Source organism: Xiphophorus maculatus, chromosome 4, assembly GCF_002775205.1.
Source record: "Xiphophorus maculatus strain JP 163 A chromosome 4, X_maculatus-5.0-male, whole genome shotgun sequence".
In the NCBI taxonomy this organism is placed as follows: Eukaryota; Metazoa; Chordata; class Actinopteri; order Cyprinodontiformes; family Poeciliidae; genus Xiphophorus; species Xiphophorus maculatus.
Genome location: NC_036446.1, coordinates 33,497,341 through 33,609,364, shown reverse-complemented (window position 1 = coordinate 33,609,364; position 112,024 = coordinate 33,497,341). Strand labels below are relative to the sequence as shown.

The 112,024-nt window shown below is 40.2% G+C and overlaps 9 protein-coding genes across 13 annotated transcripts; 5 read left to right on the top strand and 4 right to left on the bottom strand.

Moving 5' to 3' along the window:
- Window positions 1-10,104: 10,104 nt before the first annotated feature.
- Window positions 10,105-12,802, top strand: LOC102227478 (cytochrome b-c1 complex subunit Rieske, mitochondrial-like). Its single transcript, XM_005815438.3, has 2 exons — window positions 10,105-10,354; window positions 11,897-12,802. Exons 1-2 carry the CDS (start codon window positions 10,105-10,107, stop codon window positions 12,505-12,507), a joined length of 861 nt encoding a protein of 286 aa, XP_005815495.2. The 3' UTR covers window positions 12,508-12,802.
- A 5,289-nt stretch (window positions 12,803-18,091) lies between these two features.
- Window positions 18,092-25,070, top strand: LOC111608447. 2 transcript variants are annotated; one of them, XM_023332850.1, is made up of 6 exons: window positions 18,092-18,444; window positions 20,509-20,567; window positions 20,658-21,041; window positions 21,314-21,436; window positions 22,522-22,612; window positions 22,697-25,070. In XM_023332850.1, exons 2-6 carry the CDS (start codon window positions 20,528-20,530, stop codon window positions 23,022-23,024), a joined length of 966 nt encoding a protein of 321 aa, XP_023188618.1. In that variant the 5' UTR covers window positions 18,092-18,444; window positions 20,509-20,527; the 3' UTR covers window positions 23,025-25,070. The 2 variants fall into 2 exon arrangements, with proteins under 2 accessions (XP_023188618.1, XP_023188617.1); XM_023332849.1 differs by having other exon boundaries at window positions 18,093-18,444; window positions 20,526-20,567.
- Window positions 24,248-31,221, bottom strand: rasl12 (RAS like family 12). Of its 2 annotated transcripts, none has more exons than XM_023332851.1 (5): window positions 31,051-31,221; window positions 30,663-30,719; window positions 29,932-30,005; window positions 28,909-29,099; window positions 24,248-27,568 (listed from the first exon to the last, which is right to left on the bottom strand). In XM_023332851.1, exons 1-5 carry the CDS (start codon window positions 31,130-31,132, stop codon window positions 27,235-27,237), a joined length of 738 nt encoding a protein of 245 aa, XP_023188619.1. In that variant the 5' UTR covers window positions 31,133-31,221; the 3' UTR covers window positions 24,248-27,234. The 2 variants fall into 2 exon arrangements, with proteins under 2 accessions (XP_023188619.1, XP_023188620.1); XM_023332852.1 differs by having other exon boundaries at window positions 31,112-31,221.
- Window positions 31,222-32,821: 1,600 nt separating this feature from the next.
- Window positions 32,822-35,146, top strand: LOC102234755 (kelch repeat and BTB domain-containing protein 13-like). Of its 2 annotated transcripts, XM_023331938.1 has the most exons (2): window positions 32,822-33,034; window positions 33,284-35,146. In XM_023331938.1, the coding sequence occupies exons 1-2, from the start codon at window positions 32,923-32,925 to the stop codon at window positions 34,393-34,395; spliced, it is 1,224 nt and encodes a 407-aa protein (XP_023187706.1). In that variant the 5' UTR covers window positions 32,822-32,922; the 3' UTR covers window positions 34,396-35,146. The 2 variants fall into 2 exon arrangements, with proteins under 2 accessions (XP_023187706.1, XP_005817218.2); XM_005817161.3 differs by having other exon boundaries at window positions 32,822-35,146.
- Window positions 35,147-35,266: 120 nt separating this feature from the next.
- LOC102235959 (ubiquitin-associated protein 1-like) lies at window positions 35,267-43,613 on the bottom strand. 2 transcript variants are annotated; one of them, XM_023331939.1, is made up of 6 exons: window positions 43,476-43,613; window positions 40,923-41,043; window positions 39,997-40,590; window positions 37,750-37,956; window positions 36,704-36,805; window positions 35,267-36,628 (listed from the first exon to the last, which is right to left on the bottom strand). In XM_023331939.1, exons 2-6 carry the CDS (start codon window positions 41,028-41,030, stop codon window positions 36,494-36,496), a joined length of 1,146 nt encoding a protein of 381 aa, XP_023187707.1. In that variant the 5' UTR covers window positions 41,031-41,043; window positions 43,476-43,613; the 3' UTR covers window positions 35,267-36,493. The 2 variants fall into 2 exon arrangements, with proteins under 2 accessions (XP_023187707.1, XP_005816614.2); XM_005816557.2 differs by lacking the exon at window positions 43,476-43,613 and having other exon boundaries at window positions 40,923-41,459.
- A 2,989-nt stretch (window positions 43,614-46,602) lies between these two features.
- Window positions 46,603-50,386, bottom strand: pdcd7 (programmed cell death 7). Its single transcript, XM_005816402.3, has 5 exons — window positions 49,266-50,386; window positions 49,062-49,200; window positions 47,716-47,946; window positions 47,537-47,624; window positions 46,603-47,076 (listed from the first exon to the last, which is right to left on the bottom strand). Exons 1-5 carry the CDS (start codon window positions 50,208-50,210, stop codon window positions 46,938-46,940), a joined length of 1,542 nt encoding a protein of 513 aa, XP_005816459.1. The 5' UTR covers window positions 50,211-50,386; the 3' UTR covers window positions 46,603-46,937.
- Window positions 50,387-50,988: 602 nt separating this feature from the next.
- spg21 (SPG21, maspardin) lies at window positions 50,989-60,745 on the top strand. Its single transcript, XM_005816399.3, has 8 exons — window positions 50,989-51,357; window positions 56,608-56,769; window positions 57,198-57,278; window positions 57,777-57,922; window positions 58,003-58,111; window positions 58,223-58,330; window positions 58,421-58,561; window positions 60,202-60,745. Exons 1-8 carry the CDS (start codon window positions 51,295-51,297, stop codon window positions 60,325-60,327), a joined length of 936 nt encoding a protein of 311 aa, XP_005816456.1. The 5' UTR covers window positions 50,989-51,294; the 3' UTR covers window positions 60,328-60,745.
- A 1,338-nt stretch (window positions 60,746-62,083) lies between these two features.
- tollip (toll interacting protein) lies at window positions 62,084-67,530 on the top strand. The gene is made up of 6 exons (XM_023332933.1): window positions 62,084-62,291; window positions 63,652-63,801; window positions 64,042-64,224; window positions 65,032-65,184; window positions 66,422-66,506; window positions 66,585-67,530. The coding sequence occupies exons 1-6, from the start codon at window positions 62,259-62,261 to the stop codon at window positions 66,806-66,808; spliced, it is 828 nt and encodes a 275-aa protein (XP_023188701.1). The 5' UTR covers window positions 62,084-62,258; the 3' UTR covers window positions 66,809-67,530.
- A 1,551-nt stretch (window positions 67,531-69,081) lies between these two features.
- LOC102236914 (mucin-5AC-like) lies at window positions 69,082-110,905 on the bottom strand. The gene is made up of 42 exons (XM_023332407.1): window positions 110,807-110,905; window positions 110,375-110,588; window positions 110,141-110,266; window positions 109,941-110,058; window positions 109,031-109,169; window positions 108,278-108,388; window positions 107,728-107,797; window positions 107,200-107,337; window positions 106,951-107,115; window positions 105,436-105,530; window positions 105,223-105,349; window positions 104,867-105,122; window positions 104,392-104,441; window positions 103,551-103,660; window positions 103,303-103,454; window positions 103,002-103,140; window positions 102,611-102,721; window positions 102,087-102,263; window positions 101,589-101,828; window positions 100,786-100,942; window positions 100,321-100,449; window positions 99,762-99,935; window positions 94,031-94,447; window positions 81,794-82,672; window positions 80,769-81,022; window positions 79,474-79,645; window positions 79,011-79,255; window positions 78,671-78,854; window positions 77,546-77,771; window positions 76,841-77,013; window positions 76,690-76,759; window positions 75,282-75,403; window positions 74,564-74,595; window positions 74,310-74,478; window positions 73,585-73,680; window positions 73,068-73,108; window positions 72,035-72,253; window positions 71,804-71,905; window positions 71,507-71,635; window positions 70,422-70,461; window positions 69,807-69,927; window positions 69,082-69,377 (listed from the first exon to the last, which is right to left on the bottom strand). Exons 1-42 carry the CDS (start codon window positions 110,903-110,905, stop codon window positions 69,176-69,178), a joined length of 6,990 nt encoding a protein of 2,329 aa, XP_023188175.1. The 3' UTR covers window positions 69,082-69,175.
- Between the last annotated feature and the right edge of the window lie 1,119 nt (window positions 110,906-112,024).

Here is a 112,024-nt window from a genome sequence, read left to right as displayed (position 1 = left end):
GTAGCTCTTTTAAATGTTTGTCAAATGGTTTTAAATTTCCAAGATTTTGTGCAGGGAAAAATCAGTTCATAATATTGTATGTTCTGCATATGCTAAAAGGGTGACATTAAACATCCTTGCTGGGAGATTAGGAGACTTAATAAGATAGATAGGGTTGTCAGGAGGTGACTCAATTTGCAGCTTTTCAGATTACCACAGGACCAGAGAGCAAATATCATGTCAGACTGAGGCAGAAGCTGCAGACTCACCGCTGAACTAATCTCATCCCATGGAAGCTGAGCCAAGCAGTTAGAATATGACTAACCTGCACCTTACATAACCCAGAATGATATTTCATCAAGCATATCCAATAACCAGTGCCTGAGGAAGCTTTCAGTGTGTTATGTGCAGCCGGCCTCTGAAAGCTATCTAAGCTGCCAAGGGTTCACTGTAGATTTTATTATTATATTATAGCATATATATATATATATATATATATATATATATATATATATATATATATATATATATATATATATATATATATAGAGAGAGAGAGAGAGAGAGAGAGAGAGAGAGAGAGAGAGAGAGAGAGAGAGAGAGAGAGAGAGAGCAGTTGAGAAGGAAACAGTGGGACAGTTTAAGCACAATGATGATGCCACAGTGAACATCTGGCACTCAAGCAAACAGTGCAGCTCACATATCAGGCAGGGCCTCTGGTCTTTGCACTAATCTGATTGGATTCCAGGTTACAGAAGGTCAGAAAGGATAACAGAGTGGTCGGCTGCAGCAAATGCACAAACACACCAGCAATATATAAAGTGGACTGATCCTTCACCTAAATAGCAGTTCCAATACAACTCAGTATTTATGCTCTTTAACTTGAGAATGTATTTATGACCCAAAAATTGAAGTGGGTAAGTATGTTTATTTTTTATGTACGTACAGTTAAATCTTCCAATTATTATAATTGCTGTTATTATTATGCCTCTGTGTGGATTCTTGTAAAAGAAGGGTAATATTGTAGTTTGACTTGAACCTTTCAGTATAATCCTCCCACTGGTGAAGCTTGCGCCATCACTGGCTTCCTTCCATCACTGGCTTCCTTCCATCACTGGCTTCCTTCAGTGGCCTGTCAGAATAGTCCTGTGCCATGCGGCGGACATGTGATCCGTTTGCACTTTTTCTTGATTTTGACTTCACCAATACCAGATTATGTCTTCTTATAACAGACAACAAGATAATCTCTACTACAAACTCTACCATTGGTGAGAGAAAAAAACCCTCTTTGTATAAATTAAGGAATTCAAACAGTATGTAGAAAGTAAGTAAAGCACGACAATTTCTACAGGATCTATTTCATTTTGGTCACTTTTTTAAAGTAAAATATGAAAAATAAATGAAAAAAAAAGTTGTATATTTCTAGGAAAATTTATTTAAGGTCCATAATTTCATGTTATATATTATTTTATGTTATACTAAATTCATTTCCACTATACTTTGATGGCATGACCACTTAATTAAAGGATTATTCCTGTTTAATGTTAATGTTTTGTTCTTCAAAACCTTTTATCCATCCAGCCATCTAGTTTTTATATTTGCCTGAATCGGGCCATAGCATTCCTCGTGCCGCTAACCTGAGGCTGTGCTTGGAGCACTGGTTGTCTGGTAGTCTGAGGTTGATCTGTTTCGTCTGTATTTCTTCTCTTTCTCCTCTCACTAACCACGAAAAAAGGTAAAGGCAACATTGTCCTTAGAAACTGGTGAGATGCTATTTGTTTATCTCGGCTGCTAGCGCTAAACTTCTGACAATGTGATGCTGAGCCATTAGTTTCGGCCTTTCATCAGTCCATTGGCCTTCCTTGCCTGTACACAGTTTTGTCATATATCTTGGTTGTTAGAGAATTCTAATTTAACAAATGATTTTTGAAATAGAATTTATTTAGAAAATACTGTTGTACTTTCCATTTTACTTTGCATTGTGAACTGGTTATTTGAACCAATCCACAATCTGTTGTTCTTTGTTGGCTTTATAGCTACTTTAGTCTCATTTCCAGTTCCTCATAACCTCTGCCCTATCCCCGTCTGACAGATATTCTACATATCAAAGCTGAACTGCATTTTATTTCATTAGATAATTCTTTCAGCTTTATTCTTCTTTGTCCCTTTTGTCCTTTGTACTGGTATTATTCAGAGGTATTCGGAGTTAGTTTTTTCTTATTCATTGCCAAGTCAAAAAGTACCTCAACTGAAAATGTTACTCAGTTGCACATCATTGTGGATACACCCTTTTCAATTACTGCACAATATTTTATGTTGGAATTTTGCCCATACTGTTTATGTTGATGTTATATTTTTATTATTATTATTATTATTATTATTATTATTATTATTATTATTATTATTATTATTATTTATATATCTATGTACTTTTATCTTTGTCTGAACCTACATGCCTCAGTATTCTGTTATGCTGCTGTTTCTATGTATGTTAACTGGAAGCTTAAGTATTTGTTAATAAATACTTCATAAATGTTAATAAATAAAGTTTTATAATTTGGAGAGATGTTCATTCTGCAGGTACAGGATGTCCAACATCAGGTTATTTTAGTGTTTTCTCTGGTTCAACACACTTGAATCTAAAAATGGTGTTATTTTTAGATTCAAGTGGCAGGCATCATTTAGTTAAGCCTGGTTATCAGGCTATATGCGTGGAGTGCTTGCTGTTTGACAACTCCAGTGAGCAAATTTCACAAGGCACCAGATTAACTTAGAGACTGATAGCTGTTTGTTTTTAAATTTGCATAATCAAGTAGTGACCTGACTTGTTAGCTTTGATTAAAAACCCTAATTTTGCTTTTATTTTACTTTATTTTGGATTTAAGTAATAATTATTCCTAACCAAACCAAATTATTGTTGCACAACATAGATTAAATACGAGACGAAGCATCAAAAAGGCTAATCAGCAATTCTAAGGAGCATTTGATTAACGTAAAGAGAATTGATTTTTCTCTGGTGATTATTGAGGAGGGTATAACTATTTTCTGACATCTGAAAATATCTACTATATCTACAGCATATCTGTAATATCTACAGATATTAGATATCTGTCTTATTGATCAACAAATGGGTTGGCCTGACCCAACTAGCCTGAATCTTTCTCTGAATGCTGAAAAAGTTCTTGCATATCCAGCATTTGGATATGCGGAAAAAGTTCCAGAGAAAAGCAGTTGAACTGCAGCAATAAAATTTATGTTGCACAGTAAAAATTGGAGCAACGAAACTAGCTTAGCTTGGTTGATGAGCAGGGAAATAAGAAAACAAGATACAGTGAAACTGAATAGAAAACATGAAGATACAGCAATAAAGGAGAAAGACAGTCATCATCACAACCTAACACCCTATTATAACATACAGTTGTATGCAAAACAAGAACAGTATTCAAATAAATCCAAGTTCTAACCCTCCAGATTAGAGAAAGAACACATGTCAATAAAGTAATAAATATTTGACATCTTATGCCATAAGAACAATCATAAAGAATCATTTTTGCAACTTTTTAGAGAGTTCCAGGACACAGATAATGCATAAAAATCAAAAAGATTGTCTTGAAAACAACCTTGGCAACCTGACATAGCAGCAAGGATGTTGTTAACGTGGATGAGTTTCGCACACTGTTAGCTGCTGCAGCTACTGCAGTGGCTGGGCAGATGTCCATCGTTCTCTACCCTCTAATCTCCTTGCCTCCTTAATCTAACAAAAAAGACACAAAAGCCCAGAAACATAAGAAAGAGCAGAGTTGTAATCTCTATCAAATCTGAAGGAAGACTCATAAGCTTCATTAGTCTCTACTGTCATCACGATATCAGACAATTTTCAGTTTAGTTAAATGACCTTCCTCCATGAAAGCAATTTCTGTGATCAATTTGTCAACTGAAGTTAATGTTTATTTGATTACATTTATCTAAATAACCTGACTTATTTACATTTTAATTGCAGTAATTAAAATATATCAATAAATCACACTGAAAAGCCATCTGATTTTATTTGGAAGATAGTGACCACAATAGTATTATGTTGTTATTAAAAACCATGACTTATCTTAGAAACCAAGTGACTCATGTAAATAATCTGCAGCCTCAATAAGGAGATCTGGCAGTGAAATAGTATTAGGTGACTGAACCACTGACATCTTTAACATTCTGGCTGGACAGGACCTACCTGTGGAGCGCTGCTTGATGAAGCGTCTTTCACGTAGCTTATTGCCTCTGTTAAGCTTCCCTTTACAAAAGCTATCTAAGTGATGTAAGAGGTTTCTGGGAAGATGTTCAGCACTTCATCCTCCCTGGTTAGGTCACTCAGTGTGACCGCTCTGTAGGACAGTGCCTGGGTCGGGGTCATGCACTTTGTTAGAGGTTCGTGTTTGTGCGCTTGGAAAACCCCAGAAGGCTCAGATCTGTGTAGTGGTACAGAGCATTGGAGGTGTGGAAGGAAGGTCTCAGACCTGGAGAAGCAGGAAACCTGGTAGGCTTGGTGCATTAGTAGCTGTGTTTTCATTACAAAATTTTGTTGATATTCTGCGAATGTAAAGAAAATACAATTTCACAATGGCAGTGTTTCCATTAAATGAGAAATAAAGTTAAAACCATGTGAATAAGTTTGTTCACATCGTAAGTAATTAAAAGGTTTGCTGTGCCATCATCTGCCTACCACTTCCTGTCGACTCCTTCGTCTTTTCTGCCAGTAGTAACATCCGGTTGCTGATGACATGACTGATGTGACACGCATAAAGTGTTTCCATTGAAATACACCACTTTTGATACAGTCAAAAGAAACAACTACAGCTAGCACAAAAACTTTTCATTGAAAAACGTGAGTTTTGTTGAAATTGCCATTTCCATTCAGCAAATTTGTTTTCGCAATTCCAGTTTGCGCAATTTTAAGGTCAATGAAAACGCAGCCAATGTCAACCAGATGTGGTTCCACAATTGCTTTCTGCTCTCCACACAAAGCCAGAGCTTTAGTAGAAAACACACAAATACACTAAAAACATGGTGGGAGACTTTAAACCCATTAAACTAACAGGTATTTGTCTCTACTTGGTTAAGTGTATTGTTAAACATGCCTAAAATATTGCCTAAATTAGTTTGCAGTTATTGATCTATTGTAAAAGTATTATAAATGTAGTTCTACCGTCACATTGATAGGTGGCAGTAGCACCACACAAGGTTGTCAAACATGGATGTAAATAAGAGAAAGGTGTGAAGTGAGCGTAAATATGTGCAGATAGAGAAGATGGAGAGTGTGATGTGAATCACTGTATGAACCAACCAGGCTCTGCATGACTGCTGCAAGTTGATATCGATTATCATCCTGAAGTGGTGTAAGAATTTTAAATATTAATGATGATCTTTTAACACTGATGTAAGTGTAAGTTGGCACTATACAAATGAGAACAAATTTGATTTCATTGCAAATTGTTATCTTGAACTTTTATTTATGTGACTGTATTCTAGAGGACCACAGAAATAACTATGGCGGGCCGGATGTGGCCCGCGGGCCTTGAGTTTGATACTTGTTGCTGTAGGGAAAAAAAAAAAAAACAAGACAAAAGGCAACAAAGTTGTCAACTAACAAGGCTGGGTTGCTTCAGAAGCCCCGACTGCCAGATGTTCAGGGAAGAAGCATCATATGAAGGAGCAGACTGTGAGTTTATGTCAAAAGATACATTAGCAGATACAGTATGTTGATGATGTCACCACCAGCAGAGTGATAATCCACCACAACTAGAAGAATTGGCTGATTGCAAAGGTTAGCTATCTGCTGAGGGGAAATGATTGAGCATCCAGGACTGGAGATGCGGAGGGGGCCAGAGACCCTCACTGGATCTGACTGGAATAGAGAGGAGCTCTAATGTCTAAAGACCTGCCTCTGCCTTATGCTATCAATACAGGCTGTGTTTGCTTTAAAAACAAGAACATTTCTGCTGTCTTAGTCTTGGAAAATAACTTTTAAATAAAGGGGACATACAATACATACATGTATCTAGTGTGAAGGATGAACACAGAGTGCTGAGACAGATTTGAAAATTTAGACACTAAAAGTTTTGAAGCAGGATTAATGAGAAACCCATAAACGGACGGCGATATTCATGTCACAAAACTGTGGAGAGCAGAAAGTTTATTCCTGGCATGTATCAATATTTAGTTGGTATATGGATCACAGTTATATGTAAAATCTGTAAAGATGTAAAAACCCTCACAGGTTGACAAACACTTTCCAGACCAGTTAAGACAGTATCCATTAGCCCAGGTTGAAAAGAATGATTACAGTATAATGGTGTAAGGGGAGATATTACAGTAAGACCCAGTGTAGTTTATATTTGCCTTAAAATATTAAAAGAAAACAATAATTATCGTATATGGAACTTGCAAGTTAAATAAATAGGTAATTAGTAATATTACTTGAATTTTTGTCTTAATTTTAATTTTGATTCTTAACTTCCCTGCCTGTTATCTGTACACCAGCACTGTTATGTGTTCTTGTTCTTAGAATGGACAGCTTACTATAAATGGTAGAAGATATAAAAAGAATATTTTTCAGTTCAATCAGTATTCAAAGGTGTCTGAAAATCTCCTGCTAAATACATTTGATCAAATAATACAGCCTTTCTGGGGTTTTTTTGTTTTTTGTAGTTATAGGTGCATTATTATTACATTTCGCTCTGCTCCAGAGTCTGCAGAGTTACCTGACGTCATTGAGCTCACTTGCCATGGGAGTCTACCTGTGGCCCTTCATTGTGACCCCATTCAGTCAGCCTAGGTTCCTGCCAGCTCTCCTCCCGTTGCCCCGGCTCACAGAGGCGGAAAAGAGCCACAACAGCCTCTAATCATAGCCGCTTCACTGTTTTTGCAGTCTGCAGAGATGATTATGTCTTTAAAACCAGAGAGTGGAAAAAAAATACAGAACAGTGTGTTCATCAAGAGAGAGAGATAGAGAGGAACATGCCATATGGTCAACTTCTGTCTCTCACATGAAATATTTGTGGAATAGTGAATTTATAGTTTTTTTAAATCATAAATCAAAGATTTAATCCTCAGCTTACAAATGAGTCTATTAGCTAGATAATGTCACCTTAATTTATTATGTCATGTTTGCCAAATATGCTTTTAACCCTCCTGTTATGTTCGTTTCTAGGGTACAGCAAAAATTTCCGTGGGTCAATTTGAACCAGAGAGTGTTTAATCATGCAATAGTGTCAGAAACCAAAAAATTCCTCCAAAATATTTTTGTATCTGATTATTAACTCAAATAGTAACCATTTCAATCAATATTTGTGCAATTATGTTTTATTATTTCTCAGAAATGAAGGATCAATGACGACAGCCTACTCATGTCGTGTTCTGTGTTTTCTGTGTGTTAATTTCGAGTTTTCTGTGTCCTTGAGTCTCTTCGTTGTCCTGTCCTCCCCTTGATTGTTCCCAGGTGTGTCTCGTTCTGTGATTACCCGCTGTGTATTTAACTCCACCTGTGTTCCTTGTTCCTCGTCGGGTCCTTGTCAATGTCTTGTCAATTCGTTGTCAATGTGCGTGCTGCCGGTTGTTTGGACTGTGCTTTCTTCATTAAATTCAACTATTCATCCTACCTGGGTCTACAGCGTCTGCCTCACCACCCGCTTCATGACAACTCATTTACTCATTTGGACATAAAAAATAGAATTTACATTTTTTATGTCCACTGAAAAAAACGTAGACACAAAAAACCTATAATTTCCTTGAAATTGATCTTTTGCAAAAAATTTTATATTACACTATTTTTTTCAATGGGTGATCTTTATAATTGAATTTGAGACACACATAGTGTTCTGGGTCAAATTGACCCGCTGATTAAAATCAAGACAAATGAGTCATGCAGAGAGTATTTATGTTTTCCTCCACATCTGCTGAATGTCACTCAGTGTGGGTGGAGTTTCCCCACAGGAACAGAAAAGATTCCCCTCAAAAGTTGTATGAACACCTGCTTTCTTGCATTTCCTAGTGAAATAAAGAGAATAGTGAGAAAGTGGGTTGGGGAGTGTCGGTGTGTGCATGTATGTGTGTGGTGTGTTGTGTTTGTGTGTGTGGGATGAAATATGCTTCATAGCTGCAAGAAAACAGAGAATTGGGAATCTTGTCAATCATGTACTGGATTGCAGCTGTATGATCGGCTGATGTTAAACTGTTCAACAAGTGTGTCTGATCATTTCATCTAGAAAGTACATTTTAAGGCTTTACACATCTGTACAAGGGGAAAGGAAAAACTAATACTGGAACATACTGAAAAGTGATGTCAATTCAAATTCGAAAATACTTTATTAATCCCAAAGGGAAATCTATTTTTTTTTCTGTTTCAAATTTTTACATGTAAATAAAACAATAAAGAAGACCTGTATTTTTTTTAACTGATCAGAAGCACAATAAAACATGCACTAAAATAAGCTTGTTTTAAAGTCACAGATCATATCAGCAACTGCTTTAAAATCAAATAAGACTGTTGCAAGTGATTTTAAAAAGACCATCAGCCATTTTTAGGAGATAATCAGTCACTTTAGGAAATGTTGAAAAATACATTTTGTCTGTATAATAAGTTTCTCGTGGCTCTGGTTCAGGCCATTAGTGTAATTAGAAAGTCAGCTTTCATTAAATTGATATGGATGTATTGCCTGGGGACAGCAGAGGAAAGTAAGTGTGTGTGGTGTGTGTGTGGGGGTGTGTGTGTGCGTGTGTGTGTGTGTACGTTTCGTAAAGCAAATGAGGATAAAATTTGGAGTCAAATGTGACAATCATTAATCAAAAAACAGCAATGCTTCATGCATGTAGCACACAGCAGCCATTGTTACATGGAACATTAAGTTTAAATGGAATAAGCTCCATCAAACACGTCACTATTGAACATCCGTTGGACTCGGATGAACCGTTAATGAAACTGTGCCTCGTTAATGGTGCTTGAATTGTGGGAGAATTTACTATAGTTTGTCAAAATGACAGTAAATAATAAAGAAAAACTAAAATGTGACACATAGAATTACACATCTTTGACAGTACCTTTATTCACCTAAAGTCAGCCAACAGATGGTATAGAACAATAAAACAACTGATAAAATAACAACAGACAGAATCTGAGTTAAACAGAAGAAGTCACTTCATGTAGCTGATCTATTTGCAAACAGAATTCTACCACATTATGGTGAAGACAGAGCTAAGCCTAAACCCTGTAATGTTCTGATCCTCACCTGTAGCCATGAGATATGGACCAAATCCCAGGTTTGTTAAGTAACTTTAAAATGTAATAGTTATGTAACTATTTCAGTTGGAACAGAGGTTTGTGACTAATTCCCAGAAGTGTGGAATCATGTGAGTTGGAATTGAATCAAGACACAAATTTAATGACTTCAGATTTCACACTTGTCTTAATTCAGTTTCAAACAGATTCCAAATCAAGTACAAAATGTCCTGGTTATCAGTCAATGCACTCAAGTTCTGATTATTATTCAAATAGGTTAATTCATTCATTCTTTTAATCTAAGGAATCTCAGCAGATTCCATCTAGTCATTGATTTACCCAGCCCTAGCAGTTACTATTATCTCTACATTAAACTAGATCACTTGAACTTTGAGGACTGGGGTAACACTGAAAAAGTACCAAACCCTGAACTTACCTGATATGATTTCATGTGACTCTGGCTTTTTCATGAAGTGGGGCAGACAATGTCAATTTTATTTGTATAGCACATTTAAAACAACCAAAGTTGACCAAAGTGCTCCACAATTTACACCAACCATCACAACATAAACAAAAATTAAAACAATAAAAATATAACACAGCTGTATTAAACAGGAAAGAAAGGAAAGAGAAAAGAAGTATGAGAAAAACAGCAACTAAAGCTGTATTAAAGCCGGTGATAAGAGATGTGTTCATGAAGCAGTGGTTTATCTCAGCTCCGGTTGTTGTTCTTCCTAATATTGTTCAGTCAGTAATAATAATTCGCTTACAGATAAAAAAAAATTAAATAAAGGTCATACAGCGGACTTCTTTTTGCTCAGTGTTACGCAATATATTTAGTCACGTTAGCTCGCAGAGTGCGCATGCGCGGCGCACAAGGTCGTCTCAGCAGTAGTGTAAGCATGATGTCCCTAGCTGCCCGATCGGGGGTATTTTCCCCTTACATGCAGGCTACAGCATTTGCTGTGGCGGGGCCCCTGAAGCCTCTGGTCCCGGGGGTTGTTGTAAAGGCAGAGAAATTTCTGATGGACCCGAAGAAGCCGTTCCTGTGCCGAGAGACGCTGAGCGGTCAAAGCCCAAAGACAGGCCCTGCTGTAACTGTTAGCATCAACGGTGAGTTCTGTCATTGGCTTTAGCTTAGCTGGCTCAGAATTGTTTAAAAGGCAAAGACGGAGTATAAATAGTCCAATTCATGTTTGTGTTGTATGACAAAATATCAAGTGACATCATAATCAGTTGATAACAATCAATTATTGATTGGCTTTATTTCAAGTTGAAAGATGGCTTTCCTGTGTTTGTAGCTAGCCACCGGTTAGCTCATCAGCGCTATGAGTAGCTTCACTTCTGGGAGAACAGCTAGGCTATACCAGTTTAGCTTGATGTGACCCAATGTTCTCTTTCCTCTCTGTAATAGTAACACATTAATAGTTATTACATAAGTTGTTTCTGTGGATATTCTGGATGCATTCACTGTAGTAACATGTCAATAGTGCACATTAACCCAGTGTTTTTCAGGCCCAGGACCCCTTAACCCATTTAACAAACAGTCACGAACCACCTAACCTGAAATTGGCCCGCGATGACACATCTTAATATATATAATACAGCTTGAAATGAAAACCTGAAATGATAGTCTCTTAACTCACATATTGTTGTTTTCTTTGAAGAGTGGTGCTGGTAAATGTGACAGGCCACAACAAAACCATGAACAGGTTTTCTTGGGTATTTTGATTTATTTACAGATTCTGAAAGTGAAGTCTAAGCTTTCCAATGATGTCAAACACATGGAAATAAAAAAGAAGTTGTTCTTTACTACCAATCGTTATGTGCATTAATAACATTTAGAGCTATTTGTGATTTAGAAGCACAGTTAAAGAAAAATAGACTTGAGTTGCTTTAACAGAAACAAAAAATCATTTTTGCACCATTAAATATAAAATAACCCACTCATTTCTATCAGTTGTATTTATTAATTGTATTTAATTAATTTAATCATTTAATTAAATAAAAATAACAATAGCAGTAGACGTGTAAGCAGAGCACCATTCATTACCAAACAAAGTCGTAAAAACAAAGAACCGTTCTGACTAAATGAGACGAGTCTTACCCTCACCGGATAGAACTGTTCAAAGGAATCCAATCGCTAGTGAATGACACTGAGTATGACTCAGCTTCCTCTTATCAGTCCTGGAGTTATTTTCTTTCCCTGGTATCCGAAGCTTTTCTTTTGAATGACCCGGTTTTCACCCAGTTTTCCATCATTATTTTTAAACACAATCCTTTGGTAAGCTAGCTGTAACGTCTCACTTTGTTCTCACGTCACTGCAAATAAACGGTCATTTACATGCAGTACCTCACGGACCACAGTTTGAGAAAGATCGCATTAAACATACTGCCACTTTCTCACACATATATTTCATATGTAATCGGTGACTGGCCTGAAAACTGCAGTTGATGCAGCCCTAGTCAAATATAAATCTTACAGAAATGCATTAGAAAATAATCCATGTTGATCTCTTGTTGTGGAAAGTTATTCCATTAGTTTTTATTTTTTAAAGCGTTCCTAAACAGAGGACATTGAATCTGCAGCTGAAGTCAGGATGCTGGGTGTGTTGACCTGTAAGCACCTGAACTAATGACAGACTGTTTTTGCAGGATGTGCTGGAGTCCGGTTCGCCCACACCGACATCAAAGTCCCAGACTTCTCTGACTACAGGCGTCAAGAGGTGCTGGACCCCTACAAGTCATCCCAGGAGAGCAGCGAGTCCCGGAGGACCTTCTCCTACCTGTTCACCGGGGTCACCGCAGTGGTCGGCGTCTATGCCGCCAAGACCGTGGTGACTCAGTTCGTCTCCTCCATGAGCGCCTCCGCCGACGTTCTGGCCATGTCCAAAATCGAGATCAAGCTGGGCGACATCCCTGAAGGGAAGAACATGACCTTTAAGTGGCGAGGCAAGCCGCTGTTCGTCCGCCACCGCACCGAGAAGGAGATCGAAGTCGAAGCTGCCGTCAACCTCTCAGAGCTGCGGCACCCGGAGCTCGACAAGGACCGGGTGGTCAAGCCCAAGTGGGTGATCGTCATCGGCGTGTGCACACACCTGGGCTGCGTGCCCATCTCCAACGCTGGAGAATATGGAGGTTACTACTGCCCCTGCCACGGCTCGCACTACGACGCCTCCGGCCGCATCAGGAAAGGCCCCGCCCCTCTCAACCTGGAGGTCCCCTACTACGAGTTTCCAGATGACGACACGGTGATTGTGGGATAAACGTTCCCAGTCAGAGAAAGGCTGAGCTAACCCAACTGGGAGCAACAAGACTTCAGTTCTCCATGGCAACATTTGTCTTTAATTTCATAACTATAAATCATCTCCAGTTATGTTAAGATGTGGAGGCTGAAGCTGCTCTGACCTTAGCTCTGGTTATGCAGCTGGACACTTGGAAGATGCCATCCTCTCTGCTTCTTATTGGTTGAATATGATGTAAATGTAAATTAAACCAGATGTTATCACATGTCTTGCTCCATCTCCTGTTGTGCTCAATAAAGATTTCTATTTTATTTGACCTCTGAGAGACTGCTGAGCCTTCTTCAGAAAAGAGAAACTTCAGCTGCTTCAGAGCCACATGGTTCTGTTCACACACCACCAGTTTAAAGGGCCAGTGTTATGTAAAATCAACAATTTTGAGCTTTATATGAAGTTATAAAGTTATTCCCTCATCAAAAACGTAACCTGGATTGTTGCCTTGATTTTTCTTTTCTTTTTTTTTCTTGAGAAATCCTTTAATCTCCTTGGTTCCCCTACTCAGCTCCTTCAGACTAGTCAGCAGCAAACACCTGGTGGAACTGCGTGTCTGCTGAGCTCATCATATATTCTACTTCTCAGTGCAACACTAGTAAAAACACTGAGGGTTGATAGAGGAAAGATGTGATAACTTTCTGAAGGTGGAGTTTCAGAAAGAGCAGGAGTTTTTAAAGAGACAGAGGCCCGATTTAAAGGCATTAAATTGAGAAGTCAAATGTCTAAGTCATATTTGACAGCATTTGTATCACAACTGATGGTAACATAGCTTCTTGATAGTTCTATAAAATTTCGCTATGTGGCTGGAAAACACAATACTGCCCCTTTAGGAGACAAATGATATCTGCAGTCGGGGATAAAAAACAAGGTGCGTTCGCAATGTTGGAGACTTCTAGGTGAATGCACCTCAGGCAAACAGAATGCCAGACCAGGTGTGGCTTCTATGGAGATAGAAAAAAAGAATGAAGAGGAAACAATGTCAACAGTTGGAAAAAAAAATAAGAGAAAGTGAGGGAGAGTTTTGAGTTTGTCCTCCAACAGCCTAAGCCTGTAGCAGAGAGTTCTATGGAAGAAGCAGAAACTGACACGATCTTTTTCAAGATGACAGCTGGAGTTCTGATGGAGTTTCAGGTCTTACTGAAGATGGAGCTGAGTGGGTGGAGAATCCAGGGTTCTGTTCTGGGAGCAGTTATCTGACTGTGGTTCTCTGTGGTTACAGCATTTTCATTCTCACACAAGCAGCAGCTAATGATGTGTAAAGCTCCAGCAGTCTTAATGCTGCCACTCAGAACCACTGATCATCCCCCTGCACACGCGGCAGCCTGGAAGCATGACAGATTCACCGTGGTTCTCAATGTATATTCACTCTTTAATCATGTTCATTCATGCCTCTGATACCTCTGGCGTCATGGTGACAAAAAAAAAAAAATTATCCTATAAAAGAAATTACAGAACATGCTAAAGAGACGTGATATATCCTGTCCAAAAGTTGCTGTGGTTGGAACATAACCTTAGTTTAACCATGTGCAAGATAAAAAACAGGACATGTGTGACATGTCTGTGTTGCATGACAAGCTTGACGGCTAGAAAATGTTGGACCCAGAAGGAGGTGGTTGGGTTTCCTTCAGTCAGCAGAGCTCTCTGTAATATTCCTCCTTGTGCAGCTTTAATTCTCCTATAACTTTTAGTTACATCCCATTCATCCACTCTATCTCGACACTATCAAGGCATTCTGGAGAGAAATGTGGTTCCTATTGTCAGAAAGCTTGCTCATGGGTCTTCCAATAAGATAACAGTTCAAGACACACAGCTAGAAACACAAAAGAATGGCTAGACTGTGTGATGTACTGCAAACCTTTGGTTTAACTCACCATGTTGGACACCCAACACACAACCAAGGACACACTTGATTATCAGTGAGGGTGTACATACTTCCATGGTCTCTGTAATAGATGTCGTTCTATCTGACCATTTTTCTGTCATCTTTGAACATTTTGTCATCGACTCACTCAGCCATAGAGATATTACAAAACGTTTAAGGAAAGCTCAACTCTGACCTTCAGTCACATTAACTCTACCATGTCCCTTCATAATGCAGCTCAGCTGGTCGATGGTTTCCTTTTTAAAATTTCAGACATCATTGATTCCATTGATCTCAATAAAGTGAATGTTGAATCTGGCATGAAGAAATCTCCATGGAAAAATATTCTACTAGTAAGAAGTGAAAGAAGTCATGGTGGAAGGGCTACAGAAAACTGACTCCACGTTCAATATGAAATCTACAAGGTACGTATATAAAGAATCTTAAAGAAAATCATTGTGTGCCTAGATATTATTTCATCAATCAAATCAAAGCAGTTTTTTCTGTATTGTTCCAGATTATATCCATTTGAGAAGATCTTCAGTATTATTTCAATCAATCAATCACATTTTATTTATGTTGCATTTTATAAGTGAGAACTGCACCAAAGTGCTTTTCCAGTAGTTCAGGGATGAACATGAGAAAAGAAACCAAAATAAATAAATAAATAAAATAACATTAGCAGAAACATAAAAATGACAAACTACTTCAATGTACGGTACTAAAAGCCATTCTAAATAAATGCCTTAAGGTTAGCTTTGAACAGAGAAAGCATGGATGGATGGATGGATGGATGGATGGATGGATGTGTTTCCGTCCTGCGCTGCTGTAGTGCTGCCTTTCCTCATGGCTGCCCTTAGAGCTTTAGAAAGCAGTCAGGTGTGACTGGGGAAGTTGAAGGGGGAAAAATTCTTCCATCACTTCAGGGAGAGCAGAGTGGAAGCTTCATACTTGAATCCACAGTGACAGCTTTGCTCCAGGGCAGAGAGCCGTGCGGTCTGACCCAACTCCTTTTTCTCTAGGATTCTTCTGCTTCTCTGACATATCTTGTCATCTCTGCTCCACCACAGAGCCTTTCACTTGTCATGACTTTCAGGACAGAGCGCCACTGTTTAAGGTGAGTGGGTTATGCCAGGAGGTTCCCAACGGCTGAGCGGCCCTGTTGGCATGCAGGGCAGCTCTCTTATGTAACCTGTTCCCCATGAATTCAACTTTTGTTTTCTGCTTGCACTTTTATTTCATTTCATGAATTTCTCTGGACATATTTTAAAAAAATCTTACTTACTCAATAAAGTAGCATGTGGAGCTGCCTTTAAAATGATTTACAGCCACAAATAAAATTCCGTTTCCTTATTTTGTATCAAATGTACCTGTGGAGTCGACTGCAGACTCCACAGGTACAGTGAAACTGACCGGTTAGGCTGGTCTTGTCAAGACGTGTGGTACGCTTACTGAATGAAGCTCATCAGTACATCTGATGATGAATGAATCCAGTGGATCAGCTGGAATCCATCTTTCACAGCAGCTAGCCTGGACCGCCAAGACTCCAGCCCTTTAAGCCCTTCAAGGCCTCCTACTGTGATCTCGCTGCATTGGGTTGTAAACACATTAAAAGTGTAAGAATATAAAACATTGAGGTTCTCTGCCAAGGTTTTGAAGGAGTAACAAGAACCCTGGCTGGTTGGAGGTTTTGTGTTAAACAGCCGACCTCAGTGTGTTTAATGTGAAAGCTTTGCATGAATTATACATTAAACACTCAGAGTAGTGTGGAGTCATTTCCTCACAGTGTCCTTCACCTTCCTCAGCCTGATTAGAACATATGAAGCTTCACATCTCTGTCACAGGAAAACAAACAAGTGAACGAGTGACTCAACAGAATAAAGCTAACAGCTCAGTGGCTAACAGAGGAAGGCCTGTCTGCTGCGTTGGTCTGTTAGGTCAGCATCTAACACACAACCTGTTTTTGTGTTTTTGCTACACATTGATGCACATAAAGCATGTTTGTTATTGTCAAAAGCCACAGTAAGTCTCAAACATTGTTGTCATGGAAATGAGTGACTTCTGGTTTTCTTCTGGTTTTTCAGCTTTTTATTTGTCTGGGTCTTTTCTGTTAAAAACACAATAGAATGTTACATCCACAGTCTGCTGTGCAGGACAGTGTGTGTGGGTGTGTGTGTGTGTGTGTGTGCGTGTGTGTGTGTGATATCTGCAGCGCCTTCTTGTGGCCATTGAAGGTTACAGCACCTTACAAAAGAAAAAAGAAGCAACAGCGCAGTGTTTTTTTTATTATTGTTAGCATTTTTAAGGAGAATTACAATCATCAAAATCAAAAAGGGACTACCAAATGTTTTTGGTGGAATTTCTGTTCTGTATGTTAAGGCAGGTGGTTCAGGTAATGATGCTACGTACACAGCTGGAGGATGAGTTAGTTCTAACTCTGTGTTTGGTGTAATTCAATCACACATACATTCCAGCTGATCCTAGTCTGGGTCTTTTTCGTAAAGTTAACAGCAAGTTTTGGTTTATTTAGAGAAAATGTATTATAATCATGTTATTCATTTATTTAGAAATATCATAGTTCCAAAATAAATGTTTTATTCACAAACTAAATATTTTTGTTTAAAAACTTAATATTAAATTTAGTTTTATGATTTATTTGCATAAAACGTTTAATTTTATGACAGCAACATCTAACAGATGCAAAATATTTTAGTTTCTATAGATGTCTGCAAAACCCAGCTTTTATTTTTATTTTATTTGCATATTATCTAAATATTTACCTTATTTTCTAAATATGTACATAGTTTGGAAAATATCTGGTTAAATTTAGAAATAAATGTGCAATTGGAAAAATAAATATTTGTTTTGTAAGTCAAATATTTAACTCAGACTTATACATTTAGTTGGGAAATAAATATTTAGTTTGAAAACTAAATATTTTGCTTATGACTTAAATATATAGTTTGAAACTGACATTTAAAAATGTATGAATACTATGGTGAAAATATGAATTTGACAAATAAACACCCATTTTTTCCCAAAATATTATAGTTATTTTTTTTGTGTGTAACTTCACAAATGGTACCACATATGGATGTAGGTCAGGAAAAATCCTGGAAATATGATGCTTTTTCTTTTCACTTTTCTTTATGTGAGATAAATCTCCATCCAAGTTCAGAGCAGAGGTTGTTTGGTGGTTTGAAAAGGTGAGAAACGAACATTTTTGGGTGGACCACCAAGAATTACCCTGAGAAACAAAATCAGCTCAACAGAGCAACAGTGACATCACACCAATCGTATGGGCCGCTTTAACTCTGTAACGTTTCTGTTGGTAAAGAAACAGAAACAGTAAAATATGTTTTGTTGCTCTCTATTAAAATACATACAGTATAATATTCACATCTTCTCATTCATGCAACTATTAGTTTAATTTAAAATGAAGGTTTCAGATTCATTTTTAACAGCACAGACTTAAGCCACAGCCCCACTTCAATGGCATAAAAATCTAATCCCTTAATTGTTCGCTTCGTGCTGTGCAGACAGGGATTTGACCGATGAGTCATTTACCTTCACACACACAGAAACCAAGGCTACTATGAGGCTGAGTAAACAGTAACCATATAACAAGGTCAAAGACCTGAAGGATCTCACTGAACTTTGTTTTACAGGCTCTACACGAACACATTTGTTAGGGTGAGTTTATGTTTCATATCACGTGTAGATATTCTCAATATGACAAGGAGAACTGAATCGGTAAAGCAAACATGCAGTGGTCTATGAGCTTGTTGGACAAAAATGTAAAAGTTGAGACAGTGAACGACTTTGAGCAGCTGAGTGAACAGAGAAGACTTTTTGGAGCTAAATAACTAAATGTAGCCTTCGGCTGCGTTTCTCGACTCCCTCATCAGGAAAAACAAGCAGCGTGCAGACTCCTCCCCATGACCTTTGGAAAATCTTTCAAAGTTTTTCATTCTGTTGAGCACCTACTGAGTTACATGTTCCCTCCTCCTCATCTCAGCAACAGACGTAGCAGAAGTCAATCCACAGTGAGTACAACAAAAAAAACACATCAATGCACAGCAAATCAGTGCTGCTGGGAAGGAAATTGTTGCTACATAAATATTTGCCATTTTCTGGGTGTTATGGGATGATTTTGTTCATCTGTTCAGTTTAGAATTCTTCCAGAGAGGCAGATTTGGTCCAGCTCCAGTTTTAACTGCTGCTTATTACCTGTGAATGTCATTTCTAGCTGGTTTCCACTAACAGTGTAGTTGGTTTTGCTGTTCATGATGCAGGAGGAAATGGTTGGACAATGAAAACAATCCTACATCAGTTCATTTGTTTCTTGTGTCTCTGTTCTTTCTTCTCAAACCTCCAGTCAGTTGTGGCAGATGGCTGCTTGTACTGAGCCAGGATCTGGTTCTGGTTCTGGTTCTGGTTCTGCTGGAGGTTTCTTCTTGTTAAAGAGGAGTTTTTTCCTCTCCTCTGTCTCTACATGCATGCTCAGTTTGAGAGATTGCTGTAAACACAAGAGATTTCCTTTTGCTACTACTGGGTCTCCGTAGAAACTTCTTAAACTACTTTAACTAATTAACTGCACTTAATGTACTGTTTAGTAACTGGGATCATTTGGATTGTATGTATGACTGAATTGACTGATAGTTGTTTTTGTTGTTTTTTGTGAAGTGCCTTGAGACGTCACTTACTGTGAATTGGCGCTATTTAAATAAACTGAATTAAATTGGACCAGTTGGTAAAATTGTAAGTCCAATAACAATTGGCAGCTGTGAGAAGATATGGCATTTCTTTTGAAAATCCATCATGAACGACAGTCAGGTTAGCACTGATTTTACCTGCTCCTGAAAATAAGGAAGTGATAGATTACAAACAATGACCAACAATACATTGTTGTCTTTTCAATACGAGTCAGTGCTAATATTGACAAAATAAGGGCAGGAGATGACACACCATAAACAAATTTGTAAATGTATATTCTGGCAGTCTCTTAACTCAATAGGTTACAGTTTTGTAACATTGCACAGTGGTAATACTGTCAGCTACTCCTAGATACTTTAATGCCAAGTAACTGAAATGTGAAATGTCCATTCTTGCATAATTTGGTTGCCTGCATTGATAAATGTGACCAGGTGAAAATAATTTGTGATTATTGTGTCTGACCAGACTGCGGACTTTTTACCTGGGATTTAAAAAATCATTTAGATTCAATCCAAACCCAATGATTCTGAAACATCCCACTCAACACTGGATTCAGTTCAGTTCATTTCTATTGCACCAATTCACAAAATATCAACTTAGACAAAAAAGTCATTTCAGTCCAATCATGCAGATAGTCTGACTGATTCCAGTTATGCTGGATCTGGTTTAAAAATATATTTTCTGTTTTTGTTACATGAAGCTTTAACAACCTTAATCTAATAATTCTATGGGATGTTAGTCTTTCCACAACTTGTATCATATTGTTAACATATGGAAAATACTCTTCATCTGTACATGTTTTCTTATTAGAATATACAGTAGTTATTAGGACACCGAGGTGAAAGATAATTTATGCAAAGCGAAAGGAGTAATGGTCCCAAAATACATTCTTGTGGGACACCTGTGGACAAATAAAGGGGAGGTGTGCAGGTACTGACTTTAACAGATTATGATCAATTAGATTATTAAGTTTTTATTCATTTTTTTCACCTGATGGGAAATTGAATCCACAAGATTTTACAGTTTGCACAATCAAAGCTCTAAGTCATATCTAGTAAATATTTTACTCTTTTTCAAATATTTTATTTCACAATAAAACAGGGAATAAAACAGTGACCTTAGTGTTGCCATGCAGGCTGGAGTCATCTGATGGTGGGTGGATATGCAGAGAGAGTAGATCAGTATCTTTATTGATCCTCATTCAGTGAAAAGTTATATCCCTTCCAACTATGATAAAGATCATAGTACCATAAATTCTGAGATGAGATGGAGATATAGATTACCATCTCTGTTAGAACTGCAGCTGCTGTGGCTGTTCTTTAAATGTGACTACATAATTCCAAAACTGTAAATGATGATACAAAACGTTTCTTAATTTCTTTGTGTTCTCACAGTTCTTTATTCATTTCAGAAATGCTTGACTCTTGGGTATTTCTGCTTCTCCTTGTCCCAGGTAAATAATCACTTTGCAAAATAAAGTAGAAACCGACTAACTGAGTTAGCATCTATGCTTTTCATAAAGTCAACCCTTTGACCTCTGCAGGGGGGCAGATGTTTATGATCCATAGCACGCAGCATGGCCTGTGTCTGGAGGAGTCAGCTGACACTGGTCAAGTTCTCCTGAAACAGTGTGATCTGGACTCTCAGGCTCAGCAGTGGCTCTGGATCAACCAGGGCATGCTGATGTGTGTCGGATCCTCCAGGTGTCTGTCGGCTCAGCAGAACCATCCGGTCCAAACCCAGGCCTGTCCGGGGTCAGACCAGGAAGCTCTAGAGTTGATGTGGGACTGTAGCAGTAACAGACTCAGCAGCAGAAACACGTCCTTACTGCTGTCCACCGACGGCCAGCGTGTGATTCTCACAAACCACCTCAAGCACTTTGAGTGGAAGTCTCTTGACGAGGTGGACGTCTGTCAGACGAGCCTCCGTAAGTCTGAATGAACCAAAGCAGATCTGATGCAGTTGATCTCAGAAATATACGGAAATATCTGGAATATAAAGGCAGCAGTGTCATTTCTTTGCAGCACTTTCAACAACTAAACTGCAAAGCAATCCAGTAATACTTTATCACATGTAAATGTCATGTCAATAATAACCGTTTGTGTATTAAATTTTTTCCAGAATTTGATGTACCAGCACAGTAATTGATCTGTTTCTGAAAACCGAAGGATTTGTCGTGTTTCTGTGTGTTCCTCTCAGGGCTCCGGAGAGCGTCTGAGGACCAGGACCCGTTAGAGAATCAGGAGGAGGCAGCAGACGGGATGAAAGGCATGACAGAGGAGCAGAGAGAGTATTTCCGCTGGTTCTACCGTACCGAGGACCGTAAGTACCGCCGCTTTTCATAAAGGTTATAAAATCCTTCAGCTGAATGTCGTTCATGTTAAAATGTTTGGTGAAATCAGAAGCTGAATCTGAATCTTTCAAACATAAAAGCATACCACTACAGCTACAGTATGTAACTTTTATAGAAAAAAGTGCTTTTACATATTTGTTTAAACTGCCACCATAATGTGACAGCACAATATGAGACATAGTCTGAAAGACTCAACCTCCTCCATCTCCTCTCAGTGCTCCTACAGTCATCAGAGCCAGGAGGCGGGTCTTAATGCTGTCAGTCAGGCTCCTGTACATGCAATGTGCTAATGGCAGAGAAACAACCTTTACAGGAAAACTGTTTATCTGCTGTCATCAGTGGCCATGCTAACAAGCCAGAGCTTTCATGGTGGCTCCACTGTGGTGGACCATAGGGAGGAGGCAGAGGTCACAACATGGTGACAGTTTTAGCAAAAGTGTAAAACACATCCATCCATTATCTTACATGCTTATCCCTAGCGGTGCCACAAGGGGTGCTGGTGCCCATCTCCAGCAGACAACAGGCGAGAGGAACAGAGAGAGAAAATACAAGCTGCATTTTAAACCAGGACCTTCTTTGCAAAGCAACAGTGCTACCAACACTGTGCAGTTCTGTAAAAGTCATATTTTTTAATTAAAAGTTACATACTGCAGCTTTAACATAAGGTCAATATAGAAGAGAATTTGATTACAATAAATGAATATTTTAAAATACTAACATTGACTACACCTACAGTGGCCTGTCACTTTGAGTCACAGAACATGAGAGTTTCCCAACTGTTTGCCAGCATAGAAACACAGTCAGCAGCAGATAGCAGTGGTTTATTATCCCTTTTGCAGCTTATTGAAGTTCTGGGTCCTGCTGGCATCATCCCCCAGCTACTCCTTCCTTACAGACCTGAATGAGGGGCAGGAGAAAAGATTTGGCAACTAAGAGCAGTGGAGTGTGTACTTTCTGTTCACCAACATTCTTTCAGGAGGTTCTAGCTTAGCTAGGTCTTGATCCAGTACAGAGATGGCCTAACTTTGTGATTGTGTTCTTTTCTGTCTTGCAGCAACTATTTGGACATTTGTGCTTTTGGTTCTGGCTTTTGTCTGTTTGCTCATCGGGTTTTTGCTGCTGGGAATGGGAGCCATGGCCAACAAGTAGGAAATTACACATCAAATCTTAGCAACCAGGGGAAAGATGTAATGTTCCATTTTAAGGATTTCCTGCTTTGTCTCTAACAGGAGCAGAAAGAAGATAGCTAAATACAAAGCCCAAGCATCCCTTGTTAAGAGGCATGAAGGTGAAGAGCTTCAAGTCGTTTCTGCTCATCGGGATAACGGCACATCTCCGCTGCTCCAGGGTCAAATGTCGTCCATGTCTGAAGGGGACACAAAGGAAATGAAAGCAGGGGACATTGTGGTCACATGGAAAGATGGCAACACTTCCTGCTTGTATCCAGATCATGTTTTAGAGGAGAGTCAGGAGGAGCTGGAGAAGGAGCAGCAGGAGAAACAGGAGGAAGTGTGGCAGGAACGAGAGGCTCATGATGAGGGGAGGATGACAGAGTGAATACTGGTCTGTCCCTCAGCTTTTAAAGGGATCCACCATTAGTTGTAACAATAGACTTTATTTGAGAAATATTCATTTAGATATAAAAACAATACAGTAAAAATACTGCTTTTATAAATTTAAATAAAATATTGTCACATGGATGTTGCCATATTGTTTACACTGCAATGCATTCTGGGTAAATGACATTCGCTTGGTCCAGTTGTGCTAGCTCTGACCAGCTAAAACAGAAATGAGTAACATTAAGACTTCTCAATTTGAAATTGAGTGCATTGAAATTGATGGGGATGTAGAAATCACAAGAAATAATGAAGATGAGGAGAAACAAACAGAGGAAGAGGACAGAGTGACTGAAGAAGCTGGTCTTTGTGCTGCTGCCACAGTCAGCTTCATAAATGAAACAATAAATGACACCTACTGCTGCTCAGACTGTGTGATCCAATAAGTAGTTGAGGTGCTCTGTAGCAGGTCTGTGGTTTCACATTTAGTACCACCAGCAGTAGCAATAGCTTCATTATCTTTTCAAATAGCTTCCAGCACCATTTCTCCCAGGCTCTTTTTGCTCGCCAGCTGGCAACGGGATTTAGGTGCTTTGTGGATAAAAACTGTTGTCACTGCATTTGGTTTTAGCTTGTGAAGGTAACCTGCTAGATCCTTCATCAGTTTTGCTCATACAAATGATTCAGTGTTCTGGAGAGAAATGCTGGGGCACAATTGTCTCCTTCAGAAGTTGTGTTCAGCTCTTTCCCATTGTGCTCTTTTTTTCATGTGGGAAGCAAAGCAGACTCACCTCATTACTTTTCTTTTAAATTACAGCTAACTGCGACACAGTGTCGCACTGTCTAAAATTACACCAAACGCAATATGATAAATAACAACTTGGGTTAAGTTAGCCTTCCTGCGTTTACTCTCAGATTCCAGTACAAAATGGACCAACCGCATCATCAAACCTGCAAGGTGAAAAATGGCGATCTCCATGGGGAAAAATATAATGATAGATCTAAAAGTTTTTGAAGTAATTATGACTTTTTACATATCACAAACTGCAATTTTTGAGTTAATAGGAAAAATGCAACAAATTTAGGATCACTTTAACGTTTCCTTTCATTTAGATTTAAGAAACTACAACGCTCTAAGGATGTTTTTTCAACAACCGGGTGACTGTCTACATGCTCAGTACTCTTTGATGTGAACTGTTCACAGATCTTTAAATCACTTCAACCTCTTCTGTTTCTGTCTTGTGTAACCTTGACCCAATGATGACTGCTGCCACAAGCTCACCTGAAACCACTGCAGGTCTTAATGCAGCCAAGGTGGTGAATGAATCAGTGTCATCCGGTGAGATTCATGACTCCTCTGGAGTCAGGTGTACAAATATTTAAAACCCAAAATAGAAGCTGAGATTTAAATTTAGCTCATATTTTGGCCTTAACTTAAACATTTAGTTGTATTAAAAGCTTTCAGTTGTGCTTTAATCAATTCTATACATGATAACAACACTATAGCAAGAACAACAGAATACTATTTTATATAAACTGGAATTAGATTTTTTTTGGTTGATTTCTTTTAAACTAAAATTTAAAATGATCTCACTATGTTTTAATATAAAGTCCATTCCCACAAATATTTGTGTCACTTTTGCAAAAATTGTTCATTTGCCTTCATTTGTAAAAATCTGGCAGCTTTAATGGAGCTGATCAGCATGGATGAGAATCATTCTGGAATAGTTCTATTGCCACTGAGTGTTCTTGTACTTTTCTTATTGCTTTCAGTCTTTTTAATTTGTTGTTTTGTGTCTATTTGGTTCAGTGCCTCACCACCATCAGTGGGACATTGTACTTTCTGCCTCATCTTATTCATTTTCACTGCTCATTTGTGGCTGAGCAGAAGGACTAAATATGCCACTTTGCTGCCATGTAATGGACTGAGTCAGCTAAAGTATGTCTAATTTCACAACTTTCCATCCTGTATATGGTAACTTGTATGTGCAATATTCAAAATCAATTTACAATCTGCTTGACAGTAAAACTGCAACATTATCAGTAAGTGGTTAAAGTCTCCATTTAGTATTTGTCTTTGCTGTAATGTGTTCTTAAATCAATTTTCCATCTTGTTTTGCTGAAACATTTTCCAAAATGGAACAAGGTTATACCTAAGTGGTAAATGGACTGAACTGATTCTCCAATCATTTTAATCACTAAAGTAAATGTGACTTACACTAGAGTCACATTTACTCATTCACACACACATTTATACATCAGAATGCAGATCAGTAGGCAACTTAAGTGCCGTGCCCAGGGGTTCATTGACATTTGACAGGAGGAAGCTGAAATCAAACCTACAACCTTCCAATCATAAGACAACTACTCTGTCCTCAGACCCACAGTCACCCAAAGTCCAGTCTAGGGAGAAGAAATGGGTTTAATCATGTCATCATTTTGTGTGAAACATGGCATCTAAAGCTTGAACCTGCTTCATGGTATCTGAAGTTTCATCCTTTTCTTGGAAACTAAACCTGTGCACAAGAGAGAAATCCCTAAATCAAAGTCTGGCTCTGCCAAAGAATAAAACCTCTAGTTTTGCACTGAGGCCACTAACTGATAAGAAGAGACCAGGTCTGAAGCTGAATTCAGACCTGGTCCTGGTCCATATGAATATGAATATAGCCATTTATTGATGTGCTATCCGAAGTGCCTATCTAAAGTTATCTAAATTGTCAAGTGTTATCTGTCTTACAGATTGTAATAGACTGGGTTGGGCCTCTGTCACTGGTCAGGTAGATTTTTGTTATGGCAGAAGAACTTTGTAATAATGACAGTGAAAAGATCAACCAACAAACTCAGCAACCATATGTAAGCAACAAAAGATAGTTACAGTTTTTTGTTTCTTCTATTGTTGATAAGACCATGGCTACACTCACACCAGCTCTGTTTAGTCCCTTCAAAGGGGGCATGACAAGCAAAACGTCTTCAGCCCTGAACCCCTTGTATCTAACCCCTCTTTTTTGGAGAGTTCTTAAAAATGAAAGCCCCAAAATGATTCAATATATCTCAGAAACTACAAAGTGTATTTGACTATTTCTGGTATCAAAATAAAAGTAACATTCCAGAGAAAACTCTAGATGTCTAAAAATCAACATTTGTGTTACAGAGAGCAAATAAATAAGGCACATGGTGAAAAAAAAACATTTTTCTTGAAAATATGTAGTTGCAATATATAATATTATTACAATTAATAACAAATGGTTTTTGAAACAATGTAATGAGTGAAAGTATTGCTAAAACGTACACTTCTGTGTGCTTTGGTCACACATTTCAGGAGATTCTTAGGCAGCAGAAATATCCTCTGAGGTCAGTACTGATGCCTTCCCACTTGGCGCTGCTTTGCCTGCATGTTCCTGAACTCCAAACAGCCAAATTCCTGCTGTTATAGTTGTAGTTGAACCTGTTTATGGTTCAATAATGTGATCTGTTGGCTGCTTTCCTCTTAAACCTCAGAAGAAGCTGAAACTGATCACTTGGTTCTTAAGTGAACAGCTTCATCTTTGTTCCCAAACTGATGACAGTGCAAAATTTTTGTTTCTGCATAATGTAAGTCATTTTGGAACCAGCTGAAAACCAGGTCATTTTATTTTGCTGTGATAAACCTTACCATTAAGGGATGGTGTTTTTCTTTGTACCATGGTAAATGGCCTGTACTTGTATAGAGCTTTATCTAGTCGAGAAAATCCCAGATCGCTTCACATTACATTGAGTCATAAACCCATTCACACACACATCTACACACTGATGGCGGTGAGCTACATTGTAGCTACAGTTGCCATGGTGCAGTCTGACAGGAGCGAGGATGACTTTACGTCTTACACAGCCGTCTACAGGATGTGATGGCTGATTCCTTTGAGGGATTTCTGATCTGCCACCTGTTGGGATTGAAGGGTGAGACAAAAAGCCCTGGGTAAATCAGAATCAGACACAAACAACTGAAGCATACAGCCAGAACGTTTAGGAGAAGTACAACCCAGCAGGAGTTGTTCAAAGTCCAGATCCAAACCAGGAATAAGGTTTTTATGAACCAGAATCTTTGATTTCCTTACAAAGGAAAAATATACCCTATTAGTATACCAGCTCTTCTTCCTGCTCTGTTCTCTGCTGTGTTGCACCGAGCCGTCAGTCTGAAAGTCATCTAAAGTCACAGTTGGATGGCAGACATGTCAGAAGATCTTAAAGCCCTTGAGCAAGGTGAGTGTGGCGGCCCTCCGTTTGCTCTGGGCTCTGGATGTCTTCACCGTGACCAGCTTGGCGGTGGCAGGCGCCGGCAGCTCCTTGTAGCATAGAGTGGAGAAGGAGTGGACACCCAGCAGAGCTTTGTCCTCGCTGACGTAGGCAGCACTGAGCAAGTTGCTGTGCTCGCCACCTCGCTTGGCCCTCCGGACTGCCTCATGGAAGATGTGCTGCACAGAGAGGAAGTCCCAACAGGCAGACACCTCGAAGAAGGAGCAGTCGAAGCGAATCGCCACAGCCTCTCCATCACTCTGACTCACCTGCCTGAAAGGACAAATCAGCTTTTAGACACTTGTTTTGAATTCATTTTTTTTTTGTTTCTTCTTTAACAAGCTGATCATTCAGATGTCTTCATGCAGCGCTAGAAAAAACACATAACATTTGTGTTACAGAGAACAAATAAATATGGCACATGGTGAAAAAAAAACATTTTTCCTGAAAATATGTAGTTGCAATATATAATATTATTACAATTAATAACAAATGGTTTTTGAAACAATGTAATGAGTGAAAGTATTGCTAAAACGTACACTTCTGTGTGCTTTGGTCACACATTTCAGGAGATTCTTAGGCAGCAGAAATATCCTCTGAGGTCAGTACTGATGCCTTCCCACTTGGCGCTGCTTTGCCTGCATGTTCCTGAACTCCAAACAGCCAAATTCCTGCTGTTATAGTTGTAGTTGAACCTGTTTATGGTTCAATAATGTGATCTGTTGGCTGCTTTCATTGTCTGACAGAAGGTCAGACTTTGTTTTTACAACATCAACTAGAGATGCACCAATCCCTTATTAATATCAATTCAGCTGATTTTCTGTATCGGATCGATATCTGCCCATACTAAACCTCAGACGTTTGTATCGGTATCAGAAGTGAAAAAAGTAGATCATTGCGTCCCTAACCTTAACCTGATGTTTCTTGAGAAATCAGCTTTGGTCATCTAACTGTGCCACCAGACACAGTCATCTCTCTCTGAACATTTCAGCCACACTTCTGTGTGTGCTGTTTGCACAATTACACAGTAAAAAATTATCAATATTTTGGTTTATTTCATATGAAAACTAAGAGCAGACATTTTCTGCATATACTTTTCCCCAATGGGTTTCTTGACATAATGAATGACTCTCAAGAAAACAAAGTTTGTTTTGTTTTCTTGAGCTCTACTTCTATGTTTCCTTGATTTCCTTCACAGGTTTTCTCTCCTGTTGAACAGTAGCTGGTGAAAAATAAAGCTTATTTGCTGAAGTTGAAGCCAAACACATTTATCTCTGCAGTTATGTTGCCAAAATCCTTTAGGTTTACCTCAGACAGTGTTCAAAGTTGTTTCCATGTTACTTACTGTCCTTAGTTTTAATTACATGATGGGACCACCATGTAACGAAAGAGCTGTTATCTTAATGTACCCACTGCTACAAATAAATAACTTTGACACCAGTTATTGAAATATTTTGTACATAAGGTGTTCAGCCTAGAACCCTAACAGTAAAATGCTACCACAAACTTCAGCTCTATGGAGCCTGAAGGCTGAGCTTTCTTCCTGCAGACCCATATAACACACATCAAGCAACCCACCAGGTATAAAAAAGACAAACAGAAAGATTACATGCCTGTATCTGTCCATATCCAGCTTGTTGCCCACCAGGATGATGGGCGTCTGGGACCTGAAGGTGTTCTTATGCATGGAGAGAGTCTGCAGATACAGCTGGCAGCCTTTAAAGCTCTCCATGTCGTTGATGCTGTAGACCACCAGGAAGGCATTGGCCCACGAAAGATAGCGCTCACAATTCACTGGACCCTCCTACACACACATGTACACACACACACACACACACACACACACACACACGCACACACACACACACACACACACACGCATGCATGCCCCCGCACACCCCCACACACACACATTCATGGCAATTATTTTTTTTTTTTACCATTAAGCCAAAACTGTTTTTTCCACTCAAATAAATAAACAGCTGAGAATGAGTTCAGGGATCAATTTCTTTGAACTTGGCTGAACTGGCACAACACTCATGAAATTATTCATAACAATTTGTTTTGCAAGCTGGAAAATTGTGAGATTTGCTAATAATTTTGGTTATTATTGGCAAGAAGCTGATATTATTGTATTTCTCTTTATTTAATATGTTGAAACGCTAAAGGAACGTGCTAACAAGGTCACAAACATCATCTGTCACAACAGCTTAGTATGATTAAAAACTTCCTGAAGTGTTAATAAATACTTAATACATGCAATTTTCACTACATTATACTGTAGATTGTCATGGGAAAACATGATGTCATTAAACTGGCTGCAATCATATTGGTGGCATTGAAATGAAAGTATTGTTTTCATATCAGCGTTACATTTAGTCCTAAAACAAATCCTCTTCTGCGTGGTTTTCAGTTGATCTGCAACGTTTCCAGAAGGCCTGGAGTCAGTAGCTGGCTGTCTAGTGTTTCACCACTAGAGGGAGCGCCTTCCCCACATACCTGACTGTAATGTCTTTTCTATGAACCTTCAGAGCTATCCTATCAGAGCCTGCAGTAGAATCACCGGATGGCTCAGAACGTCACTGCAGGTCTGATGCTGTTCTGGTAAATGTGGAGCCTGTTGCTGAGGCTCATACCTGGTCACTGGTGTCCATCACTCGAACTGTAACAGGCTGCTGGTCCACAAGCTCATCTGATGAGTAGATATCCTCTGAAAACACACAGACAGCAGAAGAGTTGAGATTCTTCCAGATGTATTGTCTCATAGCTGAATGAAGCTAAATTTTCTAATGGTCAAATATCCGTTTGATTTTAGGATTTTGTGTGATGTACACATCATGGTGTTGTAAACCAAACCTCACTCTGTTCCTGTAGAAACAATTTATTAAATCTCCTCCAGTCAGAAAATGAAACTTCTTGTTTTGAGATCCTCTGATGTTTGTCAAAGTGTCGATCAAAAGTCTGGACCCAAATGTTCAAGCCAAACATATCCTATCTCAGCAAATTATTCTGCTCCAGTATCTGAGATGAGGATTTTTTTTCTCCCACCAGCTTTAGAGGGATCAATTGAAAAAATATACAGGGGATGTACAATTTATGACAAACACAAAATCTGCTTGTAGATTGGAATTGATCTACTGTACATGATTCACTCAATGAATTGACTTACTGGTAATGTACCATATTATTTTAGATTGCTAAATATAACTGTATATAGAAATTTGTACTGTATTTCAAAGTTCTTTGTGGTCCCTCACCCACTTATTGGTTTCACATTGTAGTCCCATGTTGGCATGTGTAATGCAATCACTGCAGTAAATCTACTGATTAACTATCTTTTTTAATCAGTGTGGAAGAAAAGACTCACCAAGATAAGGATCATATTCACTGATGAAGCGCTTTGTGAGAAACTTGACAGTGAGAGCTGTACAATGAGAAAAGGAGCATAAAACAAGTTGCGTAAGTGAATCTGGTTCCCAGGGGACCCACGGCAGCCGGGGGTCAGTCAGAGTCCTGGGAAAGTCAAAGCTTCATATACTGTCCCATTTACCAGGAGAAATGGTGGAACTGTTCTGATGGACCACCGTGAAAACAAATTCTCTTTGCTGTACAAATAATAGTTGACATAAAGTCAGCCGGATTCTCTCTGAACTAAAAAAAGAATCTAAAATTCTGATCAGAAGATTTACAACCAAGAAATGCACATGGCCCATTTACAATGTTTTCCTAACAAGTTGTTAAAAATTAACACAGACCTGATTTTCCACAGCCCATTGCTCCGAGCAGAACCAGGTTGCACTCAGCACATGGCTTTACCTTCCCAAACATCCCGGTCATGATCAGGTCCAGACTGCTTCACGATGATTCTGACTGTCCTCCCTCTGCTGGGGATCATGTCCTTATAGACGAGGAGGGACAGGAAAAGATGCGCGCTCCTCTGGGCAGAAGCCCGAAGCTGACACTGAGGAGGGAGGGGGGATGATGATGATGATGATGATGATGATGATGATGATGATGATGATGATGATGATGATGATGATGATGATGATGATGATGATGATGATGATGATGATGATGACGCTTCAGACTTGTGGTCACAGTCCAGAGCGAGCAGAGCCATGTGCAGCTCATTCACTCATCTGGCCATGTCAGGTAGAAAAGCGTCAAAGAAAAACAATAAAAACTAAACTTAATGGAAACATCGGCTGAGTCAAAGCTGCGTGGTCAGACTCAATACTTCCGTACAGTTCAGTGCTTGTGTTCCGTCACTCATGTGACATAGATATGTTAGAAATAGATATGTTAGACATCCTTGTTTTCATATTTTTTCAGCTGTTTGTTTTGGTTCTGTACAGGAACATTTCCAACTTTCCTCTTCAAAGCAGTTGTGATGTTTGACATACAGCTTTTAATTCCTTCTGAAAAATTCTTAATAATGTCAACAAGCAGGTTTATTCAAGTCACTCTGATAACACATAAACACATACATTAGCTGAAAATTGTTTTCTCTGAATTACATCAGCAGAATTAAATTCACAATACCCAGAAGTTGGACTTTTTATTTTTTAATCGGTATCAGCTGATTTAATATCGGCCAATACCGCTCTGATACAGAGAAACAGTGCTTATTTCACTTAATAGTTGTTTAAAAGAAAAGAAAATACATACATAAATGTACTGAATTACAAGTTTATTTAATAACTCTGCACCACTACAGCACATTTAAATACACCAATAGCTTGACAAGCTTGATCAAGCATATTAAAACAACACAACTTTCATTTGTAAAGTCTATAAGTGCTATAAGGAGCATAACAGTCAATGTAAAATAAATAATTAAGAAGCTAAAACTGGCAAAAAATAAACTGTGACAAACTTGAAATGGTTTTAAAAGTACAGTTAGAAATTCTAAATATAATGCAAAAAAATAAATAAAGCCAGGCGCCAGTAGAGAACAAAGCATAGAAGTAGACTCAATAGATCCGCCCTTATGGATCAGGAACATTATCACCTATACCTGATCTAGAAATTTTTTCAACATCGGGATTGAGACAGATATTATTATTGTATCGGTGCATCTTCAATTATCACCCAGACAAGTTGATTTGGTGAGAGTTTATAATCAGAGTAACATAACATAACCAGCAGATCAGATGATTAAAGTCATAATGTAAAACCTTTTAATAAAATGTTCCACCACAGCTCTCTGTGTCTCAGTAGAAGATGAGCCATAAACCTGACAGCACAGTTGTCCTGTGAACAGATTGGGTGTTGAAGTGGTGGCATGTGTGGCATGATCCCCAGATGACTCAACCATTGTCTCATCGACTTGGCTTGATGCTCAAGGTCAGATCTTCAGCTGTTCCACAAACAAAGAGGGAATCATTACTGATTTCCAGCCACCATTCCATCATCCAGCTCACCTCGCCGCTCAGGTTACATTTGGTCTTGGACAGTGTCACACCTCTGCATCTGCTGCTGCTATGTATAGCGTGTGCTCTCAACAGATACAGAGAGGAGAATACTGTCTTTGGTAGTTCAACAAGTGGCGCATGTGGTTGGATTTCAAAACGGATTGAACCGCTTTTAATGAATGAGTGTTTGCTAGGGCGCTGCAGCAGAAACTAATGGCGGCCAGCAGCTGCCAGGCGTCCGGACATGGTGAGGCAGCAGACAGGTTGAGGGTCAACGTCAACGGCAATATTTTCAGCGTGGACAGAACCGTCATGGCAGACAACTGTGAGTACTTCAGAGCGTTGTTCCAGTCTGGAATGAGAGAATGCCAGCAGGAGGAGGTACAGCTGCGAAGCGTTGGCGTTCAGGGGTTCCTGGTGCTGCTGCAGGTGCTGCGGGGGGAGCGGCCCATGCTCAACTGTGACCAGATTGTTGAATCTATTGAATGCACAGCTTTTCTCCAGGTACCAGCTCTCACCAAACACATGATGAACATCATCAGCTCTGAAAACTGTTTGCTTATGTATCACACAGCTGCTGTCTACGGGGTGTGGGAGCTGTCCCACCACTCGGCCTTATTCATCAGGGACATGTATGCTGAACTGAAGGAGGATGTGCACACCTTACCCAGCCAGATGGTGGAGTATGTGGAGTCTGTTTCCCCAAGCAGCTACATGGCCGTGTGCAGCCACTCTCCATCCTCAGAGCTGCTGCATGATGTCCAGAGAACGGTTTGCTATCTGGACGAGGAACACAGGAAGTGGAGGACCCTCACTCAGCTGCCACTGAGCACCAGCACCACCATGGCAGGGGTGGCTGTCCTTGACAACAAACTGTACATCATTGGAGGAGTGCATGATGTCAGTAAGAGGGTTGTGGAAGTCGGGTTCTGCTACAACCCTACAGATGACACTTGGTCTACAGTCTGTGGTCCCCAGCAGCTGCGCTACAGCTTCACACTGATTGGTCATGAGGGATGTCTCTATGCCTTAGGGGGGAAGTTCAACATGAAGGATCTGTCATCGGTGGAGAGACTTCGGACGTCTGAGGGGAGCTGGGGCTTCGTCTCGGCCCTGCCCTGCCAGGCAGCGTCTGTGGTGTCGGCTGTAGCCATGAACAGGATCTTCATCTGTCTCTGGAGAGGGAAGGGGGCCACGGAGGTCCATGAGTACATCCCGGAGGACGACCGCTGGCTTTTGGTCACAACGCTCATCCGCCAGCAGAGCTATGGACTTTACATGGTGGGCCACAGGGATAATCTGTACATGATGCGGAATGGACCAGGTGAGGACTTCTTGCTTTGCGTGATGGACTGCTACAACCTGACCTCAGGTCAGTGGACGGCCATGCCCGGTCACTATAGCAACAGCAAAGGCTCTCTGTTCACCGCTGTGGTCAGGGGCAATTCAGTGTTCACCCTTAGTAGACATGTTACCACTGAGTACACGGTGGAGAAGACCCAGTGGAGGCGAAAGCTTGAGATGGAAGGTTTCGGTCGGGTTGGATCCATCTACACATTCCAGATGAGGCTTCCTAAGCACACCGTCTCTCTCAGGGATAGATGTTTGGATCAAACTTCAGAAGGAAGCTTTAGAGACAAACATATTGTTCCCACCCTGCCTTTACAGTGCTCATATAACTTCTGAAGGGAAATTCTGACGTTGGCTTTTGTGGAGCACTAATAAGAAGTCAGTATCTTCCCCATAGAAGTGACAAACTTGTTGGAGCAGGATTGTTCCAGAGTAGTATGATGTTAAACAAGGATCGCAAAATGAAATTTTTTCATCAAGTGGAGTCAAAGAAATTTTTGATGGAAAAACAGTTCAATAATATCTGAAGCATGTTGATAGTTTAAGTTTTCACATCACATTTTTGAATAAGGTGCTTAGTCTTGTTAGTTACACTGAACACAAGAATGTTTCACATGGAACATTTTAGCTTTGTGATAAACCATTTCTGATCTATGTAAAGATCATCATTCCACAGAGAGGAAAGTTATTCATGAGTGGAAAGCAACCCAGATTTCAGGCTCCACAGGAGTGGACATCCCAGTAAATTCCACAAGCAGTCAACACTAAGACAAAAAAAAAAACAAGAAGTCTATTTCAGACTGCAGGTATTAGATAATATATTAAATTATATTAATGTTCATAGCTGAACAATTAGAAAAAGTCTGAACTAATGTGGTAGATGATCACTGAATCATCTACCACATGTGTTGGAATCATCTACCACATGTGTTGGGTACTTTCTCCAGTCACAGCTTAAAATGTGTTGTGTTGAGTTCAGTTTTATGTCATGTTATAACGTTATTCCCTCATCAAAAACATACTTGGGGTGTTGCTTTGATTCCTTTATGCATGTTTGAGAAATCCTTGAATCTCCCCTGGCAACCAGTAGGGATGCCTAAACGCCAGGCTCCCAGAGAAGCCCTCACTTTTCTGTCTGTTAAAATAAACAACATTTTATTTCTTCAGGTATTTATTTTGTATAAATACATGATTTACTATATAAGCATGAAAATAAAGAAGTCATTAAATTTAATCAGAAGATGCAGTTTTTTATATTGGAACATGCTTTTGTTGTGATTCTAAATTACAGTAAAGATGAAAGCATTTAGAGCAATTGGGAATTTACACTCTGTGAGCACACCATCCAGCACAGACAGCCTTGATAAAAAGAAAGTACACCCTGCTTCAATGTTTGGATTTTCCATGTCAGAGCATATGACAGATATCTGGTATTTATCAGGTTAAAAAATGATTCAGATCTAAATGTGGAACAGGTTCTGCACTGTTATATATTACACAAAGAAGTAAAAATGGAAAAGTTGACCCTGGGTGCTTTCTTGGTGCTGTGTGGCAATGGTTCAGTGCTCAAAGAAATGACAAAACAGTCTTAGCCTACATTCTGCAGACAGCTTGGAGAGCAACTGATCACAGCAAACCAAAGAGAAAAAGACTGAACAAATATTTAAGCAGCTTTCTTTTTGCACCCCTTCATTGCTGTAGTGATAATAATTAATCTATAATAATAATTTTAAAGGTTGGTATAAACTAGATCATTCATATGTACTGACTCTTGAGCTGATGGAGTTTGTATTTTCTGCAATGTGTGATGTGGAAAGATGTGGAAAGTCATTAATGACCATGGCTGGATTTAAAAGGGTGTGGGCCCTGGGGGGCAGTCAGCTTTGGTGCCCTATTTGCTAATGCAAATTACAGTAAATAATATAATCCTATATGTATCAGCAGGTATGAACTGATGCTTGCTCAGTTAAATACGTCCTATAGCCAATAACTCCTTGGTCATTGTTTAAAGTCTAAAAATCCTAAAATAATACAACTCACATGATTTAAGTCTATGACTTTTATATAAAGTGAAATGTTGCAAAAGACCCTTTCATTAAATAAAAAAGAAAAACATGAAAAAGAATTAACATCAACGTCTTGTCAAACACAAACAGGAGAGCTAAATGGAAATAAATAAAATGACACCTGAACCTTCTTTGCTTTTAGATACAACGCAATAATTCATGGTTTTGTTTTTATGCTTCCTAAACTAACTACGACAAAAATAGAACTGTCCTAAAACTCACTATGACATATGCTGAGAGTTTAACTGGAGTGCTTTAGTACAAAAACATAATATGAAAATTATGAATACAGCATTACTGAATACAACCAAAACCCACTGCCTAAAACCCACTCTCCAGTTTGAACCGAGCTGCATGTAGCCGTGCCGTCACGCCACACGCATCATCAGCTCCTCAAGCGCCCGCTCTCTGTGATTCTCATGGACAAGCAGCACTTCTTTGACAGTGTGTGGCTGGAAGCCCATCTCATTGAACTGAGTCAGGAGGAGGAGGAACTCCTCTGCCTAAACAGGAAGAAGTTGAAATGAGTCGAGTGTTGAAATGAGTCAAGTCTCCAGGATTCATACGCTGCTGCTTACCTTTGTTTCACAGTTCTGAAACATCTCCAGGGCTTCTTCCACCTGAGCCATGTCATAGCCCAGCTGACACAGGTGCTCACACGCAACCAGGTAACTCAGGATCTGCAGACAGAAACACATTCAAACATATTAACATGATTGGTGTGCTTTTTTTTTTCTTACAAAAATTGTGAAATAATTGCCATTTGAGAGTAAATCCTAAAAAAAATCTTGCTTTTAGGTTGAGTTGAGGAATTGCAATACAAAAATAAAATTTAATTTTAAGAGGAGATATAAAACTAAAGTATCGTTCGTAGCACAGTAATATTCATTGACTTGGTATCAATATCATGGATATTTTAGTCTGAGATGAGGCGGATCAGTCTGACCACTGCCTGCCTGTTTCAGGCTGCCTGCTGACTTTCTGAGCTCCATGTTGGTGAAACTCCACCAGAAAAAGTTAAATGAATAGTTTTAGTTTTGTTTCTCATGGAGAAAAAATGAGTTACAGATGAGATGTGAAGAAATGTAAAGGAAAGAATAAACATGTTTCAATTAAACTTTATTCATGAAACCGTTTTATGGTATAAGTTTCCATGTCTCCCATAAGTTCCTGTCCTGTTGTCCCAGTATGTCCCAGTATGTCCTGCAGTTTGACTGTCTCTCCTCTCAGAGCAAAGGGCTTTTCATGTCATGGGAAAACATATAATGCACCACAAGCTGTGGAAGTCTTGACTCTATTTTTAAACTGGCTTAAAGTGGCTTAGTATAAAGTATTTCTGTTTCACCTCCCACAACCCACATCCACTACTGCTTTGTGCTCTTCTGTTTTATATTTCCAGATTTGAAAGGACTTACAGGAATCCTGGACACTTACTGATCAAGACCACTTTAAAGATTACCAGATGTCTGGCTGATTTGGTTCTAAATATATAGTCAGGACTTTTAAAAGGTTCTGTATGAACAGACATCATGAGTTGGTAATGTGTCCGATACAGGATGATAGCATCTCCTGTTTCAGTCTTACTGGTTGATTCCTTACCTGGTAACATCATTTCAACACTAACCTGATCTGGGGTCTGTTGTCCTGCCCTCTGCAGGGCAATGATGGCAGTGCGGAGGGGGTATCCCCGGCCAGTGATGACCCTGAGCAGCTCTCTCTCTTCTGGGCTCAGAGCTGACAGGAGCTCCACAGACGAGTCCAGAGCAGAGCTCTGGCTCCTGCATGGCGAGGCTCTGTGGTGAGCTCTGCAGCAGTTTGGTCTGAGACACATCTGGAAGACACAGCAGACAGCAGTCAGTTATTAAAACATGGCTTTGATAGCTCAGATTTTCCAGAACGCTGACTGCAGGCCAGAGCGTCACACAGCAGTGGAAGGAGACAAGTCACACACTGTAATCCTGATCAAGGTGCTAACATGTCTGCTCCCAGGCTTTACCAAGTCTATTTATACACCATGGAAGCATTTTAAAGTTGCTAAGAAAAATAAAAATAGATGCTGAGAACTAATTTAATCTTTAAATGACTAAATATTAAGTGATGGCATCCAAGTAGAACTTTTTCCAGCATTTGAAGCTGTGAAGAAAACAGAATTCTTTGGGATTGGATTTAAATTGCAGCTCTAAACAAATTCAAAGGGTCATCTGATGAAGATATTCAGAGTACCTTTGTTAATGGAGCAGATTTATGCTAACCTGTAAAGGCCCACGGACCTGTTACGATGAGTCTCAGCTGCTCATTTGACAGAAACAAGTGAAACAGTTATCATTTTGCAAATCTGTTGTGTAGAGGAGAAAAACCTCGCTGATAGAGATTTTCTCCATTTTGAACTGTTCTAATTTCTTCTCAAAGAACTGAATAGGTATTTAAAACAGAAGCCGAATGACTGTTGATGTTAGCTCTCAGAGAGCAGAAGTTAATTTAGTTGTGTTCATACAACAGGCTGTAGAATCATGAGCTGATTTACTTCTACCATAGTAAATAAAACAGAGTTTAAAGTCATGACTTCACCTGTCAGTACTTTTCATTTGGGTTTCTGTATTTGGTAGTTAGTTGTGACAAGGGCAGAGGGCACAGGGGTCATGTTGCCATTCTGAGAGAGACAGGCAAGAAGTGTTTTCACTGATATTATCATGATGGTAAAGCATCGTAACTGTCCTTCCTCTTTTATTATTATTTTATTATTCCTGGCATGGGCGGTTCTACACAGGGGCCACAAGGGCCAGCGTCCCTGTAGGACTGGTCCTGTACTGAAAGGAGTGGACCATTTTTACCGTCATAGCTTTACTTTATTGATGAATTGCACTTTTAACCTCAGCCGTATTGAGACAGGATCACAGTTTTCATGTGATGTTCCAGGGATCTAAACCTGTAGCTGTAGACATGTAAGTGGCTCACTTAATATATTAAACTATGAAATATTGCCTGTTCTTTATTTTTTATTTTATTCTTTTGTTCTGTGCTCTTATGAAAAAGCACTGGCCCTCCTACCCTGGCCTACCTGGTAAATTTGGTCATTGGGTCACTATTATATGTACTGATGTCAGTCAGGATCCTAATGAATTGCATGTTGTAAATTTGTTGATTTAGTAACAGTGCAACGGATTAATACAGACTTTAAAAATATCCATTGGTATGATGCTAAGGTAAAGAGCTGTTGTTCATAAGATGCTGTACCCACTGCAGTGAATCCATGATTGTTGACCAGTGCATATTTTGTTCTATGCAGATTAAACAATTATCAAAAACTCCTGGACATAATTTAACACAAAGCAGAGAGAAGCTGTATGAAGACAGGACATATGAACAGAACAGAGTTCAGCACATGGTAAATATCTAAGTGTCTAGTATCTACTGGTGTAATGTCTGGTTTTAAGTTTAATTGAAGTCTTTGCAAAGCATATTGTGAGACTTTTAGCTTTCCCTATATCCATTAATATCTCTACTGTTACTGAATATTATTGAAAAAGTAACCCATGTCATCATCAACCAGTTCTGCATTGACTTGGTGTAGAATGCTTTATAGTAGGGTTATGTTCTCATATTGTGCAAAAAAAGCAATAAAAATGCTCATTTGGATGAGAGTGGTAATGAGCTCTGAGACTGACTTTCAGCTGAATTAGTGGTAATGCTGGACAATGTTTGAGGGCATAGCAAATTATACTGTAAAGAATACAACTCAGTGCATGTACGTTTATGTCCTAATTCACATACATAATAACGATTGTCTCAGCTGAAAGAAAAAGATGGAGAGAAGTACTTTTTCCCACAAATGATCAAGTTGTTAAGATGTAATATGAAGAGCATGTCTTACCATATCTGCTGTTTTATGGTTGTCAGTGGATTTGTCGATGGTATAGGTCCTGGTGTTGAGAGCTTTGCATGAGAATGAGCTCAAAGGCTGACTGTCCATGTTGGACTCTTGTTTTTTGGACATGTCTGTCCCAGAGACAGAACACTGCCGGAGGTTCTTCCTGCGCTTGTGGGGGAGGCTGCTCAGGCAGGACGGAGGATTCAGCAGGTCTGGGATGAAGGCTCTCTGTGCTTTTTTTTGACCGCTCTGACATGAAGCAGCTGGGTGCTCTTCCTTCAAACAAGCTTTAGCTGTCAGGTTTTCCTTGGCTTCCTGCACAGTATTTCCTCCTTCATCCTCCGAGTCTGAGATGGTGAAGGTGGTGCGAAGTACAGCAGGGTTGAGGCTATAGGAGCGTTGTCGAGGGTTTGGTTCCCAAAAGTCAGAACTGTGGCGGCTGGCCAGACGACTCTGCTGTGGGCTGCTGAACATCATCCAGTACGGAGGACAAGATGGTAAAAGTTCGGAGGGAGAGGTGAATGGCTGAGGCCGCTGATGGTGGGTGGGGCCGTTCTGTAAGCCAGTTAACACCCAGTTCTCCAAGCTGAACTCGTACTGTAATATCAGGAAACAATATGCAACCTTTTACTACCTGCTTTACTGGAGCTAAAAACTTTTAAAATTGACTTACTTTTTGTTAACCCCATTAAGGGAAATCATGTGGCTTCTGTCTATATTTTCATTGTTCAGCAAAATTGTATCCATTCTTAGTGTAAAATGTACTGACATTTGGTTCACATTCTGATGACATGGGCCATGTCATGTAAGCTAAATTTACCTCAGAGGCTAGATAAAATTCTGTTCTCTAGCATGCCCAGAGCTGCATGAAACACTGAACAAAGAAACATATGAAACACATAAAGACAGAGTAAAGAAAGCATCCGTACCGCTGTTTCCCGTAATATGCTGAGGTAATCAGGCATTATCACTTTGACATTATCTTTGACTTCTTGTAAGACGATGGCCTGGGGCATCTTCAGTGGAAGACCTTCCATCCTACTCAGTTCACTGAGACACACACACACACACACACACACCCACACACACACACACACACACCCACACACAGGATATGTAAAAAGTGCATCCATCTTGTAAACACAGTTAACTGGCATTGTTTTAAATCTATATCTCCAAAACACTTGTCACCATTTCAACAGTTTGTTTGTGTGTATTATTTATTTAATACATTGCAGGGACTATTTTCCTAACACATATTAGATTGAGGGGAAATTCTGTTTTTTGGGTTAGGGTTAGGACTAAAGTGTGAAATGATATTTGGTTAGGCTTAGGGTTAAGCATGTACTGGTAATGATCAGTGTCAGGACCAGGATTATGCTGTAGAAATGAATGGAAGTCAATGGAAAATTTCTGCAAAGATAGAGAAACAAACATATGTGTGTGTGTGCGTGTGTGTGTGTGTGTGGCCGTGTGTGCGGGTGTGTTGGATTGTGTGTGTGTGTGTGCGTGGGTGTGTGGGTGTGTGTGTGTTTGTGTGTGTGCGTGTGTGCGTGTGTGTGTGTGTGCGTGGGTGTGTGTGTGTGTGTGTGTGTGTGTGTGTGTGTGTGTGTGTGGGTGTGTGTGTGTGTGTGTGTGTGTGTGTGTGTGTGTGTGTGTGTGTGTGTGTGTGTGTGTGTGTGGGTGTGTGTGTGTGTGTGTTATAGGATGGGTGTGGGATTTGCTTGGCCATATGCAGATATTTTGTAAACAGGCAGCTTGTGCTCTGCTTGTGTTGTGAACCTTAAAGCCGGGAGGATTCTGATGAGTCCAATCTGTTCCTGATCAAGCAAACATGACCTCTCTAACCTCACTCTACCAAGGAAATAGATGTTTACAGCTTGAGCAAATATTAAAGTCCCTAAAGGAGGTGTTTAGAAGTTATTTTTCAGTTCAGCAGAGATGTTCAGGTTAACAGATGGAAAAAAAAGTGTAGTTGTTTACTAGATGCCAGAGTATGGAGGAAAGCTGAGGTCTAAATCAGTTTTCTTTCCCAGGAACCCTGACTGACTCATACTTTATTGGTTTGGTGAAGAATAAAAGCCATGTGCTCTCCTATTAGATACTATGCAAGTTTGCGGCATTGTATCAGTGACTAGAGAGTAAACCACATAAACATTTCGCACACAAGTATTTATGTGCAGTGACGTCAGAGCAGATGCTCAGCTTCTGCTCCTTCTGTCCACTGAACGTTAATCAGACATGTGCTGTAGTGAGAATAAGACCCAGAGCAGATGGTGCAGGACTTCCAGCAGCAGAGGAAACATGTTTCTTGAGTTTATTGTGTTGTCTTTGACATGCAAATCCTGGTGCTAATGAAGAAGCTTATTTAAAGCTTAACCAGAACAAGATTTTCTTTAAAGGTCTGTACAAAACATTACATGATACTAACCACGTTTACACAGCACTACACTGTAACACCAGACATAGTGTTATCGTCTTGATGATTTTTTTTCAAATAGGTTTTAATGAAATTTTTGTTCTTCCAGCAAGCATTATGCAAGGCGTGATAAATACTCACCACTATTTTTCACAACAAAGTGCTTTTCTATGGAATCTTTTAACTATCAGGAGCAGCATCTAGTTATAACAGTGATTCCCAAAGTTTTTCTTCTGCCCTCCCCTCCCCCAGTGGTTCCCAAAGATTTTCTGGGTCCCCCTATGAAATCCCCCCCGTAAAAAGAAAAAAAAATCAACTGGGCACACACATCGTTCAACCAGAGATAAACTTATACACATATTTTGTTTTCAAACTCCTCTGAAGTTTATTTCACACTTCAGGTTGCAACAAAACACACTACAAACCACCTTTACAGTGAAACACTTTTGTGTAACTGTTTTTTTGTTTGTTTTCTTTTCATTCATGGATACTGCTTCCTGCGCCCCACACTTTGGGGACCACTGCGTTATAACAAGAAACGTTCTTGTTTGAATGAGACTTAAATCTCTGCCTTTTTAAGAAGTAGTAATCTTTTAGAGGGATATATTTTCATATGTCATTATAAAAATATAACTGTCATCCTAAAGTGTCTGACTGGCAGTGATACACTTCTGTGCTTTTCTACAGTAATTCTACAGAGGGTTCTTGGAGACTTCCAGGAAACATCAGGTTTTGATGAAGGAACATTTCACTTCGCCTCAGCATTTAACTTAAAATAAAAATATTTTCCAGATTCAGCAGTCATATGATGGAAGAACTTATTTCTCTGCCTCTGCTCTGTCAACCAATAGCACACAGAGTCAGCTAAAGTATTCCAAGACTTTGAGACTCAGAAGTTTTGTAACATTACTTTCTAAAATCTTGTTCCTGTGAGCTTTTATTCTGAAGCAAGCAATGCAAATAGACGTAAAAGATGATTATACACAGAAATTTCATAGTAACAATAATCCTTGAAAATAATCAGTAACGCATGATCCAAAACCAGCATGAAGAGGGAACCTACCTGTGAGTTATCTGTGCCTCAGTGAAACGCTGTGTGAAGCTGGAGTGAAGCCTCCGTCTGCAGGTTCTGTCAGAAGCAGCTGAACCTCTAATCCATTAACCTCAGTTAACCCCATTAGTTGGCACAGAGCGCATATCAGACAGCATAACACGTCTGCTAACATTCTGCCGCACTGCCAACGTTGTGGCACTTTGGGAGCTCGCACTATAAGGCTTAGTTCATTTTATTAATTAGAATTACATGGTAAATTACATTACATGGTAAACTCTATAAAACCTTCTTTAAAAGATTTGAAAACACATCGAGCTTAGAGCACCACATTTATTTCCATACAAGTTTACATTTTTGTTAACACAGTCACTTCAAATAGATGAAACTCATCTGCCTGGCAGAAATGTACCAGGCAATGTATCACTGCCTGGGTTCCAATACACTTATAACAGAATGCCCCCTTCTGGCAGAAAGTGGTACCTGCTTTAGTCCAACAACGTGCACAGACGAGGATGTCGGTCTTCATGGTAATGTTATGTTTTGCTGTTCTGTTTTCTCTACAGATTTCTGTCTTATGTGAATTACTGAATTGGTGGGTTTTTAGGTTTCTTGGCACTGATGAATCTATTAAGTCACGAATTTTAACAAAGGTTGAGATCTTGGCCCTTTCATTCACCTGATATTAGCCAGTTTAATCCATCCATCCAAAACCTGTGTGGATGTGTGTTTGAGGTCATTATCCTATTGAAACACCCAACAGTGTCCAAATATAAATAGAATAGAATAGAATTACTGTATTCATCCCAGCAGGGAAATTATTTCGCAGTTACAGCATAGAGACAAGACACACAACAACCACCACTGAGTAGCAATGTAGACAGAATAAAAATAAAACTAAAATATAACATGCTGTCAATATAAAAAGCAGCTTAGAGCAGTCCTTGCAAAGATTCAAAAAATGCAGATACAGTATGTATATGTAAATATATGTACAGCAAGTGTGCCACAGTGCAGTTGTGCAAAATCGGACTGATTAGTGCAGAACAATGATTTAGCTTTTATTGTACAGTGAGGTGGCATGTGGCAGGAAGGATTTCCTGTATCTGTCCCTACGACAGCGGAGCTGGAGCAGCCTATGACTTATGGTGAGCTTGAGATGATTGTTCATGCTTTTGTCTCATCGAGATTGGATTATTGTAACAGTCTGTTCACATGTCTTAACAAGAGGGAGTTTGCGCGTCTTTAGGTTGTACAAAACTACGGTGGCCGACAGGTGCAAATGCGCAGCAAAAGAGAAAACATGCAAACAAAAAAAAAACACGCGCACAAATTAAATGCGGCAAGCAAAAAGCGAATAAAATTCAGCAAACAAAAAGAGAGACGCAAACAAAAAAGAAGACACCCCCGAATGAAATGCAGCAAACAAAAAGTGTTGAAAACGGAAGTGCTCCAGACCACTAGGGGGAGTCAAAGAAAATAGTATTCATTTCTATGGGACCAGATGCAAGATTCAGAGAAAGAAATTTGAAAGAAAGTAAAGGTACGTATTACTATATTTCTTTTCAGATACGCCGTCTTTTATAATATTATAGAATAACAGAATAATTTATGGGTAGCGTGATAGACTTTGTGTCAGTCATACCGTTCTGGGCTCGGTCTCGTAGATGCTTGCCCGAATTAGCAAAAATACTATTTTTGTTTGCTGCATTTTATTTGCTTTTTGCTTGCCGCATTTAATTTGTGCGCGTGTTTTTTGTTTTGTTTGCATGTTTCTCTTTTGCTGCGCATTTGCACCTGTCGGCCACCGTACAAAACTCTGCTGCACGCCTGCTCACTCGCACTCACAGGAGGGAACATATTACACCCATCCTCAAAAGCTTGCACTGGCTGCCTGTATCTTACAGGATGCACTACAAAATCCTGGTACTGACTTTTAGAGCTCTTCATGGACAGGCGCCAAACTATATTAAGAACCTCATCCAGCCTTATGTTTCGACTAGGAGCCTCAGGTCGTCCAATCTGAACTTGCTGATGGTTCCTCTGACCCTTTTTAAGACTCGAGGAGACAGATCTTTTAAAGCTGTGGCGCCTCGCCTCTGGAATGAGCTACCTTGTACCATTCGATCTCTGGATTGTATAGACACTTTTAGGAAACAACTTAAGACCCACTTTTTTAAACTTGCCTTTTAGCTTAATACTGTGTTTTATTGTTTTGTATGTTGCTTTTAAATTATTTATTTTTTACACTTTGTGCAGCACTTTGTGACCCTGGTCTGTGAAAAGCGCTATAGAAATAAAGTTTACTTACTTACTTACTATGTGAGAAGGTTCTCCGCTGTCTGTCCACTATGTGGTGGAGAGGGTGCTAATTATTGTCCATAATAGACAGAACCTTCTTCAGTGTCCTCCTCTCCACCACAGTTTCCAGGGACTCCAGCCTTAGTCCCAGTACAGAGCCAGCTTTCCTGATGATTTTGTTTAGTCTATTAGAGTCGCTGGCTCTGATGCTGCTTCCCCAACACACAGCAGCAAAGAAGATGGCACCGGCAACAACACTGTGATAAAAGGTCTCCAAGGTCTTGCTGCACACATTGAAGGATCTCAGCTTCCTCAAAAAATAGTCTGCTCATCCCCTTCTTGCACACAGCGTCAGTGTTTGATGCCCAGTCCAGTCTGTTGCCGATTACAACTCGCAGGTATTTGTAATCCTCCACCACTTCCCCTTTGATCTTTAGTGGCTGTGAAACCAAGTTGAGGAAGTTTTGGGTAGTGCCAAACTTCTAGCTACACTCAATAATAACTGCCATCAATGGGATCCTACAATCTGCAGAACCATATTAAAAGATTTCAGCCATAATTCTGAAATTAATTACTAAAAACTAAAACTTTTACATAATTAAATGTTACCTCTACCAGAAAAAGACATTAATTTCTGAAACCTAGTTAAATGTATACAACAGGAGGAGAGTGGCTTGTTCCCAGTCAGGTCTGCAGGCCAGTTTCAAAACCAGCAAAAACTCTCTTTCTAATCCAGCCACTTTGAGTACCAGGGTTACATTTTTTTATTTTTAATTTGCAAAAACTTTAAAATTTAGAGTTTACTTCCACTTAGGCTTGACTCAAACTGGTAAATACATTGTTTTCATTTAGCTTTATTTCAAATGCATAGACTGGCAAAAAGGAAAATGAACATTGTTGTTTTGAAACATCGCCTCAAAGTCACCAGCGTGTCCCAATGCACAGCTGAGTGAACATGGAATTGGCAGACATTTTACGCCGGATGTTCCCCCTCCACAAAAATATCAAACTACATGTCCAAAATATACATTTTGGTGTATAAAAAAAACCAAACTCATTTCAAGGATGACTGCAACATTAAATTAGGATCCACATAATGAAAATACCATCTTTAAAGAAGACGTGTTCACTATAAAGCGAGTTAATTGTCTGATCCAGCTGATTGGATGCGAGTCAGAGGCCGTCAGCATCAGCAGCCTGCAGGGCCGAGGCCCAGTTCTGGTCGGATGGGGAGTCAGGCAGGACCCAGCCCTGAGGAACCCCAGATCCATCAGGATGATCTGCTGCCACCAGGAACACGTCCCAGTCCCTCCTGAAACATCAACACACCTTATCAGGACCTTCTGTCAACACAGAGCTCACAACTTCTGCTGATGGAGAACTAAAAAAACAGTGTTGCTGTGACTGGATGGTGTTCAGTCACCTTGGTAGCAAAAAAGTCAAACCAACCAGTTAATTCATTCTACATCGAAAGTTAGAGGCTAAAGACCAGAGCAGGTCCAAGGCAAGGCTCCTCAAGAGTCTGCTTAGGGCCCACACCTTTTTTTCAGTTTGCTACTCTTGTAAAGTTAAAATCAATAGCCATAATAACACTGGACATACAGAGTGGCGTTGGAATGATAACGCATCTGCTGTTGATCAGATGCTTTATCATCTGGTCAACACCACATTGATAAAGCATCAATGTGGTGTTGACACCAAATGTGGGGGCCCCAGATGAAAATCTTCCTAGGGCCCTAAAAAGGCTTTGTCCAGCCCTGGTGCAGCCCAACCTGATGTGTCTGAGCGCCTGCAGGGAGTGCTCTGCCTGGCTGTAGTAGTCGGTGAAGGGCTGCAGGACGCCGTCAGCTGGAGGCTCATCTGCAAGACAAACACAGTCATGAGGAGGAGGAAGATGAAGATCCAGAGCCGACCTGGAGGAATCTGACAGCCTGGCTGGAAAAGCTGTTACCTCCAAACAACATGGAGTCCACCCTACGCTTCCTCTCCAGCTGCCGCTCCCTCTCCTTCCTGAATCGCCTCTCCTGCTCCCTCCTCCGCTCCTCCTGCTGCTCTCCTTCCAGCATCACCATCAGAGCTTTCTCCTCGGCCGAGTACAGCTCCGTCCTCCTCTTCATCACGTCCCTCAGCTGCTCCAGCTGACCGCTGAACGCCTCGTCACACTGCAGCTCCGTACCGATCCCTTTAAACAATACGGCTTACAGAGTTATGACTGTGCTTACGGCTCTGTAGTCAGTTCATTAGAACAGCAGCAGTTATGCTGAGTTAGCTTTTAAGCCACTTGATCCAGAATGTCATCATCAAAGAAGATTTTTGGAATTTTTTTAATTTTTTGATTCAGAGCCAAAAAGAGTCTGCTGATCTGGAGGAACAAACCATCTCTGCTTAATTTTTTTTTACTTTGTTAAAATTCTGAACAACATAATATTGCATACTTCATAACATAAAAGAGAAATTTAAAATAACTGAACAGAAAAGTAAATAAAGGACAATTCAAATACAAAACAAGCAACTTGGTATGAAAAGTAGAAATCATCACAAGAACGTTCAGTTGTCAAAGTGAATTATTGGTATATGATATTAATGACGGACATTTTGTGTCGTTGCAACAATTTAGTGCTTCCTTAAATAAAATAATATCCCTTGAAAAAAAAACTGTTGGAACGGGGATGCATTATAAAACAACATAAAAATGCAGTCTGAATATTAAATTGTTATTATTGCAGTTTGATTCTTGGTCCCTGCTGAGAAGACCAACTTCTACCAGATCAAAAGTTTAAAGTGGAAGAAGTAAAGATTCTTATTTAAGATCCAGCTTTGAAAATGTTTCCAAAAAACATTTTATAGCAGGAAGTGGTATTATGTTAAAGTTTATGGATGAATCTGAAATGGAGATCTTTTTGCAGGAGAGTAACTATGGTAACCCTCAAATCAACTTTTGTTTTGCTGATAACTGTCTAAATGTTATTTATGATTCTATCTTTACAACCATAAATATAGATTTTTTTTCTATTTTGGATGTTTCTCTTGTCTTTTATATGACCAATTCCTGGATACTTCACTTCTTTTCTAACTGGGAGATGAAGAGAGAAACTGGGGGAATGATGGTGAACGCTGGTCCCTCTGAAGACCTCAGATTTGTGCCGACTCTTAAAAACTGACTCTATCATCTGCTAGTTGACTTAATACCAGTGAGTTTCCATCACATTTTAACAGTTCAACAGCTGAATTATGTCTGAGGAAAATGGCTTAAACTTCTGTGCCAATAATAAACAGCAGAAAAAGCTTTAACCCGACCTTTCCTGGACGCCGCCTCCTTCCTGAGCCGGCGCAGCTTCTCCAGAGATCTCATTATGTCCTGCATCCTCTTCACATCGGCCTGCTTCCTCCTCACCTCACACAGGACGGCGTCTGCAGACAGCTTCAGCTCCTGCTCCTGAGGACCAAAGGCATTCAGCAAAACCCTCATCTTCATCCTTCTCTACATAAACACAATATTACCTTCTTCTTTTCTTCTACTTTTTGTATCTGTCTCATCCTCCATTTGTCTATGGAGGCCTCTTTCTCAGTGCTGAGTTCTTCTGCCAGCAACTGCTCCACCTGCCGGTCCTTCTTGGCCCTCAGGCGCCGGGCCCTCCTCTTCTCTATGCGAGCCACTTTAACTTTAAGTAGATCTAAACTCTGGGAGTCAGTGAGTTTCTGAACTTTGGCCTGAACTTCTCTCTTTACGTGCAAAGCCATCTGATAGGACTCAGACCAGCCGCTGTCTGAGTGCAGATTGTGCTGGAGAGAGAGACAGAGCTCCTTCAGCCGGGAGAGCAGCCGAGCTGTGCCGTACAGAGCCTCTTTGATGACGGGGACAGAGCCGAGGTCTGACCGCTGCTCCTGCGGGGTGTCGGGAGGTCCACCTCGGCTCTGGAGGAACCGGGTTAACCACTGCCGGTCCTGCCTCCTCTGCAGCTCCTCCTCATCCTCTGGGTGTGCTGCAGTTTCCCAGCTGCTGTCCCGTTGCAGAGGATGAGGCTGGGGGGGCCCCGATGAGCCCCGGTAGGGGAGGCCTCCATCGCGGTAGTCCTCCCGCTGCCTGAGTCCGCAGTCTATCCGGAAAGGAGCGGCGCCGAGCTGCTGGGACGCAGCCTGAAACGTAGGGACTCCAGGGCTACGGAGCGTGTTTCCAGGGGCGGGAGGCGCCATTCCCGGGAAGTGTCCCGGTGGAGGACAGACAAAATTAGGCGGGGGGACATACGGGTCGTATCCATAAAGAAGGGGAAACCGAGATGTACCGAAACCTGCTCCCCCAGGAGGAGGTGCGGGGAAGTTAGCCGTAGGAGGAATCCATGGTGGAGCGGTGTGGTTCGGCTGCTCTGAGGCGGGCTGTTGTATCCCTCCCCCGAAGACATGATGCTGGGGAGCATCTGCCTGTCCGTGCTGATATGAACCGTCCATGCTGCCTGCCCGTTACTACCTTCATACAGTCATGATTATACGCTTCTTCTGTTGTTGATTGGCGGCAGACAAACCAGCTTTTGGTGCATTTACTGCCACCATCTGGACTGGAGTGTGGCAGAACATTTTCCAAAATCCTATTTTGTTGGTCAGACAGTGAAGTGCTCTAGGGCAATAGAGGGCGGTATAAGATTAGCCCTGTCAACCCAACACAAAAAAGGCAAAATGAAATTTGAAGCACAGCCATAATAACTTTTATTGTGTTTAAAAATGAAGTACTCTTCATTTTTGTTTAACAGACGTAGTCAGATTTCTTGGCTTTCAAAGACGGCCACATACAAATACTAGAAAAGTTTGTTACATTCAGTAACATCAGAATATCTGAGTGTTTAAAATTAAAATGTGAAAAGTGTTTTTCGTCTAAATATGTGGACTTATGTGTCTTCCAGTTTCTTCAGGTAGCACCAGCTATGAATTAATGATACATACTTGAAGTGAATTTCAAACATAACCGATTGCTCCCGGTTTGGACATTTTATGTAAAAAAAAAAAACGAAAAAAAAAACGAAATAAAAATATAAATGTAAATGTAATGGTTCTTTTAGTTCTAAAATATTGCAATACTAAAATATTATTAATACTTGTGGGTAGTTGTAATCGTTTAACAGAAATGCAACGCAGCCGAAAATCTTTTGATTTAAAAAAAACGAAACAAGGAAGATAATGTTCCCTGGTTGGTTGATGCAGCCCCCCAAAAAACTATGTTTTCCGATTTCCGGTCGTATCTAAACGCACCTTTTTGCGTGAGTAGTGGTAGACGCTTTGCGGAAGTAGGTAAAAAAGAGTCATAAGACCAGCCTGAAGATAGAAAAAACATGCAACAGTGACATGGATGAACACCCCCGGGCACCGTGACTCACCGCCACCCGCAGCAGGACGGCAGCAGCGGCCTGAAGTGGCGGCCCGACCCGGGGAATTTGTGAGCAGCGTTAGCAGCTAGCAGCGGGGTTTGTTCGGCTTGCTGTCCGGAGGAGAGGGAGCGCTTTCCGAGCTGATTCAGTCCCGCCTGCATGTGACAGCTCAGATGGAGGAGATCAAAGTGTCTCCTGACTACAACTGGTTCAGAAGCACAGTTCCCCTGAAGAGAGTAAGTACAGCCACCTCCTGCTGTTTAGATCCATCAAGTTATCCGGAGACCGCATTGGAAGGTTGATTAAACATTCATGTGTTTTGTATTATGAATCATAACTGGATGTGCCCATGTGCCTGTTAATAAGGTGTGCTACCGTCAGATCAGAAATGTTGACTGGAGCTCCAGAGTCTCCAGATTTATAAAGGGATCCAGTCAATGGAGATCCCAGCCGTCTTTACTGACAGCGTGGTGCCAGGTTCGGTCCAGACTGGCCCTCCTAATGGCGTGGATGGTAGTTACTGAAGAAGGACTTGTGGGGTGATGCCTGTGTGTTACAGTAACAGGAAATACTATCAGTTGACCACATTGAACACACCACTCTGTACTTCTCTCCATCATATGACGATCCTCACTGCTCTCTTGGAGTTTTAGGATCTTCATTAGCAAGAGTGATATCAGGGAGAAAAACAAAGAGGAGACGACTGGGACTGAAAGGCCTTTTTAATGGCTAAATTTGATTCAGAAATGCTTTATTAATCCCAAAGGCTTTAGGAAAGTATTGGCTGTGGGGAAAACGGATCTTCTGTCAGTCTGATGAAGTATTAGCAGAGTTTTAATGCTTTGAACCTGAGATGTTGAGGCCTACCATATATTGCACCCAAGTCATCCTTTGCAATTATGATATTGCTCATGCTGATCCTGCCAGGCTAAATGTGTATTTCAGAGCTCTAGGTATAATTGATCAGTATATTTTCATATGTAAGGTTGTAATTGGCTGCTATACGTCAGTGTACATGCAAGTTGTTTAAACCAGAGACTTGCCATGATTTGATTAAAACATCTGGAAATATCTGCATTTGAATATCAAAGTGGAAGTGTTGTATAAAATCTAGCTTCACATCATGTTATAATATTCCCTCATCATAAACTTACCTGGAGTGTTGCTTTGTTTCTTTCATGTATGCTTGGAAAATTTATTTTATCTCCCGTGGCAACCATTCAGAGGTGCCTAAACTCTTCCTGTCTCAAAGCCCCGCCTATTTCCACAAAGCTCCTCTTTGAAGCTGCACTCTCCAGCAGAGTCGTCCCTCCCCCTGCTCCTCCAGACTAGTGGCAGCAGCAATTAGCAAACACCTGGTGGAACTGCAAATCTTGTGAGCTCATCAAATCAACTACTTCTGAGTTCAATGCTCCTAAGAATAGTTGTACAGTGGAGGAACATTGTTGTGATGACGTGCTGAAGGTGGAATGGCTTCTTAAAAAAACAGAGACCCAATTTCAATTACAAAGTCAAATTTCTTTTAAGTCATGTTTGATACATATAGCGTTTTTATAACAACTGATGGTAGCATAGTTATTTGATTGTGCTATGAAATGACACTATGGGCCTGGAAAATACATAATACTGCTATGTAGGCAAACTGGCAGCCAGGAAGTTCAAGAGAGAGAAGGGATAAAAACGATGTAGTTCCATACTGACTGCAGCTACTGCTGAAGTCAGTCTGGTTTTAACAAGTGAGATCTCTGGGGTATAAATCATAGAATAGAGAATAGAAATAACCTAAGTGAAGTGACAGGAAAGGCAAAGCATGTAGATTCACACCAAGGCAAAAATATAAAAACAGGAAGTAAGAAAAGATACTGTAGTAGAGGACAGGCAGATTTGTAGCACATGAAAGAAATACTGCAGTTATTAAAATAGCATAGTCAGATTGACACAGTGGGAAAAACATGTTGCATTTATATTTGTTGCAGAAAGAAACAAACTATTTACAAGACATGGCAAAACTGAAAATAACAGCAGGGATGGTTCTAGAGTCTGACCACTGCTGAGAGGAAGGATCTGTGGTAACCATGCTTACAGTACCCAGGATGCATTTCTCCAGCTCAGCCACAGCTCCATGTATGGGGCGGGGGACATCCTAAAGACCAGCAGCGTGGTCTGTTTTAAACTTCTAATAGATTAAGAAGTGTGAGTTGGAAAAAAGTAAGTTCATAGTTTGAGAATGTCAGCTGCTATTCTGATACAATAAACTTTAACAACTGAAATGAAAGCAGTCAGGAAGCGTTGTTCGTCAGCTGGTGTGTGTCGGTCTAAAGCCAGACTTCAGCATCCAATCAAACCCTCCCAAACATTCTGCTGCGAGTCCATCCAAATCTGAGCAGCTCAGATGCTAAAACCTTGCTTTTTAAAGAACTACAATGTAAATCCTGCTGATCTGGGACTGGACTTTGACTGGTCCACTAACTTTCTTCTCCTGTTGGATTAAGCACAGCCATTTATTCAGTAGTTTTACACTGTACTCCGGGCCACTGTCAGTGTTTACTAATCAGCCACTCACTCCGTGTCGCTGGGATTCCACTCAGATGTGAGGTTCTCACAGTGGCTCTGTGTTGAGCTGTGGTGCATCAGCCGCTTATCAGGAGTGGGTTGTTTGCTAATCAAAGAATCTATTTGGCCTCAGTGGTGGAAACTCACTGCTTTCTGCCCTGAATGAGGACTGAAGGTGCTTATCCAACAGCACTGAGCTCATTCAGTCATGGTCACATGATTCCACTCAGAGGGGCCTTTGGATCACACGCTGCTCACTATCACATGTTGCATCTAAGCTGTGAGTGAGGCATGATTTTCACTGGAAAATCTGAAGGTAAACATCAGTGTGATATGAGGGTTTTTTCTGAATATTGTGGGAAAATGTTAAAAAAATCAAAGTCTAGCTGCAGTTTTTGAACATGTCGTATTTAAAAAAGAAAACGTAAAGCCCACCGTGTGTCATTTTTAAGATTGTACACATCAGGTCACAGTATCTAAAACATCTGAGGTGTCCTGTTGATGTATGTCATAAATTCAAATAAGAGAATGTGTCCAAACAAACCTGTATGAAAGAGTGAACACATGAATCCAAGCATGTTTACTTTATGGGATGAAGTGTGGAGAAAGGAATATAAACTTCCTCTTTTGATTCACTCGCAGTTCAGTTCAATGAGGGAGTTCCAGTCTTCTTTTTCAACATGTCTCCATTCTCTTTTTTGCATGACCCAACATCATCTCCACACATGAAGAGAAGAGAATCTTTAAGCAAGAGTCTCTGAACAGTAGAATCAGCCTGTCCTGTTATTGTTTTATTGCACCGACATTGACTGACGCTGTTGCTGGAAGTGATCGTGGGAAGGGAAGAGGCTGAGGCATTTGAACCTGTAAACCTGTTTATTGGCGTGACTATACTGTCAACACAGAGGCACTCGGGGGCTTGACAGAACCCTGGCAAACTAGTTTAACCAAGTCGCTCACTTGAACCACTGACTAGTAATTTTCTTGAAGTTGCTATCAGGACAATAAATGAATGTATCTCCATGAAGCCACCAATCTCTCACTATGACACTTTATAATCTGTTTATAACCATCTGTTTTCAAAAGTGGATTGTGCATTGATCTAGGCCACCTCACCTCCAGGTTGGTTAGATGCACATCACTTATTTTGTACATAGAATGAAAATACTTCTCATGTTAGTCCAGGGGTGGGCCTCTAAATGCTCTGTTACATCTGGCAAACCAGCTGTAGTGGGACTTTAATCAGTCCCACTGCTACATCCAGGATGCTGCAATGTTTTTTTTGTAATTGTTGCAACCTAAAATGACTGATTTTTGAGGAACCTTTTTCAAAAGAATTGCAGCCAAGTTGCACATTTTAAAAATCTTTATTTTTGCCATACAATATAGTCTTACAAAAAAAGATATGGAGCTGAGGTGTTCATACAAAACAGGTCTGAGTAATCCAAAATGGATAAAAATGTAGCTGCGGTAAGCTGTTTCTTCATTTTAGGAGAAAAGTCAAATTTGTTTTGAAAGGAAAAGCCCAATTTGAGCTTAAGTCAACAAGCAAGACAACAAGATACTTATGTGAACAACCTTGATGATATTTTCAGTGAAGGTTCTGTTGCCAAGATCTCCCTCAGCGTCTTGCTCTCCAAAACCGACTGCATGTCTGAGCACAGTTCCAGTAACACTGCTGGAAACATCCTCATGGAGGTTTACACCATTAGTTCAATTAATTCAATCCAAATCTATGTAACAGTCACAAAATGTTACCAAAATCACTCTGTCAATCTAAAATCTCTCAGAAAATCTTACAAATGTAGTGAATCGCATCAAATGCTGAACATTGTGATATGTATTGCGTTGTGAGCAGAATATCACATATCATACTGTATCGTGAGATTAGTGCATCGTTACAGCCCTACTCCTTATGAAGAGTAGGTTAGAAAGATGAAATCTGATGCCGTCTCTTATGTTTAGTGTTGGTTTTTCATATTTAACTGAAAGATGACTTCTTTCATTCCACTCAAACCACCTGTCCTCCTGTGTGAAATGTCCACATTGCTGTCTTCAAGAAATTGTCCCTAAGATGTAAGTGAAATGCTGGTTCTTCTGTGTTGGGCTGTTTTATTGTGTAGCTGCTGTTTAGTTTCTCCAGCGTAGAGTTTTAAACATTCCTCACTGGACCGGACCCAACCGCTCAGTTTGTGTTTGGGTGTTTTGTCCTTGGGGTGAACTACTTTCTGTTTGAGGGTGTTGTTAGTTTTAAAATGCCCTGGTACATTGTGTTTAGAAAGTGCCATGGTTTGGCCACGTTAAAGCAACACGACCTGAACATTGAGCTCCATAGAGGGAAAAGCCAGTGACTCCTGTGTCCTAATTGCCTAATCAGTAACCTTACTAACCTTATTATTGTGAGTGTTCTTTAACTTTTAAACCTATTTGGGCTCCCATATGTTCAGAACTGAAGAAGTCTTTTTGAAAAGACTTCCTTAAGAAACAAGAGAAGAAGTCAGTTACCACCTGTTTAAGCCAGCGGTCTCAAGCTGCAGTTTTCAAAGGCCAGAGTCCTGTAACTTTTAGATGTGTGGATCGTCCTACACACAGAATTAAATGGTGAAACTGCCTCACCATCGAACTTGACTTCATGCTGATGAGCCAATCAGAGCTAGGTGTGCCGAAGCAAAGAGACTTCTAACAGTACACCGGCCTTTCAAGACTGGAGTTTGAGACTATTGCTTTAAGCTGTCAGGACCATCATGTTCTGAAATGTGTACAGCAGCGACCAGGTAGAATAGTAATGCTTGATGTGTGATTTGTATTATTTTTATGGGCATTTAATAAAGATTGTTTCTTTCTAATATGGTGTAATAGTGTAATGTGCATCATTTTTAAGACAAATGCAACCATCAGGTTACAGAGCAAGTGTGTGTGTGTGTTTTTTCCAGATTATTGTTGACGATGACGACAGCAAGGTGTGGTCTCTGTATGATGCTGGCCCAAAAAGTATCAGGTGTCCAATCATCTTCCTTCCCCCAGTCAGTGGGACTGCAGAGGTGTTCTTCCAGCAGGTGCAGGCCCTGACTGGCTGGGGTTACAGGGTCATCTCGGTGAGTTCACCACAGCAGGAATCCTCATGTGATCCTCATCACTGCCATCTATAAGAGGATAAATCATCTCTGCTTCACTCATTTCTTACCTCTGACATTGTGTAGAAATACACAAAAACATAAACTTTTCACAATCTAAAGTTTTAGTGTCTTGTCCAACAACACAACGGCTGAGATGGATGGAGCTGGGGTTTGAACCAGCAACCCCCTGGTTACAGGACTGACCCCTGCACCGCGGTTACCATATCTTCTTACAGAGCCAATTCAGTGCAAAGCCTGTTCTTGTTCTAGCTGTTGTGACTCTTTTCAGCAATTCCTGATGCCTCACATTTGTTTTTGTATCAAATCTCAAATTTATTGATAAGTGATCAGAAATATTGGCTGCTTACCTTTCCCATTTGTTTTAATCATATGTTGTTCTGTTTTAGCTGCAGTATCCAGTGTACTGGGACCTCATGGAGTTCTGTGATGGCTTCCGGAAGCTTCTGGATCACCTTCAACTGGACAAGGTCCAACTTTGTTCTCATAGATCCCTTGAGGCCCATCCCTTGATGCCTCCTTATACACAATAATAAGTCTGTTGCCGTATCGAGTAACAGACAGCCTCATGCTTTTAATGTGTGGTTAGGTTGCCATTGTTAGACAATACAGCCATCATAAGACAGTTCAGAGTTCATTCAGAGGAAAATAAAGGTGGAGGAAATTTTGATAATTCACATTCTCTGAAAAAACTTCAGAAGAGGTTCTGCAGTAGACAGAAGTTTTCTGTGCAGCCATCAGGGTATGTGAATGGAGAAGATTTAACTTTTTTTTCTGTCTTCTTCTTCTCCTTGGTTCCTTGCACTAGTCGTGCATGAGGTGTGCCACACCTTCCAAATGATCATTGGTGGTATCGCACCTTTTGTTGTGTTTGGCTACGCATTTGGAAGTGACCTGGCCTGATATGACTGGTTTATGTATGACGTGTGTATGACGTCTGTGTAACGCTGACCCCATGTCACACTCAGGTCCACCTGTTCGGGGCATCTTTGGGAGGATTCTTGGCTCAGAAGTTTGCAGAGTATACTCACAAGTCTCCCAGAGTGCACTCTTTGATCCTGTGTAACTCATTCAGTGACACGTCCATATTTCACCAGACATGGACTGCAAACAGGTGCCACTGACTCTCTCTCACTGACATGATGGTTTCATTTTAGAGTCTCTTTATTCATGCTGCTTCTGTGTTGCTGCCAGTTTCTGGCTCATGCCAGCTTTCCTGCTGAAGAAGATCGTCCTGGGAAACTTTGCTAAAGGACCTGTGGACCCTAAGATGGCAGATGCAATCGACTTCATGGTAGATAGGGTATGTAACCATGGATGTCAGTCAGCTTTAGTAATGACATTAACAGTTGATTCCTGTCTTCATGCTTATGTTTATATGTTAAACACATCAGTCTGTGTTTTCCTTATGCAGCTGGAGACTCTGAGTCAAAGCGAGCTAGCTTCAAGGCTAACACTTAACTGTCAGAACTCCTATGTTGAGCCTCACAAAATAAAAGATGTTGCTGTGACCATCATAGATGTAAGTTTTGTTGTTTTTTTTATCTCCTTTATCTGATTCTATCCTGTGTATTCCAAGCACATCTGACCTAGCTATGTTGTTGATGTTGAGGTGTTTGATCAGAGCGCCCTCTCACTGGAGGCCAAAGAAGAGATGTATAAACTGTATCCCAATGCTAGACGGGCACATCTGAAAACCGGAGGAAACTTCCCATATTTGTGCAGGAGCGCTGAGGTCAACCTTTACATACAGGTTGGTTCTGATTCACAATGTTTTACCCACTAATTTACAGTGTTTGCATTCTCTTGAAGTGAGGAAAGTTATTATTTGCAACCAGAAATGGACCAACGCCCTGTGTGTATGCCAGGAAGCTTTTATTGTTCTGAGTACAAAGTACAAGGAAGATTTGTAATTTAGGATGCAGAGAAGGTTTTTACTGGGAGTATTCTCAATCTTTGGGAAGCAAAGATTGACAACAGTCTGTCTGTTCAACAGACAATGGGATAATTCATCATTTACTGGATGAATTATCTGCAAATATCTCAAAGTTCATCTTGACCTTAACTGGACTCTTGACTTAAACCCTGTTCAGGCAGGAACAAGCTGATTTAACAGAGTAATGGGTTCTGTTAAACTCTATTAATGTTTAAAAAATGTATCATCTTTAGTGGAGATTAATCTGTCATTTATTACAAGGATCAATCTGAAAGGTGAGTCTTTTTGCTATCTGAGAGCTACCGTCTATTTAAAGGACCGACATCTTGTGACTTTATCCATCCATCATCTTCCACCTGTCTGGGGTTGGGTAGAAGCCTGAGCAGGGAGGCCCAGACTTCCCTCTTCTCAGCCACTTGTTCCAGCTCTTCCAGGGTAATCCCAAGACGTTCCCAGGCCAGTTGAGAAATATAGTCCCTCCAGTGTGTCCTGGGTCTTCAGATGAGGGCAGGAACGTAGACCAACCAGTAAATTGAGTTTTGCCTTTTGAGTCAGCTCTCTCTTCCCCACAGTGTGTCCTGGCTGCTCCACTTTTCCCTCATTCTTGAACAAGATCCCAAGATACTTAAACTCTTGCACTTGGGACAGGAACTCATCTCTGACTTGCAGAAGGCGGTCTATCCTTTTCCGACTCACCACCACGTATTTGGAGGCACTGATCCTCATTGCGGCCACTTCACACTTGGTTGTGAACTGCTCAAGCTATAGATGTAAATCCCGATTTGATGAAGCCAATAGGACCACATCATCTGCAAAGAGCAGAGACATGATCCTGAGAACACCAAAACAGATCTCATCAACACCTTGACTGCGCTTAAAAATTCTGTCCATTCATTGTGTTATGAATAGAATCGATAACCCTCCATGGGTTGCCATATTACTGTAATGAAGGGCTTTGAGTGTCCCAATGTTTCTAAGAACCATGTTGTCAGGGGCTTCATGGTCACCCAAGACAAACTGATTCTAGGTGAGGGATCAGACAAAGATGCACTTTGTCTGGGTGAGGGAGCACCACTGGAAACAGAGTGGGGTCACTGAAGAGGAGATGATGCCCCTTCACATGGGCTCAGCACCTGTGGGAGGGGCTTAAGGGGCCGGGTGCAATGTGGGATGGGTGGTGGCTGAAGGCGGGAACCTCTGCGGTCTGATTCTTGGCTATATTTCATTTAAGATGAAATGGAATTAAGAAGTTTATTCCAAAGCAGATTGTGTTTACAAGAGGACCATACAGATTTATTAGAGTATCACATCATGTCTATGATATATTGTGACTTTTTCACAATCTATTTTAGACAAAGTCCCTCTCCCCTGCAGACAGAAATCTCTCCACAAAACAGTACTTATATGATGTGATGTAAATGTTAAATGATGACATTTTGGTTTCTACTACTTTTCAGATTCACTTGCGTCAGTTCCATGGTACCAGGTATGCTGCCATAGATCCTGCCATGGTAAGCGCAGAGGAGCTAGAGGTTCAGCGGAGCCACCTGAGCTACAACCAGGACCCTGAGGACAACCAATGAGCCGAGGTTTCCCTTCAGTCTGGTTCATCAGGACACGTTGACTCCTGAACTCATTTCACACTAGTCTTCAGGGACTTTTCTTTGGAGTCTAGCATTCAATCAAAAATTCAACTAAGAATGTTTTTATTTGTCAGATGGAGCAATATTTTCATATTGACGTGTGGTACATTACCGCTGCTTTGCTCTGCAAACCATACACAACACCTTGCCTTATGTTGAATGATTCTTGCACTCATAAGCTGCCTGAATGGTGTGTTCACGTCTGTTTGAAAGAGAAATTGTAGTAGACTGTACCAGCTGTTAACAGAATATTGAACACACTGGATATACAAAGACACACTGTACGTCTGAAAGTTTGTGTAATTTACCAATATGAATTTTGGGTTTTTTTGGAATACAATTTTTCGTTTTGATTTCATATTTTGTTGGCTTTTGTCTTTTTTTTCCAACAAATATCTAGTGCTTGAAGTACTAGAAGCACCATCCGACGATGGATGGATGTAACTGAATTTTAATGTTAAAATGAATGATCCAACTCTCTGAGTTGACCAACTGGTGTCATGTCTGTTCCGAGGACATTTATTCAATTTTATCTAATCTCAAAGAAGTAAGGAAATAGTTTTAATCATAATCTCAACATGTTATGAAAATGGCAATCTTCATACAATAGTTTCTAGCAGTAATACTTTGCAGCAAACAGGGTCCTGGATTCTGGAGTTTTTCTGCATTGATTTTGTATGTCCTCCCTGTGAATGCTTGCGTTCTCTTCAGGTACTCCAGCTTCTCCCAACAGTCCAAAAACATGAGTGAATATGAGTGGGTGCTTGTTATGTCTGCAAGACTCTGCATTGCCCTGAGAGAATCTGATTCTGGATGAGTGGGTCCATAGATATGAACAAGCTTTATGTTCATATCAATCTCAAGGACCCATCAATGACAATCAGTTGAAACTTGACATTTATGACCACAGCATAATGACATGTCCACTTTTTTTCCCCACACTGAAGTGAAATCAGACCTCCCCTTTCTTGTTTTGGGTCAGTTAGAATGACCAAAATTATTTCTATTTGCTAAATGACAACTTATTTATTAATGTCCTCAAAATCAAAAGTTTATATACATTTCCTCATTTATTGCCTTTTACCCAGAACCCAAAGGTTCTGGGTTTCTTTCCACAAGCTTCTCCCAAATGCTTGCTGGAATTCTGGACATAAAAACTTAATGGAGTGAGACATCCAACTGTGAGATTTATGTGGATCCCTTCTCATATGGGAATATAGGCAATGAAGCAGTAGATGCTCTGAAAGTGGTAGATATGCTGTGAAGTAGATGAAAAAATTGTTACTCTGGTGGCAACATCAGCTGTATGTATTACTCAATAGCGTCCATATTGAAAAAGGGATTGAAAGAAACAAATTTAAGAAAAATATCTAATAAATAAATCTTGCTTGGTGACCAAATAAGATTTATTAAAAACTTACATCTGATAAGTTATTCTAAATTGTTAGGAATGCACCATAGAAAGAGGATGTTTAATAAGAAATATTTTCTATCAGTTTTTAAAAGTGAGTAAAAGGAACATCTTACCATTTGCATTGAAAAGGAGGAAGTAGGTATTTTGTAGAGACGAACATAGTAAATTTGTTTGTTCTGTTTTGCATTTTTGACTGGGGAAAATGGTTGATTCTGGCCCACCCTGCTGGTTAGCGGCGGTACTGCGCTACAAAGTGAGAACAAGCAGGAAGCAAACCGCCGGACACTGGGGGCAGCACTGCACCATTATCTTCAATAGCAAGACATTTCCGGAGTCGGTTTCAGCCCAAACTCAGAAGCTCGGTTATTTTTAATGAGTCACTAAGGACTGTTTTTTTAATTGTTTCTAGAAGCGTCACGACTCGACAGTATTTGAGTCCAGTTCTTGGAGGAACGACATGGCGACTACCATTAGCACCCAGCGGGGACAGGTAACGGAGTGAATTAGCTCCAGGACTGACTGACTGACTGACAGCTAGGCGCAACTTGTGTCCTGATTTCTGACTCTCACTGACAGACATCCAGCCGGGCTCCCAGCTCAGCCTCTGACAGACTCATTTACTCGGATTTATCGTCTAATTAGCCGCTAGTTAGCTGTTGGTCAGCTAGCTTCTGTCCTGTCGGTGCTAGCTTCATCTTCTTGTTGAATGTTTTCCGCATCTTGGACATCTTCCCATTTCTCTGCTCAGTTCCCGGTCAGATCTGAGCTGCTGTGGTCACATCATGACACACAGACACATCGAGAAATGGTTTTCTTCTACCACATTTAGGGATTCATCAGATCGCATCATGTCTGTTTTTTGTTTTTAACCTCACTGATGGAGGAGCTCTTCAGACCGAGCCTGACGCCAGGCTGAGCCGCGCTCAGATTCCTTAACGACTGCGTTTCCTCGATGACAACAATAGAGATTCATACTAGTGGATGTGCTAAACAGAAGTTAAAATCAGGATAAAATGCATTAAAGAGCTGTTGATGTATCAACCTCTGAGATCACTCAGGCATGGGCGGTCCTAGCCTGTTCGGTGCCCTGGGCTGGGCAAACAACATTCAGCCCCCCCTCCCTGCTAGTTGAACCAAACATGACACGTCATTTAAATTTGCATTTACCAGCAACACACTGCAAATTTAATTTAAAATCTTGTTTGGAAAACATGGAAGTGTGATGCAGTGCAAGGCTAGCATAACTTTCCCAACAATGTGAAGTGACTAAGGGACTGTTGTACTGGCTAACAGCTAACACCAGAGGGTGTATTTGTAATGTCATTATCATTATATTATATTAAAATGATCACAAAACAACAGTGTTATCATTTATTGCAACTAGGTGTGCACTGATTTTCTGGTTGATTGCCGATTACGGATCTTTAAAAAACCTAACCTGGTGATTTTGATTTTGGCTGATAATTTTTTTTTATTGAAATGTTTTTAAATACAGCAAGAAAGTTGCTGACTTTGCAACAGTGGGGTGACAGACATGAACTGGTGCTGTCAGTCAAACCTCTCAGGGGAGAGCAGAAGAGGACAGTGGTTAATTTTTAGACCTTTGCGGAGGTAAATAAGATTGGAGATAAGATCGGCTTCACAGATGAGTATCAGCTGATCACCAATCTCCCAATATGAAGGAAATCGAAACCAATAAATCGACTGGGGCATATATTGGTGCACTGCTAATTGCAATCATTTTTGGGACAATTTATCTTCCAGCAAAATCAGTTCTGGTGCCAGGCCTTCTTGTTAGTCGTGTTCGGTGCCTGCCCTGCCTCGTCCTCAGCAGTGTGTCGTGTCTCCAGGTGTACATCGGGGAGCTGCCGCAGGACTTCCTGCGGATCGCTCCCACCCAGCAGCAGCAGCAGGTCCAGCTGGACGCCCAGACGGCCCGCCAGCTGCAGTATGGAGGCTCGGTGAACACCGTGGGCCGACTCAGCATCACTGTAGTCCAGGTAAGATGGACCGTTCGAGCGGCAGCCAGGTAACTTAGTGTATTTAGCTGGGTATGTTAGTACCCAGCTGCCTCTACAATTTGTTATTCATGATGTAAATTGCATTTATTGGGCTGAACATATGAAAGTGTTTTGCATTATGTCCTCATTATAGATTTGTACCCTTTTTCTCCCATCCATTGATTGGAGCCAACTTGTGTTTACTTCCTTACTAACGCTGCTATGTCTTTACCTGTGCAGGCCAAACTGGCTAAAAACTACGGGATGACCCGGATGGATCCGTACTGCAGGATCAGACTGGGCTATGCGGTCTATGAGACCCCGACTGCTCATAACGGAGCAAAGAACCCTCGCTGGAACAAAGTGATCCAGTGTACGGTACCACCAGGCGTCGACTCCTTCTACCTGGAGATCTTTGATGAGGTGAGGTGCTTTGGAAAATACCCAACAAAAAACTAAACCTTAAAGTACACTGAGATGAAACTGCAACTTGTAGGTGGACACTGCTGATGGGCTGAACTGCAGTTCAACCATCTGAACAAATAAATTTAGTTTAAATAAATAAAACAATTCAAGTTTATGTTTTCAGAGTTTATTTAATGTCTGTATCCGAAAATATGAATAAATATTTGAAATGGGAGCTGTGTATTCTAGTGAAATGATCCTAAATTGGCTGAAGTGGTCTGAGTTGATGGCCTGGGGCATCTTCAGTGGAAGACCTTCCATCCTACTCAGTTCACTGAGACACACACACACACGCACGCACACACACACACACGCACACACACCCACACACACACACACACACACACACACACACACACAGGACATGTAAAAAGTGCATCCATCTTGTAAACACAGTTAACTGGCATTGTTTTAAATCTATATCTCCAAAACACTTGTCACCATTTCAACAGTTTGTTTGTGTGTATTATTTATTTAATACATTGCAGGGACTATTTTCCTAACACATATTAGATTGAGGGGAAATTCTGTTTTTTGGGTTAGGGTTAGGACTAAAGTGTGAAATGATATTTGGTTAGGCTTAGGGTTAAGCATGTACTGGTAATGATCAGTGTCAGGACCAGGATTATGCTGTAGAAATGAATGGAAGTCAATGGAAAATTTCTGCAAAGATAGAGAAACAAACATATGTGTGTGCGTGTGTGGGTGTGTGTGCGTGTGTGTGTGTGTGTGTGTGGGCGTGTGTGTGTGTGTGTGTGTGTGCAGAGAGCGTTCTCCATGGATGACAGGATTGCCTGGACACATGTCACCATTCCTGAGGGCCTGAGGGACGGAAACGTGGTGGACGAGTGGTTCAGCCTCAGTGGGAGGCAGGGAGACGACAAGGAGGGCATGATTAACCTGGTCATGTCATTTGCTGTGAGTGCAATCACACACACACACACACACACACACACACCCCGTCTAACAACTGACACACATTTTCTAATCCAACATGATGAAATAAAGATGTTAGTGTTACAGGTGAACCACGCTAACAGTTTTATTTCCAACTTCTCCAGGAATTGAAACGAAATCTAAACTAGTCAGCAGCAGTGACAGGTGTGTGTGTGTCGGCGTGTGTGGGGGTGTGTACTAGAGATGGAGGCATGGTTAGCTAACACACTAACTGTTGTTTCTTCTGACTTGGATTCAGATTTTAGGAAATTGTAATGGTCAGAAGTCTGAAGGCTTGGTTGATATTCTGAATAATTTCCATGTCTGTTATAAAACTCACTGAGTGATGAATAAAACACAAACCTGCTGTTCTACAGATTTACTCTAACAATACTATTGGTTAACTAACTAGAACTCCAGGAAACTTTGTGACAGTATTGCTATTTCATGGTAAAGTGTTTAGATTTTAGACAGTTTTATGAATTGCTGTTGCTGCAGTTGCTGCTCCCATGGTTACAGTCAGAATGTTTCAGCTCAGATCTTTGGCCAAATCATATTTCTAGACTATGAATGTTTCTGTAAGATCTCAGATAAACTGAGCCAACAGCATTGTCAGTATTAGTGGTGGGACTTAAATAAAAGTTCTAGTTGAGGTAACTGCAGGTTCCCGGGTTTCTCTCAGTGTGTTATAAGCCTGGTAGACCACCAAGCTTTAAGTGTTGTTTAACGCCAGTAACAGTAAACACTGTTACTCAGGGGCTCCAGGGGCGGTGAATCTGCTGTGCAGCAGATTCAGGTTGTTCCTAGGAAAGAAAAAAAAAAAAAGAAAGTGACCTTTTCCTTTGCGTACATCTTCCAGAATGCCGTGTGGATCTGGATTGGAGTTCTGTAACATATTTTTTATTGATATTGATCACATTTCTATAGTGCTAGATATTTTCTAATTCTACACTCGGTGCTAACATGTTGAGGAAAACGTCCAGCAGTGACGCGTCACTCTAGATACTCCAGATGTTTGTGTTTTTCTGCTGTGATAAAGTCAGAACTCCTTCCTCTGGTGGTGCATAGACATAATAGAAGCTGCTACCTAAAGACCAGCCTTGCATTATTTCCACATAATGGAACTTAGTCTGAGTGAGAAAGCTGAACAAGTTCACTACAATGAGTATCACAAGTTTCCATAGCAACCGTTCTAATGGTGAATGTCTCTTTATTGCAGTCCCTACCAGCAGCAATGATGACCCAGCCTGTTGTTCTAATGCCCTCTGTCTACCAGGAAGGAGTAGGCTATGTGCCTATTGCAGGTAAGACACACACACTCACACATACACACACGCCTACACACAATGGCTGCTGTCTCACTGCCTGTCTGGTATCCTAAGGGGTGCCAGGAGTCTATAACCAGGGTGTGGTCCCCATGGCCGTACCAAGCAGCATGCCGGCTATGGGGGGCCAGGGCCCGGCGTGCAGCGAGGAGGACCTGCAGGCTCTTCAGGACATGTTCCCCAACCTGGACAAGGAGGTGGTCCGCACAGTGCTGGAGGCGCAGCAGGGCAACAAGGACGCCGCCATCAACTCCCTCCTGCAGATGACTGAGGAGCTGTAGCTGCAGCAGCAGCAGCAGGGCGCAGCGGGCAGCAGACATTCCAACAGAAACGTGCACGATGCAGCAGGGAGGCCATGACCAGTCAGCTATCGCCCACAGAGACTACTGCAGCTTTCCACATGTACACACAGTTCTCCCAAAGAACTTTAACCCTGAGATTGATCCACCAGCTGCTGCTCAGAGGTCCGTTTCCTCTCAGTTCAATTAGCCTAGCAGAATGTGTGTAGATACACACTGCACACACTGTTGCTGCATTGATAGGAGCAGCCAGGTGTGTACAGGTTGGACTCGGCGGTGGAGTGTGTAGATGTTTGGTTTGAGTTGTTGAAGGTTTGCTGACTTCAGGGTTTGATTTGCACTGATCGAGTCAATCTACCGTTTGTTTTGGCATTTTTAGCTGAATAGTGTTTGTGTCTGTGTTGTACAGCTCCTCCTTCACCTTTAGACAAAAAATGTTAGCTATATGAAAAATCTATAAATTATATAAAATCTATACAATACAACATTTGGGGTAAATGATCCATAAGGAAATTATGAAATATTACCCAACTGTCTTAGATGTATCTATAAAACACTAAGAAAAGTATTTTAAAGTTATTTTGATATAAAATCTAAAAGTGTCTGTGCAGTGGCTTGTTAATGAACCTTAGTGTCTGAAGTGCAGCGTGATGATGTCGCTTTGTTCCATGATTAGCTTGCCAATAAAGCTTCTGAGGCCAAAATACTTTGAAGTTTTTCTTTGTTCACTTCAAGTTGAAACAGTCATTAGTTTTATCTTCATCGGTTTCATCTAGAACTGAACACAGTCTGACAGGACCGACACACACACACAACACACACAACGGACACAAGGATACATGAATACTAGTAGCTACACACAGCACCTGTTAAAAAAACAATCTCCAGGTTTTTAAAGGTATAGTTCTGACTTTTTGAGATGAGATTCTGCAGGTTATGGAACATCTTCATTTTGTACAAGTAGAGATTAATTTTCCTTGCAGGATCAAAGTAAAACTTTTAAATTTATAGGACCTTTCAAAATAAAAATCACAAAGTGCTTCAACAAACAAAATAACAAATACACAAAACAAATTTAAGTAAAAGCAGATTTAAATCATTTTTAGCTGACCTTTGAAAGAAGCCACTGAGTTTACTGATCTGAGAAATGGGGAACTAGTCAAAGTTTAAGTAAGTCTCATAACTAGTTTAGTTTCAAAACTGAATTCTCAGGTAATGAAAGACGAACAGAACAGGCTCAGTGTAACTGACTGGAGATGTAACATGGTTACTAGTTATTTCATAATCAGCTGAATGTGACTGGCTGCTCGGTGATGTGATGGTAGAACCCAGTGGAAGGTTCAGGGTTTGAATCCCAGCTGGACCCTGTACTCCAGCTCCATCCCACCATCCAGAACCTGCATGTTTGGTTCCTTGGCTTCCTTAAACTGCATTTTCCAAATAATATTATTACAGTATAATATACACCACATACACCATTTATGTTTTACCAAGAACTAACTTTTAGCAAAAATACTCCTGATTCCTCAACATGGTGGGATTGTTTCACTCTGCCAAAAAGGAAGTGGTCTAAACTAAAACATGAACAAACTCATCACCACAAATCACTGCTTACAGGTTTAAGAAGCAACTGGAAATCTATTATAAAATAATTTATCATTTAAATATCTGTGTGCAGTTGTGCATTTCTGAATGTAGTTGCATCTGATTACTATGAGTATCTTTGTGTATTAGAAAAAGGAAACTACACTTTAAATGAAGCTATATATTTTTATTATGTTAAATATATCTAAAGTATCTCCCTGTCTTATACTGGTCTGTGTCTGTTTAAAAGTTTTGTAAAATGTTTTAATGTTTCATCTGTAATATGATTTGTGTAAATGTAATCTGTCTGTTTTATGTAAGGAACAACAGCTGATGCAACATCCTGCTGATGCTAATAAGGAAACCATCTAATTCTATTTAAAATCATTATGATTATATGAACAGTCATCTGCCTACAGCAACAGCTTCTCACTTTAATAAAACTATTTTAAAAATCTATTTGTTTCATTATAACTGTATAAATCAATGTGCTGAATTTCAGGTTTACACATTTTATTTAAATTGTTCAGCTACATCAACCTGTAGTGACCCCCCCTCCCCCCATCCAATCCTCACTGTGTTTTCATTCAATAATGTTCCAAATGAGCCACAAAGGTTCTGCATACAAAACATCATTTTGCAGACATATTTTATTTCTTATCAGTGAGAAATACAGACATAGTTTAATTCTAACAGACTCTGTAGAAGAGCATATTATGCTATAAAGTTTGAAAAAGTTGTTCCCTGGTGTGATTGAGGAGCAGGTCAGCGCCTCCTGCGGCGCTGGGCTCTGGTTGTGGCGCCCGCTGAGCATGTCTCCGTCCTGCAGCGGCAGCTTTCCACCTGGCTGTAGCTGTGCTGCAGCGTGGAGCCGTTAGCGCAGGTCAGCTCCACCTGCTTCATGCTGGTTGTGGCCTCATGGCAACACTCACACTGGTGCATCATGGAGTTGGCTGCAGCTGAGTACCTGCAGAAATCCACACAGACAATGGCAGCATGGTTTCTACCTGTTCTCCATTTAAAACGGCTTCTCTTCGCCCAAACTGATTCTTTAGACTAAATTTAGCATTTGAATGCGAATAGATGTTCAGTAAAAAGATTTTTCACAAATTGTGACATAACAGGGGTTCTTATAGAGTATTTCAGTTTGCTGACAAATGAGAAATTTATTTAGACATGCAAATAAAATGCAAACTCAACAGTTAAGTCTGGTTATCCAGGTTCTGCAAGATGCAACGTAAAATCTTTCCATTCATAGATCGGAGTCACAAACTAGCTGCAGTTATTCTCATTTTCTTTAAGGTATTTACAAAATATTTCTCTGTTTTCATGCCTAACATTTTCTATGCATCAGTGTAAGATTAGGAACTCCAGAAATATTGCCAAACATTCTTACATAGATGAGCTCCTGCAGTGTCCCACACATGATGTAACATTGACCGGCACAGCACTGACACAGTGGTTCACCTCAACTATGATCTGCTGACTCTCCACCTGGCAGACACTCTGGAGCCGACCTGGAACACACCACAGCTAGTCAGACACCCGGGTGCAACACACAGGTGTGTTGTGTGTTGTGTATTCTGTGTTCTGTGCTGTGTATTCCGTGTTCTGTGCTGTGTATTCCGTGTTCTGTGCTGTGTATTCTGTGTTCTGTGCTGTGTATTCTGTATTCTATGTTCTGTGCTGTGTGTTCTGTGCTGTGTATTCCGTGTTCTGTGCTGTGTGTTCTGTGCTGTGTGTTCTGTGCTGTGTATTCCGTGTTCTGTGCTGTGTATTCCGTGTTCTGTGCTGTGTATTCTGTGTTCTGTGCTGTGTATTCTGTATTCCATGTTCTGTGCTGTGTATTCTGTGTTCTGTGCTGTGTATTCTGTATTCTATGTTCTGTGCTGTGTGTTCTGTGCTGTGTATTCCGTGTTCTGTGCTGTGTGTTCTGTGCTGTGTATTCCGTGTTCTGTGCTGTGTGTTCTGTGCTGCAGCTCATCCCTCCATGCAGGATGTGGAATCTTACAGGTTGTGCAGCAGCCGGAGGCGTCGGTCGTCTCAGTTCCCTGCAGGACAACAAGGAGGGTTAGCAGAGAGCAGCAGAGCTTTATGGAAGGGGTGCGGAGTTCAGCTAGTTGTCAGTCTCTTGAAAAAGGATTAACACTACTGCATAATACAAACATCACCATGCTTTGTGGTGACTCCATGATTTAGGCTTTAAGGGCTCAAGAAGCTGAACATGAATGCATGCAAGGCTTTTTTATTTTACACATTAAAATCCCTTCACTTCCACTTCACTATTCTGCAGCCCACTGAGTTGGTTTATGTTAAAATATCTGACCTGTGAGATCTGCAGTATTACCATAAAGTGATTGGAAGGTTCTGGAAGTTTAACTCCTCCATTGAGTCGGTCAGTTTGGGTCAGTTATGAAAGGTGTTGCTGGTTTATCATATTGCTCAGTTTGCTAGGAAGATGCTGAGCCTCCATTACCTACACAGTGCTACAGACTGATGACCTCCATGTCACTCTGCATTGAAGCAGTAATTCATGCCAGAGGAACAATCAAGTATTGAGTGCATAGAAATGTACAGACTTTTCAGAAGCCTGACATTTATGCTTAAAACATCTGCTTTTGTTTGATCTAATGTGATATTTTGATTTTATGAAACAGATTTTGTTTTACCTGTCATCCATAAAAAATGCAAAAAGTAAAAGCTTGAAATAATTTATGTACTATGAATCTCTGTAAAATGACTGTTTCATTTTCTGGGATGACTGACTAGAAATATTGAAGTATCACCTAATATTCACATTTTCTGAGGTTTTACTAGTAGAAGGAAAGATGATGATTCTCTCACACAGACCTTAGTGGCTTCACCCCATAAAGCAATGCTAACTGCTAACTGAAAGTTATGTAAATAAATACAGCATCAGTGTCCCAAACAGTGTGAGATGTTGTGTATGTCTTTTTGTGTCTACAGCAAAGAATCCATTAGTCCAAGTTTTTTTTTGTTGAATAAGTTTTTTGTCTTTTTCTTCCTTTGCCACCATCTTCCCGTAGTTTCAAATGAGATCAAACATGAGAGCTTGTCTACATTTGAGGAACTCACAGGTTCACAGTCCAGCGGGTTGAAGGGAGGACAACTGGTCCTTGTTTCCTTCATCACAATCTGTCCATTAATCTCCTCACATGTGTATTGCACACACTTATCACCAGGTGGCACAAACGTGTTGTTGACCTGAGCAGAAATGAAGAGCAGTCAGCTAAAGGCAGCAGGCCTGAATATGTTTAAAACACACACAGTATGTACAGTAAGGTCAGGAATGAAAGATCTGCTCCATACTGCTAAAGGCTACATAGCTTCATACTCTTAATTTCACAACTTAAACACAGTATGTTGACTGACCTCAATGATCTGGACTGTGTTGTTCCCAGAAGTGGTGAGAATGCATCTTTTCTGTACACATGAACCACAGCACTGACCTGCTGCAGGCTGATACTCAAACCCCTGCAGACAGACAGACAGACAGACAGAATGAATATCTCCATGGTAACCTGTAGGAGTTTGATCGGTACCAGATCCACAGTAATAATGTGTGCAGCAGCATCCTGAGTGATGTTGGGTGAATTCTCTTACTTCAGAGCAGTTTGTGTGGCAGACAACAGGTCTGCATGTGATGACGTTGAGTTTGGTGGTGGGGTGTGTGTCGGGGCTGCAGTAACACTCCTGGCAGGCTGCAGGAATGAAAGACTCCTCCTGTACATCTCCTCCTGTCCCGGATGACACTGCGGCAAATGACACCTCCTCCAGTGGAGCTTCTGTTACTGTCTGAGGTGTTGGTATCTTGGCACCAGGCTGTAAAGCCACACAGCTTTAGTTACTTTCCTCGGACGTTAAACTCTACAGAAGCTCTTCCAGAGATTTCCATCTACAGCGACTGAGATTGAACAGTCTGACAGGAATACTTCAAAAAATGTAAAAAGATACTGGATGCTACAGCAAAAACACTAAATTTTACAAAGTGTTTCCATCTAGTTTCTAGTGCAAATATGTAATACACATGAAATAAGACACAAATAACTTAGAAGTAACGTTTTAGATAAATAAACGTCAATAATGTTTGAATATAGATAAAATAGTTTCACTGGCTGATTTTTTCTCTAATAACAAGGAATTTTTCCGGTTTTAAGTAAAAAAAAAAATCTAAAACCTACTTTATCTATTTTCAAAAATTATTGACTTAAAACAACCTTGGGATTCAAATCATCTCAATTGGAAGTTCAGATTAAAACGTTTTAGTTGTGACCATGTCACCAGGCTGAGAAGTGAGGCACCTTTTTTGTCTTCCGTGTCTTTTAATTTTGTGTTTATTTAATTCCTAATAATTGTTTTAGTGATTTAATGAAGTGCTGTGGGACCATTGTAAGAAGAGCATTGCTGAGGCTCAATGTGGATCCTAAATGAACTAACCAAACAGACCAGCAGGAGTGGATGTGGGCATGACTGAGACACCGTACATCATTCTTTTGTGGTAAAGATGAAATAAAAGAAAATGTTTATTATGGTTATGAACAGAACAGAAAGTGTCAGTTTTTAATAGGGAAAATAAATCCTTTGATACCAAACTGAACAGTCTGACATAATCATTCAATAAGATTAGTTTCCTCACCTTGAACTCAGTCATGTCATAGACACACACACCTTTAGGAACTACAGAGAGAGAAAAGAGACAAGTTGGGTTTTAATATGGTTATTATGTAAAATAAATGATCCAGCTCTATTTCAAGTGAACAGAAATCTGTACTTAAAACGATTACATGAATTCACTCATTGATGTTAAACAAAGTTCTTCACAGTTTATGAAAATCCTGAGCTGTTTAATTACTTTCCTCAACAGGAATTAGTTGCATTAGTTCTGTGGTTTAACATGTGAAGAATCAGATCGTTAGCAGGTTGTAAAATGATTTAAATCAATCAAACATAGAAGATACACTACAGATTTCACTGTCATTAATAAAGGAATTAAGAATAGCAGGAGGTAGTTAGACTGTAGGGAGAACGGGGCTGCCTGCTTCGTCACATCTTTCATCATGTTGGACCTTTTTGTTGTGTTTTAACTCAGGAGGTAAATCCTCTCCTGGCATCCAGAACTGATGCAGTAACTGGTCCAGACTGGAGTCACTCACCACACTCGTAGGACGGGCAGCAGGTCCTGTTGGACACGTGAAGCTGGAAGCCCAGAGGGCAGGTCACAGGACCAGCACACGGGTTCAGGTTGCATTCTGTTGGAGGCAATGGCAACACATGTTGCTGTAAAACTGCATTAAACTTTCTCATCACAAACAACAAGAATCAAAGCAGGAGTTCTGAAGTTTTGATTCTTATTGTTTGCTCTTATTGCTGGACCTTGTGTCCAGGAAGTCTGAGCTCACAATGACAACCAATCAGCTGCTCACAGCAGCACCAAACTCAAAAACATAAAAAACATCAGGATCATTATCAGAGTTTATCACTGAGGTCACAACGGATACACAGTGAAAAGGGATTAGGTTATTTAGCAATTTAAACTCCTGATAAGAGGACACTGACATGAGTCAGGTCTTCATATCATCCTCATCTCTTCACAGACTCCCTGTTTACGTCTGGACTCTGGCCGTGCTGTTGCAAAATATTAATATCACATCCAGTCAGAAAAAAAATGTATCAGTAAAAACAAAATGATTAAATTGAACCTAAATCGTGACAATTTTGGAGTTAACTAAGTATTAACTTACTATGTTTTAGTTGATCATTGATTTGATTATAGACAATATTTTTTATTAATGGAAGTTTAAGCTTACAGCCTTATTTATCGGTTACCAGGTTCAGCTAGCAGTGATGTGTTTACATGACATCATGTAATATAACTGACCACAGGTCTGTGTTGTGCAGCAGCCTTGGCTTGTGTTGGTCAGCTGCTGGCCGGGTTCACTGCAGTTGGGCTTCTGGACCTCAGGACAGGTCACCGGCTCACAGCGGACACTCATGGAGTCCTGGTCACACTCACAGCTGCTGCACTCACTGGTCCATGTTTCCCCTGGCTGGTGGGGACACATGAGCCAGTTTAGACCCGCAGGTTATGATTTAACAGAGCACATGTAGATATTTGCTGGGCGCAGTTTTCACCTGTTTGGGTTTTCCATCTGGTCCAACACAGTCTGCAATCAAAGCACAGGAAGGGGAACAGAGAGTATTTATGATTGACAAATAATTTGTTGCTTTATTGAGTGTGAGGGCAGGGCACCACCATCCCAGTTCTGAGGAATCCAGTAAAATAACTGGTGAATATATCTGACTGAGCTCCACTGACTGGCTCATTTCTTCAGAACTCTGAAATATTTCAGTAACTTGAACAAAATGTGTTCTCAGCTCTATTTTCTACAGATTTTACCAGCATTTCAACTGGTAGGGAATCAATCAATCAATCAATCAATCAATCAATCAATCAATCAATCAATCAATCAATCAATCAATCAATCAATCAATCAATCAATCAATCAATCAATCAATCAATCAATCAATCAATCAATCAATCAATCAATCAATCAATCAATCAAGTTTCTTTATAGAGCACATGTCAGCAGCAAGGCAGTTCAAAGTGCTTCATAAAAACCTTGTGCAGAAAAAAAAGCATAAAAACAAAGTCCTTTACAACATCATAAGGCAGAAAGTCATATAAACAAGTGTTTTAAAAGCTGTGTTAATTTATATGTAACTTCCTGAATTTTATGAGAAACAGGTGATAAAAAAAGAATCTCCCATGAAAACACTAAGACTGCTCAGTCAGACTGAACCTAAAATTCTCTGAAGACTCACTCCAAGCTGTTTTTCTCAATCATCTTACCGCAGGAGGCGACACATGTGTCATAAACTGTGTTGAACAACGTGGTGCCCTGAGGACAGAAGCAGCCTTCCTGGGTGTAGTTGGCAGATGATGTCACATCTGCCTGAAACTTCCTGTTGTATCTGATGGGATTGATGGAAAGGTGGATTACTGCCTAGGTCTGATTACATTTTTCATTTTTAATAACTGATCTGGAGGTAGAGTGAAGGTTAGCCTGTTACTTAATCTTCCCCCTTCACACCCTTTGAACTTTTTCACATTTTGTAAGAAAATAATCACAGACAAAATTTTCTTACAATAGAAAATGTTGAGTACAACACACAGAGTGTTACTATTTAGTAACACTTTATTTGATTTAATTTGTTATAAAAGTACTACTCATTAAACTTTAGCTTTAATAACATAAAGCTACATCATTTTTAAAGTTTAATCAGTAAGACTTTTATAACAAATTTATGTCAGATCATGATTTCTTGGTTAATGTCATGTTGTCATAACGAAGACATTTTCAATAATGTCAACTTTGTATTAAAAGTGTCATGATTTACCGAATGACACTTTACGACAACAGTCATAAATATTCATGAAGACTTACTCATGTTCATGACAGGTGTTATGTCATGTTTATGACGATGCCATGACAGTCTTATTCACAACCCGGCAAATAAAGTGTTACTGTATTTTTACAATCAAACATTTATAAGTAGAACCACATTTATCTACATACTTTAACCAAAAAAGCAAACTTTGCTGCACCCAAATCAGCTTTTATCTAATTTATTAAACTAAATGGAGCAAGCGATTTGAAAGAAAGTGACCCAAGTCCTGTTTTTACATTAGAGAATCAATATATTAAACTGAGATAAAGGAAATTGGAAATTAGATGCCTTTCTTTTTATATAGCAAACGTGTAAAATCCTTTTTAAGTTTTGGATCTGTAGAGAATAACATCACCTTCCTACAAAGAAAGAAAAAAAATGACTTTTTAGCTTAGTTTTCTTTTTTTGGGCTTGCAAGTACAACGATTTTTTTTCTATGTGACAAAAAGTTTGGACACCTCTGTTGTAAAACAATGCATCTCATAAAGCTCTGTTCAATTAATCACTGACTGAAAAGAGACATTGCTAAATGATTAGATCAAAGCATGGTCAAGTTTTTGGATGGTCCAGTCAAAGTCCAAACTTAAATTCCATTGAGAAATAAAAGCAAGATTTACATTTTCTTTCACTTCACAGTTATGCACTACTTTCTGATGCAAAATGAAATTCTGTATTGGACATGCTGACATTTGTAGCTGTTGTGCAACAAGTAAGTTTACTTATCTCTGAATTTTACCATCTACAAAGAACAATAAGCAATCTGCAACAAATAATACAAATGCAGCAGAGTGAGAAAATGTTTACTGTACCTGTCATTACATGTGGGCTCTACTGAGGGGCCACATGCCATGTACACTTTGTTGTTTGGACATCTGTGCTCTATAACATATAATCATGTTAATTTTAATATATTCCAGATCTCCAAAAAATGAAATATGTGATACTGACTAAATGTCTCACCACACAGTCCATTGGTGTCACTCCTCCAGTCAATGCAGACTCCTGCATTGGAACACTCAGCAGCATACGCCTCCAGGCTGGAGCACGTGTCATTACCACCATTACAAATTTCATAGGTGCAAGAGCTCACAAATGGTGCAGGGGATATGAATGAGTGGCACGGGGTGAATAAACTACAAAGACCATAGTTGCATATTAGAACAGCAGAAAATGGCTAAAAAAGTTGCAGACACAATTTCAAAAAACTGCAATTCAATATGTGCAAAGAGAGAATAAGAAAAAAACTGACAGCTCAATTTAACCCACCGTCTTAGACCAAGTGTTGCATGACCTTTAAAGAGGCGGCATTATGCATTTTCCAGGCACAAAGCTCCATTTTATAGCACAATCAAGTAACTATGTTACCTTCAGTTATTATAAAACACTGTAAGTATCAAACATATAAATAAATTTGTCATGTTTGTAATTTGACATGTTTCTGTAAGACACATGTCAAATTAAGTTATTTCTCAAACATGCATGAAAGAATCAAAACAGCTCCCCTCTTCCTGTCTGTTAAGTCTTAGTGCCATTCATGTGAAGCTAGGAGATGCAGAAAAAATGACTGGAATTAATCTCAAGTTTCTGCAAATATCACTTGAAATATAATAATCATAAAGACAGATTTATAAAAAAATTAATGACATGTTTTGAGTTTTTCCTGACCTGCTCATAAGTAGCTCACAGATGGCAGGTTTGCAGGTTGGTTGTGTTGTTGGATTTGGGTGATGTGATGAAGATGTTAGCGGTTGTGCAGTTGCAGTAACAGAAGGAAGGCTTGGGGAGACACAACTGGTCCCGGGGAGAGTCCAGAGTCCTGCAGATTCTGAGCAGCTTTCTATCTGGCCATTTGGAGAACGGCAGTCATTGGCCTGCGAGTTGTCACAGGTACCTACCAACAGAGGAAGCAGTTAGCGGCAGAGCTAGAAAACTCAAAGTAGTCATTCTCTGGATATTCTCTGGAAATTCACAAGCAGCTCAGACAACATGTTGACTTGTTTCTTTCATCCTGTGGAAGGGGCATAAATACTCCATCCTTAACATATGGAACAAATATGTTTCCTTTTATTTATCATTATAGAAGGAAAATATCCATTAGATCCATTTCAATATCTACAGTAAAATTGCACAATTGTAAGTCTGAAATATTCTTAAACCTCTCAGTAAATAAAGACCATCTAACCAGTTGATATTCATTCTAAAACAGAAAATGTACAGAAAAGAAATAGGCAGGAACTGTCTATTTTACACAAAACAAACCAATTTCAGGCAGAGCAGCAGGAGATGGCTTCTGCTTTGATTGAGCTCAACATTTGATGCACTTTTCCATGGTACAAGAAACTAAGAGAAATCATGCTCAGCAATCTCAGATATAATATAAAGGCAGTTTTCTACCAGTAGAACCTCGTGTGTTTATCTGTGTGTTACTGTGTGCACCAACACTTGAAGGCTGGCATCTAACCCTACCAATGTGTCCTTGATTAATGTGAAAGAATATATACGTACATCTACCTAGCATGCATGAAAACCTTAAACAAAGGCTGTTTAAAACTTTTCTACCCACTTGATTTGGGTTGGAATCAAAATGTAGTCATGTCTGATTTGGGTCTTGCTACATTTACTGACCTTTGGATCATTCTCAGATACTGTCATCCTAAAAAAGTGTAAATGTAAATGCATCCCTAACTTTCCAAGTGAGATCATTTTCCCATGTAATCTATTGTCTTTTGTTTCATATGTCCAAATTATCATCAATAAACATGACTGATAACAAGCTCTCTGATAACTCACCACATTGTCCCTCAGTGTTTCCCCCAAACAGAGAATAAGGAAGGTCAATACTGAAGGAGGAGCCTCTATAGACTATTCTTGTGTTGATATCCTGTATCACTGCTGTGATCTCCATATCTGTGCCATAAAGCAGCATAACAGAATTGCTATATGCTGGATAGACACGTTTCTGATTCACATACACCTGTAGGACCCCAAAACCAACAAAAATATCAAGTTAAGGAAGGTTGTGAAGTCGAAACAAGTGTCAATTACATCATATTATGCAGAATATTTATTACATCTTATCTGTACAAAAAATATCACAAACTGAAATTGTTCCAGTTAGACTGCTGCTTACCACATTGGTTGGTGTTCCTGAAGTTTTCACTTGAGTCAAAACTGCCTTTACTGATTGATATGTGACACTTAGAGCCAGAGGGCAGAATGTGCTGTCTGAAGGATCACAGTTATTGCTTCTAGTAATTGTTAAGTTATGTTTTGAAATAATCTCCTTAACTAAGTAATAAGAGCAATTCTGTTGAAAATTATACATTTGTCCATCAAATGTCATGTAGTTGGATCCACTCCAGACATTACATACACCTTCAGGAAGAGAAAGAGAAAATTTCAAGAATTAAAAAAACATTACATCATATTTTTGTGAAATCTTATCAACTAATAAGAATATATGAAATGCTAAAATAAGGCTACAAAGGTATGTCATCTGGTTCAAATGGAACACTAAATGCAAAGATATAAAAGACCACATAGTTTCTTGTAAGCAGACAAATTATTACGGAACGATTCAATTTTAAACTTACATTCACATTCATAGTGGAAGCAACATCCATTTTGTTCATAGATCTTGACAGGTTTCCTCCCATTGGTACAGATGGGGAGGGTTACATTTGGACAGACTGTAGCTGTGACCGTTACCTTGCCTTCGATGCAAGTAGCTGTGGTGCAATTGCTAGTATTCCAGGACTCTCCATTCTAATAGGAAAAAAAAATCAATAAGTCAAATACAGCAGTGAGTTATCATTTATCACTGAAGGGCTTTGTTCTTGCACACTCCAGTGTTGTCTGGAACTGGAAATACCAATTACTTTGCATAAATCAAGTCAGAACATTTGTCATGGTAATCCAATATGATGAAAAGTATACGGTGAACCCTTGTTTTTCGCAGGGGTTGCGTTCCAAAAAGAACCCATGATAGGCGAAATCCGTGAAGTAGTTACCTTCATTTTTTATAATTATTGTACAGCATAATTAAATACTCTATATTAAAACCAAAGAACAAAACCTGTTTTCAGGCCTGTTTTTTTTAACAAATAGAACGCTTTCTTACAAATAACTACAGTAAAATAATCATTTTAATCATCAATACGAAGTACAGTAGGACAAATTGTGACTCGCGTATTTCACTGTTCCTCTGACTGTGACGCTGCGGCCTCACTCAGCTCTGTAGTGTCTTTTTCTTCTGAAGCCTGTGGTGCAGGTGTGTTTTTTCGAGAGAAGAACATAGTTATCGGTAGTTGTTGTTGCTTTTTTTTCTTCTGGGCAAAAATATTTGCCAAAATTTGCCAAGCTGTATTACGTATATTTAAATACCGTAACGTTATTGGGTCATAGGTAGAGAAGAAGCGAAGAGACTGTTTAGCCAATCAGGACGCAGAACACAATGCACTGTGAAAAGAAACTGCACAAAAAAATCCGCGAAGCAGCGAGGCCCTGAAAGGTGAACCGTGTTACAACGAGGGTTCATTATACCTCAGAATTGACTCATGAAATGTATATATCTTGACAAATAATTACAAAAAGCAATATTAAAGAGTAAAGAAAGCTTACTGAATTTGTTTTAGCTAGTAATGAAATCTAATCAATAGTGAAAAGTTAACGTTTTTAAACAGTAGTCAATTTGTTTTACATTTATCGGATAAACTATATCTTTTTAATGCATAAATTATTTGTGCATTAAAATATTCCCTCAGTTGATCAGGATCTGGATATCTTTGGTCGTACTTTGTGCTGTAAGTTCTGACTGTTCCAAAAAAATCTATCTTTGTTGAAACCAATTATAGATGAATTGCATACCTTAGCTGACGACATATCTTACCTGTCTTGGTGGATACACATCAGAGCACTCTAGAGTAGCTGTAGATGCTAATGTTGTTACTGTGGTCATGGGTCCAGAGGTTGAAGTTGGGGCCTTTGTGGTTGAGCTCAGTAATGAAGTAGAAGAATGTGCAGTAGTGCTAGATATTGATGTGGTTGGACATGGGCTGGATTGTGTTTCAACCTTACAGGATGCATTGCAATATGCACTGTAACACCACCCAAGGCCATCAGTAACATTGTATAACAAGTCTCCTGTGAATAAAAGATTATAAAGCAAAGTTTAGAACATTAAATAAAAAATGCATTAATTACATTTTAAATGCAAGGGCAGTAATGAAATAAGGATCAAAAATGTGAATACTGAAGATGTATTAGATTAAGATAAATATTACAACCTTTAAAGATTTAGCTGTAGTATTCAGAATTTAGAAATGCATTGCTTAATTGAAACAAAAATGGTCCCATCAGTCTAAAAGATATACAGAGTATGAAGTTTTGGCCTTATATGAAGTTCTCAAAAGTCATCTGTAAATCTGATTCCCTAAAATAACTGCAACAAGACGGCAGGATGGTCAACAGTCAATCAGTCCTTAATTTGAAAAACAATATTCTGATAAATCTGACAAGTTTGTTTTGAATTCTGTAATGAAAAAGTCACTGAAGACCAAATTGTTTATGTAGCAGATAAAAAAAACAAATGATAGTTGTACATGTATACATAAGATATATTTTGAAAACAGAAGAAAAAAAAAACAAAGCTCAATGGTTTGTTTACATTCTTGAGGAGTCAAACTTATAGTGTTATTACTGCAATAGAATGTGCCTTCCAGTAGTGTGTGTCTACTTGTATTATCTATGAAATTTTGCAATTTTATGAGGGATTTGTAATTTCATGTCTGAAACTGTTAATTTATAAAGGATTATTCATATTAATTACATTATTTGCACATATCTGAAAATGCTTTATGTTTAAAATACTATGAAAATAATGAAAAATAAACATTAAGATGTAAAAGAACATACCCGAATGATGAGATGTTCCGTTAACATTACACACACATAAAGCTGTGGTAAATTGTGAAGATGAAGGAAAAGTTGCTCCAGTTGATGAAGGTGGATAAACTGTTGCAGTTCCTGGGAGTGTCTGTGTAATGGGTGCAATGACAGTTGTAGCACTAACTGGGCTTTCAGTGGTTAAGGCTGTTGTGTTTTTTATGGATGGATTTGTAAGTATGCTTGATGTGTGTAACTGTCCGGTTATAACAGCAAAGGTTGTTTCAGACCGTGTAACAGTTTCAGTTGTGGCTCTGATTGTAGATGTGATAGGGCCTTCTGTAGTGGTTGTATGAAGAGATGGCTTTGATGATACGATTGTAGTTTCACTCCTTCTGCTTGTTGCCTCTGGCACTGAAGTTGTGTCTTCAAAAATTGCTGTGGTGGAGAATGTTAATTGACCAGAAGTTACTTCAATGGGCTTTCTTGTACCTACATTCGTTGAGGGACCTTGGGTTGTAGATGCTTCAGAAGCTTTTGTTGTAATTGCTCCAGTGGTTCTGGAAGGTGGTGTTGTGGTTTTGGTAACAAAAGAGGGAGTAGATGTAACAAGTGATGTTTCTTGGCTTGTTGACATGACTCCTGGTACTATAGTTGTGGATTCAAAAACTTCTGTTATGGAGCCAGTCACGGGGCCTGTTGTGCCAACTTTCGAGGGGTTTGTTGTTCCAATCTTTACTGTTGTTGTTTCTGAGAACGTAGTTTCGACAGATTCAGTTGTGGCTCGTTTTGTAGATGTGATAGGGCCTTCTGTAGTGGTTGTATGAAGAGATGGCTTTGATGATACGATTGTAGTTTCACTCCTTCTGCTTGTTGCCTCTGGCACTGAAGTAGTGGTTTCAAAAATTGCTGTGGTGGAGAATGTTAATTGACCAGAAGTTACTTCAATAGGCTTTCTTGTACCTACATTCGTTGAGGGACCTTGGGTTGTAGATGCTTCAGAAGCTTTTGTTGTAATTGCTCCAGTGGTTCTGGAAGGTGGTGTTGTGGTTTTGGTAACAACAGAGGGAGTAGATGTAACAAGTGTTGTTTCTTGGCTTGTTGACATGATCCCTGGTACTACAGTTGTGGATTCAACAACTTCTGTTATGGAGCCAGTCAAAGGGCCTGTTGTGCCAACTTTCGAGGGGTTTGTTGTTCCAATCTTTACTGTTGTTGTTTCTGAGAACGTAGTTTCGACAGTTTCAGTTGTGGCTCTGATTGTAGATGTGATAGGGCCTTCTGTAGTGGTTGTATGAAGAGATGGCTTTGATGATACGATTGTAGTTTCACTCCTTCTGCTTGTTTCCTCTGGCACTGAAGTTGTGGTTTCAAAAATTGCTGTGGTGGAGAATGTTAATTGACCAGAAGTTACTTCAATGGGCTTTCTTGTACCTACATTCGTTGAGGGACCTTGGGTTGTAGATGCTTCAGAAGCTTTTGTTGTAATTGCTCCAGTGGTTCTGGAAGGTGGTGTTGTGGTTTTGGTAACAACAGAGGGAGTAGATGTAACAAGTGATGTTTCTTGGCTTGTTGACATGATTCCTGGTACTATAGTTGTGGATTCAACAACTTCTGTTATGGAGCCAGTCACGGAGCCTGTTGTGCCAACTTTCGAGGGGTTTGTTGTTCCAATCTTTACTGTTGTTGTTTCTGAGAACGTAGTTTCGACAGATTCAGTTGTGGCTCGTTTTGTAGATGTGATAGGGCCTTCTGTAGTGGTTGTATGAAGAGATGGCTTTGAAGATACGATTGTAGTTTCACTCCTTCTGCTTGTTGCCTCTGGCACTGAAGTTGTGGTTTCAAAAATTGCTGTGGTGGAGAATGTTAATTGACCAGAAGTTACTTCAATGGGCTTTCTTGTACCTACATTCGTTGAGGGACCTTGGGTTGTAGATGCTTCAGAAGCTTTTGTTGTAATTGCTCCAGTGGTTCTGGAAGGTGGTGTTGTGGTTTTGGTAACAACAGAGGGAGTAGACGTAACAAGTGTTGTTTCTTGGCTTGTTGACATGATCCCTGGTACTATAGTTGTGGATTCAACAACTTCTGTTATGGAGCCAGTCACAGGGCCTGTTGTGCCAACTTTCGAGGGGTTTGTTGTTCCAATCTTTACTGTTGTTCTTTCTGAGAACGTAGTTTCGATAGATTCAGTTGTGGCTCTGTTTGTAGACGTGATAGGGCCTTCTGTAGTGGTTGTATGAAGAGATGGCTTTGATGATACGATTGTAGTTTCACTCCTTCTGCTTGTTGCCTCTGGCACTGAAGTTGTGGTTTCAAAAATTGCTGTGGTGGAGAATGTTAATTGACCAGAAGTTACTTCAATGGGCTTTCTTGTATCTACATTCGTTGAGGGTACTTGGGTTGTAGATGCTTCAGAAGCTTTTGTTGTAATTGCACCAGTGGTTCTGGAAGGTGGTGTTGTGGTTTTGGTAACAACAGAGGGAGTAGATGTAACAAGTGATGTTTCTTGGCTTGTTGACATGATCCCTGGTACTATAGTTGTGGATTCAACAACTTCTGTTATGGAGCCAGTCACAGGGCCTGTTGTGCCAACTTTCGAGGGGTTTGTTGTTCCAATCTTTACTGTTGTTGTTTCTGAGAACGTAGTTTCGACAGATTCAGTTGTGGCTCTGTTTGTAGATGTGATAGGGCCTTCTGTAGTGGTTGTATGAAGAGATGGCTTTGATGATACGATTGTAGTTTCACTCCTTCTGCTTGTTTCCTCTGGCACTGAAGTTGTGGTTTCAAAAATTGCTGTGGTGGAGAATGTTAATTGACCAGAAGTTACTTCAATGGGCTTTCTTGTACCTACATTCGTTGAGGGACCTTGGGTTGTAGATGCTTCAGAAGCTTTTGTTGTAATTGCTCCAGTGGTTCTGGAAGGTGGTGTTGTGGTTTTGGTAACAACAGAGGGAGTAGATGTAACAAGTGATGTTTCTTGGCTTGTTGACATGATTCCTGGTACTATAGTTGTGGATTCAACAACTTCTGTTATGGAGCCAGTCACAGGGCCTGTTGTGCCAACTTTCGAGGGGTTTGTTGTTCCAATCTTTACTGTTGTTGTTTCTGAGAACGTAGTTTCGACAGATTCAGTTGTGGCTCGTTTTGTAGATGTGATAGGGCCTTCTGTAGTGGTTGTATGAAGAGATGGCTTTGAAGATACGATTGTAGTTTCACTCCTTCTGCTTGTTGCCTCTGGCACTGAAGTTGTGGTTTCAAAAATTGCTGTGGTGGAGAATGTTAATTGACCAGAAGTTACTTCAATGGGCTTTCTTGTACCTACATTCGTTGAGGGACCTTGGGTTGTAGATGCTTCAGAAGCTTTTGTTGTAATTGCTCCAGTGGTTCTGGAAGGTGGTGTTGTGGTTTTGGTAACAACAGAGGGAGTAGACGTAACAAGTGTTGTTTCTTGGCTTGTTGACATGATCCCTGGTACTATAGTTGTGGATTCAACAACTTCTGTTATGGAGCCAGTCACAGGGCCTGTTGTGCCAACTTTCGAGGGGTTTGTTGTTCCAATCTTTACTGTTGTTCTTTCTGAGAACGTAGTTTCGATAGATTCAGTTGTGGCTCTGTTTGTAGACGTGATAGGGCCTTCTGTAGTGGTTGTATGAAGAGATGGCTTTGATGATACGATTGTAGTTTCACTCCTTCTGCTTGTTGCCTCTGGCACTGAAGTTGTGGTTTCAAAAATTGCTGTGGTGGAGAATGTTAATTGACCAGAAGTTACTTCAATGGGCTTTCTTGTATCTACATTCGTTGAGGGTACTTGGGTTGTAGATGCTTCAGAAGCTTTTGTTGTAATTGCACCAGTGGTTCTGGAAGGTGGTGTTGTGGTTTTGGTAACAACAGAGGGAGTAGATGTAACAAGTGATGTTTCTTGGCTTGTTGACATGATCCCTGGTACTATAGTTGTGGATTCAACAACTTCTGTTATGGAGCCAGTCACAGGGCCTGTTGTGCCAACTTTCGAGGGGTTTGTTGTTCCAATCTTTACTGTTGTTGTTTCTGAGAACGTAGTTTCGACAGATTCAGTTGTGGCTCTGTTTGTAGATGTGATAGGGCCTTCTGTAGTGGTTGTATGAAGAGATGGCTTTGATGATACGATTGTAGTTTCACTCCTTCTGCTTGTTGCCTCTGGCACTGAAGTTGTGGTTTCAAAAATTGCTGTGGTGGAGAATGTTAATTGACCAGAAGTTACTTCAATGGGCTTTCTTGTATCTACATTCGTTGAGGGTACTTGGGTTGTAGATGCTTCAGAAGCTTTTGTTGTAATTGCACCAGTGGTTCTGGAAGGTGGTGTTGTGGTTTTGGTAACAACAGAGGGAGTAGATGTAACAAGTGATGCTTCTTGGCTTGTTGACATGATCCCTGGTACTATAGTTGTGGATTCAACAACTTCTGTTATGGAGCCAGTCACAGGGCCTGTTGTGCCAACTTTCGAGGGGTTTGTTGTTCCAATCTTTACTGTTGTTGTTTCTGAGAACGTAGTTTCGACAGATTCAGTTGTGGCTCTGTTTGTAGATGTGATAGGGCCTTCTGTAGTGGTTGTATGAAGAGATGGCTTTGATGATACGATTGTAGTTTCACTCCTTCTGCTTGTTGCCTCTGGCACTGAAGTTGTGGTTTCAAAAATTGCTGTGGTGGAGAATGTTAATTGACCAGAAGTTACTTCAATGGGCTTTCTTGTACCTACATTCGTTGAGGGACCTTGGGTTGTAGATGCTTCAGAAGCTTTTGTTGTAATTGCTCCAGTGGTTCTGGAAGGTGGTGTTGTGGTTTTAGTAACAACAGAGGGAGTAGATGTAACAAGTGTTGTTTCTTGGCTTGTTGACATGATTCCTGGTACTATTGTTGAGGATTCAACAACATCTGTTATGGAGCCAGTCACGGGGCCTGTTGTGCCAACTTTCGAGGGGTTTGTTGTTCCAATCTTTACTGTTGTTGTTTCTGAGAACGTAGTTTCGACAGATTCAGTTGTGGCTCTGTTTGTAGATGTGATAGGGCCTTCTGTAGTGGTTGTATGAAGAGATGGCTTTGATGATACAATTGCAGTTTCACTCCTTCTGCTTGTTGCCTCTGGCACTGAAGTTGTGGTTTCAAAAATTGCTGTGGTGGAGAATGTTAATTGACCAGAAGTTACTTCAATGGGCTTTCTTGTACCTACATTCGTTGAGGGACCTTGGGTTGTAGATGCTTCAGAAGCTTTTGTTGTAATTGCTCCAGTGGTTCTGGAAGGTGGTGTTGTGGTTTTGGTAACAACAGAGGGAGTAGATGTAACAAGTGTTGTTTCTTGGCTTGTTGACATGATTCCTGGTACTATTGTTGAGGATTCAACAACATCTGTTATGGAGCCAGTCACGGGGCCTGTTGTGCCAACTTTCGAGGGGTTTGTTGTTCCAATCTTTACTGTTGTTGTTTCTGAGAACGTAGTTTCGACAGATTCAGTTGTGGCTCTGTTTGTAGATGTGATAGGGCATTCTGTAGTGGTTGTATGAAGAGATGGCTTTGATGATACGGTTGAAGTTTCACTCCTTCTGCTTGTTGCCTCTGGCACTGAAGTTGTGGTTTCAAAAATTGCTGTGGTGGAGAATGTTAATTGACCAGAAGTTACTTCAATAGGCTTTCTTGTACCTACATTCGTTGAGGGACCTTGGGTTGTAGATGCTTCAGAAGCTTTTGTTGTAATTGCTCCAGTGGTTCTGGAAGGTGGTGTTGTGGTTTTGGTAACAACAGAGGGAGTAGATGTAACAAGTGATGTTTCTTGGCTTGTTGACATGATTCCTGGTACCATAGTTGTGGATTCAACAACTTCTGTTATGGAGCCAGTCACGGGGCCTGTTGTGCCAACTTTCGAGGGGTTTGTTGTTCCAATCTTTACTGTTGTTGTTTCTGAGAACGTAGTTTCGATAGATTCAGTTGTGGCTCTGTTTGTAGACGTGATAGGGCCTTCTGTAGTGGTTGTATGAAGAGATGGCTTTGATGATACGATTGTAGTTTCACTCCTTCTGCTTGTTGCCTCTGGCACTGAAGTTGTGGTTTCAAAAATTGCTGTGGTGGAGAATGTTAATTGACCAGAAGTTACTTCAATGGGCTTTCTTGTATCTACATTCGTTGAGGGTACTTGGGTTGTAGATGCTTCAGAAGCTTTTGTTGTAATTGCACCAGTGGTTCTGGAAGGTGGTGTTGTGGTTTTGGTAACAACAGAGGGAGTAGATGTAACAAGTGATGTTTCTTGGCTTGTTGACATGATCCCTGGTACTATAGTTGTGGATTCAACAACTTCTGTTATGGAGCCAGTCACAGGGCCTGTTGTGCCAACTTTCGAGGGGTTTGTTGTTCCAATCTTTACTGTTGTTGTTTCTGAGAACGTAGTTTCGACAGATTCAGTTGTGGCTCTGTTTGTAGATGTGATAGGGCCTTCTGTAGTGGTTGTATGAAGAGATGGCTTTGATGATACGATTGTAGTTTCACTCCTTCTGCTTGTTGCCTCTGGCACTGAAGTTGTGGTTTCAAAAATTGCTGTGGTGGAGAATGTTAATTGACCAGAAGTTACTTCAATGGGCTTTCTTGTATCTACATTCGTTGAGGGTACTTGGGTTGTAGATGCTTCAGAAGCTTTTGTTGTAATTGCACCAGTGGTTCTGGAAGGTGGTGTTGTGGTTTTGGTAACAACAGAGGGAGTAGATGTAACAAGTGATGTTTCTTGGCTTGTTGACATGATCCCTGGTACTATAGTTGTGGATTCAACAACTTCTGTTATGGAGCCAGTCACAGGGCCTGTTGTGCCAACTTTCGAGGGGTTTGTTGTTCCAATCTTTACTGTTGTTGTTTCTGAGAACGTAGTTTCGACAGATTCAGTTGTGGCTCTGTTTGTAGATGTGATAGGGCCTTCTGTAGTGGTTGTATGAAGAGATGGCTTTGATGATACGATTGTAGTTTCACTCCTTCTGCTTGTTGCCTCTGGCACTGAAGTTGTGGTTTCAAAAATTGCTGTGGTGGAGAATGTTAATTGACCAGAAGTTACTTCAATGGGCTTTCTTGTACCTACATTCGTTGAGGGACCTTGGGTTGTAGATGCTTCAGAAGCTTTTGTTGTAATTGCTCCAGTGGTTCTGGAAGGTGGTGTTGTGGTTTTAGTAACAACAGAGGGAGTAGATGTAACAAGTGTTGTTTCTTGGCTTGTTGACATGATTCCTGGTACTATTGTTGAGGATTCAACAATATCTGTTATGGAGCCAGTCACGGGGCCTGTTGTGCCAACTTTCGAGGGGTTTGTTGTTCCAATCTTTACTGTTGTTGTTTCTGAGAACGTAGTTTCGACAGATTCAGTTGTGGCTCGTTTTGTAGATGTGATAGGGCCTTCTGTAGTGGTTGTATTATGAGATGGCCTTGATGATACGATTGTAGTTTCACTCCTTCTGCTTGTTGCCTCTGGCACTGAAGTTGTGGTTTCAAAAATTGCTGTGGTGGAGAATGTTAATTGACCAGAAGTTACTTCAATGGGCTTTCTTGTACCTACATTCGTTGAGGGACCTTGGGTTGTAGATGCTTCAGAAGCTTTTGATGTAATTGCTCCAGTGGTTCTGGAAGGTGATGTTGTGGTTTTGGTAACAACAGAGGGAGTAGATGTAACAAGTGTTGTTTCTTGGCTTGTTGACATGATTCCTGGTACTATTGTTGAGGATTCAACAACATCTGTTATGGAGCCAGTCACGGGGCCTGTTGTGCCAAGTTTCGAGGGGTTTGTTGTTCCAATCTTTACTGTTGTTGTTTCTGAGAACGTAGTTACGACAGTTTCAGTTGTGGCTCTGTTTGTAGATGTGATAGGGCCTTCTGTAGTGGTTGTATGAAGAGATGGCTTTGATGATACGATTGAAGTTTCACTCCTTCTGCTTGTTGCCTCTGGCACTGAAGTTGTGGTTTCAAAAATTGCTGTGGTGGAGAATGTTAATTGACCAGAAGTTACTTCAATGGGCTTTCTTGTACCTACATTCGTTGAGGGACCTTGGGTTGTAGATGCTTCAGAAGCTTTTGTTGTAATTGCTCCAGTGGTTCTGGAAGGTGGTGTTGTGGTTTTAGTAACAACAGTAGGAGTAGATGTAACAAGTGATGTTTTTTGGCTTGTTGACATGATTCCTGGTACTATAGTTGTGGATTCAACAACTTCTGTTATGGAGCCAGTCACGGGGCCTGTTGTGCCAACTTTCGAGGGGTTTGTTGTTCCAATCTTTACTGTTGTTGTTTCTGAGAACGTAGTTTCGACAGATTCAGTTGTGGCTCTGTTTGTAGATGTGATAGGGCCTTCTGTAGTGGTTGTATGAAGAGATGGCTTTGATGATACAATTGCAGTTTCACTCCTTCTGCTTGTTGCCTCTGGCACTGAAGTTGTGGTTTCAAAAATTGCTGTGGTGGAGAATGTTAATTGACCAGAAGTTACTTCAATGGGCTTTCTTGTACCTACATTCGTTGAGGGACCTTGGGTTGTAGATGCTTCAGAAGCTTTTGTTGTAATTGCTCCAGTGGTTCTGGAAGGTGGTGTTGTGGTTTTGGTAACAACAGAGGGAGTAGATGTAACAAGTGTTGTTTCTTGGCTTGTTGACATGATTCCTGGTACTATTGTTGAGGATTCAACAACATCTGTTATGGAGCCAGTCACGGGGCCTGTTGTGCCAACTTTCGAGGGGTTTGTTGTTCCAATCTTTACTGTTGTTGTTTCTGAGAACGTAGTTTCGACAGATTCAGTTGTGGCTCTGTTTGTAGATGTGATAGGGCCTTCTGTAGTGGTTGTATGAAGAGATGGCTTTGATGATACGGTTGAAGTTTCACTCCTTCTGCTTGTTGCCTCTGGCACTGAAGTTGTGGTTTCAAAAATTGCTGTGGTGGAGAATGTTAATTGACCAGAAGTTACTTCAATAGGCTTTCTTGTACCTACATTCGTTGAGGGACCTTGGGTTGTAGATGCTTCAGAAGCTTTTGTTGTAATTGCTCCAGTGGTTCTGGAAGGTGGTGTTGTGGTTTTGGTAACAACAGAGGGAGTAGATGTAACAAGTGATGTTTCTTGGCTTGTTGACATGATTCCTGGTACCATAGTTGTGGATTCAACAACTTCTGTTATGGAGCCAGTCACGGGGCCTGTTGTGCCAACTTTCGAGGGGTTTGTTGTTCCAATCTTTACTGTTGTTGTTTCTGAGAACGTAGTTTCGACAGATTCAGTTGTGGCTCGTTTTGTAGATGTGATAGGGCCTTCTGTAGTGGTTGTATTATGAGATGGCCTTGATGATACGATTGTAGTTTCACTCCTTCTGCTTGTTGCCTCTGGCACTGAAGTAGTGGTTTCAAAAATTGCTGTGGTGGAGAATGTTAATTGACCAGAAGTTACTTCAATGGGCTTTCTTGTACCTACATTCGTTGAGGGACCTTGGGTTGTAGATGCTTCAGAAGCTTTTGTTGTAATTGCTCCAGTGGTTCTGGAAGGTGGTGTTGTGGTTTTGGTAACAACAGAGGGAGTAGATGTAACAAGTGTTGTTTCTTGGCTTGTTGACATGATTCCTGGTACTATTGTTGAGGATTCAACAACATCTGTTATGGAGCCAGTCACGGGGCCTGTTGTGCCAAGTTTCGAGGGGTTTGTTGTTCCAATCTTTACTGTTGTTGTTTCTGAGAACGTAGTTTCGACAGATTCAGTTGTGGCTCTGTTTGTAGATGTGATAGGGCCTTCTGTAGTGGTTGTATGAAGAGATGGCTTTGATGATACGGTTGAAGTTTCACTCCTTCTGCTTGTTGCCTCTGGCACTGAAGTTGTGGTTTCAAAAATTGCTGTGGTGGAGAATGTTAATTGACCAGAAGTTACTTCAATAGGCTTTCTTGTACCTACATTCGTTGAGGGACCTTGGGTTGTAGATGCTTCAGAAGCTTTTGTTGTAATTGCTCCAGTGGTTCTGGAAGGTGGTGTTGTGGTTTTGGTAACAACAGAGGGAGTAGATGTAACAAGTGATGTTTCTTGGCTTGTTGACATGATTCCTGGTACCATAGTTGTGGATTCAACAACTTCTGTTATGGAGCCAGTCACGGGGCCTGTTGTGCCAACTTTCGAGGGGTTTGTTGTTCCAATCTTTACTGTTGTTGTTTCTGAGAACGTAGTTTCGACAGATTCAGTTGTGGCTCGTTTTGTAGATGTGATAGGGCCTTCTGTAGTGGTTGTATTATGAGATGGCCTTGATGATACGATTGTAGTTTCGCTCCTTCTGCTTGTTGCCTCTGGCACTGAAGTAGTGGTTTCAAAAATTGCTGTGGTGGAGAATGTTAATTGACCAGAAGTTACTTCAATGGGCTTTCTTGTACCTACATTCGTTGAGGGACCTTGGGTTGTAGATGCTTCAGAAGCTTTTGTTGTAATTGCTCCAGTGGTTCTGGAAGGTGGTGTTGTGGTTTTGGTAACAACAGAGGGAGTAGATGTAACAAGTGTTGTTTCTTGGCTTGTTGACATGATTCCTGGTACTATTGTTGAGGATTCAACAACATCTGTTATGGAGCCAGTCACGGGGCCTGTTGTGCCAAGTTTCGAGGGGTTTGTTGTTCCAATCTTTACTGTTGTTGTTTCTGAGAACGTAGTTACGACAGTTTCAGTTGTGGCTCTGTTTGTAGATGTGATAGGGCCTTCTGTAGTGGTTGTATGAAGAGATGGCTTTGATGATACGATTGAAGTTTCACTCCTTCTGCTTGTTGCCTCTGGCACTGAAGTTGTGGTTTCAAAAATTGCTGTGGTGGAGAATGTTAATTGACCAGAAGTTACTTCAATGGGCTTTCTTGTACCTACATTCGTTGAGGGACCTTGGGTTGTAGATGCTTCAGAAGCTTTTGTTGTAATTGCTCCAGTGGTTCTGGAAGGTGGTGTTGTGGTTTTGGTAACAACAGAAGGAGTAGATGTAACAAGTGATGTTTCTTGGCTTGTTGACATGATTCCTGGTACTATAGTTGTGGATTCAACAACTTCTGTTATGGAGCCAGTCACGGGGCCTGTTGTGCCAAGTTTCGAGGGGTTTGTTGTTCCAATCTTTACTGTTGTTGTTTCTGAGAACGTAGTTACGACAGTTTCAGTTGTGGCTCTGTTTGTAGATGTGATAGGGCCTTCTGTAGTGGTTGTATGAAGAGATGGCTTTGATGATACGATTGAAGTTTCACTCCTTCTGCTTGTTGCCTCTGGCACTGAAGTTGTGGTTTCAAAAATTGCTGTGGCGGAGAATGTTAATTGACCAGAAGTTACTTCAATGGGCTTTCTTGTACCTACATTCGTTGAGGGACCTTGGGTTGTAGATGCTTCAGAAGCTTTTGTTGTAATTGCTCCAGTGGTTCTGGAAGGTGGTGTTGTGGTTTTGGTAACAACAGAAGGAGTAGATGTAACAAGTGATGTTTCTTGGCTTGTTGACATGATTCCTGGTACTATAGTTGTGGATTCAACAACTTCTGTTATGGAGCCAGTCACGGGGCCTGTTGTGCCAACTTTCGAGGGGTTTGTTGTTCCAATCTTTACTGTTGTTCTTTCTGAGAACGTAGTTACGACAGTTTCAGTTGTGGCTCTGTTTGTAGATGTGATAGGGCCTTCTGTAGTGGTTGTATGAAGAGATGGCTTTGATGATACGGTTGAAGTTTCACTCCTTCTGCTTGTTGACTCTGGCACTGAAGTTGTGGTTTCAAAAATTGCTGTGGTGGAGAATGTTAATTGACCAGAAGTTACTTCAATGGGCTTTCTTGTACCTACATTCGTTGAGGGTACTTGGGTTGTAGATGCTTCAGAAGCTTTTGTTGTAATTGCTCCAGTGGTTCTGGAAGGTGGTGTTGTGGTTTTGGTAACAACAGAGGGAGTAGATGTAACAAGTGTTGTTTCTTGGCTTGTTGACATGATCCCTGGTACTATAGTTGTGGATTCAATAACTTCTGTTATGGAGCCAGTCACGGGGCCTGTTGTGCCAACTTTCGAGGGGTTTGTTGTTCCAATCTTTACTGTTGTTGTTTCTGAGAACGTAGTTACGACAGTTTCAGTTGTGGCTCTGTTTGTAGATGTGATAGGGCCTTCTGTAGTGGTTGTATGAAGAGATGGCTTTGATGATATGTTTGAAGTTTCACTCCTTCTGCTTGTTGCCTCTGGCACTGAAGTTGTGGTTTCAAAAATTGCTGTGGTGGAGAATGTTAATTGACCAGAAGTTACTTCAATGGGCTTTCTTGTACCTACATTCGTTGAGGGACCTTGGGTTGTAGATGCTTCAGAAGCTTTTGTTGTAATTGCTCCAGTGGTTCTGGAAGGTGGTGTTGTGGTTTTGGTAACAACAGAGGGAGTAGATGTAACAAGCGATGTTTCTTGGCTTGTTGACATGATTCCTGGTACTATAGTTGTGGATTCAACAACTTCTGTTATGGAGCCAGTCACAGGGCCTGTTGTGCCAACTTTCGAGGGGTTTGTTGTTCCAATCTTTACTGTTGTTGTTTCTGAGAACGTAGTTTCGACAGATTCAGTTGTGGCTCGTTTTGTAGATGTGATAGGGCCTTCTGTAGTGGTTGTATGAAGAGATGGCTTTGATGATACGATTGTAGTTTCACTCCTTCTGCTTGTTGCTTCTGGCACTGAAGTAGTGGTTTCAAAAATTGCTGTGGTGGAGAATGTTAATTGACCAGAGGTTGCTTCCACTGGCTTTCTTGTACCTACATTCGTTGAGGGACCTTGGGTTGTAGATGCTTCAGAAGCTTTTGTTGTAATTGCTCCAGTGGTTCTGGAAGGTGGTGTTGTGGTTTTGGTAACAACAGAGGGAGTAGATGTAACAAGTGATGTTTCTTGGCTTGTTGACATGATTCCTGGTACCATAGTTGTGGATTCAACAACTTCTGTTATGGAGCCAGTCACGGGGCCTGTTGTGCCAACTTTCGAGGGGTTTGTTGTTCCAATCTTTACTGTTGTTGTTTCTGAGAACGTAGTTTCGACAGATTCAGTTGTGGCTCGTTTTGTAGATGTGATAGGGCCTTCTGTAGTGGTTGTATTATGAGATGGCCTTGATGATACGATTGTAGTTTCGCTCCTTCTGCTTGTTGCCTCTGGCACTGAAGTAGTGGTTTCAAAAATTGCTGTGGTGGAGAATGTTAATTGACCAGAAGTTACTTCAATGGGCTTTCTTGTACCTACATTCGTTGAGGGACCTTGGGTTGTAGATGCTTCAGAAGCTTTTGTTGTAATTGCTCCAGTGGTTCTGGAAGGTGGTGTTGTGGTTTTGGTAACAACAGAGGGAGTAGATGTAACAAGTGTTGTTTCTTGGCTTGTTGACATGATTCCTGGTACTATTGTTGAGGATTCAACAACATCTGTTATGGAGCCAGTCACGGGGCCTGTTGTGCCAAGTTTCGAGGGGTTTGTTGTTCCAATCTTTACTGTTGTTGTTTCTGAGAACGTAGTTACGACAGTTTCAGTTGTGGCTCTGTTTGTAGATGTGATAGGGCCTTCTGTAGTGGTTGTATGAAGAGATGGCTTTGATGATACGATTGAAGTTTCACTCCTTCTGCTTGTTGCCTCTGGCACTGAAGTTGTGGTTTCAAAAATTGCTGTGGTGGAGAATGTTAATTGACCAGAAGTTACTTCAATGGGCTTTCTTGTACCTACATTCGTTGAGGGACCTTGGGTTGTAGATGCTTCAGAAGCTTTTGTTGTAATTGCTCCAGTGGTTCTGGAAGGTGGTGTTGTGGTTTTGGTAACAACAGAAGGAGTAGATGTAACAAGTGATGTTTCTTGGCTTGTTGACATGATTCCTGGTACTATAGTTGTGGATTCAACAACTTCTGTTATGGAGCCAGTCACGGGGCCTGTTGTGCCAAGTTTCGAGGGGTTTGTTGTTCCAATCTTTACTGTTGTTGTTTCTGAGAACGTAGTTACGACAGTTTCAGTTGTGGCTCTGTTTGTAGATGTGATAGGGCCTTCTGTAGTGGTTGTATGAAGAGATGGCTTTGATGATACGATTGAAGTTTCACTCCTTCTGCTTGTTGCCTCTGGCACTGAAGTTGTGGTTTCAAAAATTGCTGTGGCGGAGAATGTTAATTGACCAGAAGTTACTTCAATGGGCTTTCTTGTACCTACATTCGTTGAGGGACCTTGGGTTGTAGATGCTTCAGAAGCTTTTGTTGTAATTGCTCCAGTGGTTCTGGAAGGTGGTGTTGTGGTTTTGGTAACAACAGAAGGAGTAGATGTAACAAGTGATGTTTCTTGGCTTGTTGACATGATTCCTGGTACTATAGTTGTGGATTCAACAACTTCTGTTATGGAGCCAGTCACGGGGCCTGTTGTGCCAACTTTCGAGGGGTTTGTTGTTCCAATCTTTACTGTTGTTCTTTCTGAGAACGTAGTTACGACAGTTTCAGTTGTGGCTCTGTTTGTAGATGTGATAGGGCCTTCTGTAGTGGTTGTATGAAGAGATGGCTTTGATGATACGGTTGAAGTTTCACTCCTTCTGCTTGTTGACTCTGGCACTGAAGTTGTGGTTTCAAAAATTGCTGTGGTGGAGAATGTTAATTGACCAGAAGTTACTTCAATGGGCTTTCTTGTACCTACATTCGTTGAGGGTACTTGGGTTGTAGATGCTTCAGAAGCTTTTGTTGTAATTGCTCCAGTGGTTCTGGAAGGTGGTGTTGTGGTTTTGGTAACAACAGAGGGAGTAGATGTAACAAGTGTTGTTTCTTGGCTTGTTGACATGATCCCTGGTACTATAGTTGTGGATTCAATAACTTCTGTTATGGAGCCAGTCACGGGGCCTGTTGTGCCAACTTTCGAGGGGTTTGTTGTTCCAATCTTTACTGTTGTTGTTTCTGAGAACGTAGTTACGACAGTTTCAGTTGTGGCTCTGTTTGTAGATGTGATAGGGCCTTCTGTAGTGGTTGTATGAAGAGATGGCTTTGATGATATGTTTGAAGTTTCACTCCTTCTGCTTGTTGCCTCTGGCACTGAAGTTGTGGTTTCAAAAATTGCTGTGGTGGAGAATGTTAATTGACCAGAAGTTACTTCAATGGGCTTTCTTGTACCTACATTCGTTGAGGGACCTTGGGTTGTAGATGCTTCAGAAGCTTTTGTTGTAATTGCTCCAGTGGTTCTGGAAGGTGGTGTTGTGGTTTTGGTAACAACAGAGGGAGTAGATGTAACAAGCGATGTTTCTTGGCTTGTTGACATGATTCCTGGTACTATAGTTGTGGATTCAACAACTTCTGTTATGGAGCCAGTCACAGGGCCTGTTGTGCCAACTTTCGAGGGGTTTGTTGTTCCAATCTTTACTGTTGTTGTTTCTGAGAACGTAGTTTCGACAGATTCAGTTGTGGCTCGTTTTGTAGATGTGATAGGGCCTTCTGTAGTGGTTGTATGAAGAGATGGCTTTGATGATACGATTGTAGTTTCACTCCTTCTGCTTGTTGCTTCTGGCACTGAAGTAGTGGTTTCAAAAATTGCTGTGGTGGAGAATGTTAATTGACCAGAGGTTGCTTCCACTGGCTTTCTTGTACCTACATTCGTTGAGGGACCTTGGGTTGTAGATGCTTCAGAAGCTTTTGTTGTAATTGCTCCCGTGGTTCTGGAAGGTGGTGTTGTGGTTTTGGTTACAATTGAGGGCGTAGATGTAACAAGTGATGTTTCTTGGCTTGTTGACATGATTCCTGGTACTATTGTTGTGGATTCAACAACTTCTGTTATGGAGCCAGTCACGGGGCCTGTTGTGCCAACTTTCGAGGGGTTTGTTGTTCCAGTCTTTACTGTTGTTGTTTCTGAGAATGTAGTTTCAACAGATTCAGTTGTGGCTCTGTGGGTGGATGTTATAGGGCCTTCTGTAGTGGTTGTATGAAGAGATGGCTTTGATGACATGGTTGAAGTTTCACTCCTTCTGCTTGTTGCCTCTGCTGCTGAAGTTGTGGTTTCAAAAGTTGCTGTGGTGGAGAATGTTAATTGACCAGAAGTTACTTCAATGGGCTTTCTTGTACCTACATTCGTTGAGGGACCTTGGGTTGTAGATGCTTCAGAAGCTTTTGTTGTAATTGCTCCAGTGGTTCTGGAAGGTGGTGTTGTGGTTTTGGTAACAACAGAGGGAGTAGATGTAACAAGGGTTGTTTCTTGCCTATCTGTCATTATTGTTGTTTTGGTATATGTTATGTGTGGGTTGGTTTCATCCTTTTGTTTAGTTGTTGTTCCTTCTGTTCTTGATGTGATGTTTATTGTCGACGTAGATATTAAAGCTTAAAAAATAAGACCAACATGTAATAAAACATCTATGGCAATCTTTTCAAAGTCAAACAGTATCATATAATTTTCTAGTAATTATAATCAGTCTCAAACCTGTGCTAAATTTAAATGCAGTTGTTGTAGGCCCAGCGGTTGTAGTATCCATACATATGTGCATGCTTCTAGATATTGTTCCATTAGCGCCACATTCAGCCGTAATGCAGTTTCCCAGACCATCCGAAGTGTTATATATAGTGGCACCATAGTTGTACGTTTTTCCATTAATTGTGCATGTACATGCTGTAGGTAGATATATGACATTGTTAATTTAAACAAAATAATAATTTTAGTATTTACATTTATTAGATATATGCTGATTTCCATAAATTACAACATATACTCACAATCAACACTGTAGATGCATATTATCCCAGATAATGTACAGGAGCTTTGAAAAATAGAACACTGTGTTAATCCCACTATTTTTTTATTAACTGGTTAAAAAGCAGAATGTTTCCTCATGTATTTTAATTTTCAAAATTTCTCTAAAATACATCTCTCTGTGACACAAATAAAAGTTGCACATGTAACTGCAAATATGTAACTTTTATCTTTAAATATCTTTAATATCTTTTTCACATTTTTGTTGAAACTGTCACTATGTGGTATGATAGAAGTGAAAAGAAATCACACTCCTCCACTTCCTCCTTTAGCAACTATTGCAATGTGCAGAATTGCACCACTATCTGTGAGAAACAACCTATCAGAGCCAGGAGGAACGTATTTGCACATTCAAACTCTTTGTACTAATGTTGACATGATTCCTTGTACTCCAGTTGTGGATTCAACAACTTCTGTTAATCTACTAATGGCAGAGAAACATCTTACTGTTATAGGAAAATTGCTCATGAGTTGTTCATCTGCCATCATCGCTGTAGAGCCTCTCATTCATGACAGGCTCTACTCTTGGAACAATGCTATTGTCTAAGCTGTGAACACACAAGCCTGATTGGCAGTACAAATAACATCCTTCCTTCCTTTCTTCCTTCTTTCATCCGTCCATCCATCTATCCATCCATCCATCCATCCATCCATCCATCCATCCATCTTCTTCTTCCGCTTATCTGGACTCATGTCGTGGGGGTAGCAGCCTAAGTAGGGAGGCCCAGACTAAGGCTGGGTTACTGTTGCTAAATAAGACTAAGAACTTCCTCCTGGCTGTTATTGGGTGTTTCTGAATGTGCGATTTATTCCTCAAAAATTACTGATAGCACTTGGAGAAGACAGAAGAGCTCATTTTTTTCTGTCAAACTGCCACAAAAAAGTGAACGTTTAACAAATATGTAAAAAATAAATAAGTAAATAAATAAATACTTTTTTATAGAAGTTGCATACCTTTTTTGCCTTAGCTTTTGTCATAGGCAAAAAAATAACAACCCCAAATAACAAATGTTAGATTGAGCAGAGAAGACAATTCAAGAAGGAGTGGTCCAAGTAATAACAAAAATAAATGCTAAATTACAGTTGGAGCAAACTACAAATCCTTAACTAAGATTCACACTATTGTGTGAGGCCCCAAATTGAACAGAGCCCAAAATAAAGACCACACAAACCCACAACGTCTAGTTATACAACCTTATATAGTATGACAATGCATGTATGAATCAGATAGCATACACATCATCACCAATTTATTAGTGTTTACTGGACCAGTTATGCTAATACGATGATCAATGATATATGAGACATACCAAGTGTAACAGCTGTTGGATGGAACCTTCTCGCCTGTGCTGTAATGAATGCCTTTGTCATCATAGCATCCACATTGGTCCCAGTTTACACATTTCATTGTGTCTTCATCAAAGAAAGGCTTGGTTTGAGAACACTGTGGATAGCAACCTATGTAATACAAGAATAAATATGTTAATTAATGGGGAATTAAATGTTCACTAAGGGTGTAAAGTGAGGAGTTGACTTTTCCAACATGATGTTTTTACGACTCACTCAGTGAAAACATAACATGCCGCCTGTAATGCGGAAAAACAAGTCACTTTTACTAAACATTAGCTTCCTTGCATCTTAATTTTTCACTCTTAATGATTTGATTACTGTACATAATATTGTAGGAAAATTAGGTTGTGGTATGAATATTATTTAGTAACAGTAATCCAACTTTCCTTAGCTTACCTTCAAAATACTTTGTCTTATTTGAAATACTGTTTAACAAAATGTGATGTAAGTAAAGTTACAAGTCATTTAACTATCATGCTGAACAAATGTTTACCTTCCATGTGAGTGATGAGTTTGGTACAGTTTCCTGAGGGATTCCTGCATGTCTTCATGCAGTCAGCTCCACAAGGCTTGTAATGCCATTCACAGCCACCAGGGGAGTTATAATAGTCACAGAAAATAGCTAGTAGACAAAAAATATGGACATTTTATCGTTTTTTTATTATAAAATTAAGTTTCACATGATATAACTGGAAACTCCCTGTTACACTGACTAAAGGCTTACTTCATTCAAATTGGAATAATTTCACTGGTACTTAAAAAGTCAGTTATATTGAAATATGTATTTAATTTGATTTACATGTGATTTGTTTGTGTGTGTTTTGAGACTACTAAAGCTTTAAACTGGTGCTTTGTAAAGCTGAAATTAACTTGAAATGAAACAAAATCCAATTTTTGATTTTGTTACATCATCGAATAGCTCCATCCCCATGACAGCAGTTGTGATGGTCAAACTTACGGCACAACTTTGGAGTTCTCCATCTGATGCAGGCTCCAGCTGTGCTGCAAGCTTTGGCATAGGCAGCCACAGCAGTGCAGAAACACTCACAGTCACCTCCAGTGTCACAAGCACAGGAGTCTCTCACACAAGAATCATAGTATGGGCCAGGATCGACCTGAAACACAAAGCAGTTACATCAAACATGGTGTCTTTCTCATTCTAATTATACTCATGTAAGCTCTACTGTTACATATTTTGAAAGAAGTTCAAAAGAGGCCAATAAATAGAAGACTTCGCAGAAAATCTACAAATATTCTCCCATCAAGTTTTTTCCATTTTTAAAACATTCTAAAATAAAATTTGTTAGGCTTGTAGTGGAAAATTTAATCATGTGGTAAAGTTAAGATGTACACCGAAGGTTAGAAGCCAGACTGTCTCTCCACTGTTCAGGACCCCTTACCCTCGGTACAAGACAAACATGTGGACTCTGACAGACTCTACTGTGAGCCTTACTCAGAGCTTTTACTCTGTGCTATTTATGAGTGCTTTATATTCTTAAGCATGGTATAAAATAAACCTGACTGAGTGAAATTTCACCTAACAGTGATTTGTAATTTTTTTTCTAAAACAAGATGTTTTAGATAGATAAATAAACAGTAGTTGGATCACCAGGCAAAGAAAGAGGCAATCTGTGCATGTAATGATAAAGATGAAGAGAAGAAGAAAAAACTATGTAATCTCCCAAGGAGCGGAGCATTTACAGTTTTAAATTTATGTACACATGGATCCATTTAGGTGTAGCTGTGCTGTGTGCATGTTACTTTTGCATGACAGCTGTGGAAGGTGGCGCTGGTTATGATGCTGCACTGCTTCTGAGACCAGGCTGCCCGGTAGCGGTTGGAGGCACAGGGATCACTGAGAAGCTGGGCGTTAGAGCAACTAGATGACACTTTCCAGCTGTTCCCAAACTCTAAAACATCTGTCACAGTCTCTTGAGAGCGTGTGGTAAAATCATTTTTACTGTTGCCATCGTAGTTCCCGCAAAGGCCACACACTTCCCCCTGGCATGAAAAAAACAGAGCAGTCACAAACTTGATATGATTTGATCTTATCATCACATTACCAGCTTAGTAAAAATATCCAGCATTGATCAGAGTTGGTCTAAATATCAAACAAAATGATACAAGGATTTGTGTTCATGTGTAAGTATTTTGATAGTGTGTTCTTTTATTCGGTCAGCTTACGGTCGTCTAAAATAAGACCTAAAGAACCAAACTGAGATTTAGTTAATCACAACACACACACATTTAATGTTTTACCTGGAACTGTGGACTGAGAGAAATGAAAAGGCTGGTCTTCTGGTCCCACATGACTACCAGCCCTGATTGGACGGTCACCACCAGGTAAATACCCATTTTTTGTACAGAAGCAGGGAGAACATTGATGTTTCCTTTTATCACCTGGAAACTGTCATCCTTAAGATGGAATTCATTATCCTGTACACATCAAGATTACAAAGCAAACAAAAACCACAAAAACTGTTAAACACTGCACAGACTTTATGTGAAACTTTCTATTTCTCCTTGTATATAGTTTGTTCCACATGTCAAAGATTGGCAGGTTATATGTTTTTCCCAACTTCCTGCATACTAATACATAACATGCTAAAAACTTTACAAATAAACTGTGTTTTTTGATGAAAGATTAGGACTATGTTAAGATGCGGAGGTGGTATTTTTGCTGCAGGTTGTCATGCTGTCAGAATCTCAACTCTTTGTCCAGCAGTTGGAAGATATTAACAACTAGATAACATGTGTAGATGGAATTAGTGTGGTGTGTTTACCTCCAGATAGATCTTAATGGTCTTGGAGCAGGTGGTCCCAGTGGTTCCGCATGGAACATTCTCAGTGATAATACTGAAGCTTCCGTTTCCCTGACCAGGGCTGCAATAATCCTGAGTGAGAACATAGTAATACAGTCATAGGATTTCCTTTATGTTCCCTTCTTATAATTTTAAAAAAAAGTCAATTACTGATACAGCTGATAGTTTTCTCCACTAACAGGTTCCAGAAATCATTTCTATTGCTAGAGAAAGATTGATTTCAACTCCTCAATGTCTAAAAGGTGACTGTGCAGGGGCGTTTATTAGTTATTGGGCCAGTGTGTATTAGTGACAGGTTTGTACATCACATTTAAGGATTTTAATTTGTTGATTTGTCCAGTAGCCTCCTTACCTGTAGGAGTGTGTATTCGCATTCTCCACTGAAGTCAAACCTTTTATCATCAAATGTAATATAATGACCATCTCCATAGATCCCACACACTGCATTGCAAACATTGCTGGTACAAGTGAACGTTCGTCCACTGCATGAACTGTGGTGACATACAAACATCAGAAATAAATCAAAGAAATATATGAATACCTGATCATATCTAAGTCAGATGGGAGAGCTGGAAGGGAAAGAATTGGCTTGAAAGAGTTAATATCTGTGCTACAGTTTTTAAGGTCAAAGGTCATAAATGCCTCATAAATACCAGGTGTTACAGTCCACTGTGAGAGTCTGTCCTGGCTGGTAGACGTGTCCATTGTGGACACATGGACAGCTTGTCTCATTGATGCAGCCTCCTGCTCCGTCTGACAGCAGGCCTTCTGGGCACACACATCCAGATGTACAGCCTGTACTGATCTGCTCCCGGCAAGAGTGAAGAGACGTTAGGCTGAACAAGGAAAGTGGATTTACAACAAAATGCTTTTTTGAACTGAAATACTTTGCTGTGCTTACACAAGGCATGTCCACCGTGCTGCAGCTCTTCTGACACTCAGCCCCAGTGGTGCCAGGCTGAGCAGTGGAGCAATCAAAATAAATCATGGGGGGGACGCATGATGTGGAGCCTGAAGATTGAAATTGAGTGCAGATTATGTTAAAACTATAGATTATGGACTAAGACATCCTTTGCTGAAGAATGAAATATTGCAGTATTTACAAACCTCATTATAGATTGTAATTAGGTGTTAATAGTATATGTTAGAGATTTTTTGGTATTATCATTTTATTCTTACTTGAGTTCACATTCAGCCTATAGATCATTGTGATTTTCTGTTTAAAGTGTTCTCTTCTGTATGTGTGTATGGAGGTCACTACTGTCTCTTCAACTTTACGAGAAATAGATAAAACTAAGTTTCTCAGACCTTAAATCCTTTTGCAAGAACACCTCCTAATTTAGTAACTACCTGTGAGCAGTCGTATTTTGTTTTATTGACAGTACTGACCGAGATTTGAACCAGGCTCAGACCTTTGACCAGATATCACATCTGGAACTGGGTTGTTAGATGTTTGGGTTAGAAGCTTTACGACCTCTGTTGTTTTTCCTGACTGCCCCCTTGCCTGTTCTTCTTTGACAATAAAAACAGGAGCTCATGTGAGAGCAGACCAGAACGCTCTGCAAATTGTTCGGAGGAAGATTTGGCAGAGCATTCTCCTTTGCAAAAGCTCCATGTAAAATTCATATACGTTGTCTGTGGTTCTTTCTTTTATTTAGGTTCGAAAGGAAAATACCTAACATTATAAACACCACAGTATATAATTACCCTCCCACAGATAGATGTGACGTGTAGGAACCTACTTTGTAGTCTGGCTCCTCCTGAGCAGCTGAGGGCCCCATGTCTGCAGACACTGTGGACGAGACAAACAGAATCAATATGAATCATGTGAGGCATGTGGGGATCTAGTGATCTGATCCCAAACAACAGCTTTGGCAAGGCATCTTTTACAAGCTGACTGCATTAAACTCCATGTTTTTGCCCTACGTGCCATGTCAGTTTACTGAACAGAAGAAAATGGAGCCCCAACTTTAAAAGACATTTTAATTTGTTACATGTAGTCAAATAAAGTTAGTCAAATTAAATTTATTTACGTTTGCTTAACATGACAACGTAGTAAACTTAATCTACTTGGACTTAAAGGACTTGGACTGGTATCAGGGGCAAGATTAGGGGATTTGTTTACAATTTATGTTTAAAGTAAATATTCTTTGGTGATAAAAAAGTTCATATTTATGTGAATATGAAAATCCCCAATGAGCATCTGTGAGTCGTTACCATGTTACTCCATCTTTGATGATGGTCTGTCCAGCAGGAATAAAGGTGTCCTTATCGTAGCAGGGGCAGTTCGCACTGGACACACACTGTCCCCCTTCATTCATGTAGGTTCCCTCAGCACAGCCGCAGCCGTCCACAGAGACGAAGCTGACCTGGCAGGAGTAATCAGCCTGGCTGAGGGAACGACACGTCCGACCACAGGAGGTCATGTTGTACTCATAAACTGTTTCTGATGGACAAGATTCGCTAAATTTTCCTGTTGAAAAAATGCGAAAAGGTTCATCAGACACTCCGATCTACCCAGCAGATCGGAGTGTTTCTGAACAGTGAAAACAAGTTCACTGATTTTTGCTCACCGCAGATGGTTTCCCTCCAGCCGCTGATGTGGACTCCTGCCGCTGAGCAGGCGTAGACATATGAGGAGACTGCAGCACACATGCAGTCTTCACTTTTTTCACAGTTACAGCCATCGTACATGCAGTTCTGCTCAAACACAAAGCGGACATGGAGAAGGCTATGACAGTAGAAGAGTTTTATATGCACTCAATGCTTCATGTTTGCAAACCTACGTCTTTGTATGAGCTGGGGCTGACAACAGAGTGGCAAGGGGCAAACACTCCCAGCGGATCAGTCAATTTGGAACACCAGTACTGTGCATAGTTCTCTGAAACACACAAATATAAAAGAAGTCATAATAAAAGGTGTATCTTGAAAAATAAATAGTGTTTCTCTGATGAAAGGAACCCAGGCTGATGTCACTTCACACATAGACATGTTTCTGAGATTTTAGGACTCAGGCTCACACTCAAGCTGCCGCTGATGGTATCAATGTGAAAACTTGATTTTGTTCAGAAAACCTTTTCTTCTGATTAATTTGGTATTTTATTATCCTGTTTTATCTGTGTAATCTGTTTAATCTGCACTTTGTGATTTTGATCTTTGAATGGTGATATACCGTACATAAAATTACTTACTTACTTATCATCTTAAAATTATTGGCCAAGGTTTCATTTAATGATTTTTGACCAATTACCTTTGCCTTTTTCTAACTTAGCTTTGTGTTTCTTGTACGCTGAACCTGCAAGATGAAAGCATGTTTCTTGCTTTTCTGCAAAAAACATTTTGAAATATTCTACAGGATTTGCTTATGCTGTGTAAACAGTCTGAGTTCATTTGAATGATCAATATGAAATTCTTCTTTTGCAGTTTGGCAACTCCTCAGGGCATGATTCTATTTGCATTAAGGCTGCTATTTCAAGAAGGTACTTGAAAATGTTGTTTGCACTTTAAATATTAACTGTTAAAATTCTGTCTTTATTGGGAAAGTTATGTTCAACAAATTCAGCTTTTTTATAAAATCATGTTATGGCAAAATTTAAGATTAAACATTGACTGTAACTTTTTGAAAACGGTGCTGCAAAAGTAATAATTTTAGGCCACAACAATCACAAAAGCATAACCCAACAACCTGCAGGGTCTGTGGTAAGCTGTGATGACACATTGTGTGTTAGGATCCTGGGTTGTTAGATTGTTTTGTAGTTTGATTTGATTCTAGTTTCATTATTTTGCATTTATTATTTTGTTCAGTCTTGTTTCATTTTTTCTTTAATTCAGTCCTTTCACAGTGTTTCTAGTAATGTTTATTTCTTGTGTCTAGTTGTTTTTAGTTACTCTAGTTTTATAATGTTTAGTTTGCCCTCTGTGAAACTTTCTCTCTCTCTCTCCTCAGTCTGCCCCCTGTTCTTGCCATTCACACCTGGCTGGAACCCATTAGCTATCAGCCCAGTTCCTTTGTTCCAGCATTCAAGCACCCAGTACTTAAGCACCTCTTTCTCAGTTACTCCTCGCTGGTTCCTCCTTTTATTCCCTGTAATCTCTCCAGTGCTACATTCTTCTCGTGCCTCCTGGCTGGCGTTTTGCTATGGTCTATTTTTGTTCGGTTCTGGAATTTTGTATATTTGTAAGTTTACTGGTTTATAATTTTTTTAATTAAATATTCAAACAACACCTGCTGCCTACCTCTCTGAATGTGGGTTGTCTTTAAAAACATTCAACATAAGGGAAGGGCAGGAGATCATCTGTACCTCTGCTAATGTCCTGGCTGCAAGGATCTCCAAAGAATGGCACGATGTCAGGACAGCTGACTCTGGTCTTCCATGTGTTGGCAAATGCTGCAGCAGTTCCCTCCACAAGTCCACTAATCACCAGGAAGTCATCACTCATTATGTTGTTGAAGTTCCCACATAATCCTGTGGAGCATTGTGGGTCAGAGATGAGCTTTTGGTAACCTGAAAGATGCATGTTCACATCCAGTTAAACACATGGAGATGTACCGGAGGTGGCTCCTTTGAGTGACACATCAGCTGAAACAAAGACTTGCATCACAGGAGAGAGCTGGACCATCACTTGGATTCCCACTTTGGTGCTGATTACAACATAAAAGGAGGATGGCCCAAAGGCACTCAGCTCAGCTGCAGAGAGCAGAACACATAGTACTCAGTGAGCTGTCAGTATTGAAGCAACATGTCCTACAAGTTTCATTTCATCAACATGTTTATCACAGTTCATTAACATTTCCATGGTGTGTTGTGGTGATAAACTGTCTTTTAACAGCCTGCGGGTCTCTGTCTCAATCTTTCTCTGGTGTTGTGTCTGAGTTCTCTGATTTTCCTCCATTTTCTTTCACGAATTACCTTCAAAAACTGATCATAGATGTTATATGTTTTAGTCCATGCTGCTGCACACTGAATGTCAGCTTAAAAAGGCTGCAACCCTACAACCCTGAGCAGAATAAAATGTAGATCTATATGGACATCATGTGTGGGTGTGTTAGATGGACAGTAATAATAATATTCACTTACATGTAAACAATGGAAGCTGAGAAAGAATATTGTTGACATAGACTTGCCCAGATGCTTGAATTTTGATGACCTGGTATTTAGTGGAAAGACATTTTAGATTATGTTAAACATACATTAATTAGTATTCTGAATAAAATCCTAAATATTTATTGTCTTTCAAACTAGTGTGCCATAATATAAAAGTCCAATATTAATCAAGAGAATTATCAGTTAAAATAATTCACATTGCTAGATGTACCACTCTCAGAAGAGATTCTGTCTCCCTGTCATTTGACAGCTGATATAGATATATACTGGATGTTGTTCCAGATCTTTTTGTTTAGCTTCAGCTATTACTTTCTGTTAGTTTTCTCAAAAATCTCTGATATTAATATTTATATATTCATGTATTTGAACTTTAAAGTGACAATGTTAGAACTAGTTCTTACAAGTTACGAGATGCTTGTGGGCACAATCCAATGATCTGAAAGTCTTTGCATTGTGCCTACATGTTATGAAAAACGTTAGAAATATAACCCGGGGAGTTAATGTGTCAGTGTCTGAAGCTTACCACGGCATTACTGCCCAGGGCCAGAGTAACGGCTCTGAGACACGTCCTGCTGTCTGTCAGACCACATTTGACCAGGTCCACCAACACAGTGTAGAGGGAGCCATCACTCTGCTGCAACACAGTGACACAAAACCTGTCAGCACAAATAGCAATCCCAGTTAGAACACACCCATATTGGTGTGAGGACTGACTGGTGACCAGTATGAAGATATATAGTGAGTTTAAAAAGTTATTGTTTCTGACTGCAAATAGCACAGAGGGCAACACACACTGCTGCACACTGTTGCTTAGCTGGCTGAAAGATGGCTGCTGTTGTCTGTATTTTCCTCCAGTTACAGAAAAAAACAATTAGGCACACAGGAGCCTTATGGGTATCCATCCAGGCGTTGGCTTTGTCTGCTTATCCTTGCAGGGTGGCAGAGGCGCTGGTGCCTACTGGCAGCAGTTTTGTCATTGGGAAACAAGCAATACTGATAGTCAGAACACAGGTAGGATTTGAACCCAGGACCTTCTTGCTGCAAGGCAACAGTACAGCTGGGCCTCTGGGCAGCCCCATTACTCACATTAAGTTTTAAAACTATAGTTGAGACAACATAAGCTGGTTTGTTATCCTTCATTTGTTTTTTATGTGTCTTTCGGTGAACCAGCATGCCTTGATACCGATGTTACACCTGTGTAGTTAAGCACTAAATATGTTCATTACAAAATGAATCTAAGCATTGTCTAAGTATACAGAGGTATAAAGCTCTTTACTTTAGCCAGAACGTAGGAACAGTCTCCGTGGAAGGTGTACATTTTCCCGTCAAAGGTGGTAACATGAGCTCCTCCCTCCACCGAACAGGTTCCTGAGCAGTTTTCCTCCGTACACGTCCAGTGGCCTCTCTCACAAACACTGTTAAATTCATACTCAAAATTTAGTTAATTGGCTTGAATGGTGTTAGTGTGAAAAATAGTACTGATTTTGCTATGGTTAACTATGGGATCCGCAAAGCCTGTCTTTCATTTTGATAATCCACTTCATCTAATTTAGCTATTTATTTACATGGTAAATATCTAGCTAGCAATCTAAATATTCGTTGCTAACTAAATAAGATAAGATAAGATAAGATAAGATAAGATAAGATAAGATAAGATAAGATGAGATGAGATGAGATGAGATAAGATAAGATAAGATGAGATGAGATGAGATAAGATAAGATAAGATAAGATAAGATAAGATAAGATAAGATAAGATAAGATAAGATAAGATAAGATAAATCTTTATTGTCATTGTCACAAGAACAACAAAATTCAAAAGGTGCCATCAGTCAGTGCACATGCCCAAAAACAAAAAATAGCTATCTATTTAGATAGATAGCTAAACTTTTAGGGCCAGTTAAATATTTTGTTTGGAAAATAAATATTTTGTTTGAAAATTATTTTAAAAGTCAAACGTTTTGTTTGGCAAATAGATACTCACTATGAAAGTAAATATTTAATTTTAAGCTATGACAGCTACATACTTTTTAACCGACCTTGACAACATTAGCATAAGCATAAAATGCATTTCAAATGAATTAATTATTCAAAATATGTCCCTGTCACATACAGAACATGCTACTGACTAACTCAGACTTTCTTTCCATATATGGTCCTGGTAGAGTGACGCATGTTCCCAGCTTACCAGGATCTACAGTTGAATGAGTAGGACTCTCCTGACTGGTAGATCTGGTTGCCATGGAGACATGGGCACTGATCAGCTGTGACACATCCTGTGTTACCAATGTCATCAAACACCATTCCTGAAGACAGGAGAAATGATAATTAATATGCCTGAACAGTAAATAACTGGATGCTTGTATTAGAACATGAGTGTGTGTTTACCTGCAGGGCAGCTGCAGCCATCGTGGCAGTGGCTGTCACAGGTCTGACTGGCCTGTGGGTTGGAGCAGGAGTCCTGACATGGCCGGCTACATTCTAGAAACTCCATGTTGTATGGGCATCGCTTGTCTGTGAAGACAGTTTGTTTCCTTTTGTGGTATCAACTCCAAGAAGCTAATCTTAAAACAAAATAGCAAAGCAGGACTCTAATCTTCAGACTGCGTGTGTTGAGCTTACAGCAGAAGGTTTCGTTCCTCCAAGGCTGGGGGCTTCCACCTGCATGGACGCACTGTCTGGAGAACTCTGAGATGGTTTTGCACAAGATGGACTCTGTGGTGTTCTCTTCTGAGTTACACATGTCTGCCATGCACGCCTTGGTAAACGATTCCACATCCAGGAGGTACTGGCAGCTGCTGAACGGATAGCTAGTGAAGGTCTCCTCACAAAGCAGCTGGGGGTAAAAATTACAAACACTTTCAGTCTGTGGCTAGCTCAGTTCACAGAGGCTTCTGGTCAATTAGGGGCTGAATGTAAATTGTTTCATTCATGCAACAGAAGAACTGGAAACTCTAAATCAGACGTTAACTTCAGTGTCACAGCCCAGTGTGGGGGTCTAATGGGGGTCTGTTCTGATATTAATATGTCACTGATGATGATCTGGATCATTACCTTGTCCCCACAGCTCCGGGTCGGGCTGAGGTCGGGTTCCACACAAGTCTCAGTGGGCCCGTTTACCTTGTAAGTCTCAGCCAAGTCCACCACAGACATCACAGCCCCTACAGTCAGTCACACAGTAACCATCCTGTCACAAACCAGCAACTACTCTCACATCAGATGTGATTGTAGAATATTTAGCAAAGACAATCCAAACTTAGTGTGTATCAATAAGTAAATGAATCCAACAAAGTAAGAAAAAACATAAATAGATATAGTTTCCATGTCTTTCTGAAACTGAGATATTTATCCAGATTTCTTAAATAACTGACTGAATGAACAACAGAGGGTTTACAGTATTTTCTCATAATAATCTTTTATAAAGCATAGAGATACTGAAGCACATTATTTTACAGACAAATTAAATTCCATCAAAAATAAACTCAGAGCTGCAGAAAACATTAACATTTTCCCCAGAGACTTCAGCCTACAACCAAGAAAAGCTTAAAGTTGGTTCTTTTGAAATCTGGTTCTGTGTTCTCAATCCTAAAGTCTGTCATTGGGGAAAGTACAGAGTTTCTCATAGCATGTAGAAGCTAAATTAATTGCAATATTATTTTAAATGACCTTACCATCTTTCATAAAATCATTAGCTATCCCATCAAAGTTTCCACACAGTCCACAGGTCTGGTTCTGATATTTGCTATCCAGTTCGATCTGTAAAGATACGACACATAAAGAGATGAAGTCATGTGTGATGTGTGAGCACTAACACATGTTCATGGATGAATATATCAGAGTTTACTGTCAACAGTCTTCCTAGCAAAGGTTTACTATATAATGCAGATATTTAGTTTCATAACAACAGGCAGAGTTAAAAATGCTCCAACATAATTACATTTAGTACAAAAAGTGAAGAAATAAATTTGTTTTTATTTGTTGAAACTATAATTTTACACCATTGAAAAGCCTGTCAATTTTACCGTAACTATAGAGAAAATCAGTTTGTGAGTTTAGGTCTGAATCATTTACATGGATTGCTCTCATGTAGTAATTGCCTCTCTGGCAGTGCTTGGAGGTAATTCCATATTTCCATTCTTAGGGAGTAAACTCTGTTCTCTGACATGTCCTCCACATGGCCGGGTTTATCAGAGGCTACCTCTGGAATCTGGGAACATTGAGGACAGACAGGCCTACCTGGAGTCCTCACCTCCAGCCTGATAAAACGAGTCA

Excerpts from the sequence above, each read along its gene's own strand:
- LOC102234755 (XM_005817161.3), top strand. The coding sequence starts at position 32,923 with ATGGCGGCCAGCAGCTGCCAGGCGTCCGGACATGGTGAGGCAGCAGAC.
- spg21 (XM_005816399.3), top strand. The coding sequence starts at position 51,295 with ATGGAGGAGATCAAAGTGTCTCCTGACTACAACTGGTTCAGAAGCACA. Across the intron at positions 51,358-56,607 it reads GCACAGTTCCCCTGAAGAGA|ATTATTGTTGACGATGACGA; the intron begins GTAAGTACAGCC and ends TGTTTTTTCCAG. Across the intron at positions 56,770-57,197 it reads GGGGTTACAGGGTCATCTCG|CTGCAGTATCCAGTGTACTG; the intron begins GTGAGTTCACCA and ends GTTCTGTTTTAG.
- LOC111608447 (XM_023332850.1), top strand. The coding sequence starts at position 20,528 with ATGCTTGACTCTTGGGTATTTCTGCTTCTCCTTGTCCCAG. Across the intron at positions 21,437-22,521 it reads GTTCTACCGTACCGAGGACC|CAACTATTTGGACATTTGTG; the intron begins GTAAGTACCGCC and ends TCTGTCTTGCAG. Across the intron at positions 22,613-22,696 it reads ATGGGAGCCATGGCCAACAA|GAGCAGAAAGAAGATAGCTA; the intron begins GTAGGAAATTAC and ends TGTCTCTAACAG.
- LOC102236914 (XM_023332407.1), bottom strand. The coding sequence starts at position 110,905 with ATGTCTGTGGTGGACTTGGCTGAGACTTACAAGGTAAACGGGCCCACT. Across the intron at positions 110,267-110,374 it reads GAGGAACGAAACCTTCTGCT|ACAAGCGATGCCCATACAAC; the intron begins GTAAGCTCAACA and ends CTGTCTTCACAG. Across the intron at positions 79,256-79,473 it reads CTTCCACTATGAATGTGAAT|GTGTATGTAATGTCTGGAGT; the intron begins GTAAGTTTAAAA and ends CTCTTCCTGAAG.
- LOC102235959 (XM_005816557.2), bottom strand. The coding sequence starts at position 41,150 with ATGCCAGTTAACTGTGTTTACAAGATGGATGCACTTTTTACATATCCT. Across the intron at positions 37,957-39,996 it reads ACCATAAAACAGCAGATATG|ATGTGTCTCAGACCAAACTG; the intron begins GTAAGACATGCT and ends TGTGTCTTCCAG. Across the intron at positions 36,806-37,749 it reads GACAACAGACCCCAGATCAG|ATCCTGAGTTACCTGGTTGC; the intron begins GTTAGTGTTGAA and ends TTCTGTCTGCAG.
- LOC102227478 (XM_005815438.3), top strand. The coding sequence starts at position 10,105 with ATGCGCGGCGCACAAGGTCGTCTCAGCAGTAGTGTAAGCATGATGTCC. Across the intron at positions 10,355-11,896 it reads TGTAACTGTTAGCATCAACG|GATGTGCTGGAGTCCGGTTC; the intron begins GTGAGTTCTGTC and ends CTGTTTTTGCAG.
- tollip (XM_023332933.1), top strand. The coding sequence starts at position 62,259 with ATGGCGACTACCATTAGCACCCAGCGGGGACAG. Across the intron at positions 63,802-64,041 it reads TCAGCATCACTGTAGTCCAG|GCCAAACTGGCTAAAAACTA; the intron begins GTAAGATGGACC and ends TTACCTGTGCAG. Across the intron at positions 65,185-66,421 it reads ACCTGGTCATGTCATTTGCT|TCCCTACCAGCAGCAATGAT; the intron begins GTGAGTGCAATC and ends TCTTTATTGCAG.
- rasl12 (XM_023332851.1), bottom strand. The coding sequence starts at position 31,132 with ATGACCGGGATGTTTGGGAAGGTAAAGCCATGTGCTGAGTGCAACCTG. Across the intron at positions 30,720-31,050 it reads AATGGGCTGTGGAAAATCAG|CTCTCACTGTCAAGTTTCTC; the intron begins GTCTGTGTTAAT and ends CTCATTGTACAG. Across the intron at positions 27,569-28,908 it reads CTGGATATGGACAGATACAG|GCAGGTGAGTCAGAGTGATG; the intron begins GCATGTAATCTT and ends TTGTCCTTTCAG.
- pdcd7 (XM_005816402.3), bottom strand. The coding sequence starts at position 50,210 with ATGGACGGTTCATATCAGCACGGACAGGCAGATGCTCCCCAGCATCAT. Across the intron at positions 49,201-49,265 it reads AAGTAGAAGAAAAGAAGAAG|GAGCAGGAGCTGAAGCTGTC; the intron begins GTAATATTGTGT and ends TTTGGTCCTCAG. Across the intron at positions 47,625-47,715 it reads GGACTCCATGTTGTTTGGAG|ATGAGCCTCCAGCTGACGGC; the intron begins GTAACAGCTTTT and ends TTTGTCTTGCAG.